This window comes from Mercenaria mercenaria, chromosome 6 (genome assembly GCF_021730395.1).
Source record: "Mercenaria mercenaria strain notata chromosome 6, MADL_Memer_1, whole genome shotgun sequence".
Lineage (NCBI taxonomy): Eukaryota > Metazoa > Mollusca > Bivalvia > Venerida > Veneridae > Mercenaria > Mercenaria mercenaria.
In genome coordinates, this window is record NC_069366.1 from 27679981 (window position 1) to 27824159 (window position 144179).

Below are 144179 nucleotides of genomic sequence, written 5' to 3' on the forward strand. Positions count from 1 at the left end.
ATAGACTTCCATTATGAAAAATTGCGTGAGGTCTATTTTTTTCAAATCAGTCTAGCAAAAGATCAAGCACACGACCCTATCTGTTTTATTTGCTGAATTTTTTAGGTATATTCTGAAGTTTTGAAATTTCAGAGTTTAATCAAACTCTACATTGCAGAAAAAATTTGGAACCAAACGTGCAGAACTACCTTAACGTGCGGTGACGTCAATGTTTGTATTGCGACCAAGAAAGAGCGCTACCATATTTTATCTACTGTTTTAGATTATGGAAATATTAGAATCGAAATAATTTATACCAAAACCGTATTTTAACACTATTTATGCACTCGGGAGGTAATACGTCGTACTAATAATTTCACTCGGGCTGCGCTCTCGTGAAATTATTACGCCCGACATATAACCACCCATACGGTGCATAAATAAGTGTTAAAACACTCTTTTAAGACGTAAATAAAGATATAAAACTACTAGATGTACTATGAATATAGTTAGTAATAACTGCTTTTTTTTTTGCTTTAAATCCTCGTGAAATTTCTATAGAGCTTTATATTTAGTGCATCATTAACATGGATTAATAAGATTTGATATTTTTGGACTGCATCGCGGTTAGCGAATGTTAAATTTTGCAGGGACATAGGCTGTGACGCGCATGAATCGGAATGATATCCTACATATGAGTTTCAGTACGCACTAAAAGAAAAAAATATTAAACAGTTTACAAGTTCATTTGGGTATTTACGCAGATACTTAGCTTATATCTGTTGCTCTGTCAAACACTAGTCACTTTGAAAACTAATAGCTGATGCCATGTAACAAAACAACTTCGCCTGTCAATATTAAAAACTATTGTCAATAGTTTTTCTGTTCCCGTTTTCTTTCCTGTTTTCCTATGAATCTCTGTTTAATTGATTTACATATTTACATATGTGGGCTCCTGTCTCGCTTGTTGCTTCCAGGTAAATAGACAAATAAGGTAACACTTACCACTTCTATTCCTAAAGCTATATTTATCCACCGTTTCTGCGACGAATCCTCCACCGTCGCGGCGTTGGAACCACTGCCTCAGCGAAAGTTATGGCCAGTGTGGAGTTGGACTACCTCAAACCTTAACCAGATGTAGCGATATCTGTGGACGTAAAATGATACATAGGCACTACATACCTCTTGCTTACCAACTTGATAATCTTTTTGAAATTTTTAATCATTTCTCATATAGACCTATTCTGAATTTTGACCGATATTTCTTGGCCCTGTAAAATCTGGTCAAGGCTTGTGACAAGTGTTTTGAGAAGAGAAGGGACATAATTACACAAAATTTAAAAATAGCCTCATGAGTTATCTCCTGTGAACAAAATTCAGGATCTAACACAGATTATAAGGATCTTACATGCCTGCCTGTGTAAGACGGGGTTTTCCCTACCCGAGAGACAGTATGGAATAGAAAACCGAACGTAAGCGCGGTTTTTTATCCAAGCTGTCTCGAGGGTTGGGGAAACAGCTGTCTTGCACAGGCAGACATGTTACCTAGATCAATTTTCTCGCCTATAACACTAAAAAAAATCGTGGAGACAAATGGATTTTGGGTATTTCCTGACATTATTTATATAGTTTATAACGTCATAATAGTGCAAGTAGGACTATGTGACGTCACCTAAGTGCACGTTATTTTAGACTAGATTTTTTCCAGTGAAAGACAGAATTTTAGATTCCTGGCGCGTGCTTCGACAAATGCATACTTTCCACGCAAGACTATAAGGATCTCACATGCCTGCTTGTGTAAGACAGGGTTTTCCCTACACGAGGACAGTGTGAAATGAAAAAAAACGAGCGTTAGCGAGTTTTTTTTTATCTAATCTGTCCCGAGGATGGGGAAATAGTTGTCTTACACAGGTACACATGTTGGATCATTTTTCTTGCCTATCACATTCAAAATAGATTGTGATGACGAACAGATTTGGATATTTCTTGGCATCATTTTTATAGTTTATGACGTCATAATAGTGTAAGTACTATGTGACGTCACCGGAGTGCACGCTTTTTGGACGGATTGTCGAAGACAATTCCGTCCAGTGGAATCACAATAATATATAGCTATACGAAAATTTCGTCTTCATCGATTTTTTGAAATGCACCATAGATTTCACACTCCGTAGAAAGAAAATAGTTCTCAAATGGCAGCACAAAGAAAAAACGGAAATTACCACGCTTCGCTGTGCGCGCTTTAATGAATGCAGAGTAGTATTAACTCGAGCAGACGATGTGCCCGCTGACCAATAAACTAACCACGCTTTATATACGAGACAGTGTTCAATGTGATTTATATTTACGATTTTGAGTTTGAGTTGATCACTGTGGTTATTACATTCCTTGCTGTCAATTTCCGAATAGTAAATAATTGTACATAGTTCAAGCGTAATTATCGATGATTTTTTTTACCAAGTAAAGTACAGTATAATATCTTAGCGTACACATGTATATCCTAGCAAAAAATATGTACACATACCAGGCTTTATTTGTCATAAAATTCAGTGATAAAATTCCATGTCACGTAGTAACTATTGTATTGTGTATCTTGTATTTTTGTTGATTATTCGTTTGTGTCTGACTTACCTCCCTTTCCAAACTTTTAGATCTGTTCTAGATATGTATAGCATTTTCTCTGTAACTATTTACGAGTCCTTAGAATTCTAGTAACTATGTTTTGTGTAAATTCGATGAACCTATTACCAATTAAAGTACAGTATACTGTCTTAGCGTTCACATGTATATGCTAGCAAAATATGTATACATACCAGGCTTTATTTGTCATTTCAGTGATAAAATACCGTGTCACGTAGTAGCTATTGTTTTGTGTATCTTGTATTTTTGTTGATTAATCGTTTGTGTCTGATTTACCTCCCTTCCTAAACAAAGTAGTACAACTTTTAGATCTGTTCTAGGAATGTATAACATTTTCTCTGTTTGTTTATGTAACTATTTACGAGTCCTTAGAATTCTTCTCGGAAGGCATTACTGTATCCGCCTTTGATTTTTTTTTGTCTTCTCGCTCTAGACCTTTTTCTTATCAGTTGCAACTATCTCAGCATAACATTGTGCACTAACATCAAATGATAAGTTATTTCTACTTACGTTTGCAGCCTTCATAATTGTATATTACTTGAATCATTATCACATTTTTGAACTACTGTGTAACATCATGTATTTTACCAAATGTAAGGAATATTCATCACTTCATAACTTAACATGAACAGTAAATCATTACGGTAACGCCACATCTGTCCGTATTCATTTATTTAAAACATTGTCAAATGAACTGTTTAATGTAATTTTGTTGAATCTGTCCCTCGTAAAATCCCTTCATCTATTTGATACCAATGCTTTTCTATTTTTCTTTCTCACTATATTTTCGCTATTCCATCACGATCACACCTGTCTCGTTTTCTCAGCCCAAAACTTGCTGGCAATTCCTTCTCACGCATCATAGTATTCCTGGTTTAGTTGTAATGCTTATGGCGGCTTCTCAAGTCTTCCTACTGTTTGGACTGTTAATTACTTAAATCTCAAAAGAAGCCGTCATGCATTCATATAGATTCCAAGGGCACTTCCCAATGTTTATGCATATCTTGTTTTTGATGCATTTTTCTAGTTTACCTGAAAATTCGTTCTCACTTTACACGTATATAATATATTTTCAAAAGCAGAAACACAACAAGCATCACCTAAGAAAAGTCTCTGTGTACACTAAGAATTTTTATACTAACCTTCGTTTTACACAATTCCTTCTCAAGGTTTTGTTTGTAGTAAACTTTTACACATGCTTATCTCTACTTCTGCTAACTGCTGGAGATGTTCACTCAAATCCAGGTCCAAGTTCCTCTTACTCATCGTTGTCTTCCACATCAACAGAAATGATAAACATTCCAAATCATCTCTCTTTTATCCACCTCAATGTTCAAAGTATACAGCACAAACTTGATATCCTTTACACAGAACTATGTGACTTTGACATTCTCGCCTTTTCAGAAACTTGACTTAACAATTCTGTTCCTACAGAAGATCTGCTATTATCATCTTTTCATACGCCTGAACGCAGAGACCGGGTGGGTGATACCCACGGCGGTGTTATCTTGTATATTAAAGACAGCCTTCACTATCGGAGGAGGCTTGATTTAGAGTTGAATCGTTTGGAATGAATATGGGTGGAAATAACGTTACACAGTAACAGACATATTCTGTTCGGAGTGTTTTATCGTCCTCCAAATTCTGATACTATTTACAACAATCTTGTTGAGGATTCTATCGGTCTTACAATTGATACAAATATATCTGATGTCATAATAACCGGTGACTTCAACTACAATGTATTCAGTCCGATAACAAATCGCAAAATTACTTCAATCACACAACAATTTAATCTTGAGCAACTAAATGATCAGCCAACTCATTTTACCGAACACTCCGAATCTTTGATTGATCTAATTTTTGTTTCCAACAAGAACAACGTTCTCTATTCTGGTGTTGGTGAACACTTTCTTGACCAAGAACAAAGATATCACACTCCTGTATTTGGACTTCTTAGATTTCAAAAACCAAAACGCCACTGCTTTGATAGACTTATTTGGGAATACGACCGCGGTGACTATGATAGTTTGAGAGATGCTGTCAAAAATCATCCATGGGATAACTACATTGATGTAGATATCAACACATATGCCAACAAAGTAATAACAACTATATCTGACCTTGCAAAACAAAACATTCCTAACAAGACTATTAAAGTAAGACCCCCTGATGTACCTTGGATGACAAATGACATTCGAAGAAATATACGTAAACGCAAACGTTTATACAGAAAGGCCAGAATAACATCAACACAACACTACTGGCAAAAATTTAGAACTGTTCGAAACGAAACAATCCTAATGATACGCGAGGCCAAATCAAATTATTTTCTTAAACTTTCTGACAAACTCAAACGCGGTTCTCTATCGTCCAAGGATTGGTGGAAAACTCTTAAATCCTTTACTTCTAAAGCAAATAAGATAAACATTCCCCCTCTTCAAGACCTTAACACCACCCAAACAACATACTCTGACCTTGATAAGGCTAATCTTCTTAACGACTACTTTGTTCAGCAAACAAATATTGACGACGACAATAGAGAAGCACCTAACCTTGGCCCTCCCAACTCCTTGTCCTTTCTATCTGATCTAATTCTACGCCCAGTCGAAGTTGAAGATGTCCTCAAATCATTACAAGTTGAAAAAGCAGCTGGACCAGATGGTATCAGTAACAGACTCCTACGAGAAATTTCACATGAGCTCTCCTTCCCTCTTTGTAAATTATTCAATGCATCTTTACAATCTTGTACACTGCCGTCAGCTTGGAAAGAGGCCCATGTAACTGCTATTCACAAGAAAGGCGATGCATCACTTCCTAGCAATTATCGGCCAATTTCTCTTTTAAACACAACTGAAAAGGTGTTCGAACGTCTGGTTTTTAAGCACGTCTTTAATCATCTTCAAGATATCAACTTTCGAACTACAGCTCAGGCCGGTTTCATTCCTGGTGACTCTACTGTCAATCAATTGGTCCTCATTTACGAAACACTTTGCAAAGCTCTTGATGATGGGCTGGAAGTTGGTGTCGTTTTCTTTGACATAAGTAAAGCCTTTGACAATGTATGGCACAAAGGTCTTTTATCCAAACTAGAATATGCAGGTATTACTGGACCCTTGCTGTCTTGGTTTCAAAGTTATCTATCAGATAAGCGTCAACGGGTTATACTTCCTGGCACTCAGTCATCATGGGCTCACATTAAAGCAGGAGTTCCCCAGGGGCCAATCTTGGGACCTCTGCTATTTCTTATCTTTATTAATGATATTGTACAAGAAATACGATCTTGTATAAATCTCTTCGCAGATGACACTAGCCTCTATGTAATAGTAGAACAGCCTGATTCAGCCGCAACTCTTCTTCAGTCAGATATCCAGACAATCTCGTCGTGGGCCAACAAATGGTTAGTAACATTCAATCCATCTAAATCTGAATCTCTTCTTGTAACCAGAAAACGTAACCGTCCGCAACATCCGCCTCTACATATGTTCAATCAAGAAATACCTGGGGTCCTTGAGCATAAACACCTTGGTGTTTTTCTTTCTAGTGATTGTACATGGCATAAACATATCGACTACATCACAGACAAAACATGGAAACGTGTTAACATCATGCGTAAATTAAAGTACTCACTAGACCGTAAATCCCTAGAAGTTATTTATACATCTTTTATTCGGCCGATATTAGAGTATGCTGACGTTGTTTGGAGCAATTGTGCCCAGTACGAATTCGATCAACTTGAAAAAATTCAAAACGAGTGTGCACAGTGCACGTATTGCTTCTGGGACAATAAAACTCATCTCTTTGGAAAATCTACACCAGGAAATCAATTGGGAACCCCTATCGGAAAGAAGATATAAGCACAAACTCGTTATATTCTATAAAATGCAGGCAAATCAAACACCCAATTATTTCTCATCTTTGATTCCCGACGCTGGTAACCCACGATACTCACTAAGAAACTCTGATGACATACATAATATACATGCCAAATCTGCTTTATATTACAACTCCTTTTTACCTTCAGTCATTCGTGATTGGAACCAACTACCAGCAGACGTTCGCAACTGCTCAACTTTGTCAGCCTTTAAAAGTCAAATTTACAAGAACAAAACGAAAACGCCACAGTATTATTACGTTGGTAGCAGAAAACTCCAAATTCTTCACACACGACTTCGCACTAAATGCAGTTCCCTCAACCATCACCTCTTTATGAAAAACATTTCTCCGTCTCCTTTATGCACGTGTGGAAAAATTGAATCAAACTTCCATTTCCTTTTCGAATGTAGATTATACAGTGCTTGCCGTAACGTCTTACTACTTAATCTACAAAACTATGAGATTGATGTCAACACATTGCTCTTTGGAAACCCATTCCTTTCAGACCAGGATAATACTATAATATTCACGCATGTTCAGAATTACATATCTGAGAGTAAGAGATTTTCATGATGCCTTTCCTTTCATTCCGAGACAATGCACCCCCCTATCTTTCTCTGCCTTTCCTCTTTCTGATTACTTTAGTCTTTAGTACTTAACGTTGTTCTATTTTCAATTTTTAATTATCATTATCATTTTACACTATACAGATACTTGTATCACGACCTATTCCCACTACGAGTATAATATGACATAATGCTCTTTTGTGTTTACATACAAACTTTATTGTCCGCCTAAGGAGAAGAATTCTATAAGACATGTCTTTCATTCTTATCCTTTCCTTAGTATCATGTTAACTTGTTGTTGTAAATATACAAATCTATGTTATGTACTCTTGGGAATAAATATGTTTAAACTAATGGAATTCACAAATAAATTAGCTGTACTACAAAATTCATAATTTAGGGGAAGTAAAAGCTCGGATATTTGTCATTTCTAATCACTACAAAGAAGTGAAATTGAATAATAGAACTTTGATAAATGCTCTTGATAATCAAAAGAAGTAAAAAGACTTTTCCAATGATTTATGATACTTGGAAATTTATTGAGAAAGGAATCTGTTAGATTCTATATTGCCGAATACAATATTACTTGGCTCTCGGTAAATCTGTAAACGTTATAACTATTCTAGAGCAAAATCAAAATATTTCATGCTCAAATGATTTGGCTATTACAGTCTATTTTAATTTGCAACATGGTAGATCTAACGAGTTATATGTGTATTCCTTAAAAGTCTGATCGTCCCTGCTATAATTAGTGACCTTAAAAAGTGTTTCAGTTCTGTTCCCTATGTATGTTATTATATTTTGATGTATATTTGCCCAATAATTATTACAAAATGTAGGGTTGTTTTGTAATTGTGTGTATGTGTCTACATGCACATCTGTGCAGTCTGATAATGATAGTTTGCATTGTTCATATTTAGTCATTGTTCATATTTAGTCATTAAATTCACAAAGAACATAGAAATTTGGCAAGGAAATGGTTTCACTGTTGTAAAAAAAACACAAAAAAGGCATTTACTAGTTTAACAGTCCCCACAGAAAAGGGACATTGCTGATCTTGGACCTGACAGAATCAATACGTTTCAAGACAATCCGTCCTCCAGTATTTACAATGCTGAAAGACAGATCGAATATCTATTCCTGGTACGTGTCTAGGGAGATGAAACTGGTCGAATCTAATTATGCAAAATTCTTTACTGCTGAACACCGCTTTTACCCCAACAGTGTAAATCGTCTGGTCAGTCCCTTACAAACGCAATATTAACTTAAAGGTGGTTAATCAGAGTTTGGTCAAGTATTGGATTTGTTTGAAACTTAACCAACTGATCATTTACACTTATTTGTGTTCAAAGAGAGTTTTAATACACGTCAGATTATCACTGGAAGTATTTTAAATTTTGATTTTCCTATCCTGGTTGCCCAACGAAGATAGCGATATTTTAGCATAAGTGTAAATTTAATAGTCAAAATTTGTAGAAATAAATATAGAAAGAACCATATAGCATATGCGCAGACAAAGCCACAAGAGAAACACCATTAGCGGCCACATAAAACTGGTCAGAAGACAACAATCATAGTGAATTGTCTGTCATGAAGTCTTACCTGTTCAGTCAAACACAATCGACGAAGGTTGAATAGCATATGTCTTAAAACACCATTAAAACGTTTTATAATTCCACCAAATACAATTGGTGGAAAATTTCTATGACGCAGATCCCATAATCTGATTTGATATACTAGTACCTTGTCGCACTTAGATGTCTTTAACGTTTCAGCAATTTCTAAAATCCTGATGGCAGTAAAATTATCAATTTATGAGAACCTTATAGATCTATAGGTTTTTTGAAGAATTTATTGATAATCATAGTAATTATAAATGTCAATAGTGCAAATCGTATTTGAGTTTATTTAGGCTATTTGTAAGCCCTCCATTCAGAAATGGGCTATTTCTCGACACGGACTCTTGGGTTTCTGAAATAGCCTACTGTTCACCGTATTTCCAATGCTGGCCTTAAACTCTTCAGGAATTGGAGGTTATGTATTGATGCTCTACATTGAGCACACTAAGAACCCGTTTGCTATCTGTTTATATCAGCTTTGTAAAAAGAAAAGCGAGTTCACAGAAAAGTTCAAAAGCATGCTGTAAACTACAGAGACTATACCGAAAGGTGTAATTTTGAGAAAGGCAAGAATCATTCTCAGCAGTATGTACCGGAGATGGTACACATGTATGTCCTTGCAGCCGGCCTCACGTAGGCTACATTACCTACATATCATTTTTCTTCTAGATAGGTGGATTGTATAAGAATATGATGATGTAAATGTGTTTGTGTCAAAATGTTGATATCAGAAACAAATTGTGTAATGACAGAAGATGTTAAATACTTCTGAACTCTGCTGCAAAATATTAAGTTAATTTATTTTTAATTTTTAATTAACATCGGACAAAACTCATTTGTGAAAAAAAAATCTTATTTATGTTGTTTCTATTATTATTGTTATTATTTATTTTTATTATGATTATTATTATTATTAATAATACTATCAGGTTATTTAACATTGTTCTGTACAATACGGTGATATATTTGGACGAGTACCCAGCTGAGAAAACCATATTGGACGAGCCGCTAGGCGAGTTCAATATGGTTTTCTCAGCTGGGTACGAGTCCAAATATATCTCGTATTGTACAGTACAATGTTAAATAACCTTTTTATTCTATATCTATTTTATCTTACTATAATAATAGTTTAAATTAAAAATGTTTCACTGAATATTGTATCCCTGCCTTTTCTAGTTTTTCCCAGCTTGGTATGAGTGCAAATATATATTATACAGAACAAGGTTAGACCTTAAATAACCTTTTTATTCTATATTTATTTCACTTCATACGTAATATACGTAATTCATTGAATGTTGTTTTTTCTGCGTATTATTATTATTATTATTATACAAGATTTATATAGCGCCCTTTTCATGATCAATTTCACGTTCAAAGGCGCTTTACATAGTTCAAATGCAGCCACACAGGGCGCATAATTCATCCTCTACTAGTACAGACACAGAGCGATCTGACCAGAGGGACAGAGTGAGACAAAACCCCCACGACAGAGAGATCAGAAATCAAATACAGGCTTGTCCGGCTAACTTAGCCTAGCTCGTTGCGAATAGACAGTCTAATTCTTTAACGTGCCCAGTGTATAGCAATGATACACGCAAGGATTGCCTGGGTTCTTGACCAGTACACCTCTAGTTGAGTGGGAAACACTGAAAAGCATTTCTGAGTTCCCGAGTAGCTGCCGGGGATAGAACCCCTGACCTCAGGATTGGAAGGCCAGTGTGCAAACCACTGAGCTATCCGTCCACGTATCATCATTAAAAAAGTATACGGTGCAACCTCCCTACAACAGCTACTTGGCGATTTGGGTGGTAATAATACTTTGCTGAGATATTATGCCCACAAACACTGTCAGCAAGTTTGGTGAAGATCGGATGAAAACTGTTCGACTTAAAAGAGCGGACAAGGCCAAATTCTCCGTTTTTCGAGTAATTCAAGGACTATGATCAAAGAGTGCCTGGTACAATTTGGTTTGTTATCGGAATTGGCCGAGATGTAATGCCCACAAACATTGTCAGCAAGTTTGGTTCGGATCCGACGAAAACTGAATTATAGAGCAGACATGTTTTGGATGCTGACAGCCCGTCCGTTGCCATTCATAATCTTCTCCATTTTGTTTCTTAACCGTTAAATTAAAACTGCTGAGGTAGCTATTCAGAGAGTCAAGGCTGATACCAATTTCTAGGTTTCGTCCGGAACGGCTTCTTTAAGCGACTTTTCAAATATTCCAACATCTGATGATCCTTTTTTTCTGTATTTTTAAGTTTTTTTTATTATTAACGAACGTTTTAATATCTAAATCAGAAAGCACTGTTATCCCTTGAATCGTTTTTGTGTGTTGTAAACAAAAAAAAAAACTCAAATTAAATCCAGATTTCAAGACGCAAAATCAAACTCTGTACATAGAGCGCCTACTTCATCCGATTTACATTCGGAACATTTTCACGCGTTTCGGGCTTTATCGTATGTTTAACATGGGACTGTTGAACCGTCCAAATACAGAAAATACAGGATTTTTTGTACGCGCGTGCGTCCAAATACAGAAAATACAGGATTTTTGTACGCACGTGCATCCAAATACCGTAATATATTGTACGGTCACGTGTTGCAAATGAACGTTCGCGATTGGATAGATAAAATAGGTATAGAATAAAAGTGTATTATTATTACTTCGTACGAAGTTCTAAAACCATGGCAGATTTACCTAGATTTCAAAATCAAACCGGGCAGTATAAGACGACTATAAATGTAACAAACCTCTGGAATGCCTGATATGTTCTCAAATTATACAAATATTAAGTTGAACCTTATGAAATAAAAGAATAAAACACTACATTTCATTTCAACAGGTAATTTTATCACTACTTAGGTAAATGCTATTTAAATGTTAGCCCGTCCATCTATCCATCATATAAATATATTTGTTTGTTGTTTTTTTTTTTTTTTGTGGGGGCGGGTTTTTTTTTTTTTTTTTTTTTTTTTTTTTTTTTTTTTTTTTTTTTTTTGTTTTTTTTTTTTTCGGAAATAAAAAGAACTAAGTTCGCGCGTGAAAACACCTTGCAAGGAAAATGAAGCAAAATAACTTATTTCTTTTCTTCATCCTCACTTTTTGATTATTGCTCATTTAAATAATCTGAACTTTTTATAGAAAAAAAAACGTAAGAACTAAAATTTCAGATCATTTGTATTCAACATTTCAGACATGGCTATTACATAAATTAAATTTGGAAAGGAAGCCCTCTAGTGAGTAGGTTATAGGAAAAAGATGTTTCCTTTTGTGAAGAAAGCACCAAACTTCGTATATAACTATTTAGAAGTATGCTGAATCCAAAAAAAGGAGGAGACACCCAGTTCGCTAACTTCAATTAGCTTTAAATGAGGCCCCAAAAAGGGACCTATATTTTATTTATTTTAATCATATATTTTTGAAAGCAATGTCCGAAAGGTTAATTTATAACCTAAATAAATAAATATTATTGACATAATATTTATTTAGTTACATTTTATACATATTTAATGTATAGGACACCGACAAATGACATAAATGAGGCCCTAAAAGGGGGAAAATTGTTTAAAAATTCCATTTACAGGATGATTTTATTTTTAAGTGTGAATATTATATCACTCGGGTAAACAAAACTAATTTTAGTCTTTAATTATATCAAAATATTATTTAAACATTCTTTACATTTTGAGGTTCATTAAGGGTATTTTATAAAACAAGTTCGCATATACGTACATACTGTAATTCATATAATCGATTTTACAATACTTATACTGTACATGGGGTACCGATAGTTCGATTTCCCTATGAATATTGTTATTAAGCATTCAAAAGAGAAGCTAAAGAAGAGGTTATTTTGTGTTTTTCTTGTAATTCAATATCTAATTTAAATTTAAAGGAAATAGACAGCATGAAAACATCTAAACTACCTGATGTTCACATTTCTAACATTTATATATGATGCCATGTTTGGGGAGAGACTTAAGGTATGAACATACTAAATAGCTGGCCTTCTTTACTCTAGATAAAATTGACAGATTTCAAATGGCTACAGCACAGAGCAGGACACGTTTTAAATGTCTGTAGCTTACATTTTTACATTTTCTTAAAGAATATTGTCAGTGCTAAAAAAAAAAACATCAAAAGAAAATTGGGGGTCATGTACTTCAGTGAAACAAACCAACTACAATATCAATTAAAAATGACACCCAAAATTGTATGACCTACATTTCCATAATAAATCTGTCATGCTATCATATTATTGCGAAAATGCTTCCTATATGTCAAGGATAGATCTGTTATGTGATTTCAGCAAAAAAAATGTAACAAGGAAGGAATAAAGCTCTACATAGCAAAGAAGGAGGACTCTTTGAATGCGCCATTTTGCGACTATCATGATTTTTTTCCGCGCCAGTTTTCTATTTAGTGTCTGTATACCTTCATTGTGACCCTTGCATTGCTTAATTCTGTTGAATCTGGATTGACCAGTAATGACACTTGACTTTCATTACTATGTACTCTTCACAGAACCAATTATATGCCAGTGCAATAACAAATGTCAAACAAATGTATTAGAGAAGTACTGGGAAACCTATTACAATTCTTAGATATCTATTGAAAGGGTGTAAATATCAATTTCTTTTATTTTATGGGTCTTTGGATAAGTCATTTGATTTGAAAACATGTCATATACTGTTATGTAACATACAAAAATGATCCATTGAAGGGCCTCTATTTTTTATATAAATCTTTTGTCCTGATAAATACAGATATATAGGTTACCTCGTGGACCTAAACATGTGAATATATTTTACTTTTTTGATATTTTATACATAAGATCCATGAATTCTGTTTCTTTACTTATGTTTAGTTCAGTAATATGATATTTTAACGATTGAGATAAATTAATTTGCCCTTAAAAAGTGATTTTTAACAATTTCCCCTTTAAGTCATATATATTGAATGTGTATAAATAAATGTCATTGAATAAAATTTGTGTCAAGAGTTGTAATTGGTTAAGGTAATGAATTTACATTTTGAAATTGTTCTAGATATTATATTTAATTGAAATAAATAAAAGGTAGTTCCCCTTTGGGGCCTCATGTTTTGGTCAATTCAAGCCAACAAATCGTATATGTAGTCCATTTCTGATCCAGTATACTTTTTAATACTTAAAAACAAACTTTCATGCTTTCTTCATAAGAAACATCTTTTCACAGGCAGTTTTGAAATTAAACATTACAGTAAAATCTGATTACCTCCCATTTTAGTATGTATCTTGAGAAATAAGAGTATTTCATAGTAAACTTTGTATATTTGTCAATATCAAATGGTTGTTTGTCCATGCTAGTGATTTGTTATCCATGTTTAGATCATATGAAACATTACTTTATAGATAAATTTCAATTTAAAGGAAAAATTATTTTTTTCAAGACATTTTTACCTCCCTTTTATAAATTGATTTAAAAGGAGATTCCAGGCCAGATATAGCGTGTCTCCTCCTCTTGTAGGATTTAAGATACCTTAAAGTAATTTCATGCAAAATTTGGTGCTTTCTTCACAAACGGGAACATCTTTGCCATTTTGTGTTCTATATCTTACTCGCTACTCCGGCTTTCACGACACAAACGTTAACATGATCTGAAAATACATGTAATTAAAAGAACAAAGTCATCCGGGCCACCCAAACTTCAAATTAAGTAACGATCTGCCATTGCAAATTTCAATAACTAAAAAGAATATATGAAACAGTCTGATACAAAATCGGAATCAGATAGTCTTACACTTCTAAAATGTAAATGTCATGGTCATAACAAGCTGATGTATTTGTAACTCCTACATACCTTTGGTAACCGGGCACTTACTTCTTACATCTTTGATAACCAGCCTATAAAAATGATATGTGTATTGCCTATGACCTTTTTATGTACAATGGGATCGATTTTTTAAGCAAACTGGTAACCATTCTCTTTCTTTGGTAACCGACGGATTACTCCTGTGCACTGTGAAATAGGCTAAGAATGTTTTTCTTTAATATGGAGTAGATTTTTCACGTAATCAAGTAACACTTCTATCTCTTCGTACCGATGAGTTACCCTTAACTGTGCTCTGAAATAGAATACACCTTTTCTATGACATATTTATTATAAAACAAAAAGTAGACATGAATAACGTGTAAATGAATAACACCCCGGCGATAAACCGAAAGAATAACACTGTGCATAACACTTATTGCTCTTACAAATTTCAATATCCAGATATGATATTAAGTACACATGTGTATCATAGTTCCGGCTTAATTCTTCATTCTACGATTTTATTCTATATTGTGGTTAATAATCATGTAAATGTTATCGTTTGCTGAAATAAATCTATCTATCTATCTAGAAAAAGAAATGTATACATTTGATTGTAATAAAGTTGTGTTATTCTTTTCTTGATATTGTTTACTATTGACTGTATTAAATGAGAATATGTTTTTTTCTTTTGTTACATTTTTGTGTTTTATACCTAAATTAGAACTAAAGAATAAAAAGGACATAAACACTTGTTTATATAAACACATTGTAAATAGAATGAGTTTAGCAATAGCTGGCGACTGACACTTTAACCAGTTATTGAGGAACAAATGAGGAGATCGCGCATCTACCTACAGGATAGCTGAATATCAAATACATGAGTTAGGAAAAGTTTATCTTACAATGCTATTTCGATTGATTGATAGACGGATGGACGGATGGATGGATAGATAGATACTCGTGTAAAGCTATTGTCAGCTAACATGTAAATGACAATTTTTCCTCTGTGTTTAGATTGAATCTTGCAAAGTTACACTCATTATAAAAGACAAAAGAACTTCACCTTAACGTTGTTTATTGTGCTTAGCTTGAATTCCAAGCTACACCCCTAAAATATGTCATGTTAATCTTTCACATGTAGATGAAGAATTTTCCTTTTTGTTCAGCTTGAACCTTACAAAGCTATAGCTATTGCTAGTAGTTAGGAGAAATTCATTTAAATTTGATAGATGACAAATGCACTGCGGCGTCCTCATATCAACATTAGTATCCATAGGCACAGAAAACAAAAACTGACCTTCCTTCGAAATGCAGTGTAAGCTATGTGTTTGCTGACTACATACATACAGATGCGCCTTCTCATTTACATTATCTATCATAGTCATTCCCATAGGACACCTTAGAGACTTGTCTTTGTAGTGGAATATAATATTCCTTTTTTCTACATCTATAGCAAACACTCCTGTATCTACGTCACTTACAAATATCACATTGGGGTTATACGATGATTTGAGAAGATGATTAGGTCTTTTAAAGAGATGTAATTTTTCAGTAAATACATGTTGTTTGATTGTACAGTTGAGATCTGTCAAAAGAAATTTTGGCTGATCTTCGTCAATGCCGGCAAACAGTAAATGGTTTTCAGTTTGAACTACACAAGTACACTCTATTCCTACATTTACTTTCCGTCCGAGTTTCATATCCCCGTTAACAAGCTCTACCTCCCGGTATGCTTGCTCATCTGGAAGAGTCACTATATACTTATTTGCGTCAAGCCTTGTAATTCCCCAAGGTTCTGAATGTACCTTTATTGACTTTATCAATGAAAACAAGTCGGAATCAAACCACTTTAGTTTCATGTTTGTTTTGTCTGATACCAGGATTGTGTCATCCTCGAGTAACTCAACAGCCGTAAAACAGGTTTGAGCATCAAAATCACCATCAGTCCAGCCTGAAATGCTTTTTAATTCACTGACAAATTTTGGAACTGGTTCGCCCAATGGTTCGTCTTCCAGCATACAGGAACTCTTGTCCATGTGAGATGTTACTATAAACTCTCCTAACGAAGTAGCTTCGGTAATTCTTTTATACAGGTCCATATCCGCTTCAAATACGTGTGTTTTCACTTTGTAAGCTTCATTTTTTAGTTGATTTTCTATGCGTTGTGTATGGTTGTTCATTTCAATTTGTTTTACTTTTTCTATTGTTTTTATTGTTGATTCTTTTGTGACTTTGGGTTCACTTAAATATTGGATATCTTCTGATACCTCTTTTATATTATTTTCACATGTTTCAATATCTTTATCTAATGCAGACTGTTCTTCACTGAACGTTTTGCTTACATGTACAATAAAGTCATTTTCAAGTTTCTTTATATGTTCAATCATGTTCGAAGTTTTGTTTTTAACTTCTTCTATAACAGAATCATTTTCTCCGACCAGTCTCTCCTTATTTGATTTCAGTGTTCTGTGGAGTTGCAGTAATAGGTTAAGTTTTAGTTTACTTTCTTCAGAAGTCTGATGTTTCAGTTTTCGCACATCTGCTACATTGATTAAAAGATGTTCCAAATGTTGCATTTTACATGCTGCGTGATCGCCTGACTTGCACTCTGTACAACATAAACAACTGTGATCAATGCAAAAACACTTTATATTTCTGTTTGGATGATGAATACACCTTTCATTAGTTTTTCTTTCATTTTTACTTTGTTTAATAGTGAAAGAGCCTGGTATATCACTCCCATGCAGAATATTATGATTCATCTTTGTTTTGTCACGATTATGGCGGTTTAAGCAACGTTCACACAAGTAACGTCCACAGTTGTAACAATAAGAAGTGGCAGGTGTACTTTTACCACTCATTTGACATTTAGAGCATGCTGAGTCGTATGATTCAGAGGCAAACATCGCATCGTCATGTGTTTCACCTGTTTCAAGTTTGCGTTCTTCAGAAAAACGATGTGACGGAAATTCAAATGCTGCTGTTTTAGTTTCAGTGGGAGAGTTTGTTTGCGGTTCTTGACCGGTCTCATTTTCACTTCTAGTTGTAATAGGGGTATCGGAGCTATTAGAGGGAAGTGAAACTGACACAGGGTCTGGGTTTTCTCTGTTTCTCCTTTTGACTATCTTGTTGCTCAGTCCTGTCTTTGATTTATTGTCGTTAACCAGAGAAACAGAGAGTTCTTTTAATGTGCTGTCAACTCTCCCGGCCGCTAAACTTTCGCTTCCTTTTTTACTTGTTATACTTTCAACTGACAGTTCTGACTGTAATGAACTTGTAAGTAAAGGTTTATGTTTGTTTTCACTTTTTTCTCTGCTGCTATTGTTTCCAACCTTTGTCAAATTTGGTTTATTCATGAGCAGAGATTTCGATCTTACTTTTACAACGTCTCCAGCTGCTCCAGGCTCTATCTTTTCTACAACTTCTTGTGTTGGTTCACTTTTTCTTCTGGGCGGTCTCTTTATTTTTTCATCGTTTGTGTTTATACTACCTCGCTTGAATTCTGATTTAATCCCCTTTGAAGGCAACGATAAGCTTAAATTTTTGTTTTCATCTTTCACAATTTTCTTATCTACTGGGGTTCCTTTGATAGAAGCTCCAGTTGAAGACAATTTATAATGCTCATGTTTGCTCTTGCGAGGAGTAGAAAATGATTCATAAGTCAAACATTCGTGTTCAGAAGAGATTACGAGTTTCTCAGATCTTTCACTCTTATTTCTGCTGTTGTTGCTCTGTTCTCTAAATCTATTTCTTCTTTCAGAACGATTTCGTATTCTTTCTTTTTTGTTGTCAGTTGGCATTGAGTCTGTTTTATCAGTTTGAAGAACATCGCCTTGATCAGTACGGGCGTACTCCATCTGTAGATCGATAACTTCCGGTGGGACGCTAATGTCTTCGGAACATGGTAAAGTTTCGTCTAAATATCCTTTCCTTCGTGATTTGCTCATTCTTGAACATTAATTAAAATGATACGTCTAAATATAACTTACTGCACCTCATATCTGTAGACAACTGCTGACTCTGTCAGAAAAGAAAAAAAGAACAGTTAAAAATAGTATAAAAAATGGTTTTCCAATGTGTATTTACGTAACCTGTAAAGTCCCCAGCCCAACTGAAAAAGTAAAGTAACAGACTGTTTTAAGCGATTACAATCAACAGTAAATACAATTGTTGCTAATTATTAATCAACCAAAGAAGAGCAGAAATATTGTCAAAGTACGGTTACTTGTTACTATCACATATGAGTAGATATAGTTAGGCCTATATACTGCTATTATTGCTATACTGCTATTTAACAGTTAAACATATACTACTAGAATATCGTTACATGTAAATTAAGCATTGAGAGGGAAAAAAGACAAGAAATGTAAACAAAACAAATAAATACCTGTTAATTTCATCAAAGTTATAAGATATATCGTCAATCGGAACAACATTTGGAACGAATGTCAATCAATAAATAAACACGCAATATCAAATATCGTTTCAACATTCCATTGATTACATTCGATCAACGATCTTATCATAAATAGAACTTGTCATGACTTGATTTATATTATAATTGGACAAAATTGTATGAACTTCCTCTTTCGTTGTGATATCAACAATAAAATTTATCTGACAATTTTATGAGTTTGTTTAAATGGTAATACATCATTTTGTTTTTTATCACGATAAGCACCCATAAACAAACCACTTTCTTCAAGACAGGTAAACACTAAGGGGTATCCTTTTGTACATTTGTCACTGTGAGAGAAAACCCCAAATCATTAAAATGACTCAAAGATGGTACCACCTGTTTAAAGGTGTGTTCACACAAATTATTTTAGTATATAACATCATACAGAACCAACCGTAGAAAATTGACACAGAAAGAATGTTTTGTTTTATACATATTTCTTTGACCTTGCATGACTGTCAACAAAAGTTATGATTGGTTGAACAATACACTTAACGCCCTCGATGTATCTATCAATACCTTTCATATTTCTTATAGTATATGTTTGCAATTTGTCACATATGCAGAAAATATGTTAAGAACACATTTGAAAAATTTCAACAAAATCGAGTTATGCTGTTATATCATTTTATTTATTCTACGGCATCAGCTCAATTTTTAAAAATCACAAAAAACAGGCAGCGTCTCATATTGGGCTTGTATGGCCCCATATTGCTTTGTATCTTGGCTCAGGATGGGTCAACTAAATTATGGTCCCAGCTGGTATTTGTAACCGGGATTTAAGTAGGTCCCATGTGGTGGGCTCCTTCTGGGTCCCAGATCCTATATCCCATATAGGTCTTACTAGGCCACATATCGTATACACTATGGACTGTTTAGGGCCATTCTGGGACTGTCTGGGTCCTCTTTTGGTTTGATATTTTCAACAGGTTCTGTACACATTGGTAGCTGTCAATGTTGTTGTTTCGGGATCACGTTTTATTCTCCTGGTCTATCACACCTCATAGATATACTGTCATTCTGTAAGGTAGAAAAAGTAATGTCAGTCTGAGCACATGTTGATAAAACAGAGTATCACTATTTTCAAAATACATGATCTATTTGCAAGCATTTTTCATATTTTTAAGATAATAAATGACAAAACTGTACAAAATTCGAAAGATGGTGCCCATCCGAGAGAAAGATTTCTATAGAAGTTAAAACAAGTAAAAAGGTATTAAAATGCAATGAAAGTAAAAAGAAATGCCCTTTTAGGCTTTGGACATAGATGGTATTTTGCTTAGACATAGCCCAGACACGGCCATATGGACCACATATCGGCTTGCTCACAAGGGTCATGGAATGCATTTATCAAAGTTGGTACCTAGATTTAAAAGGAAACAAGAGGGTCGTGAATCGCTCACCTGACCTATTGACCTAAAGATCATCGAGATAAACATTCTGATCAAGTTTCATTAAGATATGGTCATAAATGTGGTCTCTAAAGTGTTAACTAGCTTTTCCTTTGATCTGACCCGGTGACCTAGTTTTTGACCCCAGATGACCCAGATTAGAACCTAACTTAAAGATCATCAAGATTAACATTCTGACTAAGTTTCATGAAGATACAGTCATAAATGTGGCCTCTAGAGTTTTAATAGGTTTTTCCTTTGATTTGACCCAGTGACCTAGTTTTGACCCTATCTACCCCAGATATTTGAACTTGACATATAGAGCATCAAGATCAACAAGCTGACTAAGTTTCATTTAGATATGGTCATAAATGTGGCCTCTACAGTGTTATCTAGCTTTTCCTTTGATTTGACCTGGTGACCTAGTTTTTGATCCTACATGACCCAGATTCAAACTGGACCTTGAGACTATTAAGATTAACATTCTGACTAAGATCTATGAAGATACAATCATAAATGTGGCCTCTACAGTTTTAACAAGCTTTTCCTTTGATTTTACCCAGTGACCTGATTTTTGTCCTTAGATGACCAAATATCTAAATCGATCGGTCAAGATTTTATTGAAGGTAACATTCTGACCAAGTTTCATTAAGATTGGACAAAAATTGTGACTTCTGGAGTGTTAACAAGCTTTCCTTCGATTTGACCTGGTGACCTAGTTTTTGACCCCAGATGACCCAATATCAAACTCTTCCAAGATTTTATCAAGGGTAACATTCTGACCAAGTTTCATTAAGATTGGGCCAAAACTATGACCTCTGGAGTGTTAACAAGCTTTTCCTTTGATTTGATATGGTGACCTAGTTTTTGACCCCAGATGACCCAATATCAAATTCTTCCAAGATTTTATTGAGGGTAAGATTTTGACAAAGTTTCTTTAAGATTGGGCCAAAATTGTGACCCCTATAGTGTTAAAAAGCTTTTCCTTTGATCTAACCTGGTGACCTAGTTTTTGACCCCAGATAACCCAATATCAAATTCTTCTAAGATTTTATTAAGGGTAACATTCTGACCAAGTTTCATTAAGATTGGGCCAAAATTGTGACCTCTAGAGTGTTAACAAGCTTTTCCTTTGATTTGACCTGGTGACTTAGTTTTTAATCCCAGTTGACCCAATATCAAACCCATTCAAGATTTTATTGAGGGTAACAATCTGACCAAGTTTCATTAAGATTGGGCCAAAATTGTGATCTCTAGAATGTTAACAAGCTTTTCCTTTGATTTGACCTTGTAACCTAGTTTTTGACCCCAGATGACCCAATATCAAACTCATCCAAGATTTTCTTGAGGGTAACATTCTGACCAAGTTTCATTAAGATTGGGCTAAAATTGTGACCTCTAGAGTGCCTTTGATTTGACCTGGTGACCTAGTTTTTTACCTAGTTTTTGGCTCCAGATAACCCAATATACAACTCGTATAATTGTGACCTCTAGAGTGTTAACAGTCAAACTGTTGACGACGGACGACGGACGGACGGGCGACGACGGACACAGGGCGATCATAAAAGCTCACCTTTGAGCACTTCGTGCTCAGGTGAGCTAAAAAGCCAATGCATTTAGCTATTCATAATAATCAAAACTGTTTAACCTGCTCAAGAACTGTGAACTTTTCTGGCTTTCTTGTAGAAATAATTACCCACAACAGCTATATTGCTATCCTATTCAAAATTTCAATTCAAATATTCTCGCAAGGTCTATTTTTTTAGTTTCTCATTGTTGTAAAATTCGGCGTATGTTGTAACAAGTTATAATATTTGTCACATCATTACAGTATTTTTGAACTTATTCTAAATGAAGACAAAAAATAAGAATGATAAAAAATAAGAATATATGTACATATACTGTTCGAACAGTCACGATAGCAAATATGGGTCCCTTGTGGGAACCTTCTGGGAAACATATTTTTTTAACCAAAGAAATGTATTAAAATTCAAACAGTACAAGAACGATTTTTGTTCTAGTGATAATACTTATATGATGATTAAAATCAATACAACTGTATATCACATCACTGAGACATTGTATAAGGGTCTCATATGGGTCCAATGTGGGCAAATACTTACAATATAGGTTCCATATGGGGCACATATGGTACATTTGCTAAGATACATCCCAAAGGGGGCCCGTATAGGATTGCGTGCTGGAAAGTAAATGGGTACAACTTACAAACGAGCCAATTTCATTATAAGACAAGAATAGTTTCTCAAAAACAAATTAATTTCATTATCTTCTCCTATCTTTGGAATAAACATAAATTTGTTTTGATATCTGACCACATATGAGTAAAATGTTAGTTTTCGTACCTCTGTATCATTGTATAATGATACTTGCACGTTTTGTAATAGCACTACTTTTATGTGTATTTTGTGACTTTTTTAAAAATGGGTTTTACTGATGGTCTTAGCTTTAAAATCGAACATATTTCTAAAACATATCTTGAACAGATTGTGACATTTCAGTGTTTTTGCATTCTCTAATTTCCATTTGCCTTCATTTTAAAGATCAACTTCCTCTCAACGTGTTTAAAATGAAAATAAATCAGTCCTTCTTATACATGTAGATACAAACTAAAACTCATTTCATTCGATTTTCTGGATTTTTTTTTATCCCCAGTCACTTTATTTATATGTTCAAGCTATACATATGCGAAAGGATTTGAAAAAAAAGTTTTTAAGTATCATTTACAAATAGCATTATTAGTAGTCTGTCAGGAAAAGCATTATATTTGGACACATTTTTTTATTTATTTTGTAACATATTTATAATACTTTATGCATTGTCTGTTTCTAGGTCAGATAACAGTTCGCTCTTGAATATGAAAGCTATTCCGACAAACTGTGGACTTTTACAGCATCCAGAACTTGTGGCGGACTATTAGTGTCTATAAAAATGGAATTTTTTACAACTACAAACACTTAGACTAGTCAAGTTCCTAACTAGCGTTACTTCACCGGAATTTATATTGCCTTCTTTTGATATAGATTTAGATTCTTCTTCGATGAAAAAGCTCAAATACTGCACCTTTACCATTTCTATGTTTATATCTTAAATGGTGTGTCATAGCCAGCAATCATGCAAAAGTTCCAAACAACCAATTGCTTGTTTTGTTTTTGGTCTTGTTATAAGACAGAAATAAACATTGACCATCTGCATAAAATGGCACAGAAGAGCTAGCATGTGTTGTGTCCTTCGGATAAAGCTGTATTCTTTCTTCCAGCGCATTCTTCAGTTATTGTGACAATCAATACATAGGCATTACCTTATGGTGCGTTTCAATGCTTGGATCCTCACTGTCCACCACTGTAGCATGATTATTAATCTCTTGTTTGTTAGCTACGAAGTCTTTTTCTTTTCCTCTCAGTAGTCAATACCATGATTTCACTGAGTTGTACGTCAGTCCCCGGAACAACCAGTAGTAATCGTTTTGCTAAGAATCCCAGTACTGCAATTGAACACAACTGTAGCTATTTGATGCATTCGTCATGCAAACTATATTCGTTTGATGACGTATTTACTGAGAAAGTCTTTACATTACCATTTCACCATATGGTGGGTTGAACGGAAAACTGTTGCAATTTGTACTTTAAATTCATCGCATTACGATAAAAAAAATTTGGACAGTCCTCGATATATATATAACTATTTTTCTAACTCCATCTGGATTTTGTTTTATCTCTGCTAAATTTTGACAGATTTGAATGACATTTGTGCACAACGTTTAATGATTATTACATTATAATAAATCATAACAACGGTAATAATCGAAAGTAAACTCATTTAGTCGTGATGATTACAATAAAGTAACAATTAAACTAAAGGTAACATAATTCAAAAAATCCAAAATAACAGCAATATACTTTGAATTTATCGAATTGATGAAATTATAGTTGTTATATGCTGCTTTTTTCAGCTATGTTTGATTGAAATGAAATATCCGTCAATATTTTCGATATCAGCCATTAATGACGCCACATTAATTAATGACGTTGCGTCGTAGAGTTTGAATTCCGTCGTATCTGTTAAGGCTGGTTCTTCCCTGTACAATTGCATACATTATTATTCATATGTAAAGAGCAGTGAATCTGTGAAACTGTCAGCAGACTGGAATCTTGAAGCATTGTTAGACTCTTCTTTAGATAAGGAACATGCAGTAGGTCAACCATGTGTATAGATAATATGATCAACTATGCGGAACAGATCATATTAAACTGCCCTTTAAATTACCATTGATGACACAAAATCATTTGTGAATTTCCTAGTGATTAACATCACGATTACACTGTTTAATGTTTTGATGAGTTAGATAGATAGATAGATAGATAGATATCTTTATTTCCCCCAATTGTGGAGAGCACAACATATATACAAATATATACATTACAAGAATTATATGTACATATATACATTCATCAAATTCGTTTATATAATCATATACAAACTCAATATGTCACTCATTATTATAAGAGAAATGGAACAAATATTATTTTCTAAATTATTCCAACCATACATTAGTACAATGCCTGAATTAATCACACATCTCTTATACATGCGTTGTAAATATCGAACCAAGTCCACCTTATCCGAAACGAAATGATAAGAGAAATGTGCAGTTAACGCAGAATGTAGAAATAGCAGCAATAGCAACAAAAAATACCATATATAGTCAATCTTGAGCTGTTACTAACCAAGAATGGCATATGGGACTATAATTGGAGCATGTTTATCTTATTACATTTTTATTTTAGTGACATCATTTTAAAATACATACTTGTAGTATGATACACCTGTAAACTATCTTTAAATAGATAGAGGTCGTTATTTTTGATATGTATTAATTACATTTTCAATATTTTACAGAGGTTTTTTGCAACATTATAGTTTCCTAGGTTATAACCATTACATACAGAGGCTATTTTCAAAAGGAGCGCACACTGATCATTTGGTCTTAATCTCATAAGTTCAATCATTCCAGCAAAACCACAATCAAGAAGCACTGCCTTCCATAACTTCTCTTGACGATTCAAATGACAGTGACATATTAAGTGTTCTAGTTCATCTTCAACTTGGTATTTGCAGACTTTACATACTATCAAATATTTCCTAGAAAGCCACTGGCTAATAGCTGCTACTAGAGTTCTACACAAGGGGGCTAACTTTGGCACATTTCTTGATAATTCCCACAGGCTACAGCATTTATTCACCTTTAATAGATCATTTAGATCCCAAAACAAAGAACGTTGTCTAATGTTGTTTATTATGACAGCTCTTTCTTGCGCAAACACCTGTGTATTTAACATATTTTTCCAAGCGTACCGAGATGGAAATGTGCCCGTGGACATAAACTTTTCTAGGACAGTCTGTAGGTTGTATTTATGTATTAGCTGGTAAGCATCAGGAATAAAACCTTTCATTTGTTTGTCTAAACTCAAATACCTAAATAGTCTGTTTACAAACAACTCTTTAGCAAGGTAGTTACATGGGAGTCTACATAACTGTCCAAAGAATGTCAGTTTTCTTTTATCAATGATTGCTTCCACAGAATTCAAATTTATCGCAGATATTGCAAAGTCTGTGCTAGAGTTACATTTCAAAAGTTGGGTTGACTTTAAACAAAAACGGTGTGACCTTTCCAAGGCAAGTAAATCCGTTTTGGAGAATTTTCCCCAAAGTTCACAGCCGTACAGGGCTTTTGGCAATATTACGGAATTGTAGATGGTCTTAAGTGTCAGTGGATGCATTGTACTTGGGTGAAACCCACTGTTACAAATGGATAGAAATGTACCTCTCAATTTGTCACATGACTCCATTACCAACTGGTGTGATGATAGGTCCTTATCCATTGTGATACCAAGGTGTGTGTATGACGGGACTATTTTGATATGATCTTTACCTATAGGAAATGGTAGGTTCGTGACGTTAGCGGTTCTTCTTTTGTCATTGAATATTATTACTCCGCACTTGTTTGCATTATACTGATATCGCCAACGTGGAGAGTACTCGTGACATATCTTCAACATTTGTTCCAATCCTGACCTTGAAAAAGAAACAAGTACCATGTCGTCTGCTACTGTTGGCGATGAAACATTTGTATTACAAATACAGATTCCACAACCACTCGTTTGCAACTTGTTAATCAGTTCATTGATATAAACAAGATAACATATCGGCGAACTTTTACGTCCCTGGGGCGTACCTTGACGAACAGGGAAGGGTTCAGACGTAAATCCACCTCTGCTCTTTACACAACTTGAAGCGCCTCTATACAATTCTTTGAAAGCTATCAATGAAGTATCATCGATGCCAAGTTCATACAGCTTCAATAACAGTCCAGAATGCCATACATTGTCGAAGGCCTTTTTACCGTCAAGGTAGCATACAAACAGTTTCGAGCCATTTTCTCGTGAATAATGAATACACTCTCGAAGAACAAAAGATGTCATTAGAACTCCTAACTTCTCACGAAAGCCTCCTTGTTGGGGATTCAGTGATAAACTAATAGTTTCGTTACATCGATCTAACAGGACTACTTCAAACATTTTTAAAATAACAGACGACAGTGTAATAGCCCTATAGCTGTCAGGGTCCTCTTTGCGTTTCTTACCGCCTTTGTACAGAGTGATAATTGTCCCTCTTTTCATGGCGTCTGGCACATATCCTACACGTAACATATATGTAAATAAGTTTGCGAGGATAACGGCAATAACATCGGTTGAGTAAATCAAATGTTCATAATAAATCTTATCAGCCCCACTTGCCTTCCCTTTAGGCAAGGATTTAATAGTATTCTTCAAAGGAGTAGGATTAACTGTTACATTACTGTCAGTGCACATACTGTTTAACTTTTCCTCAATTGTATAATTAACTTTTTGATTAAAGTTTTCGTCCTAATTTGTGGACACAGATGGCTCGTACAATGATTGGAAGTATTTGCTGAAGGAGCTACCCTGTTACATACAGAATACTATACGTGTATGAATACGGTGAAATGATAACGATAACAATCATAATAATAATAATTACAACAACAACCACAACAATAATAATGGGAATGTCGTCAGTAGTAACAATTAGTGTCGAGTCCCGGTCGAGGCTGCACATTTTTCCTGAGACTGTTGCAATTAATTAAGGCCTGACTATTAGCTTCTTTTAAAATATTAAAGACTGAGTGATGTTCTCCCGCAAACACACATTTTACTTTGAGCGTCAATTCAATTTTGAAATAACTGAAATCACTCTACAGGTGTGTTATCATATTCATGTTGTACAAAAAAACATTGCTACAGTGTTCATGTTAGAAGCATGTTGGGTTGTTACCACATTTGGTATTGCAATTGAATGAATGCAATTAATTGATTACAATTTGCAATGTAGCTGTTATTTGATTAATTACATTGCTAAATCTTATGTAATGGTAATTGTAATTTTATTGAACATTTCACAATGTAATTGTAATTTAATTAATTACTTTTCAAAGTAATTGACCACAGGTCTGATTAGTGAAGACATAGGCTGGCCACCAGTAAAAATACATAGAAACTTAATCTATTCATGCTAAAAACACACTCAGAATTATTAAAAGAAATATCCGAAGAAACAACATAAAAGTCAAAGAAAGGCCTATAGAATTTATGTAAGACCACAACTTGAATACTGATTTACCTTTAAAGGTGGTCAATCACATATTCGAACAACATTTTATGATATTTTTTTTTCACTTTTCATATATTCTGTTAGAGATTTATTTAAGGGACAGAAATACCTATTACAAAGAGTTAGATCCATATTCGAAATGTATATTTTATTACTTTTCATGAAATTTTGTTATTACCTACATTTGATACAAATGTAGACTATTCAAAAGTAGACTAGCTATTTCTTTAGATTTCAATATAATTTGTAGTTTTACATTTGCATTTGATAAATGTTGTGATAGTTAAACTACCTGAAACAACAAAAAAAAACAAGTTTTAAAATAGCATGCAGCTTTGGGATTCATCTATTTTCAATCTATCTTGGTTGCGTAACCGAGATATGCAAAGGGAGGCAAAAATACTTTATAAACTTGCATTTCTAATGAATTTTTGCAAAATATATACTCGCCAAGGAAAATATTTGGGCATAATCCTGGTATCGTCCCGTATATATATTTGACCAATTTAATACAATAATGCTTATATTCATATTATTCCTTCGGCAAATATGTTTATTAAATTTATACTAAAATAATGCTATCTTGGTTGGGCAATTCTTCCAGTGAAAATTAAACATGTATTGAGAGAGAAATCAGTGAACACATATAAGTGTAAATAATTAGCTGTTAAAGTTTTGAACAAATACATTAATTGGCCAAACTTTAAAGAATCGCATATAGTGCCTTGTATTTTTTGCTCTTGCTGGTATACATTTATCTTTGTGGTATATTAGACGCTTTCCGTTAGTTACTTAGTTCATTCGGATTATCTCGCTTTTTACGTTTGGTAAAGCAGTTGCCATTTGTAATCAAAAACAGACAGGATGGCTGATACAGGAAAGGATTACATTTCAAACAGCGCTGATCCAAAAAATATTCAGGATCTTACAGTGTTTGTAAGTTAAACTTCATATTGTCTTTTTTGATATATAGGATATTTATAGTATATCTTTTTTTATAGAGCTTAAAAGATCATTGGAAAAAATTGGTAACTTGTCCAAACTTGTATTTTTTTGGAAAAAAAAAGTTTTACACTTGCGGCAGAGTTATAGTTCTTTGAATGTCAGGTTAAAGGGCCAAGTTGGATGGATAGTGGGTGTAATATTTCAGGCAGCAATTCAAGAGCTGTTTAATTGTTTTTCAATAGGAAGTTGCAAGGGGTCCGACCCGGGTCCATTAACTGGACTGGACCTCTAGACCTAGCAGGCCTCGATCTAGTTCTATAAATAAACATCGGACTTCAATATTTTAAGATTTTGACATTTCATATAGTCCGACGTTTTATCGAAAGTATGAATTTCCCGGTAGAGCTTTCCGCAAAAGTTCTTGCGGAAGGTTTTACAAGTTCACGGCAGAAGTGACTTGAAAGCGATAGCTAAATACCAACAACGGACAAAGAAACCTAATTTACACATCCATTGAACATACCGTCTTACTGAAGTTATTGAAGATCAGTCCGCACTTTGAAAATGAAATTTACATCCATTCACTTTCACAACACGAACTGTCAAATCTTCTTTATTATAAAGATTAATTTTAGACGAAAAAATATTCTCACGGTCGGATTTGAAAAAAAATGCGGCCCGTTACTAACGTATTGTCTATGTAGTATGCATATGTTTATAGTCGATGGGTGTAATCAGCATTTATTGGTGGTAATTTTATCAAAAGTTACTTAAATTAGTTGTAAAGTCCTATCAAAGCAGTTTAAAAGGCTAGTCCACATGCGTTCGGCGGTACCCATGCGTTAAATATGGCCGCAGATTTTTACAAGTGTCGTAGGCTAAACGTATTTGTTTTCGTCTAAGCATGTATAATTGATTCTATATATTTATTCGGTGTTTTATTGTTCGTGATATTTCAATAAATTACGCTAGAAGTTTCTGTGAAATGCGCCGGGGAAGTGATTTGTGGTGCAGTTTTAGTTACGGTAAACCAATGTTTCACGTGTTTGAGAGTTTTCCTACATTACACTTCAATAAAATAAAGTCGTAATCTGTGCTATGCAAATGGCTGACATTTGATTAAACTTGACACAGGGACATGTTAAACGTCCAAATATTAAAAGGCGCCCTGTGCAAGTTTAATGTTATTGAACTAGCCTCGATCTTGACGGTAGCCCGAGGCTATCAGTTTTTCAGACGGACTACCGAATTTCCCAAGCTTGGTAGTCCGTCGGGCTACTAAATTTAAATCCCTTAATTTTCACAATAATTACAAAAAGAACTTCATGAATCTGAAATGTACCTCCTAAATACTAGCTTTCGTATATTTATGCATGAATTGATGACTTCAGATTTGCAATATATAAAGTAACTTTACAAAATTCAGAAATTACATCCCTAAAAATTACCTGGATTGTCTGGAATTTACCCGCGAACCGTAAAGATATCAAATTTTCAATTCCACGAGCACGTGCGACCTATCGTTTCGCCGTTACTTAAATGTTTATCGACACATACACAAAAAAACGCTTGTAGTGCATTCATTTTTTAATATAATCGCTTCAAATTTTCAGCATCGCTTTAGAAATAATACAGTTTGAATTCTATAACGATTTTAATAAGATGTCGACAGAAATGTAGGCAAAATTCTATAAAAATTATCGAAGTATCATACAATTATTTGTAAAATTTCAAACAGCGCGATCTTAATTATTTATTTATTTCTAAAAGTAAATAAATATTACATACTATGGTCATAAAATTCAGACTTTTGACAAGAAAGTACAAAAAACAGAATTAAAAAATCTTAAATAATGAAAAAGCGGCAGCAATTTAAATACATCGAATAAAACGATTTTTGGCAAACAGATTTCTGCAAGTGCGGATGAATAGGTTACGGGACCTCCTGAACGTAAATAAAAACAATGATTGTTTTAAAATAAAGCAAGATGATGTCGCTGTGGTTTTTAATAAGTTTAATAAGTAAATGAATCTTTGTACATGTCTTTTTTGACTCGACACTATGTCAGATATTCTTTTCAAACAATAATGTGAATTCCTTGAGGGCAAATAGGTCACAGAGGTAGGATATCTACTATTATCGTTTGACACATTTACCTGTCAGTTTATACGGGATATTGCGCATTCGCTTTTAAAAAAAATTAAAGAAGATACTTTTTTACTGATTTCTTCTCAGCAATTTAAAGAACCCAGGCCGTACGATCAGACAGTGATGTGTCACATGGCGCGAAAAGATGACGTAATGCCATGACAATCTCGGGCAACTAAACCCCTTTGATCTCCACTTTAGATGCCATGGTACCGACACACTTCTTTTAGCTCTTTGAGGGGGTTTTAATTGATGATGAAAACAAGGCCAATTACTTGTTTATCAACAGAATAATTACTGATAATTGTTTAATGTTGTTTTTTTTTCGCTTTAAACACGGGTGGGTTGATGATGATTATTGTGTCCACGTCGCCCCGGACTGTGATAATAGGCTACATTTACTTGATCATAATGCAAAAAAACAAAAAACAAATACCGACCTACCGACCCTACTTTTTTTTGGCCATGCCACCAGAAACACAACATTTTTTGGGGGGGAGGCTAACCAGGCTGATCCATTATTGCAGTTAAATTTGAACAGCTACACTATATTTTAAAGGCCCTGGCTAAAAAAGTAAGTTTTAGAAGGGTAGTGCAAATTTGAACCCCACGCCTGGCATATAACTAGATACTGGTATAGGTCTTACTTTTTAGCTCACGTCACAAAGTGACAGTGTGAGCTTTTGTGATCGCGCAGCGTCCGTCCGTACGTAAACTTTTGCTTGTGACCTCTCTAGAGGTCACATTTTTCATGGGATCTTTATGAAAGTTGGTCAGAATGTTCATCTTGATGATATCTAGGTCAAGTTCGAAACTGGGTCACGTGCGGTCAAAAACTAGGTCAGTAGGTCTAAAAATAGAAAAACCTTGTGACCTCCCTAGAGGCCACATTTTTCACAAGATCTTCATGAAAATTGGTCAGAATGTTCATCTTGATGATATCTAGGTCAAGTTCGAAACTGGGTCACGTGCCTTCAAAAACTAGGTCAGTAGGTCAAATAATAGAAAAACCTTGTGACCTCTCTAGAGGCCATATTTTTCATGGGATCTGTATGAAAGTTGGTGTGAATGTTCATCTTGATGATATCTAGATCAAGTTCGAAACTGGGTCAGCTGCGGTCAAAAACTAGGTCATTAGGTCTAAAAATAGAAAAACCTTGTGACCTCTCTAGAGGTCATACTTTTGAATGGATCTTCATGAAAATTGGTCAGAATGTTCACCTTGATGATATCTAGGTCAAGTTTGAAACTGGGTGACGTGCCATCAATAACTAGGTCAGTAGGTCAAATAATAAAAAAACCTTGTGACCTCTCTAGAAGCCATATTTTTCATGGGATCTGTATGAAGGTTGGTCTGAATGTTCATCTTGATGATATCTAGGCCAAGTTCGAAACTGGGTCAACTGTGGTTAAAAACTAGGTCAGTAGGTCTAAAAATAGAAAAACCTTGTGACCTCTCTAGAGGCCATATTTTTCACAAGATCTTCATGAAAATTGGTCAGAATGTTCACCTTGATGATATCTAGGTCAAGTTTGAAACTGGGTCATGTGCCGTCAAAAACTAGGTCAGTTGGTCAAATAATAGAAAAACCTTGTGACCTCTCGAGAGGCCATATTTTTCATGGGATCTGTATGAAAGTTGGTCTGAATGTTCATCTTGATGATATCTAGATCGGTTTCGAATCTGGGTCAGCTGCGGTCAAAAACAAGGTCGTTAGGTCTAAAAATAGAAAAAGCTTGTGACCTCTCTAGAGGCCATACTTTTGTATGGATCTTCATGAAAATTGGTCAGAATGTTCATCTTGATGATATCTAGGTCAAGTTTGAAACTGGGTCACATGCCATCAATAACTAGGTCAGTAGGTCAAATAATGAAAAAACCTTGTGACCTCTCTAGAGGCCATATTTTTCATGGGATCTGTATGAAAGTTGGTCTGAATGTTCATCTTGATGATATCTAGGTCAGGTTCAAAACTGGGTCACATGAGCTCAAAAACTAGGTCACTATGTCAAATAATAGAAAAAAAACGACGTCATACTCAGTTCAAAACTGGGTCATGTTGGGACAGGTGAGCGATTCAGGACCATCATGGTCCTCTTGTTTTCTACAGTTTTCTTCCATAATTTCTGTCTGCTAGTTACTTGAATATTGTAACGTGGTTATCCACTTACGTTGGCTTAGCCTGCCCATGGATAGTGTGGGTAGGTTTGTTGCCTACCATTTAAATAACTGAATGTTGAATCAAGCATTAACTAAAATACATCATATTTATAAACAAAATGATTTCGGGCAATTAAAAATGTTTTCTGGCAATGGTTTTCTTAACTTACTTGCCCGAAAGGACAATTGCTGAAAAAAAATTTAAGGTGAAGACTGTAATATATTTTTCTCCTTTCCAAAACAGGACTACCAGAAACCTGGTCGGGCTTACTTGATTTCACAAGTTGGTAGCCCTGCTGGCTACCAGCAAAAGTAGGTTAAGATCGAGGCCTGCCTAGTCCTAAATATAAGACGTGACATAACTCATATCACTTAATAAGTTCATTTTAATTGATATTTTACTTTTTTTATTTCCCATGTTATGTCAGGTCTTAACGTTGAACTGAAATAACGTATAGCACAAAAATCGCTTCAGATTTGAATTTTGATCTGAAGGTTTTTAAACGACTTTCTGGCAAAAATGACTGAAACTTTCACATTGAGTATGAAGAATAATCATAAATGTGATTTACGGCAGCAATTAAAAGTTATATTTTACCTTATTTGTTATTAATTAACCGATTAATTAATCCAGTATCCAATCCGTTGAAAGTTTTGAATAGTGGCACGGTAATAACCGAGAGTGTTCCGGATGTAAACATGATTTGCATATTAGAATCATTTCTTGAACGAAAGTTACCTTTTCTCTTTCTCATACAGAGAAACTATAAATGTCAATAATCTTTCTATTTCCAGAAGAGACATTTAAAATTTAAAAGGATAAAAATAGAAAATACACTTTTATGATGAAAAAAAATCAAAATTACAATGAAAGTATTTGGCGGGAAATATTTTTTCGTCTACCGCCGATCAAATTTAATTGGTACTTTCAATTTCGAAACAAGATGGTGGCATGTCAAATATAAACATTTGATGTCGAAAAGATGAAGCGTCATATCGTGGATAATAATGGATTGTAAATCATTTTAACCTTGCAGAATTGAAGCAAAGGTATTTTTGTTCCTATTAGGTACAAAGTTTCCTGACTTTATAATGTTTTAGAAATTGTTTTTATGCTACACTTCTTTCATACTTAGCGTTTAGACGTCGAAAAAGGCTTTAATAGTAAAAATGTAAAATGTCAGAATATTAACTGTTGAACGTCAAATGACAACTTTTTCACGTCTAATTATTTGGACTACTCTAGACCAGGAGTGTAGACCACAGGTGGCAGTAACGTTCCTAGGATACAGTATGGGTCCATGAGCCATATGCACTTAAATTTATTTTTTAAACTGCAGTAAAGCAGTTTTCCGCTGTCATTACCAATGCAGAAACCAGTATGGCGGATTTAGTGTTCATTGCGCGTAAAATAGGATATTTATAACAGGGCCTCTGCTCAATTGCCAATGTCGTCATGTGCGATAATTTTCAGAATTTGGCGCTAAATGTTGTAAATTGGCGAAAATAAGTGGCGCATAGTTTTTTTGGTTGTCATTTTTTTCCCATAATGATGTAAGCGGGTCAAGAATTGTCTTGATATACGTGTTTACCTAGGCGCTGGTTGTGAATAAAATCAATAGCCAGTCTAGGGGTGTATTTGTCAATTTGGCTATTGATGTCGGGTGACACTTCGAGAAGATAATTGCGTAAGAATGTGTGAATTGATAATTAATCATTTATAAAAAACATCTGCCAACTTGTATATTTGAAGTGTGCCGAGGATTCACCAAAATTAAAGACAATTATGGCATACTTTATGTGTTTGGATTTTTACAAAAAGACCGGCATGTATGTTTGTGACATGCAATTGTATGACGAAATTTTAATTAGTACGAAAGATACATTAAGTTTGTTAATTTTTGCAAACATTTAGATAATTTTCTAAATTGTTAGTTATCCTAAAAGATTTTAACGATGGGTGTGATAACAAAAACACAATGGACTCAGTTGGTATCCTGGCTAATTTCTTTAAAATGTTCAGAAACTTTGGAAAAGTATCAGTTGCTACCATCTTTAGATGAGTGTTCAAACTCCACCTTCTAAAATAGCAAAAATTCCAAATCCTCCTACCAGAAAATTTAAAGCGTGCTTGAAAATTGGGAATTCATGGCTTAGATATGATTCTAAAACTAAGGAAATGTTTTGTGACATTTGTATCCAGGCACAAAATTGTTTTTTCTTTTACAATTATTTAATGCACCTTGTTATTATTCCTTAATATGTAATTATTTACAATAATTAATTTCCCTATGCACACTATGACAGCCAACTGAGAGAAATAAAAGTGGCTCAGAACTTAGCTCTAAATTGGCGAAAAGGTTGGCAACAAGTATGAAAAACCCAGAGGAGGCCCAGTATAATCGTGGCAGTTTACTTCGAGTAAAGCGTTACAAACGCTAAGTTGATTTTCAGCATAAAAATGAGTAAAAACAACTAATTCTGACATGTTTCCGTACCATACAGTCTGTTGGTAATTAAGTTTTAAAGCATTCTTAAGAAGTGTAGCATTAATTTCCAAATATCTAACAAAAAAAAATTGTTGTTGTCGAACGATCTGGAGTGCCTTTAAATCCATATTCCCAAAATGAAAGCCCTTGCCTTCCTTATTTGTGAAAAAGTGCAATTCTTCTAAAATCAGTGAAGTTTTAGCTTTGTTTTTTCTGGAATTGTGAAATAAAAAGCGTGATCTACATGTATACTTGGTTGGTGAAAAACCAGTTCAGATGTTAAGAATAGAATTATTCTACATGAAACTTTGGTATGGTTTTGGATACACCCAGATTGTACATTTTTAAAGCAGTCTTGTAAGTTTCGAAGCAAAGAATATTTTTGTTTAACCTTCAGCCTGCTAGCGGCAAGTGATTCTGCCATTGCGACCAGTTCAGACACAGATGTGCGGGCTGATCTTGGTCTTCACTGTTATTCAGTCAGTAAATTTCTAATAATGAATGGTATTCACAGACACTATTGCCCAAATTGAATGATGGACCAGTCCATTTTAGAAATTTAGAAGGGGAAAGGTTAAAATAACTTTGTCTGAACACATTGTAGTTGGATAAAAATTTTCACTGAATAATAATTAAATTTTCGAGCCATATAAGGTAAAATAGCCCTTTTATAATTTAAAGGCACTGATTTTGGCTAAAAATTATTTTTCTTTCATATTGATGTTTGGTCATATAATGAACATTAGGATATGAGTTTTTGTATCTAAATTATTTTAAAAAATCCAAATCAAGAAAAAAATGGTGACTGTGTCAGGATTCGGAACACAGACTGCCACGGCAATAAAGAAGTTTTCTGCTATCGCTACCAACAAGGCTATGGAGGATTTAGTGTTCAATGCATGGAAAATATACATATTTATAATTGAGGCAGTTTACCTCTAGTAAGCAGTAAAAACAACTAATTGACATGTGTTTCCATAACATAATTATAGTCTGTCAGTAATTAAGTTTCAAATCATTCTTTAAATAAGAAATAAAGCATTAATTTCCAAATATCTAACCAAAAAACTTGTTGCTGTCCAACGATCTTGAGGCCAGTGCCTTTAAGTAACAGAATGTCAGCTTCTGTTATACATTGAAAAAAACAAAACAATGAGACATAACACAGGTGGTAAACGCAAACCAATATATACACTTAAACTATTAATCATTAGAAGCATCAGGTGGCCACAGACCAGACACATGAGCTGTTGGATTTCTTGCTGTTTTCAGACTTCATGATGTTATCAGAGTTCTTGTGATTACAGGGTCGAATCATAAATTGAAAACAGCTGATTTAAAAGCAGATATTTCACATTGACACAATATGATATTCAATTATAGTTGTGTCAGTTTGAGAACTTTTGTAATTGTGTCATACTGAGCAAAAACACAAGTTTACCTACCTCATCATGCAATTTCATCTTTTCTTACATGCAACAACAGACCCAGACATTGCACACTGTGTTCATTGAAAATTTACATGTATACCGAATAGCAACAGTGCAGACCAAGACATCTATGCAGGCTGGTCTTGGTCTGAACTGGTCGCAAAGGCAGAATCACTTGTTGCCAGCAGGCTATAAGGTAGCCACTGGCTTTTAGCAGACAGTCAACTACATAAAATTTTGTAACTTCCTAAATCAACGTGTTGTTCTAATTCTAACCTATTGGATGCAGCCACCTGTCTAAAGCAGCTACATTACAGATATTAAGCAGCCAGTCATGAGAGACAGTCTGGCTGCTTAAAACGGGTTTGCCTAAGATGTTAGTCTTACTCTTTCATAATTGAAAGTTACAAGAAAATTGTCCTTTAGATTGTCATCTTCCAAAAAGTATTAAAATTTTGTCCTTTTTGTGCAGATTGGCTGAATATTATATTTTAAATTGATGTGTGTAAACTTTTTTTGCAAAAACCCCACTTGAGGTAGAAAGTAATCACATTCTTTCAGTATTACAAGTCAGAGTTGAAAACAGAGAAAGAATCTTTAAAAATTTATGCTGATTAAGTGATATTGTGAATTTTGGAAGGAAATTTTTAATTTATTATGAATAAAATCTGGAAAGTAGATCCCTCGGAAGCACTGAGAACAAGGCAAACAGTGAAAATTGCAGACTCTTGTTTGATTGAATCTGTTCATGAGCAGTAATGGAAAATGCAACACTGCCCACAGTTCTGATTAAAGATTGTCATATATGTATGAAAATTGTGCAAGGGTTTTTCCTTAAAAGAAGGTCAAGAAATTTTAGGAAGATACTGTATCATGAAATTTCAAAGGAGTTCTTTTATTGGTCATCAAAAATAACTACCGGTATACAAAATGTATGTGTATCAGTAATAGAACAGTTTATCAAATTTATATAATCAATCGCACAGTTTACTTTCAATTGCATGAGCATTTTATACAAAACACTTTCTCTGGGGAACCAGTCCAAAGCTTGTATCTAGGAGAGCATTAATTCCCTTTTCTAAATTCCTTAAATTTATTACAATGCATAAAGTGAAACAGTAGACTACATTATGTATATTTATTCAGGCAATCTATTGTTTGGTTAAACCTGACCAAAGATAAGGGTAAAAGCTGTTAATAGTTTGCTTGGTTTAAAACTTGAAGAGGTCAATATTGATTTTATTGATCTGTAATAGGCTTTTGGTATAGAAAGTTACAGACTTACAATCAATAATGCAAATAAAATATTTTATTGTGTCATTTTACGTCCACTGTAGTAAAAGCTGTGGCACAGTGCTATAGTTTGTGGAAAACTTACAGCTTTTCTTTTAGCAGTTTATAATAATAATTTCATGAGATGAGAAGTAAAAGTCCTTGATGTAAAAGATTTTGTTACAACTACATTTGGCTGTAAAAAGGGAAAAAGACAGTTTCGAGTAAAAGAATAATGCAGTCATTTTCCATATGATATGATATCTATATCTAATATTTGAAGCATAGACACTGTTTTGATTTATTTCATAATTTGCATGAAAATGGCCAGTGCTGTTTTGTGATATCATTTTAGTGCATTTTTATACCATGCCATTAAAAGTGATGGGACATACACTGTACTATTACCCATGTCCATGTGTGGGTCTGTGCTTGTGTATGTTTGTGTGTGCACAAAATGTTGTCTGGCCGGTAAATTTGGTTGTGCATTGTCAGACTTTAAAATGTAATGATTTAAATGTGGAGTATACATGTATATTTATGGTCTTTTCTTTTCCAGTCCATTTTAAACTTCAGTATTGTTAAAGTTCAATTATTCACAGTACTTTCACTTCCGTGTCTTATACATCATATCCTATTGACCGTTCTACTTACTTTGAGTTGAATGCCAGTAAGAGACAAAGACCACTTTCTAGTCTTTTTATAAAACTTAAAAACAAAACTCACAAAGCGTGGTATTAAAATTACTTTAAATATAGAATAAAAGAACAAGATAAGCATCTGTAGCAGTATGTGTCAGGGAAAAGTTGACGAAAACTGAAATGCAGAAAAAACACACATTGTGGTGTGTAAAAAGACAGAAAACAGTATTAAGTTAACATAATGAAAGTTGAAAACATATGAGTCTGAAGATGACAATTTCCTCATAATTTTTTTTTTCTATTTGCAGGTACAGAATTTACTTCAACAAATGCAAGATAAATTCCAGAACATGTCCGATCAGATCATCACAAGAAATATCCTTTTTTTATAAATGTACAAATACTGGTCATTCATGCAGTTTCTTATACTGTAAAAGCAGAATTTTTCATGAGGGATTAATTTTCACTATATTCACGAGGCCCTAAATCTCACGAAAATTAATCCCCGCATAAATATTCACCGTTAGTACAATTCAAATTCAAGTATGATACCATTTTTACCATTTCACGAATATTAAACATTGCGAACATGCTCAAAATCAAAATCGCAAAATTTTGACACAGTGTAAATTTGTGCTTTTATAGTTGTTTTTTGTAAGCTTATTAATATAATCACCACCGGTAACCCATATGGACAACTCCTCTAGAAGACTGTTTGTATTGTTATCTAAGGGAGGATAATTCTAAGCTTCCCTTGATTCTTTTAGCATGCCATGTGTAAAGCACCCACACACAGGATTCTTATCCCAATGTTAGTGAAATTTTAGTTCGAGTGGAAGCTCAAACTCAAGACCCCCGGTTTCATAGACAGTGTTACCACTGGACCATTCACTGCATTGGCTCTGTTTGATGTAACCTGTGTGCAATTAGAATTTATTTATTATACATTAGTTAAACATAATTACATGCGACTTCCTCTGTTAGGCCAACTCAAGGTTGCTATTTTAATAAAGATCTATCTGTCTTTTATATATCCTGCAAAAGACTGGGCATGAAAATAAGTGAGAAAGAAAAGAATCGAAGAATATAATGCAGTATTTTATATTCTGTTTAATCTGTACCTTAATTTCAGCGAGACACACATTTTTGTCACTTCTCCCATAAAGTAATAGCAAGAAACTTTTAATTTCCTGTGAAACACTTGCTGGATGTAAATTGTATCCCCTAGAGATGAGTGTCTCATTAAATTACGACATGTCCTAACTTGAGCTATTGTCCCATTGATGGAAGTAATTTCAGATCATTATTGATCAGGTCAGACATGATTGCTGACCAGCAGTGAAGTGATTAAATTTGATATTCTGTTTCATGTAGGATTTCTCATACATACACTAGTATAGTTGACTTTTCTTGTTTGAACAAGAACAATTTCTTCTATTTGTGCATTCTTTTGTGCAGATGCATATTACATAGCAGTTAAATATATAATTTGGGGTTCTTTGAAGATTTTTTCCTTTTCATACGAAATCATTTAGGGTACATGTATATTTAAGTACAAAGTCACCCAGTATGTTGAGCTGAGAGAACAGGTTCTTTTAAAAAACTCTGGAAAGAAGAAAAACTGATTTAACAGTATTAAGTAAAAGAGCTGGCACTTTTAGCTTGACTGTTCGAAGAATTATGAGAGCTATTGTAGTAGTTGTACTAACCTAGGCATCAGATTACACTCATATCTGAGTAACCATTGCGTATATTGGATTGACTATATTGTCTTTACACATGGCTTCTTACTGAAATAACCAAGTTTGATATAATGGTAAAATTGAAATTATTACTCTGTTACGACTTAATAATTTGGTTAAACTTTTGCTTGCAACTATTGAGCTGTATCTCAATTACAACTGTATATATTTGATTGAAACTTCACACAATGCTTTACAGTCATCAGTCACCTACTGAAAGAACAAGTAAGATAACCGGTATCTTTGATTAAATTTAATTCAAATTACGATTTTTTTTCAATTCAGAAAGTTTGGTTGAAGTTTTGCATACATTGTTGTTATCATTGCTGTGACAAAATTTAAATGTGTTATAAATTGTAATAAAATAACTCGGTTACATAAGTCTTGCCAAGTTATGGCCTTTGTTCAACTTGAAAGCTGTCAAATTATAAGTTGAACGAGCTGTCTTTTGGACAACTCTTGTTACCGTTGCTGTAAGAATTAAGATAAAAAAATGATTAAGCAGTTCTTTCCTACAGGCGACCCTGTAGCTTCTGTGTGGTTGCCATCGTTACTCTAAATAAGAACAATTTCTTGAAGTGTGTAATTGTGTAATAATTTACAGAAGTCCCCAGTTTTTGCCAATAAGAAGTGTGAAAACCGAAATTAATGTACCTGAATAGTATACAGTTGCAACAATAAGTTACCAGAAGCTGTAATTAAGGCAGGATGTCGTGTTGATTTTCAATATGGAAGATTTGTGATTACAAGCAGAATGATAGAAAGTGATGCAGTAAACCACTATGTAAGTTTTATGACAGTGACATATTGGCGAGAGATAATCTCTAGTGTAACTTATTAAATTCTGTGAAACTGAAAGCAAAAACTTGTTGGTTGCCAAGGCTACATTATGCTTATGTAAATATATTTAGGATTTATGCTAATGTTTTAAATATGGGGTCATGAGTTCGAGCCCTCGCTCCTCCAACTAAAAATTACTAACATTGGGATAAGAGTCTCGTGTATGCGTGCTTTACACTTGGCATGCTAAAGAACCAGGGAAGCTTCTGTAATTGGAGCGTCTTCTGTATCTTGCACCTATCCTCCTTCTAAGATTACTAATGGTCTTCTGAAGGAGTCGCCCATAATCATGGGTTACCGGCGGCAACTTTAAATAAGCTATACAAACAAAGTTTTTCATATGAAATTTTAAATGAAAACGTCTACCACTGTTCTCCTTCTGCTATTCAAGCAGTCATTCACACCATTTTGGCTTTTTATACAACTTGTCTAACCTTTATAGGTTATTGGAGTCAATGGAGTGAACAACTAAATAAACTTTAGAAATTCGTTAATATATTGTGAAAAGTTATGTAACCTCATTGCCATCTTTCAAGTTAAAATAATAATAAATTAATATTTAATAAAAGATTGTATCCATAGTTACATGTGTAAATAACAGGTCTTTAGATGTGTTGAGTAAATAATTTTCCCATAGATTAATAGGGATAGATTGACAATGTTCACTGTTTTGTTCTTTTAATAACGAAAGATCAAACCTTCAAGATCAGTTTACAGCTTGCCCTCAGATTTGTTTACGTATCATTGCACCTGCTATTGTACTCACCTAGGCAGGAATTTCTCAAATCTTTCTTGTAGGAAAGGTTGATAACCCTAGTAATTAATACGATAATTATAAACCCCAAAAGAAAAATATTGTTAACCCAGCTTTCCTTAACCATGTGCACTAGATGATATGGGTAACCGTATAGATGATCTGGAGAAGAATATAGCAGATCTGATGACTCAGGCTGGTGTTGACGATCGAGCATAGATCGCAGCATCCTACATACCAAGCGCTTTTTCTCAAGTGTGATAAATATCATAGTGGTCCAAGTTTACTTCTGCTGAGAAAACAGAAGACATTCTAGTTATTTTCTATTCTCGCTTTTTCTAGAACTCTTTCCTGGAATTTTTCTCCTTGCATGCTTTTAGTATTGCTACAAAACATTTATAGTGAATTAGTTTGTATTTGTTTGCTTGTTCTTTTGAAGTTAAAGAAGAATATAGTATTATGGAAAAAAATACTGAAATTGCCGAGTTCCAAAACTTAAAATTTGAAACACATGGCAGTTATATGTTGTGTTTATAACAAAAAGTATACATTTTGCCACTTAAACTATTTATTGCTTTAATTACAGATTTTGCTAAATATTCTGCTGTTTGTGGAAAACGCTTGGTATATTCAATGTTTCATCAACATTATAATGACATAATTTATCAAAATTTGTCCCACAGAGGTTTGAGAAGTATTTAACATGATTTGTGAGTTTCTTGTTGGTTTGATAGTATGCATGGTTCTGCAATATGGCATCTAATGAATTGTTCATGTGTGATGGTGAAAGGTTTTTTAGTATTTCATACTCCTAAAGCAGTCAAAATTATATGATGATAAGTTTGCATGTATAATCTTTACTGAAAATGTACAGATACTTAATCCAGTATTTTCAATATTTTTTTAAGCCATAAATGGTCAATGTTAGTTATACTGAATTCTGTATAAAAGTATTTTAAGATGTGTTTATCGTGTACAAACATTTTCAAATAAAACATTTCATGAAAAAAATTAAGATATCATCAGAAAAAAAAATAGTAAAGTGATTTTGACCTACTTGGCTATAGTTAATTACCGACTTTACTATATATTTTTGTGCATTTTCAGTACTGACCAAGACATAACTTGTTAATTTTCATTGCATTTGTAGGTGTGAACATAATATTTTATAATATGTGTTACAAAATGTGCCTTTAATTCCATATCATCTCAGAAAACAACCTTTTAAAATCAGGGTGTTGTCTTAAAGACAGTGACATAGTCTTTATTAAGCACGCATATGTGTTGAAACACGTTCGAGATTTTCACATTAGACTGCTATCTTTCTCAAATCATTCTATGTGCAGTCAGTAAGAAAGAAACTTGTAAATTTCTTTTTATACAAAATAAAGCTATGTCACTGTAAATGGAGATATACACAGCAGAGAGGTGCTCAAAACTTTCTTGTTTTATGGCGCACATTTTTTATGTGTAAAACCTGTTCAAGTTATGATTAGATTGAATGAAAACATTCTTAAAGGTTTTGTGTTATTTTTGTAAATGAAATTCGTAAATGCAAAGCACCGATTTCATCATTAGTGAAAATTTTGTTTCAAATATTATCTACATACACCTTTTACTGACAGAAAAATCATATAATATACAAAAAAATCAAAATTTCAGTACAATTGAAATGGTTTTGGCAGCTTTTTTTGCTTAAGTATTTACCAATATTATGACACTCAACTTGTATTAGGTTATTTTATGTTGAATACTAACAAAAAACCGCAAGAGATTTCTGTAAGTTAAACATCATTTAAAATTCCAACCATTTAAAGACAGTGTCAGTATTCAACTTGTTATGTCCTATGCAATATAGAATGATATCTCCATGGCGATTGTTCAGGTTGAATTTGTGTTTTCCTCTGGGCTCAGTTATTTGTTAATATACGTTTTTGTTAAAAGCCAGAGTTTTATATGAAATTCAGTGTATTTTATGTAGTACTTTACAAAGAATATACATTGTATATGAATTCTTATTGTAAGAAATCTGTTTATTTCCAAAAAAACCTATTAATTTTACAAAGGAAAATATTCTGGAAGCATGCCAACATTATTAACTTGAAAATACAGAAATTGGTGTTTATTTCAGCTGAATATTAGCAGTGCAATGTGTAATGTTACAATTTGTTATGGAAAATATTGGGCAATAGTTTCAAGTTTTTCTGTACTATTCACAGTTTTTTTTTTAGATGTGGTATACACAATATTTCTCTTCTTTCTTGTGATAAATGTAAAAAAAAATTATGATGTAATATTATATTCTTTTTGTTGTGAAATAAACAAAATTGTGTGGAAAACTTGCGTTGCTGTTGGATCATCAATTCCTGTCATAATCCATGTTATTCTAACATTGCATGACTCGTTGGTATTCTCAGACAAACTTTTGTCAGTTTGCTATCAAGAGATTCAAGGCACATAATTGACAGACACTGACCCTTACCAGTTTTGTATGTATATAATCCTTCATCCAATGAAAGGATTAATTTATGACCGACTAACAATACATTGTGGGATTAGTTGTGTGAGAAATACAATGACGTATGTTATCTACCCGGTACATTTTTGGGTATGGTCTTTTTAAAAACAATCTTAAGGATCAGCGTAAAAACTGTTTTGTACTACCTCCTGTGCAACTCCTTAGCTTCTCTTCTGAGTATTCAAAGAACAGGTAGAGCTATTGCACTTGTCCACTTGTTGGTGTCCCAATATGGTTGTTTTTTACATAACCTTGTATAACTCTTTAACCTTTAGCATGCTAGATAAATTGCCGTCTGCTGGAAATGTCGTCTGCTAAAATTGTAAAGTTCATTCAATTTGCTCCAAAATTGGAAGTAATATTGTCAGAGTAGCAAACAGCTTGGAACCTGATCAGACGCCGATTTAATCAGCGTCTGATCTGGTTCCAAGCTGTTTGCAAAGGCTGTTAAATTCGCCTGCAGCAGGCTAAGGGTTAATTTGATATTTTACAAAATTATTCCTTCTTCAACTTTGCAATTTTTGGTTAAGTTTTTTAGCTCAACTATTCAAAGAATAGTAGAGCTATTGGACTCGCTCGTGCATCCGCGTCGGCTTCGGCATCCCGATTTGGTTATGTTTTTGTATGTAAGCTGGTATCTCAGTAACCACTTGTGGGAATGGATTGAAACTTCACACACTTATTCACTGTGATAAACTGACTTACACTGCACAGGTTCCAAAACTCTATTTTGCTTTTTTTTTTTTTACAAAATTATGCCCCTTTTTCAACTTAGAATGTTTGGTTAAGGTTTTGTATGTAAGCTGGTATCTCAGTAGCCACTAATGGGAATGGATTGAAACTTCACACACTTGTTCTCTGTCATCATCTGACATGCACTAAGCAGGTCCCATAACTCTACTTTGCATATTTTCAAAATTATGCCCCCTTTTCGACTTAGTAGTTTTTGGTTAAGTTTTTGTATGTAAGCAAGTATCTCAGTACCCACTGATGAGAATGGATTCAAACTTCACACACTTGTCCACTGTCATGAGCTGATAAGCACTGTGCAGGTTCCATAACCCTGTTTCCCATTTTTACAAAATTATGCCCCTTTTTCCACTTTTGTATTCATTCAATTGACAAGACTGTTGAATAGTCTAGCGTTGCTGTCCTCAGACAGCTCGTTTTACATACCAGTTAATATACATTTTTTTCTGATTAGTCTACTTTGTATGTTGCCAAGTAGTAATCCTTTGGATACTTGTTGATCATAGAATTGCATAAACCTAAACCCTGTGTCAAACAATTTGCTCTCTCGGCAAAATTACAATTTTAATACCCCATCTCTTCTTGTTTAGAAGAGATCTTTTTGCTTAGTTTGTAGGTCCATTTGGTTTCCGATAGCAAGGAGACTAGACCTATGGGTGTCATACTTCATAGAATGATTGCTTACAGTCAGATGACCCCTTTCATATCAAGGTTAGCAAGTCTGATCAAGCAAATTCAGTACATATATATCCCCCAACAAAATTGTTTTGTGAATGAGGGGACTTTATTTTGAAGGATACGTAATTTCCAAATATACACAACTTGTATATAAAAGAACCGGTTCGTTCAAAACAAATCAAGGGGACAATCTCTGTCCTATAGTATTAAGTTTCATGAAGATCCATCAATGGGTTATTTAGTTTAGTGGGAATTTATGAATTTTAAAACAAAGGGCAATAACTTGATCCTGACAGAACTGCACCTGCACCACCACCCTATAGTGATCTATATATGTAACGTCAGCACTCCCAGACTGCATTTGTACTTCCAGTCAAAAAGCACATTTTAGTCTACAGCAGCCAAACTCCATAGGACAATTATCTGTGGCAAGTAGAACATTACTGTGATGGAGGTTAGTAGTAAGTCGGGGTCACAGTGACCTCCAGGCTGAAAATGGTTTCTGATAAAGGACTTGAAATTTTTTATACCTACAGCTTGTAGTCAGTACATGTCCTATGATTCAGTTTGTAAAAGGTCAAGGCCACTGTGACCTTCAAAATAAAAAGTTTGAGTAACTGGCTGTCAAACTTTAAAAAGGATACTTGCCTCTTGATAAAAGATGACCAATTTACTTTTAGGGATCAATTGTCAAAACCTTGGGACAGAAAATGACACAGTGAGTTACCTTGGCAGGCAATCTTTGGGGGTATTTACACGTATGTTAAACATACAGCTCATCTCCATGATAACTGACTGGAGACTGCTTTCCAAGGTCTTTTATCCCCCTACTTCGATTTTGTGGAGAAGTTGTAAGTGAATTGTAGAGAATACAAGTTAAATGTTGGTAAGGGATAAATTTTACCATATATAGCAGACAGTGTTTTGACTAAGTCATATATGACTTAACGATTTTTGTCCCATAATACCTTGATCATCGTTATTTGATATAAAGTTGAAAAATGATGCAAAATCCTAAACAAACAAATGGCTCTTTTTTTTCTTTTTATCTGCAGAAACTCTTTACAAAAGTCTATAATTCTGCATCAATTATTAACAAAAAATATGTCACAAATCATGTGAACAAAGAACATTATAACCACCATGGTTGTCAATTACAGAGTTAATCAAATGTGAAAATGGGTTCATCTATTATTCATAGTTCTGTAATACAATGTAGTATGAAAGACATAAAATATACATTTTCTTTGTAACTAACTTATTATATTTTATGTGAAGAAGTCAAGTTAACTGCAAAAATTGCAAACACAGTATATTTAGCACACTAGTGTTAACAGTATTATGTACTATACGTAACAGTATCTTCTTTACCTCAACAATTACAGTAGTCTGGACATTTTCTCAAAGTGCCCCCATTTTCACAAATCACAGAATGAAATTTGAAAAATTTTCAATGTCTTTGTTTTGAACAGTCCACTTAACATCAGCATTGGGCTGTTTTGTTATTTTACAACATCTGATGTCTGGTTTTCAACCTTTCTACCACTGGAATGTTGTCAAATATATCCTCTGAATTTTAGTTTGTGTAGCTGTCATCCAGACTATCAGTCTCAACATTACAAAGAGTCTGCAGCTCTCATCCTTTGTCCAGATTTCATAGACTTCAACCTAGAAAATGCCAGAAATTGTTTTTCAAAATATGTTCATTGCTACACATCAAAGTTAACCCTTACCATGATGGACACAATTAGTTCTGCCTTTGTGACCAGTGTAGATCATGATCAGCCTGCACATCTGTGCAGTCTGATCATGATCTGTACTGTTCGCCATTCAGTCAGTATCTTTTTGGTAAGCACCCCTCTTAACTGTTAATGGTCCTGTCCAAATTGAAAGAGGGATAATGGTTCATTATAGAAATTTGGCAGGGTAATGGTTAAGGAAACCAGCTGTCTATAAATGTCAGCTTTTCTAATATTATTTTACAAACAAGACCTGTCTAATGACAGTGTGCTGGACTATTTAAACCACCCCTTCCACCTAATACTGTAAAATCATTTAATTTCGTGACGTGGGTATATGAATTCGTGTATTTCAACTTTTGAACATAAAATGAATGGGAATTTTACTTGTTCGTTGGGATTAAATTTCGTGGATTGACTCAACCATGAAATCCACGAAAATTAGTCCCCCACGAATATTAATGATTTCACAGTACTAGTTTTCATACAAAATTGCAACACCAGGTTGAAACAAGAGCTCGTAGAACACGAAATGCCCCCTTGATGTATTCAGTAATTGCACAAGGAACAGAAATTATTTGGTCACTGTACTTAAAAGTTCTACCGTTCTGGGTCAATGTGACCTTGACATATTGACCTCAAAATCAATAGTGTCATCTGCTGGTTATGATCAACCCCCCTATTAAGTTTAGTGATCCTAGGCCCAAGCGTTTTTAAGTTATCGTCTGGAAACGGTTTCACTGTTCCCGGTCAATGTGACCTGGACATTTGGCCTACTGACCTCAAAATCAATAGGGGTCATCTGCTTGTCATGACCAACCTCCCTATAAACTTCCATGATCCTAGGCCCAAGAGTTCTTCAGTCATCATTAGGAAACCGTTTTAACTGTGCCGGGTCACTGTGAATTTGACCTTTGACCTCAGTATCAATAGGGGTCATCAGCTGGTCATGATCAACCTACTTATTAAGTTTTGTGATCCTAGGTCTAAGAGTTCTCGAGTTATCGTCCGGAAACAGTTTTAACTGTTCCGAGACACTGTGACCTTGAACTCTGACCTACTGACCTCAAAATCAATAGGGTCATCTGCTGGTCATGACCAACCTCCCTATCAACTTTCATAATACTAGGCCCAAGCGTTCTTAAGTTATCATTCGGAAACCGTTTAACTGTTCTGGGTCACTGTGACCTTGCCCTACTGACCTCAAAATCAATAAGGGTCACCTGCTGGTCATGACCAACCTCCCTATCAACTTTCATGATCCTAGGCCTAAGCTTTCTTGAGTTATCATCCAGAAACCGTTTAACTGTTCCGGGTCACTGTGACCTTGACCTTTGACCTACTGATCTCAAAATCAATAGGGGTCATCTGCTGGTTATGACCAACCTCCCTATCAACTTTCATGATCTTAGGCCCAAGCAACCTTGAGTTATCATCTGGAAACGAATTGGTCTACATACAGACCGACTGACTTACCGACTGACATCTGCAAAACAATATACCCCTCCTTTGAAGGGGGGCATAAAAAGACATCATTTTGTAAAATAAATTGGAGATAACGAACCCTGGCCTAGAATGGTCATTTCATAATGCATTATGAACAGTAGGAACAATTCCTTGGAAGCTTGCTAACATGCAAAACTTTTAGTAAATTTCAAAGTGAAATGCCAAAATGTAAGCCAGAGTTACGAAACCTGCCATATGAGGCCAATGCACAATCCCAAAGATATGTCCCGTCAACATCATGTTTATTTACATTACTTGTTATATCAGTGACTTGCTTCCAGTTAAATAGCTTTCATTTCCTGTTCTATCTTTCCCTTCCATGTCATTTCATCTGTATTCTATTTGACTCAACATCATGGTCCTATTTAATCAATCCGATCGGCTTCTCGATACAGTTACTATTGCAGCATTTCATGTAAAACACTATCATTGCTTTAACTTTCTGTCATAATTTAGAACATCATTTTATCGCGACTTTCATGTTTTTTATTGAGTGGGAGAGGACATTAGGCGACCCTCCTTACCTTAGGTTTTGTTGTAAACTAGAGCTATCACTAAAGGCGATTAATACCCCCAGATGCTGTTTTGATACAGAGAAAGTAAAATGTTGCTGCTACTATGACCTTTGACCTCCAAGTTTGCCCTTAACCTTGGACACTCTGCAAGTCACCTTGATGAGTTTAGCCACTGATGTTAGTTTTATAAAAATCCTTCCAGAGGTCAAGAAGACATGGAGAGTACACTAATTCAAGTTTTCATTGACATCTAAGTATGAAATTGACCTTGAACCTATGTGTGCTCTGCATGTTATCTTGATAAGGTAAACTATTGAAGCTAGTTTTTATGAAGTTTTGAAGATACAGAGCAGACACAAATTTAAGCTATTTGACCATCCATCACTGACTGGACCTATTGACCCAACTTGTATGCTCTGCATGATGTCTTCATAAGGTAAATTTACTGATGCTAATTTTCTGAAGTTTTGAAGATATGGAGCAGACATGAATTAAAGCTATAAGACCTCTTGACCTTTACTTTGGACCTATTGATTTAAGCTGTGTGCTCTGTTGTCCTTTTGATAAGCAAAATAATTGATGCTATTTTATGAGGAGCAAACGCAAATTTTAAGCTACTATTATTTGACCTTACACCTATCGACCAAAGTTGTGTGCTCTGCATGTTGTCTTCATGATGAAAATTACTGATGCAACATTTACGAAAACCTTCCTAGTTGTTAAAAAGATATGGTGTGAATATAATAGACAGATGAAGCAAATGATGAACTCCAATACAGCCACCATACACTTTGGTGGTATAACCAGGGTAGATTTACTGACCAAACAAGCTGGATAGCTTGCTTACATGAAAGAATTCTACACCCAAAGTGAAGTTTCACCCAGTGTGAAGTTTCAAACTAAAAGTGGTGAAGAACAAAAAATTTCAAAATAAAACCTTAACCCCTTGTCCACAGGGGACCCCACTGTACCTGTTTAAAATTTCTCTATCAGTTGCAGCTTCATCACCATCTTCATCATCATCAGTATCTTTATCCGTTGTATCTGAGTCACTGGAATCACTCTGTTTTTTGTTTCTCTTTTTCTCTTTCTTCTTATTCTTTTTTTTATGCTTACTTTTCTTATGTTTGTCCTGTAATCAGGAAAAACACATGCATTTTTTTCAATGAACACAAGAACAAAACATATTCATCCTACACCCGATGCTGAATAAAATGTATCATAAAACATACAGGGAAATCAGTTACTCAAGGCAGAAGTGAAGAGATTTCGCTTTGTTTGTTTTTTTCTGTTTGTTTTTGTTGGGTTTAACGCCACCCCAACACAGTTATAGGTCATATGTCGACTTTCCAGCTTTGGTGGTGGAGGATGACCCCAGGTGCCCTTCCATACATTATTTCATCACATGAAAAATCCAATTCCCCGAGTGAGGCTTGAACCCATATCGGTGAGAGGCAAGTGGTTCAAAGTCAGTGACCATAACCCCTGGGCCACGGAGGCCACTACATTTCACTTTGACCTTGACATATCAGCATGATAATCAATTTGCTGATTTTCTGTATTTGATGTTAAAACCACAACAGTATTTTAGGCGGTCATAAGAGCTGCTAGTAAAACATAAACTGTCAAATTATTACTGTTCGAGAAAGACTTATTTTCATGGATTTCATGGTTGAATTTAATCGCACTGGACAGATAAAATTCCTACACATTTATGTTAAAAAGCTGAAATTCACAAATTTATATCCCCACAAATTACCCTTTTGGCCAAACACCTGAAATTGAATAAAATGATTTATTGTAGGGATAATGCACGTTTTTTGGTGTATTAACGTCTGCAGAAGCCCGCGGAATTGTTTGTGACCGAGACCGAAGGTCGAGGTCACAAACATATCCCAAGGGCTTCTGCAGGCGTTAATACACAAAACAAACGTGTATTGTCGCTATTCTTGCATAAAAAACATTACACGACGACTTAATGCATTGTTTTCATATGTGATGACTTGACGATTCCGGTACATTTTTTATTTACCATTCTTGTTGTTCTTGGAATCGGTAAACATGTTTTAAATATCCATAACCGGGGCACACATAACAACAACACTACTAAAAGCATGATTTGAAGGTTTTTGAGCATCTTATTTTTATTTTTAGTTATTACAAACGTTACATTACACATAATTTTGCATATAACTTAAAAATTTGATAAACAGGAACACAATTATTTTAAGAATAACAACTTTACATTCGAATTATTTTGAGTACGAACAAACAGAGTACGGATGAGTACGAAGCTAGTGACTAGCTTTCGAGGTTTATTATATGAATTCTGCAAACAATCAGGTAAAAACAAACCGATTGATATTAACAAAAGTCATTAATATAATACCTAAAAACGGGCAATAGCACAAGTTACACACGATACTTATTTATTCACAGTTATTTACAATAACTGAACAGACGCTTTGTAAAGGGAGTAAACTCTAAGAGAAGCTAGAGCGTACATTGATGGGGGCAGTACGTTTGGGGTTGGAAACTGATACAGCTAAACATACTATGGATTACATTGTGTCTATAATGCTACAAGATGAGGTTATTATGGAAGAAACAAGATGCAGATGCCAAATATCAGTCTGCGCAGAAATACATACATACGTCCCTTGCAAAGCATTTCAAAAGTAAAAATCATGTATTAACAGCACGTGAATTGCCTTGTTTGCACACGATTTTTCTCCCGTTTATACATGGGTGGATCCAGTGAAAAAAGTAGTTTTTATGCAAGAATAGTATGCTTTGGCCTATCTGAGGTTTCCCAGTAACTTCCAGTCTTAAGTATGTGGTGACCTTGGCCTTTGACCTTATGACCCCAAAACAGAAGTCGCATGCTGACCACAGAAAATCAAACCATTTCTTTATGGATTTTTTTTGTTGTGTTGATCATTACCCCCCCCCCCCCCCCCCCCCCCCCCCCCCCCCACCATTTTAGGTTATATGGTGACACTCCAGTATTTTATGGTGGAGAAAGACCCCAGGTGCCCCTCTGTGCATAATTTCAGGCAACAACAGGAATATGGGAAGAACTGCTGACCTTCCACAAGCCAGTTGAATGATTCCTCACTTTTTCTAGCCTCGTGGTCAGTGAGACTGACCTTTGACAAACTGACAATAAAATCATAAGGGGTCACTTACTGGCCACATTCAGTTTAGAGGTAAATATGACCTTAATCCACTGACCCTAAAACAACTGGGATCATCTACTGAACACAGGCAATCAAATATGGAGTTGGAAGGCTCAGGTCACAGCATTTACCAATTATTGATCAGAATCTATTTTCAACCTTGTCGTCACTGTGATCTTGACCTATTGACACCCCAAAAATAGGGACCATCTGCTAACCATAGGCAATTACAGCATGTAGTATGACCTATGTAAGACTAAACATACTAAAATTACTGCATGGAAGCTGTCTTCAGTCTATACGTGACTGGGAGACACAACATCCTTCATTTATAAATGAAAAGGTCAAGAAAGTCATCCCAGACTGATTGATATGAGCCACGCCATGAGAAAACCAACATAGTGGCTTTGCGACCAGCATGGATCCAGACCAGCCTGCACATCCGCTGGTCTGGATCCATGCTGGTCGCAAAGCCACTATGTTGGTTTTCTCATGGCGCGGCTCATATATGTACACCAGCTCTTCTCCAAAACCAGACATTAAATTATCTGGGCACATCGATCTTGTTTTTCTAGTTGTCAACAGAAATTACCTTTTTGTCTTTCTTGCTTTTATGTTTGTGTTTATCCTTGTGTTTATGTTTCCTGGACGACTGTTTTGTCAGGTCTATATACTCAGGTGTACGTGATTTTGTCAGGTCTACATATTCTGTGGCATGACCAGGTGCACTTGAACTTCCCAAACCTCCACCTTCTACAAAATATATATTAATATATATATATTTTTTTTAGCTTTTTACATTTTGCTAGAACAGCGTTTACACATGTTTGTTTTGTTATAATATCAGCAGAATCCCTCGGGGTATGTTCATACCCTGGCCCCACTGAGCTCAGGCACCAACCAATCCTCAGGGTTCTGCAGATGTTATAACGGGAAAAACATCTCTACAAAAGTACATATCCTTATACGGAATTTTGAAAGGTTTTTGGAAAACTCCTTTGATATAAGTAAGACTATGAGACAATATATATACACACAATCAGAACTGTCTATACAGCCGTCATTGGGAAATGAAAAACTTCTCATAACAGGTCAAATTGTACTGTTTGAACAAAAAGGAAAGGCTGGCTGTTGGCCATAAACGACATTTCCTTCGGTTAAAATGAGTACCATACTGCATATCATCAATTTTATTACACTGACTATTCATTTATTCAACTATCAAATAATCAAGGCCTTTGAGTGATTTGTAGCCAGATTTATCACAGTTCAGAGTTCAGATGCACAGGAATTGAATCACAAGGGCGTGAGCCTGCATGGTTAGATATCTAAGCACCTCAACCATGAACTGTGATAAATTAGAAGACAAACTACAAGAACACCTTGATATCATTCTTAAATTTTCATTGAAAAGTTTGGTTAAGTATTATGCTGGGCTTCATTTACCCGAGTAGTAATGAACCAGACGAAATGGGCAATTTGATGTCATAAACGATGTCAAAATACTCTCATACCGCTCCGCATGAAAACCGTTTTTTATCACAGAATATACAGAGCCTGACCTTCTTCTTTGTTGAACTTGCAATCAAATTGAGCCATGTTAGATGTTAACATAATTTTTGTGAAGACCTACAATAAAGTTTACTGTAGCTTTCTTACCATCACTGGGCCCAGGAGGTAGGACTGGTCCGTAAGCATCAGATTCATCAGATTCTGGCTGGGGTGACAGTCTCGAACTGAGTGTTTCCATTGGTTCTCCACTTCCTGGTAAAGATCCCACTTCAGGCTCTGTAAATACAATTATACAATGAAAAAGTTAACTAAAATATGGCAAGTTCAAACTACTGCCATAACAATGCTTTCATTTCTAACATACTGTGAAATCATTTATATTCGTGTAAGACTAATTTTCGTGGTTTTCGTGGTTGAATGAATGCATGAAATTTAATCCCAATGAACAAGTAAAATTCCCATTCACTTTATGTTCAAAAGTTGTAATCCACGAAATCATATCCCCACGAAATTGTCATTTTGACCAAAACCACGAAATTTCAGTCTTCCGTCTTGAATGTGCAAGATTTTTCACATCTTAAATGTGTATGCCATAAGAAGCACAAATATGACTCTTTCTGGAATAAGTTTTTTCATTCTAAGACTTTTTTCTATGTATACCTATGGAAGATAATTTTAACTAGAAGATGCTTTTGTAGAAAAGCACATGTCTCCCCCAAAGAATAGTAGTAATTGGCAAGAAGTCAATTGGGGACAGAAGCAAAAGTCAAAGAGACACTGATGGTTGGCTTAGTCACTGAAATGCAATAGAGGTCATCTACTCTGCATGTCCAACCATCCCATGAAGTTTCAACGTTCTGGGTCAAGTGGTTCTCAAGTTATGAATCAGAAACAGTCTTCCAGAACTGTGACCTTGACCTCTGAAAGAATGGCCCCAAGATCAATAGTGGTCATCTACTCTCCTTGTCCAATCATCCTATGGAGGTTCAACATTCTAGGTCAAGTGGTTCTCAAGTTATTTATCGGAAACAGTTTTTAATGTTCTGGCCCCTGTGACCTTGACCTTTGATCAAGTGACCCCAAGATCAGTAGGGGTCATCTACTCTGCATGTCCAATCATCCTATGAAGTTTCAACATTCTGGGTCAAGTGTTTCTCAAGTTATTGATCGGAAACGGTTTTCCATGTTCTTGCCCCTGTGACCTTGACCTTTGTTCAAGTGACCCCAAAATCCATATGGGTCATCTACTCTGCATGTCCAATCATCCTAAAAAGCTTCAACATTCTGGGTCAAATGGTTCTTAAGTAATTGGTTGGAAACGGCTTTCCATGTTCAGGCCCCTGTGACCTTGACCTTTGATCAAGTAACTTCAAAATCAAAAGGGGTCATCTACTCCACATGTCCAATCATTCTTTGAAGTTTGAAAGTTCTAGGTCAAATGGTTCTTCACTTATTGATTGGAAATGAAGTGTGACAGACAGATGGACAGACATGTTCCGGCCACTGTGACCTTGACTTTTGATCGAGTGAACCCAAAAGAAATAGGGGTCATCTAAGCCTTAAGCCCTACCACCCTATGAAGTTTTTAGGTTCTAAGTCAAACGATTTTCCTGTTACTGATCAGAAACGGTTTTCCATATTCTGACCCCTGTGACCTTGACTTTAGAACAAGTGACCCCAAAATCAATAGGAGTCAACTATTCTGCAAGTTTAATCATCCTATGAAGTTTCAACATCCTGCGTCAAGTGGTTCTCAAGTTATTGATCGGAAATGGTTTTCAGTGTTCTGGCCACTGTGACCTTGACCTTTGATGGAGTGACCCAAAAAAAATAGGGGTCATCTTCTCCGTAAGCCCTACCACCCTTTGAGGTTTGAAGGTTCTACGTCAAATGGTTCTACAGTTATTGATCGGAAATGAAGTGGGACGGACAGACGACAGGGCAAAAACAATCTCCCCTAGTGGGAGGGAGACATAATTATATCTAGGAAAGAGTATTTTTGTTTCCCTAATGTGGTCTCACTACACTATATTACCTTCCTGAACTTCAATTCCCCGGACATTACTACTTGACTTATCAACTGCTGCATCTGTCTCCATTTTGTCAGAACTATCCTTTGAACCAGTGTGTTCAGAACGATCCTTTCTGGTCTCTTCCTCCTCAGAACTAGAACTATCCTCTGAGTCTGTGTTCTTAAATATGGCTCTGTACAAATCCATGTCTGGTTCACCATCTTTCTACAAGGAAAGAATGGTCTATTTATGGTTATGTTCAAAATGCATTTCCTTAGATGATTTTTTTTGGGTGGTTTAAGGTAACACTGACACAATTATAGGTCAAATGGTGACTTTCCAGCTTCTCGTGGTGGAGGAAGAACCCAGGTGCCCCTTCCGGCATTGTTTCATCACTGGCAGGCACCTGGGTAGAACCACCAACCTTCCGTAAGCCAGCTGAATGGCTTCCTCATATGAAAAATTCTACGTCCCAAGTGAGGCTCCAACCCACATCTGTGACGGGCAAGTTATTTGAAGTCAGTGACTTTAATCCCTCGGCCACAGAGGCCCCTTCCTTACATGAACTTAAACTATAACAACTTCAAAGGCATGTCTTAATTTAGAATGCTATTATGGCATTGGCGAAGTTTCAAAATTGGGCCACATTAAAAAAAGCCTTTTTTTGCTGTCTCCCGACCCTACTTTTTAAAGTTGGTCAGGTAGGTAGGCAATTCTTTTTTTTGTGGTGGGGGGATTATACTTTTACCAGTAGATATATGATTGTTTCTTACAGAATTATTTCTTCTGTAAAAATAAGACAAATCTGTATATGGTGTATAAAAGGATGAAATTAAATAATACAATTTAAACTTTTCTTACTCATTATTTTGCTTACTTGAGATATATGAGGCAACTTTAAAAAAATTTGACCAGCACTGTCCAATAAAAACTTTTGGGGCGCAGCATTTTAAGTGGGTAGGTAGGGAGACAGTAAACAAACATTTTTAATTTTGGCCTTGTGAGCACAGAAAAAGCAATAAAATCTTGGAATTTCTAGACTTGTCTGTAACACTGGACCCTGCTTGCTGACACTGTACTATTGCATTTCATTATAAACGATAAATGAATTTTAACAAAAACTGAAAATGAAAAGCAAGCACTGTAAGTTTGTAACACTATAACGAGGCTGTAAACCCCATCTGGAAGAATAGGAATGGGTGGGAAAATATGCTCTTTTTCGATAAGTGGGGGATTTTTAAAATTGGGGAAATGGAAAGCTGAAAATGCGTAACACTTCATAGTACCTTGCAGTGTCTATTTTTTGCAATCCATGTTTTTCCAAGTTCTCTAGTTTCACTCTTTCTAATTGTATTAACAGCAAACTTATTTAAACATTGTTCAGTAATTTTATCAGTTTTTCAGATAAAAAAAAATATTTTTTTCTGTATTAAACTGATTCAAATTCAAATAATGAAATTCAACTAAATATCTAAAGTATCCAACTTTCTATTGTACAAAACTGGCCTATCTGAATACTCCTCTATCCGAAATACCTTACAGTTTCATACATTTTTTTGCCAAAAACAAGTTAACGGTATTCCTTTGCACATTTCTGCTTACTTACATGTGGATATTTTGTTTGAAGTTAAGTATAACATGTAGGCCTTTTGCATTTGGACTTTGGTCAGCAGAGAAAACTGTAAACACACAGCTTTTATTTGAAAGCTGATCAGAAATCGGGCTGAATTCAGCCCTGAAAACAGCCAAATGACAGTACTGTACAGTATAATATTTCCTAACCAAACAACTGCCAATGCTGGATGATATGGTATTTTTGAGATCTTTGAGTTAAAAAGTACACAGCATCAGATAAATGAAAACAATACATATATGAAAGAGAAAACTCAGTAATTATCATTGACTGAGAAATTTTCACATGGTTAAGAAACCTACTAAAATTGTTTGGCATATAATGCCATTTTTCAACAGTATTTCAGTTATGTAACAACACACAACCTACTCTATTCCTGTATTTTGGACAAATACTACCTTGTTCCTCTGTAAATAACTGTAAATTTCTCCACCTGAGTCAGAGATGACAAACAAATGATATTAGACACAATATCTTCAACCAAACTGCCAAACATACATTTCACAAGGGATTAAAGTCACAACCCTACAAGTCATAGATCTGTGCTCCCCCTAACAAGCTAAATGGAAAGCTAATAGTTCTCTGAATTCATCTGGTTGTGAAACCTGTATGTTTGAGAAACAGCATGTAAAGTGGTTGGCTATTCATAACAAGAAATAACTAGATGTGTGTCAACAGGATACTGGTACCCACAATCCTGTCACTGTATGAATATTTTTGACTTAGTCAAGGGTCATAACTCTGGTCTGGCTGTGTGAAATCAGAATTAAAACACCAGAGGCATAACTTCAAATGCTGAATAACAATCTTCTGAGGTTTGATGACTGTAAGTCAAATTATTTCTGAGATTTGCACAAGGTTTGATGACTGTAAGTCAAATTATTTCTGAGATTTGCACAACAATAAGTCAGATGGACCGAATGACAAGACAGATGTACAGACAAGGGCAAATCTAAGCGTACCCCTTGATGTGTTAAAAAATCAAATCACTACTGGTTCTTTTAAGTTTATATTACAGATGGTGAACAGTCAGATAAAGGAGATTCCATGTTAAAATGCTGTTCTCACCTTTTGACTGGACTTTATCAACAAATCACTATTTCTATCCGCAGATTTTTCTGTTTCCTGGAGTTTGTCCTTTTCTTGTGTATCTGTTTCGATGGCAACTGGGTCATCTTTCACTGATTTCACAGTATTTTCTTCTTTTTCAAGATGACTAAATATTGATTTAAACTCTTTGGGTTTATTTGATTTAGCTGGTTTCATACTAAATGACACAGGTTTTGTACTTTTCTGAGTCTCTTTCTCTGTTTCAACTAGATGGCTAAATATAGACTTCATTGATTTTGATTTGTTAAGTTCCTTGTCGACTCTGCTCTCTGGTTGTGAAACCTTCGACTGCTCCTGGGGAGGTGAGTGGCATTGTTCATGCTGAGATGGAACTTCAGTCTGATCTTGCTGTGTAGGGTTAGAAAAGTTGAGGAAGTTGAATACGGAATATTTATCCCTTTTTACAGTGGCTAGACCAACTATTGTAGACCTGAAAATCACAAAAGATTGGATCAAATAGACTTTAGATTACTATGAGTCTGATCTTTGACAAACAAAAGGTGTCATATATTGCTGTGTAAATATTTTAGAATTTCACACAGGTCAAAGTAAACACTATATGACAGGATCTAAAAGTTTTCAACCTATACTACAGTACACAACTAGAGCTATCATTAAAAGTAATTAATACCGCCAGACACTGCTTTGATACAGGGAAAGTAAAATGTTGTGATCATGACCATTGATCTTGGACGTAGTGTCCTGGGTTGTGCACAATGTCACCTGGATACGTTTAACAACTGTTGTTAGTTTGACCCACCAACCAAGTTCATGCCCTCTCGCAACATACCTAATGGCAAAGTCTGAAGTCAATATTTTGAATTGTTATTAAGTTATGAACAATGTTGGGCGGTTAAAACCGCCCCCGGTTTTAACCAGTGGTTTTAACCGGTTAAAACCGCCCCGGTCAATACTCCCTGAAGTGGTCAATACCGGTCAATACTGGTCGATTGGTCAATAGTGGTCAATTAGTAAATACTGACTGTTAAGATATTTTGCAGACTTTATGAACAATTTAAATAATGACTGTTAAGAGCATTTGGAGTTTGATGAAGGTATTTGCATGCATTATATCTAGTTCAAGCAACCAAATTAATACTCCCAAATTAGTCATTAGTCTGCTAACTTAACTGAACTTCATTTGTAGAAAGTATTTCATCAACTGTCTGATTCACATGTGATAAATCTAATTATTTTTACTGGTATTTAATTCAATGAAAAATTGCTGCCTACAACTGGACCCTTTCATTGAAGTGGTTTAATTGTGTTTTGATAGCAAGTGTCATATTGCCTAATTGACACCTGGTCTTACAATATACAACAGATTATATGTTGCAGGCCTATCTATCTAGTCACTAATTAACTGTCATGATCAATAATCCCACTGTATTAATGAACATAGTAACTTTATCTGAAAAAAATCATTTATGCAATCAAAGTATTCAAATGACTAGTATTGACCAATATATGTATTGATCAGGGATACTGTGTAGGACCAAAATTTGAATTGACCAGTACTATCCATTTCAATGAGTGTAATTTATAAATAGTAATATTTTTTTTAATTAATTCAAAATAAAGGCTATACTTTAAGGTGATAAAAGCATTTAACAAACTAGTATTGACCACTGAGCAGTCTAAGTATATTGTCCAGAACTGAGCCTGACCAGGACACATTGCCAAGGACCAAAACTGAATCGACCAGTATTGACCACTAATCCACTATACTTTTTAACAAACAAAATTTTATATTATTCAGACTGCTTTATAATTTTTACATTACTGTTACAGCTTGTTCTAATCTGTGAATGTGCATTATGTAAAAGTGTTGAATAAACCAGTATTGACCACCCAAGAGTGACCAAAGTATTGAATCGACCAGTATTGACCGGTATTGACCAGTATTGACCGGTTTTAACCAGTATTGACCGCCGGCCCGGTCAATACTCATACTGACCGGCTTTTTGCCAACACTGGTTATGAACTGGACACAAACTATGACATACAGACTTGACCTTGCTGTGACCTTGACCTTTGACCTACAGACCTGATTCATGCACTCTACACATCCTCTTGTGGCCACCTACTTATATTCCAAGTTTAAAGTGACTATGACCTTGAATTGTTCGTCATCCTCTAGGCAAAATGCGAGAGACAAACTCATTAAGCTCCATTTGAGACCATGACCTTTGACCTACCAAACTGAATCATGGGCTCTGCAAATTGTCTCATTGCAACCCACCTATATGTCAAGTTTAAAGTCAATACCTTGAATGGTTCTTGTTTTATGATGTGGACAAGAAACTGACAGACAGACGCACATGCCATCACATAATACATCCCATTTTTCCAAAACAGGTGCAAAAAATAGTATCATTAAACTACATGAAACATCAACAAATCAAAACTTAAAATTGCATACATGTATAATTATCTGCAAGGTTCTCAATGATCTAGAAGTGTAAACAATAACTTATATTTAAAATGGGAGAAACTTACCCTGGGTATGGGTTTGGCACATTAAAACGTTTACACACAAGTTTGTCTGGATGCCATTCTAGCACCTCTCTCGTCAGTTTACCGTACATCTTCATAGCAGCTGCCTTTCCAGCATCACTTGTATCAACCTGTAGAAATACAGAGCTTGCTGTCAGAGTAATGTTTTACAAATACTACCACACTTTCAAAGTTTACAGGTAAATAAAGAAATGTTTGGAGTCAAATTTTTATGTCAAGTAACTGGTCAAAAATAAGCCCGATTGTTGATTTCTGGCCAAAATTAAGATGAAAAAGTGAAAGATTTCGTATCATGGCAGTAACATATTTTCTGTAATTTTGATAATTTGGACAATATTGCCCAACAACTGTCAATTGTCACAATTCCTTTGTAATCAGAAATTATTTTACGTGCACATTAGAAGTTAAGAGTGGCAATTTTACCAGATTTCGCTTGTCAATGATGAAATTTTTGTTGATGATTACATCATGGATGATTTATTCACAATTCACAATGCCACCATTTGTCACTACATTGCTATCAATTACTAATATGGCAAGGTAACCTCTGTGGCCAAGTGGTTCAGGTTGCAGACTTGGAATCACTTGCTCCCACCAATGTGGGTTCGAGACCCACTCAGGGCGTTGAATTCTTCATGCCAGGAAGTTATCCAGCTGGCTCACAGAAGGTCTGTGGTTCTACCAAGGTGCCTACCCATGATGGAATAATGCAGGGAGGGGCACCAGGGATCTTCTTCCACCATCAAAGCTGGGAAGTTGCCATATGACCTATAACTGCGTCAGTGTGACATAAAACCCAACAAAAACAAACTAATATGGCAAAAATAACTAGAACACTGGTAGGCAAAAGCTAACATTTCCGTTCAATCTTTAGATTTTTACTTTTAGTCCAATACATCTCTTTATTAATTTTTAGTTTCTGAATTTCAACCATATTCGTCTCTTCTCCAACTTGTATTTAAAACTGAACATGTTGATTGTAAAATTTCTTAAAATGATCAAAAGACATAAAACAGAGCTACATAAAGATTATAAACCAACATACTAATTTCTCAGCTTTGATCTCTTCTTTCTGATCATCAACATTACCTCCCCTCGTGAACCTCATTGCCATCATTCCTGCTAGAGGGCGATACAACTTTGATGCTTGATGAAACTCTTCTTTCTCATGTTCTATCTCCCATGCTGTCATGTCAGAGGTCGCAATGGCAGAATATGGATCTAGACATAAAAGACAATATAATACAACTAGCGTAAATTTCTATCTCTGATTTTCGATACATAAAAGGACAGTCAAACCTAGCACCAACAGATGAGCTTTCCTCCAATAGTATTAAGTGCATGTTATCAAGTCACATGCCTTTCTTATCCTTGCATGTTAATACAAAGAACATGAAAATCTTCTCTTTTAGCCAAGTAAACCTTGAGATACATGTAGATTAAGTAGCTGATACGTTTGTAAAATACCTGAAAACAAGAGCTGTCTCAGTAGGATGACACATGCCCCCGATGGCACTTTGAATGAATAGATATGGTCGATGTTAGAGTTTAGGACCTTTGACCTACGGAGCTGGGTCTTGCATGCGACACATCGTCTTACTGTGTCACACATTCATGCATAGTTACTTTAAAATCCATGCATGAATGACAAAGATATGGACCAGACATGCCCATCAATGCACTATCATGAAAAATGATCTTTAACGTCTAAGTGTGACCTTGACCTTTGAGCTACTGACCTGGGTCTTGCGTGTGACACGTCGTCTTACTGTGGTACACATTCATGTCAAGTTATTTGAAAATCCATCGATCAATGACAAAGATATGGACCTGACACGCCCATCAATGCACTATCCTTTAACATCTAAGTGTGACCTTGACCTTTGAGCTACAAACCTGGGTCTTGTGCAGGACACGTCGTCTTACTGTGGTACACATTCACGCCAAGTTATTTGAAAATCCATCCATCGATGACAAAGATATGGACCGGACACGCCCATCAATGCACTATCCTTTAACATCTAAGTGTGACCTTAACCTTTGAGCTACGGACCTGGGTCTTGCGCACTGCACGTCGTCTTACTGTGGTACACATTCATGCCAAGTTATTTGAAAATCCATCCATCGATGACAAAGATACGGACCGGACACGAAAATTGCGGACAGACCGACAGACGGTTCAAAAACTATATGCCTCCCTTTGGGGGCATAAAAATGTGTCAATGCTACAAAGCAAACTTAACACTCCTGGCTTGATGGTTCAGATGTCAGGTCAGCAATGACTTAGAATGACAAATACATCTGCATGTGTGCCACTGCTTTACTATAATGGGAAAGAACCATTTGTATGCTGTTTTGCAAGGTTTTAAAGAAATATATATTTTGTGTAAACTTGATATTATGCAAGAACAAAGGCCAGTCAGAGATAAAAAAAAATTATAGAACGATCCATCTGTTCTATACTGCGGAATTATGTAATTATGTCCTTTTCTCGTTATTTCAAGCCCCTTAACTGGTATTTTAGCTTTTGTCAATAAAAGATTTCAGTTGCAAAAGATATTTTGCTACATTTTGATACTCCAACAGTTAAACTTAAAAAATACCCAAGAAGAAAATTTCTAAGAATTGTTGTCAGTGATTAATCCAAGCTTTCACATGATGACCCTCATCCTCTTAAGCAGCCAGATGCTTTCTCGTTGAACTGAGACTTAAGATCATTTGCACCAACTCTCAAAAACTAAGACCATTTTTTGAAAAAGTATTTTTTTAAATGAAGAACAGGTAAACAAATGTGGTTTACAATTTATTTAGTGAATACTATTTCCTATAAGAAGGTAATGTATTACCCCAGTGATTTTAAATCAGCAAAGCATTGGCAAAAATTTTCAGATTAGCATTTTGCTTTTGATTTGAATAATACTATTTTCTTTTCACTCATTTTCAATTGTTACAAGGTTACCATAACATGCATAACAATTTAGAAACAGGAAAATGCTTGCAAGTATAAATTTTCCAAAGGCTCAGATCAATGAGAAGGTTCGGAATTATGAGAAAGAGGCATATATGGGGGTTGGGAGGATGGGGGATGTGATTTTGTCCAAAATGGCTCTTTCATTGACATGTAATTTGTGATTTCAATTTTTGATAATAAAATGTATGGGAATATGTTTAAATCCTTGTGATTTAATTCTGAGGATTAACCCAACCATAAAATCCATGAAAATTTGTCCCCCATGAATATTAATGATTTTATAGTATTTTATATCTAATATGTCACAGCAAACCTTTATGTCCCTGTTTCACCATCTCCAAGTATTTCTCATATCTCTGTTGTTTTCCTGGATCTTTCTTGAAAGGTTTAAACCCTCCTTGGAACAATGGCACATTCTTCATTCTCTGTTCCTCTATGTTTCCTGGCTTCTCTGTGCTCTGTAAAGATGATGCATCTGAAAACAAAGACTGTGTTACAGATATATATATCACAAGTTTATGTCAATAAATTTTATACAACAGGTAATACCCTATTATACATTTCTCTGAAATACTTTCAAAAACACCCTCAACAAATGTTCAGCGCTGAGAAAAGCTTGAAATATTTGCCACAGAACAGATTAACATCTGACACATTTCATTTAAACTAAGTAAAGGTAATATAATATACAGCATAATGATTCTCTGAATTACTGTAGAATAGTTATGTGAAAATGAAATCTCTCACTGAGAAGAGAGAAACTGTGAAAACTGTCTCAATTTAAAGTGAGATATATTCTATATTCACAACAAGAGCTGTCACTAATGGTGACAAATGCCCCCACAGCGCCTTGACCTTTGACCTTTGACCCCAAAGTCAGTAGGGGTTGTGTACTCAATAAGTACTATCAGCATGTGAAGTTTGAAGGTCCTGGGTGCAGTGGTTCGCGAGTAAAGTGCCTTCAAGCAAAAAGTTAACGTTGTGATGAACGAACTAACGGACGGACAGTCGAAAACTAATATGCATCCCTTTGGGGGCATAAAAATTTTTTCTTGTACGCTTATGCTTAAACAAGAGGACCATGATGGTCCTGAATCGCACACCTCTTCCCACATGATCCAGTTTTGAGTATGACGTCGTTCTCTATTATTTGACATAGTGACCTAGTTTTTAAGCTCATGTGACTCACTTTCGAACTTAACCTAGATATTATCAAGATAAAAATTCTGACCAATTTTCATGAAGATTCATTGAAAAATATGGTCTCTAGAGAGGTCACAAGGTTTTTCTATTATTTGACCTATTGACCTAGTTTTTTAAGGCACGTGACCCAGTTTCAAACTTGACCTAGATATCATCAAGGTGAACATTCTGACTAATTTTCATGAAGATCCATTCAAGGGTATGGCCTCTAGAGAGGTCACAAGGTTTTTCTATTTCAAGACCTACTGACCTAGTTTTTGATCGCAGTTGACCCAGTTTCAAACTTGACCTAGATATCATCAAGATAAACATTCAGACCAACTTTCATACAGATCCCATGAAAAATATGGCCTCAAGAGAGGTCACAACGTTTTTTCATTATTTGACCTACTGACCTACTTTTTGATGGATCGTGACCCACTTTCGAACCTGACCTAGATATTATCAAGATGAACATTCTGACCAATTTTTATGAAGATCCATTCACAAGTATGGCCTCTAGAGAGGTCACAAGGTTTTTCTATTTTTAGACCTACTGACCTAGTTTTTGACCGCACATGACTCTGTTTCGAACTTGACCTAGATATCATCAAGATGAACATTCAGACCAACTTTCATACAGATCCATTGAAAAATAAAGCCTTTAGAGAGGTCACAAGGTTTTTCTATTTCAAGACCTACTGACCTAGTTTTTGACGGCATGTGACCCACTTTCAAACTTGACCTAGATATCATCAAGATAAACATCAGACCAACTTTCATACAGATCCCATGGAAAATATGGCCTCTAGAGAGGTCACAAGGTTTTTCTATTATTTGACCTACTGACCTAGTTTTTGATGCCACGTTACCCACTTTCGAACTTGACTTAGACATCATCAAGGTGAACATTCTGACCAATTTTCATGAAGATTTCATGAAATATATGGCCTCTAGAGAGGTCACAAGGTTTTTCTATTTTTAGACCTACTGACCTAGTTTTTGACCGCACGTGACCCAGTTTCGAACTTGACCTAGATATCATCAAGATGAACATTCAGACCAACTTTCTTACAGATCCCATGAAAAATATGGCCTTTAGAGAGGTCACAAGGTTTTTCTATTATTTGACCTACTGACCTAGTTTTTGACAGCATGTGACCCAGTTTGGAACTTGATCTAGATATCATCAAGATGAACATTCTGACCAATTTTCATGAAGATCTTGTGAAATATATGGCCTCTAGAGAGGTCACAAGGTTTTTCTATTTTTATACCTACTGACCTAGTTTTTGACCGCACGTGACCCAGTTTCGAACTTGACCTAGATATCATCAAGATGAACATTCAGACCAACTTTCATACAGATCCCATGAAAAATATGGCCTTTAGAGAGGTCACAAGGTTTTTCTATTATTTGACCTACTGACCTAGTTTTTGACAGCATGTGACCCAGTTTCGAACTTGATCTAGATATCATCAAGATGAACGTTCTGACCAATTTTCATGAAGATCTTGTGAAATATATGGCCTCTAGAGAGGTCACAAGGTTTTTCTATTTTTATACCTACTGACCTAGTTTTTGACCGCACGTGACCCAGTTTCGAACTTGACCTAGATATCATCAAGATGAACATTCAGACCAACTTTCATACAGATCCCATGAAAAATATGGCCCTTAGAGAGGTCACAAGGTTTTTCTATTATTTGACCTACTGACCTAGTTTTTGATGGCACGTGACCCAGTTTCGAACTTGACCTAGATATCATCAAGGTGAAGGTTCTGACCAATTTTCATGAAGATCTTGTGAAATATATGGCCTCTAGAAAGGTTCTATAGTTCTCACTCAGTTTTATAAACGTTTCGGCCATAAGGCCTTTATCAAAATGACAAATTCCGAGAATTACTCTACATCATGGCGTCTCATAATATAACAACATTTGAAATACAAAACCGGAACTGACGTAACGTTATTAAACGTCAACGTCAAATCCCGCTAAAAATCGATACACATTTATGATGCACAAGGACTGTCTCCTGGCCTAACGAAGTTATGATTAAAAATTAAAAGACTTAATGTGCAGAAACACAACAAGCTAGTGAAATCCCATTGCTATCATGGGAGATAAAATTATATCCTAGTCAATGGTTGATAGGACAATGAAAGTTTATATACCATAGATATATGACAAACAAAAAGCTAAAACAAACAAAGATACTCATAAAATTTTGCACTTAACCATTAGATCATTACTAAAATGAACAAAAATAAATTTAAAAACGAATAGTTTATCATCAGACAAAATAAAAACTATAAAAAAGGCAAATTTTACATATAAAGGGAAGTAATTACAAAAAAAAAAAATCTATATAAGTATTGGAACCAGTAAAATATGACAAGTATGTATCCGAAACTCACACAAATGTGCGTTAAAGGCAGATAAAAGGACATAAAACATGAAAGAAATACATATTGAGAATATATTAATGGGTCGCAACGACAAACAACCAAAATTAATACAAAAACGCTTACTTAAAACCAAAATACCTCCGGATATTAAATGTTACTTAAGCATCAATTTGATTGAGTTTATTTATATTCTCTCCAAAAAACCCCAAGTTTCGCTTTCGTGTTAAGTCCATTTGGCGCCTCTGTCTGCAACTCGTGGATCCACTCAAGCTCCTTGATCTGTCGGTAGTATCTACTGTTTTCCTTCATGTGTTCTAACACCGACACCCCGACATCACCTATGCTATGACCAGGCGTATTGAAATGTTCTGCCACTGGTTTCGTACGTTTCAGACGTATGTCCGCTTCATGTTCTCGCAATCTCTCCTTCAGCGATCTTGACGTTTCACCAATATACACAATTTTATCACACTGGATACAGTTTATCCCATATACGATTCCATGCCTGGCAGGTTTGAGTTCGCTCTATCCGTGCCGCTATAGCCTTGTCATTATTGTGCCTCCCTTTGTCAATCATTTCACATACCACGCACTTTCCGTTACATCTTGGTTTCAAATCGCTCGTTTGGTATTGCTTCATAACCTTGTTTGTCTTTCCATGTACCAAAAGGTCAGAAATATTTGTGTCCCTGCGGTAAGCTACAATTGGGGTGTCACTGAATATATGTTTCATTCGTTCTGATTTGTGTAAAGTGTTCATATGTTTACGTACAATATTATGTAAATTCGGGAGATGTCTGGAGTAAGTCACTACTACAGGTACCCTCTTCATTTTCTCTTTTTTCAGTTTCTGCGGTGTTAATAGTTTAGCCCTATCTATCTTGTCTACTCTATCCAGCTGATTTTCAATAAACTTTCCGCTGTAACCCCTCCTTCTTAGCTGGCCTCTTAGTTCCTGTCTGTGTTTGGCGTAGTCTGCTTCCGTCGAGCAAATCCTTTTCAATCTTACTCCTAATCCATACGGAATTGCCTTTTTTACGTTTTGAGGGTGGTCTGATTTCCAGTTTAAATATAAATGTTTGTCCGTCGGTTTCGAATATAAGACTGTTGTAATTTCATTATTTTTTTGAATTCTGACTGTCGTGTCCAGAAATTCTATTCTTGTTGTATGCCACCTTAGTTCTACTTTTATGTTCGGGTGTATCTGATTCGCAAAATCTCTGAATTTTAACAGATCTTCTAGTCCATGTTGCCACAGCCCAAATCTGTCATCAATGTAACGCTTGTAAAACATTGGTACTTTTTCATTCTCCATCAACTTCTCGTCCCATTTGCGCATGTAGCAACAAGCAAAATTACAACCTAGCTTTGACCCTATCGCCACTCCTACCTTCTGGACATACTCGCTATTATTGAATGAAAAACCATTGTTCGTTAGTTCATTTTGACCTCTCTAGAGGCCATAATTTTCAATGGATCTTCATGAAAATTGGTCAGAATGTTCACCTTGATGATATCTAGGTCAAGTTCAAAACTGGATCACGTGCCTTCAAAAACTAGGTCAGTAGGTCTTGAAATAGAAAAACCTTGTGACCTCTCTAGAGGCCATATATTTCACAAGAGTTTTTATGAAAATTGGTCAGAACGTTCACCTTGATGATATCTAGGTCAAGTTCGAAACTGGGTCACGTGCCATCAAAAACTAGGTCAGTAGGTCAAATAATTGAAAAACCTTGTGACCTCTCTAAAGGCCATATTTTTCATGGGATCTGTATGAAAGTTGGTCTGAATGTTCATCTTGATGCTATCTAGGTCAAGTTCAAAACTGGGTCACGTGCAGTCAAAAACTAGGTCAGTATGTCTAAAAATAGAAAAACCTTGTGACCTTTCTAGTGGCCATATATTTCACAAGATCTTCATGAAAATTGGTCAGAATGTTCACCTTGATGATATCTAGGTCAAGTTCGAAACTAGGTCACGTGCCATCAAAAACTAGGTCAGTAGGTCAAATAATAGAAAAACCTTGTGACCTCTCTAAAGGCCATATTTTTCATGGGATCTGTATGAAAGTTGGTCTGAATGTTCATCTTGATGATATCTAGGTCAAGTTCGAAACTGGGTCACGTGCGGTCAAAAACTAGGTCAGTAGGTCTGAAAATAGAAAAACCTTGTGACCTCTCTAATGGCCATATATTTCATGAAATCTTCATGAGAATTGGTCTGAATGTTCACCTTGATGATATCTAAGTCAAGTTCGAAAGTGGGTCATGTGCCATCAAAAACTAGGTCAGTAGGTCAAATAATAGAAAAACATTGTGACCTCTCTAGAGGCCATATTTTCCATGGGATCTGTATGAAAGTTGGTCTGAATGTTCATCTTGATGATATCTAGGTCAAGTTTGAAAGTGGGTCACGTGCCATCAAAAACTAGGCCAGTAGGTCAAATAATAGAAAAACCTTGTGACCTCTCTAAAGGCCATATTTTTCAATGGATCTTCATGAAAGTTGGTCTGAATGTTCACCTTGATGATATCTAGGTCAAGTTCGAAACAGGGTCATGTGCGGTCAAAAACTAGGTTAGTCGGTCTAAAAATAGAAAAACCTTGTGACCTCTCTAGAGGCCATACTTGTGAATGGATCTCCATAAAAATTGGTCAGAATGGTCATCTTGATGATATCTAGGTCAAGTTCGAAACTGGGTCACGTGCCATCAAAAAGTAGGTCAGTAGGTCAAATAATCAAAAAACGTTGTGACCTCTCTAGAGGCCATATTTTTCATGGGATCTGTATGAAAGTTGGTCTGAATGTTTATCTTGATGATATCTAGGTCAAGTTTGAAACTGGGTCAACTGCGATCAAATACTAGGTCAGTAGGTCTTGAAATAGAAAAACCTTGTGACCTCTCTAGAGGCCATACCCTTGAATGGATCTTCATGAAAATTGGTCAGAATGTTCACCTTGATGATATCTAGGTCAAGTTTGAAACTGGGTCACGTGCCTTAAAAAACTAGGTCAATAGGTCAAATAATAGAAAAACCTTGTGACCTCTCTAGAGACCATATTTTTCAATGGATCTTCATGAAAATTGGTCAGAATTTTTATCTTGATAATATCTAGGTCAATTCAAAACTGGGTCACATGAGCTCAAAAACTAGGTCACTATGTCAAATAATAGAAAAAACGACGTCATACTCAAAACTGGATCATGTGGGAAGAGGTGTGCGATTCAGGACCATCATGGTCCTCTTGTTTAGTTTAACTGCACTGCCAACAAAATCTTGAATAAAAAAGTTAGAAATTTAATACCAGTACTGCTGGGAACCAGAGCTGTGGATGTAGATGGTCCCGACACTTGACTGGTTCCCTGTTTAACTTTCTCCATCTTATTTTTGTCCTCTTGTGGGATAAGGTCGAACACTGAACCTGAAAAAGAGCAATCTTTCACCTTGGGTAAACCTATATAAAGACAGAAATACATCTATCACGTATTTGTGGACTTAAAAATACAGTTGAAACTCGATATCTCGAACTCGCTTATCTCAAAATTCCGACTGTCTTGAAGACATTTTCAAGTCCTGGCCCAAAAACAAGTGCACAAAATATCCTTTTAAGTTGAATTTCGGTTTTTCAAAGTAAAACCCTTGTTCCCTTGGAATTCAAGATACCGTACCGAGTTTTAACAGTTAAATTAAATGACATCAATTTTACTTAATATAAAAATGTTCAAATTCTAAAATGGGCATACAAATATAATTAATAGTTTAACTTCTTTTGAAGATAAAATATATGTGACTTCCATTTGTTTAGTGGATTAAGTAGAAGTGAAATCCAAGAAAATCTATCACCACCATTAGTTATGATTTCAAAGTATAAATGCTGTCTATTTAATGCAAGTTTTCCTAAATAGATCAGCTATATATCAGTGTAATGCCTTTTTTTTTTTTTTTTAGATCAAAACCTGTCTGAAGTCATTCAACAGTATTCCAAATATATAACAGGTAGGTTTGCAAAACCATGTTACACAGATTTACCTATTTACATTGTGTACTGCAAGTAGCTTATAACTTGCTACTGTAAGGCAGAAGTACAGGGCTTCAAGAATACCGTAGATACCCATGTATAATGCGTTTCCATGTATAATGGGCACCCCCAATTTAATCCCAAGATTCTGGGGAAAAAACATTTTTGGTCATATCTGAGGTGGATGGAAAATGAAAGTAGAGTTTACATCGACACCGGTAATAAATTTTACCTCCGCAGCAGAGACCAGCATCGGTCTCACAGTACTATCGATTTTTGTTTTCTCGAAAATGAAACTTATAAAATCTCGTTATGTTTGTTCTTTCTTTTTTTTATTAAATATTTTGAATAAATAGAAAGCAATTGTTTCAATATTTTGGAATGGTATTTTTCGAAATGACTTGAGCTTTTCAATTCAAACCGATAACAAAAGCTGTGATTGTCTTTTTGTTACGATCAAATGGTCAGTAATTATCAGCAATTAGCATGTCACCTTATGTCAATTTTGTTGTTTACAGTTTGATCTCGGTTAAAGATAACACTTGATCTTTAATTAGTATCATAATATTTGTAATTTTTTTATATTTCTTTCATCAAAATACTATTAAATTTATATGAAATTAATTTTGTTTGAAAGAAAAATTAACCACTTGATCTTTTACGGAACGTAATGGAAATCTTAGATTTTAGCTTAGACAGTAAGCGTGAAGAGTATATTCCCTTTACCAAAATGGCCAAAACCGTAAACAAACTTGTTTTGAAGTTGGAAAATCGTCTAAACCTGTGTATAATGCGCACCCAGGATTCACAAGTGGTCCCGGTGTAAACAACAGCTGTCAGTGGACAGCGCGCTCGACTATTCTCAGTGCTTGATAGTATAATATAAGCAATGAGTAAAACTTTAACATTACAATAAGCATATTCTAAGTCGAAAAGGGGCCATAATTAAGTCAAAATGCTTGATAGAGTTGCCTTCTCCTTTTTACAGACTGAGGTCATGATGGTAAACAAGTATGCAAAATATGAAAGCAATATCTCAATGGACTTTGAAAATATTTGGGGTGGTACGCAAACTTTAACATTTATTCTAGATCGAAAAGGGGCCATAATTCAGTCAAAATGCTTGATAGAGTTGCCTCCTCCTTTTTACAGACTGGGGTCATGATGGTAAACAAGTATGCAAAATATGAAAGCAATATCTCAATGGACTTTGAAAATATTTGGGGTGGTACACAAACTTTAACATTTGTTCTAAGTCGAAAAGGGGCCATAATTCAGTCAAAATGCTTGACAGAGTTGCATCCTCCTTTTTACAGACTGGGGTCATGATGGTTAACAAATATGCAAAATATGAAAGCAATATCTCAATGGACTTAGAAAATATTTGGGGTGGTACACAAACTTTAACATTTATTCTAAGTAGAAAAGGGGCCATAATTCAGTCAAAATGCTTGATAGAGTTGCCTCCTCCTTTTTACAGACTGGGGTCATGACGGTAAACAAGTATGCAAAAAAAGAAAGCAATATCTCAATGGACTTTGAAAATATTTGGGGTGGTACGCAAACTTTAACATTTGTGTGACGCTCACGCTCACGCTGATGCCGGGGTGAGTAGGATAGCTCCCCTATTCTTCGAATAGTCAAGCTAAAAAACTGTGCATTATACATGGGTATCTACGGTACCTTAAACAACAAAAGATCTTGGATATCAAGGAAGACAAACCTGTTTTGCAAGAACACACTAAAGAGACCCATATCCTGCAGTCATAAACTCTCCCTTTAATGACATTATGAAACAGATTGAATTAATCACAGTGTTTTGTTTCACCTACCAACAAAAGCTTTCTCTCCAAGTGCTAGACTCCTTGCTGAGGCATCCTTATATTTGTTTCTATCTTCCCTTGACTGTGTACTAGAACCAGCAGTTTGTCGAGAGGGACCAGCAATTTGTTGTGAGAAACCAATAGTGTGTTGTGAGGAACCAGCCAATGTGCTCTGAGTGGCGTCTGCTGGTTTAAGAAACTGTCTGTAATCAACACCTGCACTAGACTGTGTTGAAAGAATGTTCCCCGAGTCTTCCTGCTTTGTAAAGCTGTGTACCGGTCTGTAAACAAAATGTTTATTTAAAATTAAAACTTTCCAATTTGTTTGACTAATAATGAGCTTAGACAACAGTCTTAAAAAAACAAATTTGACATTAGTAAAACACCCATTTACGCTCAAAAGCAGCCAATCAGATGCTAGAGTATTCTAGACTGGTCTCCAAACTTATTTTTATCAGCCCAGTTTAATCTGTTGGTTTAATGTCATGTTGAAAAAACAATTTATGTATCATGTTTCAGCCTGACTGAAACAACAATTAACTTTGACAGGAAGTTGAAAAATATCTAAAAATACAGGAAATGCAGAAAAAGAGAAAACCATTGTAAATGTGCAGGAAAACTGAAATGTGTCCAGCATTTGTTCCAGAAATGAACTTCTGTCTGGCTTAAATGATGCAAAACATTCCAAAAGGATTCCTTAAAATTTAACTTCAAATTTCCTATGACCTTTATCTATAAATGACAGACACCTTCCCAAAACATATCAAAGATGGAGGAAACATGCGACCAGCAGTTAAGACTCCTGACCTCTCATTGTTAGTTCTTAACTATACTGGCTATCTGTTCAGCAGAAACAATGTACACTACCTGAAATCCCTGGGAAGTTTTGGTGGGGGAAAATCTTTCTTTTGTACAAGTTTCTTAGCAGACAATGTAAAACCATCCAACATTTTACCCACATAACCTACTGGAGTCTCGGTTTGACCTACAAAACAAAATATAGGCATGGCATATCTAACATAACATACTGTGAAATCTTTAATATTCGTGGGGGACTAATTTTCGTGGATTTTGTGGTTGAGTCAATCCGCGAAATTTAATATCAACGAACAAGTAAAATTCCTATACATTATCCACGAATTTATATCCCCATGAAATTGCTGTTTTGACCAAAACCACGAAATTTCATGCCCACGAAATTAAATGATTTTACAGTACTATCACACAGCATGCACTTTTCATTCGGTACTAGACCTCATCCCATCAATCTTTTGTTTGTGTGCTTGAGTTTTTAAGACTTGGTTTTCAACAGAATCAGTTATGTGACAACTTGTAGTTAAATTAACCGGTGTCCCTAGATTTTGTACCAGTACATAACTACTGACTTCTACCAATCTAAAGTGTAGGATGTAATCGTTTAGGGATGTCTTTCATAAAAGTGTCACAAATAACTTACACATCATCTGCGAATCTGCCAATCATAGAGTTACACTCTTTCTTTTCTATCGAGGTATGCCAGTGCACTTGGAGCAAACTTTCTAAGCATAAATCTTACTTAAATCTCTAGACATTCTATCACATTAGACAGGTTTTAACAATCAGACCTATAAATGAGACATACGTTTGCCAGAAGGTCCAGTCCAGCCAAATTTATCATCCTCTTCTCCTCCCATTGTCATATCATAGTTAGACATGCTGTCAACAGCATATATATCATCATCATCCTCCTCCAGAGCTCCTACACCAAATCCCTGTAATACATAACGAAGTTCCTGTTCGATCTACATTTTCTGTAACAGGTTTTATGCTGTCAACAGTAAATGTATCTTTGTCATAATCAAAAGCTCCTACGTGAAATCCATGAAAAATTTTGTATCACAGTTAGAATTGCTGTAGACAGCATCCTTAAATCTTTTAAGTACCAAAACTAAATCTTGTAACATGAAACAAAACAAAGACATGCTGTCAAAAGCATATATTTCTTCATAATTCTCCAGTGTACATACAACAAATCCCTGTAACACATAGAAATGCTGTTGACGGCATCCTCATGCTCTTAAGCGCCTGCACTAAATTCCCATAATATGTATCATTATATCAAAGTCAGACATTCTGTCAAGAGCATATATATATTCATCATTATCTTTCAGTGCACCTACACCAAGACCTTGTACAAAGGCCTCCAACGACTTCTACTTCAGTCCATAGACCAATCCCTCTAGCACCAGCTCATGATAACTGTGAAAACAATATGAGCCGTGCCATGGGAAAACCAACATAGTGGGTGTGCGACCAGCATGGATCCAGACCAGCCTGCGCATCCGCGCAGTCTGGTCAGGATCCATGCTGTTCGCTTTTAAAGCCTATTGGAATTGGAAAAACTGTTAGCGAACAGCATGGAGCCTGACCAGACTGCGCGGATGCGCAGGCTGGTCTGGATCCATGCTGGTCGCATACCCACTATGTTGGTTTTCCCATGGCACGGCTCATATATCAACACACTACTGTATAATTTCGATAATGTAAAAGAGTGACACGGTACCTGTCCTCGAATACCTTTCCTACTGGAGCCGCCTTTTGTTACCCTCGGAGCTTCAAACAGATTAATATGTGAAGACGGTAGAGCTTTTCTGGGATCAAGACCTCGGTACCCAAGACCGTGTGTGTTGTCCTTTGCTGACAGAAGTATCTGAGCACAGTCTCTTGGAGCATAGGTAACATCAGACAGGACAGATTCATCATCTAAACCATCATCACTGTCTGGGCTTGGAGGCATGGAACAACCATACACTTTCTGTCCGGATTCTGTAACAGAAAGGAGAAAAGTTGAAGTCAGAGAGGTAAACAATTCTGGAACTGGAAGGTACTGAACAACTTTTCCTCGCATATCTGACAGGAATTTCCAGTGTTTTAACCAGAGCGGGTAAACTTCATCTCACATCCTGGTCTGACAGGTAACTCTTGTTCCGTAAATGATGTACAAAGAACTAGATTTAGTAGATTCATGCAGTAATTTATGTTTCCCTTAGGTAGTCACATCTGCATGCACTACAAGTGAAAGAATGTAATAATTTCTGTTCATTTTCTGTAACAGAAAGGAGAAAAGGTCATGTAGAAGAGGACAGTTTTATCATCTAAACAATCATCACTGTCTAGGCTGAGAGGAACAACCATACGCTTTCCTTCTAGATTCTGTAAAATAGGGGGAAAAGGTCATATCAGAGAAAAAAGATTCATCATCAAAGTCATCACCGTTGGAGCTGGAAGGCATGGAACAACCATAAATCAAATCCCGTATATAGCAATCACAAAAATTCAACATTTTAGAAAATATATAGATAAAATATTGAATCTTGTTTTGGTACAATCTATTTATCAAATACAAACAAGAATCTAGAACAATCTCAGAACCTTCATGAACTCAGAGCACAGTATTTCTTTGCAATGACCACTGCCATACCTCAAACAGTTAATTTATCTGGAAACACTTCAGTTTGTTTTTCATTATCAAAAGTTTCCTCTGCACATTCAGTATGGAAAAAATACAGAACATCTTCGCTATATTGCCAAGAAATTCCAAATGTTAAAATCTGGTGTGCTTACTTTTTTTCTGTTTTCGACTGAGTCTTGGTCCAACACCCTGTCCTTCCTTCCATCCCATCTTGCGCAGTAATTTAACACCAATCGTTATCCTAAACAAACAGTATTATAGCTGCCTCTATTAACCCTTATCATGCTGGACACAATTGATTCTGCATTTGCAACCAGTGCAGATCATGATCGGCCTGCACATCCCTGTAGTCAGATCATGATCTGCACTGTTTACCATTCAGTCAGTATCTTATTGTTAAGCACACCTTTTAACAGTTAATGGTACTGTCTTAATCGAAAGATGACAAGTTCATTATAGAAATTTAGCAGGATAAGGGTTAAGACAGTTTATCAATTTTCTTTCTCAAAATATATAAACTTTTTTGATAGAAGCTTTCTCGTGCAATTACAATATTTCCTAGGCTATATAAATGCTGTTTCGTCACCCTTTACATGGAATAACACTTTCAAATGGAAAAAAGTGTAGAATATCTATTTTTTCACAATGCTTACTGAACTGACTTAACTGACAAAAATTTGACTCAAAAACTTGAACAAGTCTGATTTTAACATATCTGACCCTACAACAAAATTCAACAAGGTTGATCAACAAGAGGCTGTCACAGGAGACAGCGCGCTCGACTATTTTGATGCTGGATATTGAAACTGGGCACATCTGAGGAAGCTGGAGCTGTCACTGGAGTGTTTAATGACTCCAATTGTGGATGAAGATATTGCCATAGCTTGAGTCTGTGTCAAAAATATTAAGTAATAAAAGAGATAAAGATAAAGTGTTTGTTTGTTTTGTTTTGTTGGATTTAACGTCGCACCGACACATGGATAGGTCATATGGCGACTTTCCAGCTTTAATGGTGGAGGAAGACCCCAGGTGCCCCTCCGTGCATTATTTCATCATGAGCGGGCACCTGGGTAGAACCACCGACCTTCCGTAAGCCAGCTGGATGGCTTCCTCACATGAAGAATTCAACGCCCCGAGTGAGGCTCGAACCCACATCGATGAGAGGCAAGTGATTTGAAGTCAGCGACCTTAACCACTCGGCCACGGAGGCCCCCAAAGATAAAGTGTATCAAAACACTAAATAAGCATTATTCTAAGCAAAATGGGGGCATTAATTCATAAAATATTGGTGCAAGAGTTATGCACCTTGTGTCATATGATGTGGGTGATGATGTGGAACAACTACTTCCAGTTTGAATCAAATCTATCCAGTAACAACTGAGATATAGTGAAAATGCATCAAAATTAACTTTAAATTCTAAGCAAAAAGGGGGCATAATTCATGAAAAATTGGTGCAAGAGTTATGTACCTTGTGTCATATGATGTGGGTGATGATGTGGAACAACTACTTCCAGTCTGAATCAAATCTATTCAGTAACAACTGAGATATAGTGAAAATGCATCAAAATTAACTTTAAATTCTAAGTAAAAAGGGGGCATAATTCATGAAAAATTGGTGCAAGAGTTATGTACCTTGTGTCATATGATGTGGGTGATGATGTGGAACAACTACTTCCAGTTTGAATCAAATCTATTCAGTAACAACGGAGAAATAGTGAAAATGCATCAAAATTAACTTTAAATTCTAAGCAAAAAGGGGGCATAATTCATGAAAAATTGGTGCAAGAGTGATGCACCTTGTGTCATATGATGTGGGTGATGATGTGGAACAACTACTTCCAGTTTGAATCAAATCTATTCAGTAACAACTGAGATATAGTGAAAATGCATCAAAATTAACTTTAAATTCTAAGTAAAAAGGGGGCATAATTCATGAAAAATTGGTGCAAGTATAAGGTATCATTAGGAGAATAAATACTGAATTTATTACAATAATGACACATATACTAGTAAGCCGGACAAACCACCATTGCATAATTCCTGAAGGGTCTTTGAAGACAAGGAATTTTATTATGCTATATAAAATGAAAATCAGCACTCTTATTTTTTAAAGTTATATAAAAGGTAAAGAATCTGAAAATGAAATTTATTTTTTTCAAGAACATACAGTAGTAAAGTTGGAGACAGTCTCTTCTAAGTTAACTTCATGAACACAACAACTGTTAGCCTTAGGTATCGTGTGTAAATATCAATAGGTCACTAATAAGCTCTAGTGAAAAAGCTCTTTATGAACACATCATATAACTGGTAATAGCCTGTGCAAATAACTTCCCACAGGCAGGCACTGCTTTGATAGAGGTTTGGAAACACCTTGAATAAAACGCTACATCTTAATATAATAAACAACTGAAAACTGCTCGTTTTACATCGTAAAACTCGTTACATGGGTGCGGCCATGACATCGGTATCAGTGAGTGAGTGAGTTAGTTGGGTTTTACGGCGAATAGACACAAAAAGGTCATTATATCGCTGATTAATTTTGTGTAATTGTACACATACTTTTTTGAAAAGGACATCAAATTATTCCAATTGCGATTCCCAGGGACGCATAAAAAAGTTGTCAAACGCGTAGCTTACCAATTACACAAAAGAACTAGCCTGTCAGAAGATATTTCGCCTGTCAATCAAAGGCGGAGTTTGCGGTGGCTGCTTTGCGCTCTCGACCAATCAGAGATCATTGTTTTCCAATAACCGCATGGTCGATTAAGTTAGTATTGTTTACGTAATCACGCGACAAACATGCCTTTGATTTATGTGCTAAGTGTATTGACCAATTTATTTTCATAACACGCGGCTCACTTATGCTTTTTGCATTCCCAGCAAATTAGATAATTGGATTATGTTTGCAGGACAGTAACTGGACTCAATTGTGATGTTATTCACAGTCCTTCCCGAATTAAAATATTAATGTGACAATAATCAAAGAAGTATAAAATACATTTATTTTTATAGCTCTTTGCAATAACTGACTCGCTTTGTTTCCACAATGGATGCGATACAAAATATATTTCAAACACCGACATGTATCGTTCGGTCACTGAAAGTATAAAAATTATTCAAATCGATGCAAAATTTGGAGATTCTGATGTGATTATGTCGCAGTTATAATACACCGTGAATTGTAAAAACTTCATGTCGGAACATTTTGAAATAGAAAAACGCAGAATGGTCTGAAACGGATTCCCGGGTACTTGGAACAGGATAAGGTGGCATTTAAATGCAGTCAGATGCGCGGGCATTTTTACTCGAACAGTCCGATTTTTAGTCGCATTGGGGGACCGCTAATCTGAAACACTGTGATGTTGAACAATACTTTAAGTTTGAATCAAATCCATTTAGTAATAACTGAGATAAAGTGAAAGTGCATCAAAACTTTAACCTGAAATTCTAAGTAAAAGGGGTGATAATTCATTAAATAGTGATACCAGAGTCATAGACCTTGTGTCATATGATGTGGGAGATGATGTAGTACAACTACTTTCAGTTTGAATCAAATCCATTTAGTAATAACTGAGATAGAGTGAAAGTGCATCAAAACTTTAACCTGAAATTCTAAGTAAAAAGAGGGGATAATTCATAAAATATTGGTGTTAGAGTTATGGTCCTTCTGCCATATAATGTGGGTGATGATGAGGAATAACTATTTTAAGTTTGAAACAAATCCATCAAGTAATTATGGAGATAAAGAGAAAGTGCATCAAAACTTTAACCAAGGTGCAGACGTGGAAGGACGCCGACGGTCGAGTAGGACAGCTCTCCATACTTCGTATAGTCGAGCTAAAAATGATTTCAAGGACCTAATGAAGGTCCAGCAGGAAAAAAAAATCTGTAAACATTCATAAAGCACTCACCTTTCTGGTACAATTAAATTGAGGAGTGCAGATTCTCCAGGTATTATAGAATCTGAAGTGGCTCTCTGGGCCTCAACCAGTCGTCTCTTCTTCCTCTCTTCTGATGTAAACTGTGAGCCAGTCACATATTTTCTTGGTGCTATACCGTACTCCCCCATATCCTTAAAACGCAATAGCAATTAAATATTCATTGTTTTTTATAAAAAAGCATCTTTCCTCACAAAACTAAACTACAGCAGTATTGTGATTTTTAGGCAACTATAACATCAGTTTTCAACAGTATTTTAGATACATCTAAAAGATGTTAGTTATCAATTGTTACTCTATTCTGTACCTGTTCTAGCATGCCTCCAAGTAACAAATTCTGTACCAGCATTTACATGTATGCAAGTAACAAATTCTGTACCAGCATTTACATGTATGCATGTAACAAATTCTGTACCAGCATTTACATGTATGCAAGTACCAAATTCTGTACCAGAACTTACATGTCTACAAGTAACAGATTCTGTACCAGCATTCACATGTATGCAAGCACCAAATTCTATACCAGCATTTACATGTATGCAAGTAACAAATTCTGTACCAGCATTTACATGTATGCAAGTAAGAAATTCTGTACCAGCATTAACATGTATGCAAGTAACAAATTCTGTACCAGAACTTACCTGTCTACAAGTTACAAACTCTGTATCAGGACTAACATGTCTTCAAGTAACAGATTCTGTACCAGCATTTACATGTATGCAAGTAACAGATTCTGTACCAGCATTTACATGTATGCAAGTAACAAATTCTGTACCAGCATTTACATGTATGCAAGTAATAAATTCTGTACCAGCATTTACATGTCTACAAGTTACAAAGTCTGTATCAGGACTTACATGTCTGCAAGTAACAGATTCTGTACCAGCATTTACATGTATGCAAGTAACAGATTCTGTACCAGCATTTACATGTATGCAAGTAACAAATTCGGTACTTCGGTACCAGCATTTACATGTATGCAAGTAATAAATTCTGTACCAGCACTTACATGTCTACAAGTACCAAAGTCTGAATCAGGACTTTTATGTCTGCAAGTAACAGATTCTGTACCAGCATTTACATGTATGCAAGTAACAAGTTCTGTACCAGCACTTAAATATCTACAAGTACCAAATTCTGTAAAAGTATTTACTTGTATGCATTTTACCAATTCTGCACCAGCCTTTACATGTATGCAAGTACCAAATTCTGTACAAGCACTTACATGTCTACAAGTAACAAAGTCTGTATCAGGACTTACATGTCTGCAAGTAACACATTCTGTACCAGTAATAACATGTCTGCAAGTAATAGATTCTGAACCAGAAATATCATGTCTGCAAGTAACAGATTCTGTCCCAATTATAACATGTCTATAAGTAAAAGATTCTCTAATAGTATTAACATCTGTGCAAGTAACAGATTCTGTACCAGTACTATCATTTCTACAAATAACAGGTTCTGTACCAGTACTAACATGTCTGCAAGTAATAAATTCTGTACCAGTACCAACATGTCTGCAAGAAGCAGATTCTGTACCAGTACTATCATTTCTACAAATAACAGGTTCTGTACCAGTACTAACATGTCTGCAAGTTATAAATTCTGTACCAATACCAACATCTCTGCAAGTAACAGATTCTGTACCAGTACTATCATTTCTACAAATAACAGGTTCTGTACCAGTACCAACATGTCTGCAAGCAGTGACTGGGAAACCCATGCGCCATGCGCCATAGTCACATAAAAATGAAAAATGTCTCACGAGTTTAAGCGCTGGTGCGCCCTGCGTCGCATAAAAACGCGAAAGGACGAAATTTCGAATATTTTTGAGTACGAATCTGATGTAAAGGGACGTAACTTGTGAGCGTAGTGAAAGCGCTTCCGTATAAGAAATGTTTGTTTTGGGAAAAATATTTCTTTCTAGTCTTCGTTTTTATGTAAGTTTTCAAGCATGACCTCCAGAAAGAAAAATTGTGGCCCATTAAAGGTCAACAGAAGTTACCATTTAATTTTATGCAAAAGGATGTCAACAATAACGAGGCACCGAAAAATGACATTATCCGAGACCGAGCCTACCGAGGTTGATCAAGAAAAGTCTAGTCAGTCAGAGCCTGAAACAACTGCATCTACTTAAAAACACATTAGAAAAATTCAGTCTAATTGGTTTAAACTCTGGCCTTGGCTATATGAATCTGATGGTGTTTTATATAGTAAACCATGTGTTGATAACAAGAAGAAAAAAATTTTATGTCGGATATAAGCTTCAAGCTTATTTTGTAACTTTTATATATAACCGACGTTAAATAAATATTATCTTATCTTATCTTAACTGGTTGCTCTATGTATAAAACCACATCAATCATGATCAATGACGAGACATGAAGCTCCCTCTGACCATGTTAATGCAACTGAGGCACCAAAACTTGCTATTGAATTTCAGCAGGCAGTCCAGCAATCACACTCTTTAGAAGATAAAGCTGTTTTAAAGTGTATAAAAACAGTATTATGGTTAGGTGTAAGGTTCTTTGTGTTGGTTTTTTAAATGACGTACACTCAAGTCTGAAAAGTATTAAATGTTACTTTATTTGCCATTGTTTTGAAATTCATAAATGATTGAAAATAAAGCTGTGAAGCTGTCACAGTGTTAAGTTACTATCACATGTAAGAGGTACTTTAATCTGCAAAGATACTGATTCCTAGAACACAAGTTGCAACTGTCTCATAGAAATTTCCGAATGTCACATAAAATTTTCAAATGTCTCATAACTTTTTTATTAAGACGAGACATTGTCCCATAGACAAAAATTCTTTCCCTGTCACTGTGCAAGTAATAAATTCTGTACCAGTACCAACATGTCTGCAAGAAGCAGATTTTGTACCATCACTAACATGTTTGCAAGTAACAGATAACTATTAAGCCACTTTACATGTTATTGGGAAATGAGTAAATCTTCATTAAAATAGCCATAAAATATCACAGTATTGTTCTGTTTTTTTAGAATACACCTGGTGTATTTCCACTGACACCAAATCATGCAGTGAAAACAGTCTAGGTAAAATACTGAAATGCACAAATTAATAATGAACATGAATCATACATCTTCATCCATAAAGTCTTCAGGTCTCTGTCCATATTTTTCCTCTGGCTGTCTATCTCTTGACGAAACAAATGTTGATGGTGTCCATCCTGAAATTTCATATCAAAATAATAAAATTAGTATAATCTGTACAGGTAACTCTTTTTACACTTTTGAAACATATCTTAAGTACATTCAATCAACACTACATACTTTAACCAGGCAACTACTGACAAATTAATTTAAGTACATTCATTCAACACTACATACTGTAACCAGGCAAATACTGACAAATTAATTCAGGGACAACAGGAACAGTTATTGCTAGTGGTTCAATATTTTCTCATTGCCAGAATCATTATATAACCTATAAATCACTTACATTTGAAACTTTTGAGGTAGTAAACACAATAACAAATTTGTCCATTTAAAACAAAGGTATCTATTTTCATCACACAAATCTATTTTTAGCATCATAAATGTATTTTTATAACAAGAAGTGACATTTGGCCCCTGATGCAGGGTTAACGTTGTGTGAAACTAAGTAGGATTAAATAAAGCTATAAACAGTCAAGTGTACTGGTGTGCATTCCACTTCCCCTCCATTTTTATGATACATCCATTACAGTAGAATTAGACATTTGTGTTAAAGTTATTTTTCCTATAGATTAAATAATAGCATAATTTATTCATGTGGTGCATAACAAACAACCATAACTTGCACTTGCATCTCTCCCAACAGAATTCTGGTTTAACTTTCCTCAAAAAGGGAATTTTACATATCTCTTTTAAAAAAAAGAGGTTCTCGTGATTTACTATTTTAAAGTAAAATCAATCACTTAGTGATTTACTTTTTAAAAGTAAAATCAATCACTTACCTCCCTCATTTTGTTTTGGTTTTGTTGGGTTTAATGTCTCACCAACACAGTTATAGGTCATATGGCGACTCTCAGCTTTGATTGTGGGGCAAGACCCCAGGTGTCCCTCCGTGCATTATTTCATCATGAGCGGGCACCTGGGTAGAACCACCCGACCTTCTGTAAGCCAGCTGGATGGCTTCCTCATATGAAGAGTACAACGCCCCAAGTGAAGCTCGAACTCACATCGATGAGGGGGAGTCAATCACTAACCTCCAGTGATCCCACAGACTGAAAGAGCTTAGGAGGCAATCACTTACCTTCCTTTGATCCAACATTTAAAATAGCTGCCATTTACTTTCTATCCAACAAATTTGAAATAGCCATGTAGTCAAACACTTACCTTCCTTTGATCCAACAGTGGAGTCAATCATTTACCATCCATCTATCCCAAAAAAATGAAACAGCTGTGGAGTCAATCACTTAGCTTCCTTGATTCCCACACAACTGAAACAGCCATGGAGCCAACCACCAGGTAACCTTCTTTGATCCCATCGAGTTGAAACAGTCATAGATTCTGTCACTTACCTTCCTTCCATCTCACATAGCTGAAAAAGCTGTTGAGTGGATCACTAACCTTCCTCTGATCCTAACTGAAATAGCAGTTAAGTCAATCACTTAAACTTTCCTTCAATCCCAGCTGAAACAGCTGTGGAATCAATCACTTATCTCTAGAAATCCAGCATAGCTGAAATAGCCATGGAGGCAATCACTTACCTTCTATCTATCCACAGAGTTGAAATAGCTGTGGTGTCAATTACTTACCTTCCTTTGATCCTACAGAGTTGAAATAACCAGCAGAGAATCCCCCAGTGAATGCTCCATGAAATCTTGGCCTTCCTTTGCTATCAGTAGCTTGGATATCTTCAACTCGAACAGGTTTCTTTAAAGGTTCATCTAGAAAATAATGCATTTTTCTTTAAAGGACACTGAAAGGTCATAGCTCAGGGACGCTTGCTTGCCTATACGAGAGATCATGTTTGTATACAAATCAGTTGTATTTTCATTTTTTAGAGTACAGTGATCGAGTAGGCAGAAGCCGAACATCCATGCTTTTTGTAAACAGTGATGCTTTTCTAACGGCTTAAACTTCCTTAAAACACAAATTATATCAATATTTTTTATCAAAAGAAAGTTTATAAAACAAGCAATTATTATTTTGAAATAAAATGGACTAATTATGAACGCTAAACTTACAGTGTTTCTAAAAGTTTTGAACATCATTATGCCACTATAAATATTATATGTCATTTAAAATGGTTATTCATTTAAAAAAGATATTTGAATACGAAAATATGAAAATTGTAAGCATTTCAAAACTTTTTGAATTTTGAAAATCCATAAATGAGCGAAAAAGCTATTAACAAGAGCTGTCTCCATAGGATGACATATGCCCCCGATGGCACTTTGAATGAGTAGATATGGCCGATGTTAGAGTTTAGGACCTTTGACCTACGGAGCTGGGTCTTGCGCACGACACGTCATCTTACTGTGTCACACATTCATGCATAGTTATTTTAAAATCCATGCATGAATGACAAAGATATGGACCGGACACGCCCATCAATGCACTATCATGAAAAATGACCTTTAACGTCTAACTGTGACCTTGACCTTTGAGCTACGGACCTGGGTCTTGCGCGCGACACGTCGTATTACTGTGGTACACATTCATGCCAAGTTATTTGAAAATCCATCCATGGTTGACAAAGATATGGACCGGACAGGCCCACCAATGCACTATCCTTTAAAGTCTAAGTGTGACCTTGACCTTTGAGCTACGGACCTGGGTCTTGCGCGCGACACGTCGTCTTACTGTGGTACACATTCATGCCAAGTTATTTGAAAATCCATCCATCGATGACAAAGATATGGACCGGACACGCCCATCAATGCACTATCCTTTAAAGTCTAAGTGTGACCTTGACCTTTGAGCTACGGACCTGGGTCTTGCGCGTGACACGTTGTCTTACTGTGGTACACATTCATGCCAAGTTATTTGAAAAATCCATCCATCGATGACAAAGATATGGACCGGACACGCCCATCAATGCACTATCCTTTAATGTCTAAGTGTGACCTTGACCTTTGAGCTACGGACCTGGGTCTTGCGCGCGACACGTCGTCTTACTGTGGTACACATTCATGCCAAGTTATTTGAAAATCCATCCATCGATGACAAAGATATGGACCGGACAAGATAACTGCGGACAGACTGACAGACAGACAGACAGATGGTTCAAAAACTATATGCCTCCCTTCGGGGGCATAAAAATTCAGATCCCATACACAAACGATGTAAAAACATTTGTTTTGCCCACCACCAGATAAACAGATGTTACAGATATCACGGCAAACTCTCTTATACGATTTAATACTGTATAAAGACATCAGAAAGGGTCCTATTTAGACACATTTATATGCTTGTTAAAGTTTCTGTTGATTGTCAACAGGTCAAAGTGCCAACTAAGTCGAAAAACTGCTTGTCTAAAAGCCTCCACTAGCCCAAAGCCAATATTTACCACAGATCCACTTAGTGGTCTGCAGGGCTCACACTGGCCTCTGAGAAATAATAGCCAACTTTTGAAACTATAAACAAGAGGACCATGATGGTCCTGAATCGCTCACCTCTTCCCACATGACCAAGTTTTGAGTATGACGTCGTTTTTTCTATTATTTGACATAGTGACCTAGTTTTTCAGCTCATGTGACCCAGTTTTGAACTTGACCTAGATATTATCAAGATAAAAATTCTGACCAATTTTCATGAAGATCCATTGAAAAATATGGTCTCTAGAGAGGTCACAAGGTTTTTCTATTATTTGACCTATTGACCTAGTTTTCGAAGGTACGTGACCCTGTTTTGACCTTTATCTAGATATCATCAAGGTAAACTTTCCCCACTATTTTCATGAAGATCTCATGAAAAACAGGGCCCTCTAGAGAGGTCACAATGTTTTTCTATCTTTATCCCTACGGGCCTATTTTTTGACCGCACGTGACCCAGTTTCAAAACTGACCTAGATATCATCAAGGTGAACATTCAGATCAATTTTCCATGAAGATCCATTGAAAAATAGGCCCTAGAGGGGTCAAAAGATTTTAATAATTTTAGACCTACTGACCTATTTTTGACCGCAGTTGACCCAGTTTCAAACTTGACCTAGATATCATCAAGATGAACATTCAGACCAACTTCATACAGATCCCATGAAAAGTATGGCCTCTAGAGGGGTCAAAAAGGTTTTTCCTATTTTTAGACCTACTGACCTAGTTTTTGACCGCACGTGACCCAGTTTCGAGCTTGACCTAGATATCATCAAGGTGAACATTCTGACCAATTTTCATGAAGATCCATTGAGAAATATGGCCTCTAGAGAGGTCACAAGGTTTTCTATTTTTAGATCTACGACCTAGTTTTGACCCCACATGACCCATTTTCGAACTTGACCTAGATATCATCAAGGTGAACATTCTGACCAATATTCATGAAGATCTCGTGAAAAATATGGCCTCTAGAGAGGTCATAAGGTTTTTTCCTATTTTAGATCTACTGACCTAGTTTTTAACCCCACGGACCCAGTTTCGAACTTGACCTAGATATAAATCAAGATGAACATTCTGACCAATTTTCATGAAGATCCATTGAGAATATGCCTCTAGAAGTCCACAAGGTTGTTCTATTTTTAACACTAATGACCTAGCTTTTGACCCTACGTGACCAGGTTTCGAACCTTGACCTAATATCATCAAGATAAACCACCAATATTCATGAATGACCGGAAAACCCCATCAAGGGCCTCCTATAAGTCAAAGGGTTTCCCTATTTTTGACTACGGACCTAGGTTTGCCGCGACACCCACTTGGCCCACATTCGAAGTTATTGAAAATATCCATCGATGACAAAATTGACCAAATTCTCAAATGAAGCATGTAAAAATATATGCCTCCTTGGGGCACAAAGATTCTTCCCCTAAAAATTTTTGCCACCACCTATAAGATTTACAGAATGGCACGGACCCTTATCGAAAACTGATAAAGACATCAGAGGATTAGAACATATTTTGAAACATTTCCATAAAGTGCCCAATGAAAAACTGTGCCCTCTAAGTGCCCCCACTAGCAAAAATTTACGGACCACGGATCGCACGACGGACCCCTGGCATCACAAAAGCCACTTTTTGAACTTAAAAAAAACAAGCAAATTCGATGAATTGGAATCCCCCGCCGAAAGGGTCAGAGTTTAGGAACGGCAAAAAAATATATCCAGCAAAAAGTTAAGAATGTTACCAAGAAGCAAATAATTTCATTAGTCAAAATCAAATTAAAAGAAAATGAATGGTTTGTTTGGGTGGGGTTGATTATAAATATTGATAGAAAATGAAAAATGAAAAAAAAAATAAAATAAAAAAAAAAAATGGTAGGGGGGGGGGGAAGAACCAAGGTAAGGCGGTGACCAGGTGTAGGTACACAACATCACATGTTTATAATAAATGTTCATGGAAAAGAATGAAAGAAGTTTAATGAAATTCTTCCAATTGGTTGGTTTGTTATGTACAGATCTGTGGATTTTTAAACAATTAAAGGGCAATAACTATATGGAAAATTGACCAATCGAAAAAAACCTTGAAGGGCATCGTCCAGTATCTTGGTTCATGTCTGTTTCAAGTTTGATGAAATTCTACCTGCTAGTTACTGAGAAATGGCTGCAGACGGACATTTTTCATTAAATCAAGGGCAACTAGAAAATGCTTTTGTAAAAAAGCGCATGTCTCCCCCAATGTAAAGTCCTATAGGCAAGAAGTCAATAGGGGTCAGGAGCGAAAATCAAAGAGACACTGATGGTTGGCTGCAATAGGGATCATCTACTTGGCATGTCCAGTCATCCCGCTAAATTTCAACACTCCTGGCCTAGTGGTTCTCAAGTCACTGTTCAGGCTCCTGTGACCTTGACCTTTAATCAAGTGACCTCAAAATAAATAGGGGGCATCTACTCTGCATGTCCAATCATCCTATTAAGTTTCAACATTGTAGGTCAAGTGGTTCTCAAGTTATTTCCAAAAAATGATTTTACATGAACAGGCCACTGTGACCTTGACCTTTAATAGACTGACCCCAAAATCAATAGGGGTCATCTACTCTGCATGTTCAATCATCCTATGAAGTTTCAACATTCTGGGTCAAGTGGTTCTCAAGTTATTGATCGGAACTGGTTATCAATGTTCAGGCCCCTGTGTCCTTGACCTTTAACGAAGTGACCCCAAAAACAATAGGGGTCATTTACTCTGCATGAACAATCATCCTATGAAGTTTCAACATTCTGGGTCGAGAGGTTCTCAAGTTATTGATTGGAAATGGTTTTCCATGTTCAGGCCCCTGTGGCCTTGACCTTTAATAGAGTGACCCTAAAATCGTTAGGGGTCATCTACTCTGCATGACCAATCATCCTATGAAGTTTCATCATTCTGGGTCAAGTGGTTCTCAAGTTACTGACCGGAAATGGTTTTCAATGTTCGGGCCCCTGTGACCTTGACCTTTCACAGAGTGACCCCAAAATCGTTAGGGGTCATCTACTTTGCATGTACAATCATCCTATGAAGTTTCAACATTCTGGGTCAAGTGGTTCTCTAGTTACTGATCGGAAATGGTTTTCAATGTTCAGACCCCTGTGACCTTGACCTTTCACGGAGTGACCCCAAAAACAATAGGGGTCGTCTACTCCAGCAGTCCTACAACCCTATGAAGTTTGAAGGTTCTAGGTCAAATGGTTCTCCAGTTATTGCTCGGAAATGAAGTGTGACGTACGGACGGAGGGACGGAAGGACAGGGCAAAAACAATATGTCTCCTGGGGGAGACATAATAACTCTGACGGAAATTGACCTATCAAAAAAAAAACTTGACGGGCATCAGCACAGTATCTTGGTTCATGTCTATTTCAAATTTGATGAAATTCTACCTGTTAGTTACTGAGAAATAGCTGCAGACGGACATTTTTTATTAAATCAAGGGCAATAACTCTGAGGGAAATTGACCAATCAAAAAAAAAACTTGACGGGCATCATCGCAGTATGTTGGTTCATGTTTATTTCAAGTTTCATGAAATTCTACCAAGTAGTTACTGAGAAATGGCTGCGGACGGACAAACAGACAGACAACGCCATTTCAATACCCCCCTCCCGATTTCATCGGCGGGGGATAATAATAGCCAAAACTGATGTGGACTTTCGCATGTAATGTTTATAATTAAAAAGAACAAGTTTTTTTTTGGCTGTAGCCCCAAAAGGGGTGTGGGAATTGGGGATTCAGGGAAATTACCTCATATTGGAGGCTCCGCCTAAAAAATGCTTTCAAAGATAAGACCTTAAAATGCTACATTCTGATGGATTCTGAAGGCATTTACTGGACATATATTTATAGCCTGCATAAGGCAGCTGAAGTGATTGACACTGTCTGACATTGTTGACGGGGCAATAGCTCAAACCCCATACGTGCACACACAGTATGGGCACAGTTGCACACAATGGAAAGTTTTGAGTATCAGTCATGTTTATACATTTTCTTTTTATATATCAAAAGTGTTTCCATGATTATTTTGACCACAACTGCACTTAAATTGCCCCGAAAGTACAAAACAATCGGGTCGCGAAAATATGTGATATTTGGCACACTATTTAATTACAGCTTTTTGTCAACATGTTTCCAAGGCTTTTTTCAATAAATAATATTTTTGTGTGTTTTAGAACGTTTCTACATACGCTAATGACAGTATGCAGGCAAATTCATTTGTTGATTTTTTTTTAGCTTGCCCGTATCGGCCATGTTACTAAAAATAGAAACAAGACTGGGTTTTCCGATTATTTCTGGGTTTAATGTGCAAAACAGACATTTATTATGTTAAAATTATCTTGGTACAACAATATCTGGCCTGTAATATTTCAACATGTACATTCACATTCTTTTCAAATTAAGGAAAATCAAAAAACTTTGAGATTTTCTCACTTAAAACAATTGCATTTCAAGATAAAAAACAAGAGCTGTCGGAGGACAGCAACACTCGACTATTCAACAGCCTTGTTGCTTGAATGAATATGTAAGTCGAAAAAGGGGCCAATTTAGTAAAAAAGTAAAATAGGGTTATGGAACCTGCATAGTGCTTATCAGCTCATGACAGTGGACAAGACTTAGTGTATGAAGTTTCAATCCATTCCAATTAGTGGGTAATGAGATACCAGCTTACATACAAGAATTTAACCCAAAACTCCTAAGTTGAAAAAGGGGCATAATTTTGTAAAATGCGAAGTTGAGTTATTGACCCTTTGCACTGCATGTCAAATCAAGACAGTGAACTAGTGTGTGAAGTTTCAATCCTTTCTCATTAGTGGATACTGAGATACCAGCTTACATACAAAAACTAAAGCAAAAATTTCTATGTTGAAAAAGGGGCATAATTTTGTAAAAAAGCAAAATAAAGTTATGGGACCTGCTTTGTGCATGTCAGATCATGACAGTGAACAAGTGTGTGAAGTTTCAATCCATTCCCATTAGTGAGCACTGAGATACCAGCTTACATACAAAACCTTAACCAAAAAATTCTAAGTCAAAAAAGGGGCATAATTTTGTAAAAAAAAAAGCAAAACAGAGTTATGGAACCTGTGCAATGTAAGTCAGTTTATCACAGTAAATAAGTGTGTGAAGTTTCAATCCATTCCCACAAGTGGTTACTGAGATACCAGCTTACATACAAAACCTTAACCAAAAATTTCTAAGTCAAAAAAGGGGCATAATTTTGTAAAAAAGCAAAACAGAGTTATGGAACCTGTGCAATGTAAGTCAGTTTATCACAGTGAATAAGTGTGTGAAGTTTCAATCCATTCCCATAAGTGGTTGCTGAGATACCAGCTTACATACAAAAACTTAACCAAATCGGGACGCGGACGCAGACGCATGGGCGAGTCCAATAGCTCTACTATTCTATGAATAGTCGAGCTAAAAATGCCGATACAAATTGGTTTAAGTGTCGTCTGCCGACTATTGAGTTGAAGAAAATTTGCGTTGGTGTTTGCAAATGTTCTCAAAAAGTAGCCTGCCAGTTCAATGTGACTTAAATGCTGGGTGAGTAAGATTGCATTCCCGTTATAATCGGTTTAATTGTCGTCTGCATTCTACTGCCTTAGGCAATGTTATTGGCATAGTTGACACGTGTTTGGAATACAAAAGGCAATAAACAGTCCGCTTTATCGATTTTTCCACGCTAGCTCAGTAGCTGTAGCAACCGCAGCTATCAAATAAAATAATCGCCAGTTCAAGTCGCCAAAATGAAAAAATATTCGCCATTTAAATAAAATAATTGCAAATGGCGACTGACAGGGTGAGCCCTGGGTGTGTTGGAAGGCCCACTTTTCCCAAGACAAGTTTGTCCAAAAGCCTAAAGGCAATATTAAAACTGAAACAAGACTATAAACCATTAAGGTGAGAATACAGAAGAGCATTAACTCATTTTTCAGTATGAGATGATGGTGAGGGTATTGATTAGTGCATTCTTTAATTTTCCAATTCTTAAGACTGGCAGGCCAATTTTCCAACTCTTAAGACTTGCAGGCCAGTTGCTACATAGGTTACCGGACACCTAGCCACTGCCAACAATAAAACCACACTGCTAAATTTTGACGCTTCTTTTTTGGCATACAAGATTAGATCTTGCAAAACGAACAATGTGATGACTGGACATAGATTTATCTTAACGTAGGTCTATGTTAACTCAAAAATTCTAGTCTTACTTAAAATTTGTAAAAATTATACGCAAGATTCTCTCGCGAAATATAATGACAAACATGGAAATCATAATAACCTTTGCATGTTTGTGATTTGTATGTTACAGAACTGTTAACTAAATTAAGGTCATCAATATGTCAAGAGCTTACCATCATCTGGGATTTCTAAAGCTGTACCAAGCGTTACAAACGTTTCTTCTTCGTCGGAATCGCTGTGAGCCGCCATGTTTCATATCATACAATTTACACGTCATGAGTGTGAAATTCACTGAAGGTCAGGCACTGCTACTATTTTTTCCATAAAAATGACCCAGTCACATACCCCAAAATTGAGAAATGTACCATTAAAATCTGATTATTTCAGTACGGCAGCATTTCAGACACATGAGGAAACCATTCTGCCAGACACTTGAAAAATATTCCAAATTTCACAGAAAACGTTGTATTGCTTGATTTTGACACAAATTTTATGATTGTAAACAGAACCTATTTATCCAATCAGCTGGTAACTTCTCATTGACTCTTAAGGTAATGGTAAAGGTTAAGGTAAATTTTATTTACCGTCGCTTTGTGAAATAATGAATATAAGCTCTGTAGAGCTTTTTAGCGACCCTATTTTAAGAACAGTTAAAACAAATTATACCTTACCCCCAGCAATTTGCTGGTACCCATTTACAGCTGGGTCGACCGAAGCAATCGTGATAAAGTGCCACACATGTCTGCCCCTTTGATGGGTTGTCCCACTTACAGTCCCGTGATCACTATGAACTTGACCTACTGGCCTCAAAAACACAATGGGGGTCATCTATTTCATTAGCTCAATCATGCTATCAAGTTTGAAGATACTACATCAAGTGGTTCTCTAGTTATTGCATGGCAATGTTTTCATGGTTCAGGTTCTTATGACCTTGACCTTTGACTTACTGACCCCAAAAACAATATGGGTCATCTACTTCATAATTATGCCCAAATATGCTGCCAAGCTTTAAGGTGTTCTCAAGTTACCATGCAGAAATGGTTTTCAATGTTAAGGTCCCTGTGACCTTGACTTTTGATCTTTTGACCCATAAAACAATAGTGGTTCTCAAGGTATTGAGTAGAAACTGTTTTCAAAGATCTGGCCACTGTGACCTTGACCTTAAACTTACTAACAAAAATAGAAGTCATCTACTTAATAAGCCAAATCATGCTATCAAGTTTCAAGTTTCTGGGTTAAAATAGTTCTCAAATTACAGTGCAGAAACAGTTTTCAATGTTCAGGTTGTGGTGACCTTGACCTTTGACTTACCAACCTCAAAACGTTAGGGCTCATGTAGATCATAAGGTGAATCTTGCTTTGGTTGTAGGTCAAGTGGTTCTCAAGTTATTGAGCAGAAAACGTTTTCAAGGTTCGGGCCCCTGTGACCTTGAGCTTTGATATACTGATCCCTAAAACTAATGGGGTCATCTACTTCACAAACCCAATCATGCTATCAAGTTTCAAGATTCTGGATCAAGCAGTTCTCAAGTAAATGAGCAGAAAATGTTTACAAGGTTCAGGCCCCTGTGACTTTGATGTTTGACCCCTATAACAGTAAGGTTTTCTACTTCATAAGCCTAATCGTGCTGTGAAATTTGAAGGGTTCTCAAGTCACTGAACACAAACCATTTTTAAGGTTCGGGTCAGTGTGACCTTGACCTTTGATTTACTGACAAAAGGGGTCATCTGCTTTATAAGCCAAATCATGCTATAGTCACCTCCAACTAAAACTACTAACACTGGGATAAGAGTCCCATGCATGGGTGCTTTACACCAGCATGCTAAAGAACCAGGGAAGCCTCTGGAATTTGAGTGTCTTCTGTACCCTGCACTATCCTCCCACTAACATTACTTACAGTCTTCTGGAGGAGCCGCCCATATGGGTTACCAGTGGCAACTATAAATAAGCTTACATACACATACACACAAGTTTTAAGGTTCTTGTTCAAGTGGTTTTCAGGTTATTGAGCGGAAACCATTTTCAAGGGTCAGGCCCGTGTCTTTGACCTTTGACATACTGACCCCAAAAACTGTCATCCAATTCATAAGCCTAATCATGTTATCAAGTTTCAAGGTTCTGAGTCAAGCCATTGTAAAGTTACTTGATTGGAAACCCTTTTCAAGGTTCAGGATAATGTGACCTTGACCTTTGACTTACAAACCCCAAACACAGTAGGGATCATTTACTTTATAAGCCTAATAAAGTTAGCAAGTTTCTATGTTATGGGTTAAGTGGTTCTCAAGTTACCATGTTAAATAGTTTTCAATGTTCAGAGCCCCTGTGACCTTGACCTTTGACATACTGACTAAAAAACAATACAGGTCATCCACTTCATAGGCCCAATCATGCTATAAAATTTGAAGGTTTTGGGTCAAGTGGTCATAAAGTTATTGAGTGGAAAATGTTTTCAAGGTTCAAGCCCCTGTGACATTGACCTTTCACCTATTTACCCCCAAATCAATACGGTTCATATACTTCATAAGACCAATGATGCTTCTAAGTTTGAATGCCCTTGGTCAAGTTGTTCTCCAATTATTGTTCGGAAACTGAAAAGTAAAGCTAACAAGAGGACCATGATGGTCCTGAATCGCTCACCTCTTCCCACATGACCCAATTTTGAGTATGACGTTGTTTTTCTATTATTTGACATAGTGACCTAGTTTCTGAGCTCATGTGACCCAGTTTTGAACTTGACCTAGATATTATCAAGATAAAAATTCTGACCAATTTTCATGAAGATCCATTGAAAAATATGGTCTCTAGAGAGGTCACAAGGTTTTTCTATTATTTGACCTATTGACATAGTTTTCGAAGGTAAATGACCCTGTTTTGAACTTTACCTAGATATCATCAAGGTGAACATCCTCACTAATTTTCATGAAGATCTCATGAAAAATATGGCCTCTAGAGAGGTCACAAGGTTTTTCTATTTTTATACCTACTGGCCTAGTTTTTGACCGCACGTGACCCAGTTTCGAAACTGACCTGGATATCATCAAGATGAACATTCAGATCAATTTTCAAGAAGACCCGTTGAAAAATATGGCCTCTAGAGAGGTCAAAAGATTTTAATAATTTTAGACCTACTGACCTAACTTTTGACCGCAGTTGACCCAGTTTCAAATCTGACCTAGATATCATCAAGATGAACATTCAGACCAACTTTCATACAGATCCCATGAAAAGTATGGCCTCTAGAGAGGTCACAAGGTTTTATATTATTTGCCCTAATGACCTAGTTTTTTAAGGCACGTGACCCAGTTTCAAACTTGACCTAGATATCATCAAGGTGAACATTCTGACCAATTTTTAAGGAGATCCATTCACAAGTATGGCCTCTAAAGAGGTCACAAGGTTTTTCTATTTTTAGACCTACTGACCTAGTTTTTGATCGCACATGACCCTGTTTCGAACTTGACCTAGATATCATCAAGATGAACATTCAGACCAACTTTCATACAGATCCCATGAAAAATATGGCCTTTAGAGAGGTCACAAGGTTATTCTATTATTTGACCTACTAACCTAGTTTTTGAAGGCATGTGACCTACTTTCGAACTTGACCTAGATATCATCAAGGTGAACATTCTGACCAATTTTCATGAAGATCTCATGAAATATATGGCCTCTAGAGAGGTCACAACGTTTTTCTATTTTTAGACCTACTGACCTAGTTTTTGACCGCACGTAATCCAGTTTCGAACTTGACCTAGATACAATCAAGGTGAACATGCAGACCAATTTTTATACAGATCCCATGAAAAATATGGCCTCTAGAGAGGTCACAAGGTTTTTCTATTATTTGACCTACTGACCTAGATTTTGACCGCACATGACCCAGTTTCGCACCTGACCTAGATATCATCAAACTGAACGTTCTGACCAATTTTCATGAAGATCTTGTGAAATATATGGCCTCTAGAGAGGTCACAAGGTTTTTCTATTTTTAGACCTACTGACCTAGTTTTTGAAGGCACGTGACCTAGTTTTGAGCTTGACCTAGATATCATCAAGGTGAACATTCTGGCTAATTTTCATGAAGATCTTATGAAATATATGGCCTCTAGAGAGGTCACAAGGTTTTTCTATTTTTAGACCTACTGACCTAGTTTTTGATGGCACGTGACCTAGTTTCAACCTTGACCTAGATATTATCAAGATGAACATTCTGACCAACTTTCATAAAGATCCCATGAAAAATGTGACCTCTAGAGTGGTCACAAGCAAAAGTTTACGGACACATGGATACACACACGGACGACGGACACCGCGCGATCACAAAAGCTCACTTTGTCACTGTGTGACAGGTGAGCTAAAAATTGGGATGTTTGTATGTCAGATATATAGACAGTCGAGCATCACACTTCTGCAAATTCAAAGCCTTCACCCTATCTTCAGGGTACAGGGAAGGTGGTTTTACCTCAACCTGCCTCTGACTAAATTTAGGAGACAGTTGGAATCTTCATCCACCACTGAAAGCATGACATATCAGTGTCAAACATGTAGCAAGTATATGCAAATTATCAGTACTCAAAGTTTCATACAAATCCATTTCGTGGGTAAAGGTCTAGTGGATAAGGCTCAATCCAGGGGTGGTAGGTTCAAGCCACACTTTGGTCATGACCACTTCTCATATTGTTTTTTTTTCAGGAAGCAGACTCAAGAGTGGTTCCAATAAGCTTGAAGCTTTCATTACAATCAAGCTAAAATAAATTAGTACAAGTATGCCCATGGGCAGAATGTGGAGCCTGCCAACTATCAAGAGTGACCTTGACCTTAGACCTAGGGACCTGGTTCTTGCGCATGACACTCTGTCTGATAATGGTGAACATCCATGCCAAGTTACATCACAAGAGGACCAAGATGGTCCTGAATCGCTCACCTGTTCCAACATGACCCAGTTTTGAGTATGACGTCGTTTTTTCTATTATTTGACATAGTTTTTGAGCTCATGTGACCCAGTTTTGAACTTGACCTAGATATCAACAAGATAAAAATTCTGACCAATTTTCATGAAGATCCATTGAAAAATATGGCCTCTAGAGAGGTTAAAAGATTTTTCTAATTTTAGACCTACTGACCTAATTTTTGATCGCAGTTGACCCAGTTTCAAACTTGAACTAGATATCATCACGATGAACATTCAGACCAACTTTCATACAAATCCCATGAAAAGTATGGTCTCTAGAGAGGTCACAAGGTTTTTTCATTATTTGACCTACTGACCTAGTTTTTGATGGCACATGATCCAGTTTCAAACATGACCTAGATATCATCAAGGTGAACATTCTGACCAATTTTCATGAAGATCCATTCAAGGGCATGGCCTCTAGAGAGGTCAAAAGGTTTTTCTATTTTAAGACCTACTGACCTAGTTTTTGATCACAGTTCACCCAGTTTCAATTTGACCTATATATCATCAAGATAAACATTCAGACCAACTTTCATACAGATCCCATGAAAAATATGACCTCTTGAGAGGTCACAAGGTTTTTTTATTATTTGACCTACTGACCCAACTTTTGATGACACGTAACCCACTTTCGAACTTGACCTAGATATCATCAAGATGAACATTCAGACCAATTTCTATGAAGATCCATTGAAAAGTATGGCCTCTAGAGAGGTCACAAGGTTTTTCTATTTTTAAACCTACTGACCTAGTTTTTGACTGCACATGACCCAGTTTCAAACTTGACCTAGATATCATCAAGATGAACATTCAGACCAATTTTCATACAGATCCCATGAAAAATATGGCCTTTAGAGAGGTCACAAGATTTCTCTATTATTTGACCTACTGACCTAGTTTTTGACGGCACGTGACCCACTTTCAAACTTCACCTAGATACCATCAAGATAAACATTCTGACCAATTTTCGTGACGATCCATTCATAAGTATGGCCTCTAGAGAGGTCACAAGGTTTTTCTATTTTTAGACCTACTGACCTAGTTTTTTGATCGCACGTGACCCAGTTTCGAACTTGACCTAAATGATATCAAGATGAACATTCAGACCAACTTTCATACAGATCCCATGAAAAATATGGCCTTTAGAGAGGTCACAAGATTTTTCTATTATTTGATCTACTGACCTAGTTTTTGATGGCACGTGACCCAGTTTCGAACTTGACCTAGGTATCATCAAGGTGAACGTTCTATCCAATTTTCATGAAGATCTTGTGAAATATATGGCCTCTAGAGAGGTCACAAGGTTTTTCTATTTTTAGACCTACTGACCTTGTTTTTGATGGCACGTGACCCAGTTTCGAACTTGACCTAGATATCATCAAGGTGAACATTCTGATCAATTTTCATGAAGCTCTTGTGAAATATATGGCCTTTAGAGAGGTCACAAGGTATTTCTATTTTTAGACCTACTGACCTAGTTTTTTATGGCACTTGACCCTGTTTCGAACTTGACCTAGATATCATTAAGATGAACATTCTGACCAACTTTCATAAAGATCCCACAAAAAATGTGACCTCTAGTGTGGTCACAAGCAAAAGTTTACGCATGCACGGACGGCAGACGCTGCACGATCACAAAAGCTCACCTTGTCACTATGTGACAGGTGAGCTAAAAATCCCACCATGCATGAAGAAGAAATGCTCTGGGACAAACTTTAACGTTTGACCTCAGTGATCTTGAGCTTTGAGATATAAAAATGGGGTTTGCACATGACACATCTTCTCAATGAGGTAAACATTCATGCTAGAATGATATAAACCAGATTGGTCCATGCATGTAAAAGTTATGGTCCGGACAAAATCGACAGATGGACGGACACACACATGGATGCACCTTCACCGAACCGCCAAAAGTGGCGAAGTCCAGCTCACCGCAAGTGGGCCTGACAATAAACTAAAATAAAAATTTGACTGATGACGAATGAGTAACTGTTTTATCAAGCACTTACAGCCTAAAATTTTGTTTTGTTTCCTTTAACATGCTAAAAACGAGAGGGCCATAATGGCCCTATATCGCTCACCTGAGTTTAATTGCTTGCTTGAACAAATTCCTTTGCTAAAGCTTCAAAAAACAAGAGGACCATGATGGTCCTGAATCGCTCACCTATCCCCACATGACCCAGTGTTGAACTCAGTATGATGTCGTTATTTCTATTATTTGACATAGTGACCTAGTTTTTGAGCATATGTGACCTAGATATCATCAAGATAAAAAATTCTGACCAATTTTCATGAAGATCCATTGAAAAATATGACCTCTAGAGAGGTCACAAGGTTTTTCTATTATTTGACCTAATGACCTTGTTTTTGAAGGCACGTGACCAACTTTTAAACTTGACCTAGACGAACATTCTCACCAATTTTCATGAAGATCTCGTGAAAAATATGGCCTCTAGAGAGGTCACAAGGTTTTTCTATTTTTCAACGTACTGACCTTGTTTTTGACTGCACGTGACCCATTTAGAACTTGACCTAGATATCATCAAGATGAACATTGTCATTCTGACCAATTTTCATGAAGATCTCTTGAAAAATATGGCCTCTAGAGAGGTCACAAGGTTTTTCTATTTTTAGATCTACTGACCTAGTTATTGACCGCACGTGACCCAGTTTTGAAACTGACCTAGATATCATAAAGGTGAACATTCTGACCAATTTTCATAAAGATCCCATGAAAAATATGGCCTCTAGAGAGGTCAAAAAGTTGTTCTATTTTTAGTCCTACTGACCTAGTTTTTGACCGCACGTGACCCAGTTTCAAACTTGACCTAGATATCATCAAGGTGAACATTCTGACCAATTTTCATGAAGATCCATTGAGAAATATGGCCTCTAGAGAGGTCACAAAGTTTTTCTATTTTGAGACCTACTGACCTAGTTTTTGACCCCACTTGACCCAGTTTCGAACTTGACCTAGATATCATCAAGGTGAACATTCTGACCAATTTTCATGAAGATTTAATGAAAAATATGGCCTCTAGAGGGGTCACAACGTTTTTCTATTTTTAGATCTACTGACCTAGTTTTTGACCGCATGTGACCCAGTTTCGAACTTGACCTAGATATCATCAAGCTGAACACTCTCACCAATTTTCAAGAAGATCCATTGAGAAATATGGCCTCTAGAGAGGTCACAAGGTTTTTCTATTTTTAGACCTACTGACCTAGTTTTTGATCCCACTTGACCCAGTTTCAAACTTGACCTAGATATCATCAAGATGAACATTCTGACCAATTTTCATGAAGATCTCATGAAAAATATGGCCTCTAGAGAGGTCAAAAGGTTTTTCTATTTTTAGATCTACTGACCTAGTTTTTGACCGCACGTGACCCAGTTTCGAACTTGACCTAGATATCATCAAGATGAACATTCTGACCAAATTTCATAAAGATCCCATGAAAAATGTGACCTCTAGAGTGGTCACAAGCAAAAGTTTACGCACGCACGGACGCAGGACGCCATGCGATCACAAAAGCTCACCTTGTCACTTTGTGACAGGTGAGCTAAAAACAAAAAAAAACTGTGAGAAGGTCATGGTATTAAGATTCTTCAAGATAAGTACTGAAACCTGTTAATATATTATGCAAATCTCTATGCTGTAGCTTCAAAAACAAGAAAGTAGGTCAGTAGGTCAGGGCTAAGAACATTAAAGATGAGTATATAAATCTTTATCGAAAGTTATTGACATGGTCCAAATTTCTATGCTGGTATGATCGGTGTGCAAAACTGTATATGTCATCCAAATTATAAGTCTGTATCTTAAGAAAGAAGGAAGTAGGTCAGTAGGTCAAGGTTACTTGGGATCATCAGGTAATTATAATTAAACAATTTAGGAAATATGATCAGATAATTTTTGAAGTATTCTTTCCTATATAACTTATACACAAGTGACCCCCGGGGCGGGGCCTCTTTGCCTTAGGGGCATATAATTTAAACAATCTTGTTAGAGAACCACTAGGCAATGCTACATACCAAATATCAAAGGCTTAAGCCTTGAACTTTCAGATAAGATTAAAAAAAAAAATTCCTATATATGTAAATCTTGGGGCCCCCGAGGCAGGGCCTGGTTTCATCCCAGGGGCATAATTTGAACAATTATGGTAGAGGACCATTAGGCAATGCAACATACCAAATATCAAAAGCCTAGGCCTTCGAGTTTCAGACAAAAAAGATTTTTTGAAGTTTTTTCCTAAATAAGTCTATGTAAAATTTGATACCCCCTGGGTGGGGCCTCTTTTCATCCCAGGGATATAATTTGAACAAACTTAGTAGAGGATCACAAGGCAATGCTACATACCAAATATCAAAGGCCTAGGTCTTGTGGTTTTAGATAAAAAGAATTTTAATTTTTGTCCCTAATTTTATGTCTATGTGAAACTTGGGAGCCCAGGGGCGTGGCCTCTTTTCACCCCAGGGGTATAATTTAAACAATCATCTTAGAGAACCACTAGGCAATGCTACATACCAAATATCAAAGACTTAGGGCCTTGAACTTTCAGATAAGAAGATTTTTAATTTTTTTCCTATATATGTAAAACTTGGGGCCCCCAGGGCAGGGCCTGTTTTCACCCGAGGGGCATAATTTGAACAATTATGGTAGAGGACCATTAGGCAATGCAACATATCAAATATCAAAAGCCGCCTTGCAGTTTCAGGCAAGAAGATTTTTAAAGTTTTTTCCTATATAAGTCTATGTAAAAATTGGCACCCCCTTGGTGGGGCCTCTTTTCACCTCAGGGGCATAATTTGAATAATTTTGGTAAATGACCACTAGGCAATGCAACAAACCAAATATCAAAAGCCTAGGCCTCGGAGTTTCAGAAAAAAAGATTTTTTAAGTTTTTTTCCTAAATAAGTCTATGTAAAATTTGGTACCCCCTGGGTGGGGCCTCTTTTCATCCCAGGGATATAATTTGAACAAACTTAGTAGAGGATAACAAGGCAATGCCACATACCAAATATCAAAGGCCTAGGTCTTGTGGTCTCAGACAAGATGATTTTTAATTTTTTCCCCTATAATCTATGTAAAACTTTGGAGCCCCGGGCAGGGCCTCTTTTCATCCTAGGGGCATAATGCACCTGTCAATATTTTGCCCGCCCTGGGTGGGGGGAGGGGGCGGTGGGCTGACCCAGGGGAATTTGACATTTCAAAAATTTTGTTGTCTAAATCCCCACCCTAGAGACAACGTTTTTGTCTAAATCCCACCCTAGAGCCTGGTTGGTACATCAAATGTTTGTCAAATTCCCGTCTGTCGGGAATGGTCTTCTGTCTAAAGTCCCGTGTATGCCCGCCACTCCCCCGGGCAGGCAAAATATTGACAGGTGCATAAATTGAACAATCTTCAAAGAGGACCATTAGATGATGTCACATGCCAAATACCGAGGCTCTATGCCTTGCAGTTTTGGACAAGAAGATTTCTTAAGTTTTTCCTTTCGGTTGCCATGGCAACCAGAGTTCTGTGTGGAATTGAATGCTTTGAACAATTTTGAAAGGGGGCCATCAAAGGATCATTCCTGTAAAGTTTCATCAAATTTGATCTGGTGGTTTAGGAGGATATGTTGTTTAAAGGAAAGTAAGGAAGGATGCTGGATGACAGACGGACGGACGACGGGACGGTGAGCAATCACAATAGCTCACCCTGAGCCTTTTGCTCAGGTGAGCTAAAAATTAGGGTAAGGAAGTCGGAAAATCTTTTTTTTTTTTTTTTTTTTTTTTTATTAAGTAATAAATACAAATAACAGGGTTATGCCTTTGGTTTCTAACATCACTGACCATGTTTAAAGCATAAAAAGTGCAGTTTTGCAACTATATATTCTCCAAGGCCATAAAAACATTAGGCCAAAACTAGAGCTATCACTAAAGGTGATGAATGTACCCCCCGCATGCACTGACACAGTACATTGCAATTTGATGCACACAAGATTGCATAATTATGTGGACTGTGTGTATATAGACTGTATGTATACAGTATAGTAACAAAAAACAAAGTCCCATAACTATGCAGAATATTTATCTAAAAGAATGTAACATGCACCATGCACAACTAGGGTTGGTACTGATCACTTGTGTGAAGTTTCATTAAATTGTGTGTAAGGGTTTGGTAGATTAGGCACGCACAAGATTGCATATGCAGACTGTATGTACATAGTATGTTAACAAGAAACAAAGTCCCATAACTCTGCAATTTTTGTCGCCGAAAGAATCTAACATGCCCCATGCACAACTACTGTTGTTACTGTGTCAAGGGGATGAGGAGAGATGGTGCGCACAAGATTGTGTCTATGTACAAATGTATATTGTATAGTAACAAAAAAACAAAGTCCCATAACTCTGCAAATTTTTTTTCTGAAAGAACCCAACATGCCCCATGCACAACTACTGTTGTTACTGATCATTTGTGTAAAGTTTCATTAAATTGTGTCAAGGGGATGAGGAGAGATCGTGCGCACAAGATTGTATCTATGTATATAGTATAGCAACAAAAAAACAAAGTCCCATAACTCTGCAATTTTTTTTAAAAGAACCTAACATGCCCCATGCACAACTACTGTTGGTACTGATCACTTGTGTGAAGTTTCATTAAATTCTGTCAAGGGGATAAGGAGAGATGGTGCGCACAAGATTACGTCTACGGACAGACGGCCAGACGGACAGACAGACAGACAGACAGACAGACAACCTGAAACCAGTATACCCCCCCTTACAACTTTGTTGTCGGGAGGTACAAATATAGGGTAGGTCGGGATACCAGAAACACAAATTTTTTTACGCCTAAAGTAACACTCACAATTGGTCTAATAAACAGCACAGGGAGTAATAAATAAACAGTAAAAATAGAAGTTTATTTTTTTTTATTTTAAGTGTAAATAATGTCAATACCATTTAAAACAATGGCAAAACAATTTATACATAACAATGTCATAAATAATTATCTATACAAAATTGCTACACAATAATAATGCATAGGACAGATCAAATATTGCCATCATACTTTTCATCTAAAAAACAATTGTTTCTAACAAACAAATGTGTAAAATTGCAGTCATTTCACAAAACAGCAACACACATCATTCCCATTACTGTAAATGGGTACATGTACTAGTATGTGAGTGTAAACAGTGTCTTTTTTTATTCTGGCAAAAATGATTTTCCTATGACAGTCAGAAAAAGCTAAGAAATTTTTCTTCATTAGACCGCATACAGTTGAAATTCAAAATCTTTAACACGGTTTACTCAAAATTTCGACTACCTCTTGAACATTTTGAAGTCCTGTCTTGAAAATAAGTCCACAAAATGATCATTTTAAGTCCAAAATTGGTTATCTCGTTGTAAAACATTTGATCCATTGGATTTCTAGATACTGAACTTCATCTGTAATTTTGAGTCAGATCTGTGGTACCCTTATACATAATGACGAAAATATGTAGAACAATCTGTCACCATGACACTGTCAAAATAGGAACTGTAAAATCAATCTGCCATGCAAAAATTTAATGTCAAAGAGAGCAGACACAATGAAATCCAAAAACATTCTGAAGCTTAACTATTCTTTGTCTAATGATACAGTATCCCAAGGAAGCATATATATTTATTTCAGAATAATGTGAAATCATTAGTTATATGTGAGGGAATAATATTGCTGAATTTTGTGCTCTACAAAATTTAAACAAAAGAAACAAACAATTGTATCCCCAACTGGTTTGGTTAAAACCACATATTTTCATGCCCGCAAAACTAAACAATTTTGACAGTAAATAAATATACATTCAAAAAGGAATCTAACATGCATTTTAACACCCTTTAAGCAAACATGAAATAAAAAGAAAATTGTTCATTTTACATGTCAAATCAAATATATTCAACATGTGATTACATCAGATCTTAAAACATTCACTGGATGAAATATTGCAAATAGTTTGCTCTTATACATAGTCCTCTATTATATTAAGTTACAATATATTCAAAATCAGAACCTGAATACATAAGGAGACATACTTATCATCTAAACAGAATTTTAATTGGGAAAATTTCTATGCAGCCTTTCTTTTACAACCACCTGAACTGATATCTGATTCTATGAATGGAGATTTTCAATATAAATAAATAATGAGCATAATTCCAACAAACTTATACTTCTTCAAAAGTAAATGAATCTATATTATCTAAGTGGCTTTAGAAACATGTACAAAGAAGATTCTGAATACATTTCAGGAAATTTATATATATACAAATGTATGTGGTGAGTCAACTTCCATGCAGATAATCATTCTTGCCTTCAAGCAAATCAAGTGATGATAGATAGTTAACAATGTGAATTTAAAATGGGAACACCAATAAAACTTGTTCGAAGAAATTTGTTTTCTTTCTTTTCAATTCAGACACTTTAAAAATTACTATTTAAATTTGATTTGCATTGAGAAAAGCGAATATTTCTCACAACTGCCTAATCATCTGAATAATAGTATAATCCAGGCACCAAGACCTCAACTGACATGAATAGGTCTTGGGGCATAAATGACTCAATAATTAGTAGTATACGAGTCATTTATGCCCCAAGACCCGAGCGATTTTTGGTTATTCAAGGGCCATCATTCAGAAGTTCCTTGGCTGATCTGGCTAGTTATCCAACTGGCCAAACTTACTGGCAAACACATTTGTTCCAGTTTGGTGAAGATCAGAATAATTTAAAGATGAGAAATGAGCGCAGACAAGGATTTGTGACAGACAGACACACAGACAATTAAATTCTTTTTTCTATGTTGCTATGTGCTTAAATAGTATCCTTTCTTGTTAATTTGTAAAAGAAACAAGAGCTGTCGGAGGACAGCAAAGCTCGACTGTTCAACAGCCTAGTCAACTGAATGAATATAAAAATCAAAAAAGGAGCATAATTTTGTAAAAATGCAAAATAGGGTTATGAAACCTGCACAGTGCTTATCAGCTCATGACAGTGGACAAGTATTTGAAGTTTCAACCCATTCCCATTAGTGGGTACTGAGATACCAGCTTACATTATAAGAAATTACCAAAAAACTGCTAGGTTGAAAAAGGAGCATAATTTTGTTAAAAAGGCAAAGTACAGTTATTGAACCTTTGCACCGCATGTTAGATCATGACAGTGAACAAGTGTATGAAGTTTCAATCAATTCCCATTAGTGAATACTGAGATACCTGCTTACATACAAAATCTTAACCAAAAATTTCTAAGTTGAAAAAGGGGCATAATTTTGTGAAAAAGCAATATAAAGTTATGGAACCTGTGCTACGTAAGTCAGTTTATCACAGTGTATAGGTGTGTGAAGTTTCAATCCATTCCCATAAGTGAGTACTGAGATACCAGCTAACCCAAAAAAAGGGGCATAATTATGTAAAAAAGCAAAACAGAGTTATGGAACCGGAGCAATGTAAGTCAGTTTATCACAGTGAATAAGTGTGTGAAGTTTCAATCCATTCCCACAAGCGGTTACTGAGATACCAGCTTACATACTACAAAACCTTAACCAAATCGGTACGCGGATGCCAATGCATGGCGAGTCCAATAGCTCTACTATTCTATGAATAGTCGAGCTAAAAAACAACCCAGTAGAGATGCTACAACTGAGCAGAACAACAAAACCATTCAAGACTTTTTCCAAAGATATGATGTATCAACAAATCTACCTGTCGCCAAAAGAGTAAAGATAGATATGCAGGAAAGACGTGTGCTAGATAGGCCACTTTATGATGTCTACAAGGAGTTCAAAGGATATCATCCTAATGTGAAAGCATCGTTTTCAACATTCGTTAGGAATGAACCAGAAAATGTACAGTGACAAGAAAGAAGCCATGGTTTGGTTGCTTATGTGAGTCTTGCCCAAATATTGATTTGAAGCTGAAGGCTGTGTCACAAGTTGCGGCAATACATGGGTCAAATGCTAAAGTAAACAAGAGCTGTCACTAATGGTGACAAATGCCCCCGCAGCACCTTGACCTTTGACCTGGTGACGCCAAAGTCAGTAGGGGTGGTGTAATCAATAAGTACTATCAGCATGTGAAGTTTGAAGGTCCTGGGTGAAGTGGTTCGCATGTAAAGTGCCTTCATGCAAAAAGTTAACGTTGGCCCCTGTGACCTTGACCTTTGACCTGGTGACCCCAAAGTTAGCACGGTTGGTGTACTCATAAAGTACTATCAGCATGTAAAGTTTGAAGGTCCTTGGTGCAGTGCTTCGGGAGTAAAGTGCCTTCATGCAAAAAGTTAACATTGACCCTGTGACCTTGACCTTTGTCCTGGTGACCCCAAAGTCAGTAGGAGTGGTGTACTTAATAAGTACTATCAGCACGTGAAGTTTGAAGGTCCTGGGTGCAGTGGTTCGCGAGTAAAGTGCCTTCATGCAAAAAGTTAACATTGGCCCCTGTGACCTTGACCTTTGACCTGGTGACCCCAAAGTCAGTAGGGGTGGTGTACTCAATAAGTACTATCAGCACATGAAGTTTGAAGGTCCTGGGTGCAGTGGTTCACGAGTAAAGTGCTTTCATGCAAAAAGTTAACGTTGTGACGAATGAACGAACGAACAAACGAACGAACGAACTAACTAACGAACGAACGGACGGACAGTTAAAAACTAATATGCCTCCCTTTGGGGGCATAAAAATAAGGATGAAGCAGTGGCACTTACTAGATGTGTGAGAAAGAACAAGGAGCTGCATATCACAAATCAAAGTGCATTCAACCCGAGTGCAGTAGCTGTGGTTGTGATGGTATTGTGAGATTTTACCAGCTTTTAACAGAAAAAAAGCTCAATGACCACAATAGTTTATTCCAAGAGGGAACGGGTGAAGAAACTGTTCAAAGGTAAAGAAGTCATCCAGATCATACCTGTGTCACGTACAGGGAGTGTTACTGAGGCTATTGTGAAGCTTGAAAAAACTGCAGTGTGTCTGGTTGATGCTGCTTAGCAACAAAACCAATTCATCTTGTTTGAGAAGAAAGTCATCCGGTCATATCAAAGTGGCTCTGTTACTTAGGTGAGCAATCCAAGGTCATCAAGACCCTCTTGTTATATTACATGACTACTTAGGTCATAGCTGTTTGCTTCTGTGATACTGAATACATGTATTAAGAGCCAACACTATTGTATCTAGCTTAGATTTTTGGTTGCGGGTTTATCCCGCAAACAAAGTTAAGTGTATTTCTGACAATCATGTAGCATCTTTATTTGATTCCAAATCACAACTAAAGGAATTTGTTCATGTGCTACACAAAGTAGTCCCATTCATGAACAATGCGGATGAATTATCAATGATCAAGCATTTCTTATTCATCCTCTATCCATTCACACTGGCCATTTAGATTATATAAGATTTGTCAATGATTAGGTATTCCAGCCCATGGTTACATCACTGACTTCCAGCTGTTCATGTAAGGTCAGGCAGAGTTTATCTTAGATCAAGGCTTATTAGTATTTGTTTCTTATACATGTATATTTATAGATTGGCATTTAAAATGAAAATAAACCTAGCAAAACCCGCAACCACCAGACATCTCAAGGCTTTGATTTATGTTAGCTGCTTGAATAATCACATATTTTTTATTGCAGGTTCTTCTTCTAGAATAAAGTAGCCTAATTGGCACAGTGACACCAAATCAAAGTCAGATGGGTTTGGTGACACCAAATCAAAGTCAGATGGGCATAATGACACCAAATCAAAGTCAGACGGGTTTGGTGACACCATATCAAATTCAGATGGGCACAGTGACAACAAACCAAAGTCAGATGGTCACAGTGACACAAAATCAAAGTCAGATGAGCACAGTGACACCAAACCAAACTACGTCAGATGTTGAAAATCTCTGGCATACACAGCTGAATATGTTCTCTGACAGTAAGTATTGTTGTGTTATATGTAAACATTCAATACATGTGTAAGGGCTTCAGAATGTTTTTAATTCTTTTCCCTTCAACTCAATGTTCAGTGTTTACTATAAATACATGTACTGGTTAATAGGGATGTTAAACTGATTTAAATGGTAGATACTGGTGTGTCAGCAATGGCTGATGACCATTTTACAATAAAAGATCTACTGAACACAAGAGCACCGCCTTGCGGGTGCTGACGCTCATCTGATTTTTTTGTATAATAGAAATATTGTCCTACCCATGATTTTCTTAGTCTAAAAAGGGCCATCACTCTTGCAAAAAGCAGGATAGAGTTATGTTTCTTGATGTACAGTGTCCACTTATGATGGTGAAAAACTGTTGCAAGTTTTAAAGCAATAGCTTTGATAGTTTATGAGAAAAGTTGACTTAAACATAATATTCAACCAAGAAAATGATTTTTCTAAGTCCAAAAGGGGCAATAATTATTGCAAAAAGCAGGATGGAGTTATGTTGTTTGCTGTACAGGGTCAGCTTATGATGGTGAACAAGAGTTGCAAGTTTTAAAGCAATAGCTTTGATAGTTTAAGAGAAAAAGTTGACCTAAACTTAAAACTTAACCAAGAAATCTGATATTTTCTATCTCCAAAAGGGGCCATTAATCTTGCAAAAAGCAGGATGGAGTTATGTTTCTTGCTGTACAGGGTCAGCTTATGATGGTGAACAAGTGTTGCAAGTTTTAAAGGAATAGCTTTGATAGTTTAGGATAAAAGCTGACCTAAACATAAAACTTAACCAAGAAAACTGATTTTCTAAGTCCAAAAGGGGCATGAATGAATAGTTATGGCCGATGTTCGAGTTTAGGACCTTTGACCTACGGAGCTGGGTCTTGCGCGCGACACGTCGTCTTACTGTGTCACACATTTATGCGTAGTTATTTTAAAATCCATGCATGAATGACAAAGATATGGACCGGACACGCCCATCAATGCACTATCATGAAAAAAGACCTTTAACATCTAAGTGTGACCTTGACCTTTGAGCTACGGACCTGGGTCTTGCGCATGACACGTCGTCTTACTGTGGTACACATTAATGCCAAGTTATTTGAAAATCCATCCATCGATGACAAAGATATGGACCGGACACGCCCATCAATGCACTATCCCTTAATGTCTAAGTGTGACCTTGACCTCTGAGATACGGACCTGGGTCTTGCGTGCGACACGTCGTCTTACTGTGGTACACATTCATGCCAAGTTATTTGAAAATCCATCCATCGATGACAAAGATATGGACCGGACACGCCCATCGATGCACTATCCCTTATATGTCTAAGTAGTGTGACCCGTGAACCTTTGAGTAAACAGGACACTTGGCGTTCTTGCACCGGCGCGGACACGTCGTCTTACTGTGGTACACATTCATGCCAAGTTATTTGAAAATCCATCCATCGATGACAAAGATATGGACCGGACACGAAAAATGCGGACAGACCGACAGATAGACGGTTCAAAAACTATATGCCTCCCTTCTGGGGCATAAAAATGGTAACTTTTTTTTACGACCGTGCTACATACCTGGATCGGATGACATCATTGCACGCGAGTGGTTTATTGCAGAATAACCCGAGATAGATTTTGTTCTACATGTATGTAGGTTATTTGCTGGTCGTGTTAGAATTATGAATTAAGAATGCCAATATACTATAATTGTATTCTGTAGCAGTTTTTCAGCAATTATCCTTAACTATGACTTGACTGTTAGCAGTTAGCAAAATTGTGAAACTTTTATATATACATGAATTATACAGGAAGAAATACCTTTATGTCAAAAATCCTTTGGTTCATGATTCCCTCCAATATACCTTTATGAAGAAAAATGCTTTTAACAGTATATTGCTTTCTATTTTCAGCAGTATATCTTTTTACAGATATCCTAAAGCCAGACTGATTGTTCACTTTGCAATCAACCATGAAACTGACATTACATTGTGCTGTAAGTTGTGTTTTATATATAATGTAAAATATAATTTGATTAATGAACAGTTATCAGAGAATGAATGAATAACAATCATTAATTGAACATTGATTTATCAATGAAGATTAAATACCACTTAAGCTGATGCTGGGGGGGGGGGGGGGGTGTAGGCAGTGTCTCCCAGATGTTAAAACTTTTTAATGCTTTTTACAGACAATGCTTCATGTACCTCAAAGGGAGATGCTGAGCAAAAGAGTACATCGACTAAGAGAGATGCTGAGCAAAAAAGTAAATCCACGAAGAGAGATGCTGAGCAAAAAAGTAAATCCACGAAGAGAGATGCTGAGCAAAAAAGCACACAAGAAAGGAAAAAGAAAAAGCCAATGAGCCTGGAAGACAAAGTAATCCCTGAGAAACAGAAAAAAGTGGCATCATTGGAGTCATCCAGAATGATGGTGGCAAGGATTCTGCAGAACTCAAAAGTTGAGAAGGAATCACAGGTGCAGCCACTCTCAAACACCTTAATGTCATCACGGATGAAGCAATTACAAGAGCCAGACATAACAATTCTAACAGAACCACAGGTCATACCAACCCAACAGTACACAGGCATCACAAGTTCATCAGACATACAGATTAGTCAGACTCACTTGAACCCTGGCATCACAAATTTTTCACAATTCCAAGTCAGCCAGACACAGCCCTTCACTCGAAATAATATGAGTAACTTGACATCTCAGACTCCTGGTTTCAGCCACCCACATCAAGCACCAAATGACACATTTTCATCAGGAATATTTGACTGGGATATGAGTGCCTCTGAGTACCTTGCAAAGAACTTGACAACTGAGAAACCTTCAGTAGACTGAACAAATTGCATGGCATACATAAATGCACTTACACAACGAATCACTGCATTAGAACAGAATGTGCAGTTTCTCATGACAAATAAACAAACTTTATCAACCTCCTCAGAAGACATTGATCACTCGCCTAATACACCACATAGACCAGCAAAAAAAATAGTAAAATTAACTCCACTAACCCCTTCACCTGTGACTACAAGTGAATCATCAAGTTATGCAACAGCACCTACTGACTCCCTTGGCCAAGCTGAAATGGATTGGATTCATCTGAAAATGTAAGTATGTGTTTTGTTTTATAATTAGGCTATCCTTGAAAAATTTCTTGGTTTCCCATAACAAAACATGCCTGTGAAATTTGCTGCTACCTGCATTTACAGAGAATATATCCTGGGCCTGGATGTTGATAGTGATACAATGCATAAGATGTACTAGTACACCATCATCTGTATAGAAACTGTGGGACATGTGTTTATCTACATATGACCCAATGGAAAAAGCAGGACAAGTTAACGGTGAAAACTGAAACTCATGTCACAGGATGAGCTGTCACTGAAAACAGAAATTTGTCCATATTTGTCTTGTGTGCATGATAGCTAGTACCTTTGTTTTTATTTCAGATTCGTCATGAGAAAATGTGCCTTCCGACATTTTAATTATTTCCAGAAAAAAAAGTCAAGGTTGTTTGGCGCTTTAATTTGTATAGTTTAACTAGAATGAGAAAATTGTTTCTTGAGACAGAACAGTTCTTTTGTGACATACTGGTAAACAGTATGGGTCCTGATCAGACTTTGCGAATGTGAAGGCTGATCTGGGCCTGCACTGGTCACAAAATGTAGACAAGATATGTAGACACATTTTCACATGACATAGCTCATTTGATATTAGCCAAGACATATTGTTTTACCATCCATACTGGACAACTGGACCTTAGATGCCAGTGTTATTGCATCTGAGGCCCCTGTATTATGAAGAGCTGTATTAGACAACTTCCTTCAGGCATATCAAACATACTCTCACACCTTTTAAATTAAACTTTAGTATTTTGCATTTACTGAGAAAAGGGAATGATAGCCCATATAATCATACTCAATGGCTGCTTCCTGATTTATGGTCAGTACTTTTATCTGTTAAAGCCCTGGATATCAAGTTGCTTAATATCTGAGAACTCCTCATTATATGGTCAGGTTTATATATAGAAATGAGGTACATGTTACACAGACATTGATATATTATACTGTCTTTTGATAGATATTAATCTTTTTTGAACTTAATTGATGAAAGAAATTTTCCTTTTACAGAATACGTTTGGGAGAAAAGAAAAACACTTGAAAGGGATGTGGTACTGGCAATCAACCAGAAGTGTAGTGACGTGCATAAAGACACTCTGAAACAAACTAAACACTCACAAACGAATAAAAATTTTATGTAAAGGAATGCTTTTAGTGAATATGGAAAATATCTCATTGAGAAGTGAGAAAATTTAAAATACTTTCACTGGCGCGTAGCACGAGTGAAAATGTGAAAATTTTCTCACTTCGAGGTGAGATGTATTCCATATTCACTCGAAACAAACAAATTTTCTTTTTATTTTATGCTTAATTTAATATGTTAAAGGTGGTTAATCACATTTAAACAACATTTAATGACATTTTTTACTTTTTGTATATTCTGGCAGAGAATTATTTAAGGAACAAAAAGACCGATTACATAGAGTTAGATTCCTATTTGAAATGTATATTTTATTATTTTTATAAAATTTTGTAATTACTCCCCTTTAATATGAAAGTATATAAAAAGCTGGTTATTTATTTTTATTTCGATACAATGTCTAGTTTTACATTTGCATTTGATAGACATATCAACTATTGAACAATCTGAACCAAAATGCAAGTTTAAAAGCTGTGTGTAGCTTCTGAATTCATTTATTTGCGCAACCAAGATAGGCAAAGGGAGGTAATAATAATTTTTCAAACTTGCGTTTCTAATGAATTCCATCTAAATACATAATTTTTATTGCAAATATTTTACAAATATATTACAATATGTCTAATATTTATACATTTCCTTAGGCAGAGTATGTTTATCAAATTTATACTTATGATAAAATAACTCTATCTTGATTGGGCAACCAGGATAGGAAAATGAAATTTTAGAAATACCTCCAGTGAAAATCTAATTTGTATTAAGTGTTAAATGGACATAAATGAGTGTAAATGATCAGATGCTAAAGTTTCGAACAAATCCGTTACATGGCCAAAATCTGATTATCCACCTTTAAGATGTGCATTTTGTTACAAATTTTTATCTCAGCTCAGTAAACAGACGCGCGTAAACAGACATGACATCAGACGTGTTATGATGTTATAAAGACGCACACAACATAAAGTTCCATTTTCTGCTGCATAACGTTATGAAATTCTCATTAAGTAAAATAATTTGAATCGAGAAATATACTGTAAAGAACAAGGTGCGACTACAATTTTCATCCTGTTTTAAGCAAATAATTTAAAATTAATACACAATGTACAAGTAGACTGGCATTCACAGTGACTGATATGCAGTGGATTATATCTCACTGATAAAACACAGTTTCATCAGTTAGCATAAAATAACAAGGTTATATTGTCTTAATTTTTCACTTGTGATGATCTGTTGCATATTCAATATTAACAAGAGGGCCATGATGGCCCTGTATCGCTCACCTGAGTACCATTGCTCAAAATGATGTGATCAAGTTCTGACATAGAGCACATAGGCATACACATTAAATATCATCAGGATAAACATTTTTTGTTGCAACAGTCCCTTTTGACCTAGTCAGGGCCAATTTCCATATCCAGTTTGAGGGTCCTAGGCTCAAATGCTGCATTTTTGTACTAACATGACTATTCCTTACCCAGGAAGACTTAAATCAAAGCACTGAGAGTACTGATGGGTTGGGGCAATTCAGCTGTATTTATAACATGGCAGAAAAGTCTTCAGGGTTCATACAGAAATCTGGGAACTGAATTCAAGGACTTTTCAAGGACAAATTGGCATTTTAAAGGACTTATACCGCACTCCATTTTTTCGAGACTGTTAAGACTGCATTTTTGTACTAACATGACTATTCCTTACCCTGGAAGACTTAAATCAAAGCACTGAGAGTACTGATGGGTTGGGGCAATTCAGCTGTATTTATAACATGGCAGAAAAGTCTTCAGGGTTCATACAGAAATCTGGGAACTGAATTAAAGGACTTTTCAAGGACAAATTGGCATTTTAAAGGACTTATACCGCACTCCATTTTTTCGAGACTGTTAAGTTTTTTGGGTTTTTTTGGTGTTATTACTTTGAAACACATTTATCAAACTATCTAAACCATAGATATTATTCATAACTTTCGCCCATGGCACTTTTTCAATTATTCTATTACAAACTCGGCAATGCACCATCTATATTCCTTTAGCCAACTCAGTTTGAAAAGGCACTTGCCATTTTAAAATCAATTGTCAGTAAACCACAAGAAGAATCAGTAAAATTTACTTTTTTACAATTCAAATTCAATTCGACATTTCAAGCACTTTTCAAGATGCAGCTCGTTTCCAAGCAGTTTCCAAGGCCTGTGCGAACCCTGAGATTTATGCCGGAAATCGGATTATGCCTGGCATTTCCAAGATTCATGCATGCGCTGTAGGTACAAACAAACTAGAGAGGTCACAAGGTTTTTCTATTTTTAGACCTACTGACCTAGTTTTGGATCACACGTAACCTAGTTTCGAATCTGATCTAGACATCATCAAGGTGAACATTCTGACCAATTTTCATGAAGATCCACTGAAAAGTAAAGCCTCTAGAGAGGTCACAAGGTTTTTCTATTTTTTGACCTACTGACCTAGTTTTTGATTGCAGGTGACCAAGTTTTGAACTTGACCTAGATATCATCAAGGTGAACATTCTGACCAACTTTCATGAAGATCCATTGAAAAATATGGCCTCTAGAGAGGTCACAAGGTTTTTCTATGTTTAGACCTACTGACCTAGTTTTTGGCCGAACGTGACCCAGTTTCGAAATTTACCTAGATATCATCAAGATGAACATTCTGACCAATTTTCATGAAGATCCATTGAAAATTATGGCCGCTAGAGTGGTCACAAGGTTTTTCTATTTTCAGACCTACTGACCTAGTTATTGGCTGCACGTGACCCAGATTCGAACTTAACCTAGGTATCATTAAGGTGAACATTCTGACCAACTTTCATGAAGATCCATTAAAAATTATGGCCTCTAGAGTGGTCACAAGGTTTTTCTATTTTTAGACCTACTGACCTAGTTATTGGCCGCACATGACCCAGTTTCGAACTTGACCTAGAAATCATCAAGGTAAACATTCTGACCAATTTTCATGAAGATCCATTGAAAATTATGGCCTCTAGAGTGGTCACAAGGTTTTTCTATTTTTAGACCTACTGACCTACTTTTTGGCCGCACGTGACCCAGTTTCGAACTTGACCTAGAATTTACCAAGATGAACATTCTGACCCCTTTTCATAAAGATCCCATGAAAACTGTGACCTCTAGAGATGTCACAAGGAAAAGTTTACGGACGCACGGACGACGGCCACTGCGCGATCACAAAAGCTCACCTTGTCACTTTGTGACAGGTGAGCTAGAAATGTTGTAAATGAATTGTGATTAATAAAATATTGTTTAAACCAAAAGTTGTATCAAATCTGAAAATTTCTTCTCTTTCATAATTTTGTGTGTGTGGGGGGGGGGGGTTTATCAATAGATGACTTATAAGTCACCGATATTCAGATATGTCACTTACAGTGGACTTATAAGTCAACTATAAATCACTCACATGTCTAAAAATGAACAACATATAAGTCACATACAAGTGTCTTATAAGTTACTTATATCTAATTTGCATTTAAAATCCTAATAGGTCACTTATAAGTAACTTGTAGGTAGATTGAATAGGTGACTTATAAGTCACTTACAGATCACTTATAAATGACTTATCAAATTGGCCTATAGGTCACTTGTAAGTTATTTTGGTAAGGGACAGTACATTTACTGGGCGAGATAAATCCTTCTAACTGTGTCCATTTTCACTCTACTGAGACAATCATTCAACAATGATAATTCTGCCAATGATAGAGAAATCTGGCTTTGTGGGGTTTCAATCCAATATTGGTCTGGCATGAGAGCTAAAGTTAGGGGAATCCACAATTTAAAGCTTCCAGAAGGACACACCATCACCTGGTGAGAGATTAAAGGACTGGGATGGGCTGATTTTATTCAGTGTATCCAGTTGCCAGCGCTTTTCAAATCTCCACCAAAGGTACTTTTTATTCAATTATGTGGCAACAGTGTCAGGACCCACACATTAAGATATATTTTAAAACTAGTACAGGAGAGTTTAGAATACACTAAAAATGCTTTTCCAGATTCTATCTATGTGCAGATTGACATTTTACAAAGACTCAACTGGGGATGTGAGAGTGAGAAGGAACAAAAGACAAATGAAAAGAAGCAAACGATCAATCAATTTGGACATAAAATTATCAAAAAAAAAAATAAATCTAAATTTCATATCAATGGTATTTAAAGGTTTGAACTATAGTGAGGCAACTACTTTTTTAAATGTATTTGGTGCATATTGTGTTTTCAACAATTTAACAAATAATGGCAGGTGGATTGCAGCATTTCAGTTGAATTTAGAGGGACTTGTTTTTGTGTGGTTTATGTGTTTAGACAAGGACACATACATGTTAGTATAATTTAATCATTTAAGCATTCTTACAGCAACAGGAGGATGAGCTGTGGACAGATGGAATGTTCTACATAGAACTGTCGTCACCACTGCAAACCAACACTTCTTAAAGCACTCCATCTAAAACTTCTCAGCCATTCTCACAACATAATTTCCAGCAACGTGTATTCAGCCATACATCACAGCTAGGATCAGCTTATGCAACACATCAAACACTAGAGCACTCTTCTTTAACGTCTGAGGTTACACCACAACCACTGTCATTTCCACAAGGTCAAAGGACACAAAACTACACAACAAAAAGTTATAATTTCCACCCGTTCCAGAGCAGTGTACTCCACAGCAGTCATTATTAACACATGGTCCACAGCACTCTGCACAACAGCATTTATTGCAATCACCTCAACACTATTCTTCCACACCAGATCAAGCACCGCAACACGTATTGGCCACATCTAGTCAAAGACTACAGCAACTTCATGATGTTCATGTTTCTGGTCAGCCACAGACTTTGCGGACATTCCCCAGAAAACAGCTGACAGAACTTACAGAGGAATCACCTGATTTAAATGGAGTATTAGTTAACAAAGTGCAATAAGGTGTTCCATGAAACTGCTCTACAAGTCTTAGTAAATAGTCATTAATGACAAAATGTCATAACAAGAGCTGTCCGTAAGACAGCCAAGCTCGACTATTCGAAATATTGTCCCAGAAGCAGGAAAATATTACCCAAAAAGGTTAAATATCAAAAGAGTTTTAAGTTCAAAAGGGGGCATAATTTGACCAAAATGCATATCAGTTATGGGACTTACTGCTATCAACTAGTTTTATAACCCCGAAGGCACATGTGAAGTTTCAATTCAATATCTGCATTAGTTTTGGAGATAGAAACTGGCATGTAAAACTTTAACCAGAATTTTCAAAGTCCAAAAGTGGGCATAATTTGCCCAAAATACATGCCAGAGTTATGGGACTTGACCCAGTGAGGTTGGTAATTGATCTAGAACAAGAAAAAATAAGTTTCAAATCTATATGCCTTTTAGTACCGTATATTCGCGGCCATAAGTCGAGTTTTCAAGGATCAAATATACAGTTTACATTCTTGGGTCGACTTATGGCTGCAATATCAAATGAAAATAATGTTTTTGTCATTTCCCAACCAAGCGCCATGTTTGTCTTGTCTAAATATCGGATGCCGTATCCACCCGTTACCGGTATCGGCAAGACGGTTCGTAAAATAGTGACAATGTTTTCTTATGCAAGTTATATAAAGTATAGTGAAAAAGTTGCAATGACACTCATTTGTAAAACAATAAATTAAATCTTTTTAATTATTTTCAAATACAGTATCGAAAAGCTTTTACCAGGCATTTGTAGAATTTTTTTTTTGCAAGTTTCGACAAACGTAATTAAAAAAGAAGTAGGAATGACACTCATTTGTAAAACAATAAAGTCAATCTTTCGTAAAGCTTTTACCGGGTATTCGTTATTTTAATCCGCGTTCAGCAAAAAGAATTTTTTTGCAAGTATCGGCAAACATTATAATTAAAAATAAAGTAGGAATGGCACTCATTTGTAAAACAATAAAGTCAATCTTTTTAATTATTAAATACAATATCCCTTTTTATCCGCGTTCGGCAAAAAGAAATTTTTAGCAAGTATCGGCAAACATAATTAAAAATACTTTGTTTGTAACAGTAGAACAAAAACGAACCGAGTCACTAAATAGGTACTGTCCTCTCAAGTTAATCCATGTGAATAACATGACAGCTAGCAGGTGCCGAATCACCTCGATATCCAAAGAATTGGCGGCTCTTTTATCTTTTGTCAAAGCGACATTCACACCGACAAAGCCTGCGATTAATGATATGCACAAAAACACTGCACCCCGTGAACCACCACCAATCAGAAATATTTACTCAGTCGTTTGGCACTCCCATAACCAATCAAAATTTATTACTCAATGTCAAGCATTTTTTTCATAGGTCGAAGGCGTGTCTTCAGTAATTATGCACATCAATTGTTGTAACAGTTTCGTAAATATGTTAGATACCTTTATGATGAATTCATTCTTGTATTGATTTCTGTTTGAGATGTAAACTGTCATAAAACTGTTAAATTTCACGCACGCATCGGATTATCCATTATTATTTTGATAGAACTGTGACAAAATGCCTAAACGGAAGCGTGTTGCATATGATAATGCATTCAAAATTCGTGTAATAAAATTCGCAGAATCTTCTAACAATTGTGCCGCTGAACGCGAGTTTGGGGTCAGCGAAAAACTTGTACGAGACTGGCGTAAGTCCAAGGACAGAATTATCGAAGGTCCTAAATGACAGAAACGTCGTGTTGTGCGTTTGAGCCAATACGAGGGGCTAGAGACAGACTTGTTAAATTGGATTTTAGAATTACGGGAAAGTGCTTTTGTTGTGACGAGAAATGTGATTAGAATTAAGGCTTTGCACTTGGCAAAGGACTCTAAGTATTCTATAGACAAAGGTGTATTTAAGGCATCGGCAGGCTGGTGTTCACGATTCATGAACAGACATGGACTAACTCTGCGCCAGAGGACGCACATCGCACAGAAATTACCCAGCGATGTTGAGAATCATGTAACATCATTTCACCAGTTTGTTATCCGTGAACGGAAAGAATTTGACTTTGAACTTTCACAGATTGGAAACATGGACGAAACACCCATGTTTTTTGATCTCCCGGGGAACACAACCGTGCATCCGATAGGTGAAAAGAGTAATTGCCGTATGTACTTGCACGCAAAACTTTAACCAGGATTTTCTAAGTCCAAAAAGGGGAATAATTTGCTCAAAATACATGTAACAGTTATGGGACTTGATCCAGTGAGGTTAGTAATTGATCTAGAAAAAGAAAAAATAAGTTTCAAATCTGTATGCCTTTTAGAAATAGCTGTATATACTTGCACGCAAAACTTTAACCAGAATTTTCAAAAGGGGGCATAATTTAGCCAAAATGAAGGTCAGAGTTATGGGACTTGCTGCTATCAACTAGTTTTATAACCCCGAAGACACATGTGAAGTTTCAAATCAATATCTGCATTAGTTTTGGAGATAATAACTTGCATGTAAAACATTAACCAAAATTTTCTAAGTCTAAAAGGGGGCATAATTTGCTCAAAATACATGTCAGAGTTATGGGACTTGACCCAGTGAGGTTGATAATTGATCTAGAAAAAGAAAAAATAAGTTTCAAATCTATATGCCTTTTAGAAATAGCTGTATGTACTTGCACGCAAAACTTTAACCAGAATTTTCTAAGTCCAAAAAGGGGCATAATTTGGCCAAAATGAAGGTCAGAGTTATGGGACTTGCTGCTATCAACTAGTTTTATAACCCCGAAGACACATGTGAAGTTTCAAATCAATATCTGCATTATTTTTTCGAGATAGTAACTTGCATGTAAAACTTTAACCAAAATTTTCTAAGTCCAAAAGGGGGCATAATTTGCTCAAAATACATGTCAGAGTTATGGGACTTGACCCAGAGAGGTTGGTAATTGACCTAGCAAAAGAAAAAATAAGTTTCAAAGCTATATGCCTTTAATTGAAGGCTGTATGTACTTGCATGCAAAAACTTAACCAAGGTGTGACGCCGACGCTGACGCCAACGCCAGGGTGAGTAGAATAGCCAGACTATTCTTCGAATAGTCGAGTTAAAAAACAACTACAAATATTCAACGTCTCGAGTGGTTTGCCACCTGATTTAGCCGAGTCCAGGAATTGTACCACGAGGGCGCTTAAGCCAGACTGGTTTAATGTCTTAGCATCTGAACAATGAACCGTGGTAAGTTAAGTAATAAGCCACAAGAAGGCCTTGATTGTTTTCATTCTTACATGCCCATTTAAACATTCTGATAAAAATTATGCTGGGCTTCATTTATCCATGTAGTAAAGCACCGGATGTAATACAGCAATCTGACGTCATAATGTTGTCTTACCAGTCTGCACTGTTGTTTATCACAGAACATACAGAGCTTGACCTTCTTCTTTGTTTAACTGGCAATCAAACTGAGCCATGTAAGGAGATAAAAATGCAACTTAAACATGGCTGTAAAAATGATTTGGTCTTAAGATTGAACAACGATGTCACAGCTTAAGGAAATTTCTGTAACATTCATGGAATTTAATTATTAGCAGTAATCTTCACCTAATATTTTGAACTTACACAGCTTTTCCTTTGTTATTTGATTTACAATAGATTAGATCAATTATTTGACATTGAGCGGTCACAAAAGCTCACCATGACCCTTTGGCTCAGGTGAGCTAAAAAGGAGATGACAGCGTTTCAAACGCTGCGAAAACACTGTGCAGAGCCATGTTTTCAGAGAAGGAGAGAGAGGGGGCAACTTTCAAGACCTCGAATGAAAACAAACTAAACGATTTATCTGGATAAGAAACAAAGAAACAAAATTAAACAGATTTGACCTGAAAAACATTGAAATAGAAGCTTTATTTTGCATCTTTTTTTATTGAATTATATATAAGTAACATTAGCTTTTAAATATTTTTAGACAATTTTAACTTTTAAAAGGATTATAACTTAAATGCCACTTAAAAAGACATTTCTGACAAAACTGATGAAAAAATTTCTCTCCTTGCTCTTTCAGACTGCTCAACCCTTTGAGATATATATGACTTAGGATTGGTTATTATTCTTATAATGTATTTTTTGTGAAAGTTTCTGGTCATAGCCCTGTTGTGTTACAATTTTGCTGAAATTAAAAACAAGTTTCCTTTATAGAAATCATGATGTTTTATTTACAGAAATCATGATGGAACATTTTCCATCTATGACGAAATCTGTGATCAATAGGAAAATGGCAGATATCCTTAAGCCTTCGAATCGTCGTTCACACAACCCTTAATGCTGCTACCGCTACCACTGTCAAAACATCAGGCTTGGAAAAAAAACTTTTCATCAAAGTGGAGATTCAGAAGAGGCAGTGTTTTTGATTGATACACCAGGCTTGGAACTTGGAAAAAAAACAACTTTTCATCAAAGTGAAGAATTAGAAGAGACAGTGTTTTTTATGGATCTCGAGATATTGATTTTTTCTGAAGAATGTTGTTAATTACTAATATTGCTTAAGTATTCAAGTTTTGATATCAAAACGTTTGATTTTCCTATGTAAAACATTTCACATTTGTTTACTAGCCATAAATCAGGTTAAGATCTGTAAATGATTTTAGAATGTACACTCAGTGGCCAATATTGAGTTCCCAAAACACAAAATGTGGGCAAAATTTTACTGTTTTTGAACAGTTTCATCTCATCAGGATACTCCGGATTAACCCGTTTCCATTCAGAATATATTTCTGCTACTTTAGACGAATCGGTTTCTAATTTAACCCTTATCATGCTGGACACGATTGATTCAGCCTTTTCAAGCAGTATAGATCATGATTAGCCTAATAATTCATGCAGTCTGATCATAATCTGCACTGTTTACACTTCAGTCAAGATCTTTTTGGTGTGCACCCCTATTAACTGTTAATAGTACTTTCCAAATTGAGAGACAGACAAGTTCATTATAGAAATTTAGCAGGGTAAGGGTTAATTAAATTTATTATGGCGATTTATATTTTGGTTGCTAGACAATTTTGGAACACATGTCAAATTCATTCTATACTTCATGGGAATGAATATAGTATATTCACTTTTTATGCATCATTGCTAATGTAACATATTTATTATGACCCAGCAATTTGCAAGAAAATATTTTGTCATCTATACACAAGAGCTGTGCTAGACAAATCTGATTTCAGTTTTTTTATATGCTGTCTCTGAAAGAGCGGGGCTTATTATGTGAACACCCGGGCAAGCGGTCGGAATCCGAAGCATGTCTGCTTTTAACTCAAACAGTTTTCATCTTATTTTCATTAAAACTGCTGAAAATATTTGTGGACATAATATCTCAGCCAGGTTTGATAACCAGCCAAATCGCCCCATGCAATCTTAGATTATGGCATAATTGGGCCAAGTACAATAACCACACAAATCGCCTCAGGCATCCTTGGATTATGCCCCTTGAATTAGGCCAAGAACGATGATGGGCGTATTTCGTGACAGTCTTGCACCCTTTTTTTCTGTAATAACAAAACATTTCCTTGCTTTTTGATAAGTAAAAATTTTGTTTTGAATTGTCGTATCACTTGTACAGGATTAAAACTTTAAAGAAAGGTGATTATGGTCAATTTTCATTTGCGACAGCTTCAGTGCAGTGATAACGTCAAATTTTTGTCTTGCAATATCATTGCATTATGTAAATAAGTCTCGTTTAGTCATTATGTATGTTTATTTAATTGAATCTTGTAGACAGTGACCATCAATAAATAAAAGGTAAAGTTGTTCATCATTTGTATTTTGAAACATTGTTATCCTCCACTTAAGCAAGATGGAGTCAATCTTGTCTAAAAATTTGAATCACGCCTCACAAGAGTTGTAATTCATATTATAGTGATCGCCCAATCTGCCCGTTTTTATACCTTTTGTTCATTTCTGCTTTCTTCCCTGGAAAATCGAGGCAAAGAAATGGGGAAATTTACGCATGAATGCGGATAATACTCCGCAATCGCATTTCCGCAGATTCTCTGCATTCAGGTTAATTGCTGCAGATTTCCTCGGCTCAATACTCCGCATTCCGCATTGATTGCGGAACTTTTCCGATACCTTATTTTCTCCCAATTTCCGCATTCTTTTCCACATTCTGGTTTTGCTGCAGATTTCTGCAGCTCAATACTCTGCATTTTTTACGCATGAATTCATAAGAGCATTTGGTGGTAGAAGTAGTCAACATAAATGTCATTTGAGGTAGTTTTAGATTTTATATTAGAAGGGTCCTGACTGTTCTTTTCACTTGTAAAATGCAAGCTGTACTTTTTTGAAGATTTTATATAGGTATATAATAAAACAGTGTTGTTACAACAGCTGCCCACATAGCTCAGTATGGAGAGCACAGATCTACCAATTGCAGGGCCGTGAGTTTGATCCCCAGACAAATGTTATTTTCCAAGTATATATCCTTATCTACGTCTCGGTTACAGATTATGTCACAGCCTGGTGCCAGCTCAATAACAAGGGATCACCAAAAATGAAAAGAGATATAAGATGATGCTATAACAGAGCAAATCCGCTACGCCCGGAAAAAGATACGAACATAATTTTATAGCTTCTGTTTAGAACACAACTTAACACCACATGAGTAATTCCTGCTTGTTCATACTACAGTTTGTTTATGCTTGATGTCTAGTGTTCTGACTCTACACCAAGTATTTTATGTAACATCAAAGATCAACTGGACATACATGATTTTTGTACATGAACCAGGCAATTGCTAATTGTAACAAGAGCTGTCCGTAAGACAGCCAGTGCTCGACTATTCGAAATATTGTCCCAGAAGCAGGAAAATATTACACAAAATGATAAAATATCAAAAGAGTTTTAACTTCAAAAGGGGACATAATTTCACCAAAATGCACATGATCAGAGTTATGGGACTTGATGCTATCAACTAGTTTTATTACTCTGAAGGCACATGTGAAGTTTCAACTTAATAATTATCTGCATTTGTTCTGCAAATAGTAACTTGCACGCAAAACTTTAACCAGAATTTTCTAAGTCCAAAAGGGGACATAATTTGCCCAAAATACATGTCAGAGTTATGGGACTTGACCCAGTGAGGTTGGTAATTGATCTAGAAAAAGAAAAAATAAGTTTCAAATCTATATGCCTTTTAGTAATAGCTGTAGGTACTTGCATGTAAAACTTTAACCAGGATTTTCTAAGTCCAAAAGGGGGCATAATTTGGCCAAAATGCAAGTCAGAGTTATGGGACTTGATGCTATCAACTAGTTTTATAACCCCGAAGACACATGTGAAGTTTCAAATCAATATCTGCATTAGTTTTGGAGATAGTAACTTGCATGTAAAACTTTACGAATAGTGGAGCTAAAAATTATGCTGTCAGCTGCAATAACTTTTGGTTTCCACTGAAAATAGTACAATTTGAATATCTGAAATTAAAGTTGCAAGGACATGTGTTTCAGTGGCATTAGCAACAGAGTTTATACAAGTTTAATTTAAGTCACGTTATGAATGTTTTCACCCAACAAAGCGACTTGTACCAAACAAAATCATGCTTAAACAATCATTTGTGGCTGAAGTGTTTGTGAATATTATTATTGTGATGTTATTTTAATGGTTACTTTCATGTAAACTGAGATGTTTTCTTGACACTTTTTTCAGGAAAGTGTTATCAGGGATGTGACTTTTCCTCGCCTACGCGGATTTCCACGTGTACTGGTCGGGAAAAGTCATTTCTGTGATTCGTGCAAATCCGTTGAGAAATGGGGGTGGGGGGGGTGGGGGGTGAGGAGAGAGAGAGAGAGTATACATCGCTCACGCATTGTAGGTTTAGTTGGGATATTTTTATGGTAACAACGGCGGTGTGACAGCGCACCTGTCATGCGCACCTGTTGAAGTGCAATTTAGCGCGTGCCAATAGCTGAATGCCGATTGGTTAATAGCTGGGGCAACAGCGAATCAAATTTCATGTGTCAATGGCGCAATGGATGCTGGAAAATACGTGATAACAATGTGATGCAGCCAAAAATAAAGAATTAAAAATGGAGCAAATTCTCGATCATACTAACGATACCCATGTTGTGAAGGAAATAGACGAAGGGTGTACGAATGCATGGAGATGGCAATGGTTAGAAGAAAAAATAGACGTTATGATTGACGGGCAAAAACAAAGTTTTCTATGTTTCAGAGTGGGTGAGGAAAATTGATGAGAAGGGAATGGCAAAGTGTTTACTCTGTAAATACCCACTGAATTACGGAAACAGGGGCAAACCAGCAATAATTGGACATTGTAAATTGAAAGGGCACTTAGATCGGGTAAAATCTTTGGCCAACCAAAAAAAGTTGCCCTCTGCCTATTCTGGTCCATTAAAAGTGATGGAGAGTACTAGTTATGGAATCCACCCGATGTTTATCAATCCAGCAACTGGAGAGGCACCAAAACAAAAGCAAACCATGAAGCCAATTATTCCGTTAGATGATCGCGTGCACCACTCTGAGGTAAATAGTTTTTTATTTTGTTACTTTTAAAATTCTATCTCATTGAAAGGGGACGGTGTTTTTCTAGGATAAGTGAAACACCAATCCCAGCCCCTTTCTTTTCTCTGTCTTGACCCATTCTGTTGGCCTGAAAAAATATGAAAAAGTGATTTTTCAGGGGAACCTATGCCGAAATTTTTCTTACATGTATGTGTAGTAATTGACATTTATGGAATAACAAGAGCTGTCACGAATGGTGACAAATGCCCCCACAGCACCTTGACCTTTGACCTGGTGACCCCAAAGTCAGTAGGGGTGGTGTACTAAATAAGTACTATCAGCATGTGAAGTTTGAAGGTCCTGGGTGAAGTGGTTCGCATGTAAAGTGCCTTCATGCAAAAAGTTAACATTGGCCCCTGTGACCTTGACCTTTGACCTGGTGACCCCAATGTCAGTAGGGTTGGTGTACTCATAAAGTACTATCAGCATGTAAAGTTTGAAGGTCCAGGGTGCAGTGGTTCGCGAGTAAAGTGCCTTCATGCAAAAAGTTAATGTTGGCCCCTGTGACCTTGACCTTTGACCTGGTGACCCCAAAGTCAGTAGGAGTGGTGTACTCAATAAGTACTATCAGCATGTGAAGTTTGAAGGACCTAGGTGCAGTGGTTCGCGTGTAAAGTGCCTTCATGCAAAAAGGTTAACGTTGGCCCCTGTGACCTTGAACTTTGATCTGGTGACCCCAATGTCAGTAGGAGTGGTGTACTCAATAAGTACTATCACCACGTGAAGTTTGAAGGTCCTGGGTACTGTGGTTCGGGAGTAAAGTGCCTTCATGCAAAAAGTTAACGTTGGCCCCTGTGACCTTGACCTTTGACCTGGTGACCCCAAAGTCAGTAGGGGTGGTGTACTCAATAATACTATCAGCAAGTGAAGTTTGAAGGTCCTGGGTGCAGTGGTTTGCCAGTAAAGTGCCTTCATGCAAAAAGTTAACGTTGGCCCCTGTGACCTTTGTATCATTATGTAGATAATGTAGTATACTCACAGCGCATGCGTATATTTTATACACACCCAGTTTGGGATGTTGTTTCAGCAGTTGTTAAGGCGCACTCATATAATAAACATATACTTATAGTAAGAATACTGTGTTGGTCATTCTTTACAATAAGACATGGTGTCAGAAAATTAACGATTTTAATACATCCGCATTTGTCAGGATTATTAACAATCATTGTGCATATAGTGCATATAGTGTATCGGATTTAAATAATGGATTTAACCGGTGTACCGACGCCTACAATGGACTGGGACAGTCCGAATTTGTTGGAAACATTCAAAACCTTTAGAGGTCACGCGGAATTGATATTCCAGGGTCCGTTAAAGGGGAAAGATGAACAGTACAAATCACATACTTGCTCCTATGGATGGGACAAAAAGGAAGAGAAATTTATAAAACTTTAGTGTTGACAGCTGATCAGAAAAAATCAGTAAAAGCTACCGCCGACGCATTTGAAAAACACGTTCAGCCGAAATCAAACCCAGTATTTGCGCGGTTTCAAATTTAATAATGAAGTGCAAGGTGAAAATACCATGGAACAATTCATCACACGACTTAAGATACTTGCAAATGATTGTTCTTATGGCGAAGCGTACAAGGAAGATTTGATTAGAGATCGAATCGTGTTCGGTGTAAAGTCGTCCAAATTAGAGAGAAGCTTTTGACAGTAGGTGAGAAACTAACATTGGCGAAAGCTGTTGACATATGTCAAACTGTAGAATATGCACAAGAGCAAATGAATAACATGCAAGAATCGTCTTCTATTAACTTTGTACGGAAAACTACTCACAAAAAAGAGGAATCGAGAAAACGAGATATAAATGCAAAGGCGGGTCGCGGAAATCAACGGAAAACAAGCCCGATGTCGCGCACAAAATCGTGCCAAAACTGTGGTCAATTCCATGGGGACAAACAGTGTAAGGCGAAGGGAGTGCAATGCCGAAACTGTAAAAAATGGAATCACTACGCGAGGGTGTGCAGGAGTAAACGTGTCAATGAAGTGAGGGCTGATGATTCATCTGAGGATATTTACATTGATACAGTAATTAGTGCTGTGAACAAGATGTGCAATCAGGCATTTGTGGATATTAAAACTGGACCTCTTGGTAAACAAATTTCTTTCAAGATAGACACTGGCGCACAGGTGAATATTTTACCTCATTTTGCATTGCAACAATTAGGTGTAAAAACCGCACTCTGTTCCTCTGTAACGAAGCTCACAGGTTATAATGGCAACCCTTTAGTATGTCTAGTTCCATTACCCTGCAGTGTACCCATGAACCTTCTGCACAGACCAAGTATGTAGAATTTCATGTAGTAGACACCCAGTCACCACCCTTGTTTGGTTTTCAGACTTCCATAGATTTTGGCCTAGTTAAACTCGCACATGCTGTCACTTCCAATTATGTATCCTCCCCGCTTAACAAAACAGCAGTGCTGAATGAATATTCCCAGGTTTTTAAGGGCATTGGCTCTATTCCAGGGCAATGTTCTATTTATCTGAAACATGATGCTAAACCTGTGGTTCATCCTCCACGTAGGATTCCTGTTGCATTACGAGATAAATGCAAGAAGGAGCTAGATAAGATGGAGAAATTGGGGGTCATTACAAAAGTAAGTGAGCCTACTGAGTGGGTCAATTCAATGGTGACAGTACAGAAAAAATCAGGTGACTTGCGAATTGTACTTGATCCGGGTGACTTGAACAGAAACATTCAACGTCCTTATCATCCGACGAAAACACTGGATGACATACTTCCCCAGCTAAACGGTGCTACATTTTTTACAAAATTAGACGCTAGGTCAGGTTACTGGGCCATGCATTTGACAGAGAAGTCTTCCATGTTGACTACATTCAATACCATATTTGGGAGGTACAGGTATCTGAGGCTTCCAATGGGTATTTCGTCTGCCATGGATCTGTTCCAAAAGAAAATAGACGAAATATTTGAGGGTCTCCCAGGGGTAGCTGCCATAGTAGACGATATTTTAGTATATGGCAAAACAAGGGAGGAGCATGATGCGAATTTGAGAGCAGTGCTCCAAAGGTCACTAGAACAAGGTATACGCCTTAATCCAGATAAGCTGGAGGTTGGGCAGTCCCCAGATTAGTTATTTCGGTCATGTGATATCTAAACAAGGTCTTAGCCCAGATCCAGACAAGGTGTCTGCAATTCGAGAAATGCCTATCCCGGAAAATAGGTCACAACTCGAAACGGTACTTGGCATGAGTCAGTATCTCGCTAGATATGCACCTAGGCTATCTGAGGTCACTTTGCCCTTACGAGAATTATTGGCGAAAGATGTAGAATTTCTCTGGGGTGAATCACAGCAGCAAGCTTATGATCAGATGATTGATATCATAACGCAAGCTCCTGTCCTTGCTTTCTATGACCCCGGCCAAACCCTTAGAGTTGCAAACCGACGCAAGTAGGTCAGGACTTGGGGCCACACTCCTTCAAGAAGGTAGACCTATAGGTTATGCCAGTAAAAGTCTTACGCCAAGCCAAATGAACTATGCTATGATTGAGTTAGAGTGTCTTGGACTGGTATTTGGGTTTTAAGAAATTCCACCAGTGGGTGTATGGGAAAGAAGTCAAAGTAGTTACAGACCACTTACCATTGATAGCTATATGTAAGAAACCCTTATTTGCTGCACCTGTTAGGTTACAGCGGCTGCTCTTAAACATTTCACAGTATGATATAGATGTCACTTATAGGCAGGGAACTCAGATTCCTTTACCAGATACTTTGTCTAGATTTCCGGTAAAGGATACAGATCCGTCCCTGACGGAAACTGTAGAAGTCCAGGTTAATATGGTCAAAAGAAGCTTACGGTAAGTGACCGGAAATTACAAGAAATCAAGGTCAATACTGACAGGGACGAACAACTTTTGTCCCTGAAGCAAGTCATTATTGAAGGTTGGCCTGATGAAAGAAATCACTGCAAGTCAGAACTGCTAGATTTCTGGAATTACAGGGATGAGCTTACCGTCATGGATGGGGTAATAATGAAGGGTCACAAAATTGTTATTCCTAAATCCCTAAGGGCAGACTTATTGTCAAAACTACATTCTTCAAGTCATATGGGAATAGAGAAAACAATAAGTAGAGCAAGTGATATTGTTTTCTGGCCTAGAATCACCCAGGAAATTAAAGATCTCGTTCTGAAATGTCCTGTATGTTTGCAACACAGAGACTCAAACCAGAAAGAACCGCTTGTCTACACCCAAGTTCCAGAATACCCATGGCAGGTAGTTGGCACAGACCTATTTGAGTTCAATGACAAAGACTTTTTGATAGTCGCTGACCATTATTCACATTACTTTGAGGTCAAAGAGCTGCCTAACTGTAGAAGTTCGACAGTTATAAGTAGGCTCAAGGGCATATTGCTAGATTTGGCATACCAGAAATTGTAGTATCTGATAATGGGCCATGCTATGCATCTCATGAGTTTGCAAACTTTGCAAAGCTCTGGGATTTTACACACCAGACCACAAGTCCTTACCACAGCTCCGGTAATGGTTTTGCGGAAGCGTACGTGAAAATTTGCAAGCGCATTTTCACGAAGGCCAGAGCATCAGGCACCGACCCAATGATAGGAATACAAGAATATAGGGTTACAAAACTTAAAATAGGGTTTTCACCCAGTGAAATTATGTTCCAACGTCAAATTAGGTCAGTGTTGCCAGTTGCTAAGTCGCAATTACTTCCCCGGCAAATCTCACACAAGGTCATTCGTGAGAAATTGTCAGCAAACAAGGAAAGGGAGAAAGTGTATTATGATATGACAGCCCGTCCCTAGATTTGCCACTATAATGCCACCCTTTTCAATGGTGGAGTATTTAGACAATTTTCCACCAAAATGCCACCTAAAATGCCACCAAAATGGTGAAAAAATAAAGAGGACAGGGGCAAACCCGTTTTCCACTAAATTCCACCTCTTTCCACTTGTGTACACCTTTAGGTGGCAATAAGTGGAGTATTTAGACAGTTTTACACCATTATGCCACCATTATGGTGAAAAATTTGTTTGCCACTTAATTCCACCAATAGCCACCTTCATGGTGGCAGTAAGTGGAGTATTTTGACAAATTACCACTAAAATGCCACCATTGGTGTAAAAGTTATTTTCCACTAAACGCCACTTACTTCCACCAATCGCCACCTAACAGGTGGCAGTAAGCGGACAAAATTTCACCAGAATGCCACTATGGAGGCAGTCCTATTTTCCACTAAATGCCACCAAATAGCTGGCAATAGTAGGAAAATACGTGGCAACTAGTGGAAATCGACTGCACCTGCTGAATCTGAAAAAACTCAGTAGTAAGCAAAAATCAAATTATATTAATATATTTTTTATTTTTATGAAAAATCAAAGACTCTTCACAAGAAATCACAAAAGATCTGAACACGAGAATCAGGATGTTGTCAATGCAGTCTTATTTTGTCATATTCCAGGATGGCTTAAGTAGATGGCGAATGACTCTCCAAATTTCACTCCTTTGGATGTAAGGCCATTTTTCCAGCACACAATCTGTAACAGCAAACCATACATCTATTAATAGATATATTTTTCTAACATTCTGAATATATATAATTTTGCTGAAAATTGTAAATTTCCTCTAGGAAATATATGAAATCGAAAGGCTAAACTAACTCACTGACATAACAAAAAACTCTACAAACTTAATCTATGTCAAATACTGTGAAGTCATTTAAATTCGCTGGCATGAAATTTCGAACAAACGTAAAAAGGACTGTTTCGCGCAGGCTTTAATTCACCCATTTTCAATTTATAAATGAAAAAATAAATTAAAAAATAATAACAGCACGGTCTTAAATTCACGCATCGGTTCTAGTGTGAAATACGCGGAAATTCATCCTACACAAATAAAAATGATTTCACAGTAATATGCAGCATCTTTATTATAACTGTGAGAAGTTTCATCAAAATCTACATTGTAGAAAAAATTCTATTTACTCAAACAGTTACATTGTTTTGTGGAAATATATGCATCTTGAATCAGTAACAAGAACTTGAGAATTGATGAAAGATGTGGAAGCACCATTGCTCTAACGTGATTTACACTTGTGTCAAATTTCATGAATATTTATCAATGGATTACTTGTTATGTAGGAATTTATGGACTGAAAAACAATTAAAGGGCAATAACTTTGGTTACTGAAGTGATCCTGATGGAAATTGCAAATGCAATGCTGTCCTGTAGTGATCTACATTTTTGTAAAGTTTCATGAAGATCCATCAATAGATGCAGGAAAAATCTCTATTTTTTACCAAATCAAGGGGAAATACTTCTAGGTAAATAATTGAGCAGTGTTAATGAGCTTATAATAATTACATGAGGTTTAGTGATTCTATAGACAAAGCTATAAAAATATTTTTCCAAGCATTTTCAGTTAATCCGAAAATAATATCCCTCCGCCTTTGGCAAAAGGTAATAATAGCACTTGGGTTTTTCATCACATTTATAATTAATATTTATCATATAATATGCCAGGAATTTTTATTAATTGGTGTATTTCTTTAAAAATTAAGGGTTATTTAAACATTAGCTTTTATAAAAACATATAATATTTACCTGATTCAAAATTATCTTGATATGTTTCTTTTATGCAGTAATAAGCTGTATGCTGCTCCGAGGTATATACAGTCAGGCAGGCATATCATGTCACAAAGTTGCACTTTTTTCACAGAAGGTACCTGGTATGAACAGTTTAAAGTACATATTGTATCCTAAGTGCTAATCAATAATGTAAATAATTACAAAATGATACAATTTTACAAGCAGTGTTATAAACATGACTGATGTATATTCCAGAAAATATATCTGGAATTTATCCATCTGCCAAACTTCCTAAGACATAAAAGGAGATTAATTTTTGTTGATTTTAATTTAAAGCAGTTTGGTAAATGTTGTTTCAAATTCAAGTATTTGTTAAGAGTAAGTAATTAAGACAATGTTAAAGACAGTAATAATTAAAAAAAAAATAAACAGTATAATATTGTTACCTCTCACAATGTGTTTCCATTTTCTCCCAGGCTGACTCATCAAATGCCAGATTTCAAAATTTGTTATTACTACACAGATAAATTGATTCCACACATACACATTCTTGGTCAGCTAAAGAAGGTGTCAAATCCTTAAGTTGAAAAGCTATTGTAAAAACATCCTTTTTTATAAACACTTCTTTTTTTTCAATTAATGAAGAGAAAAGGCAAGAACTATTTCTTTGCATCTGACCTGATGTTTGCCTTCATATATAAATCTTAACTGACCCAAATTCCACCTGTTTCTATACATTAGTGTGGCAGCTTGTAACTTGATCTATCATTAATCTTATCTTAGTTAACCAACTTTCACTCATGCAGAAATAATACACTGCAGACACATTTAAAAACGATCTTTTCAGATTCAGCTAGTACAGCCAATTTCCACTAGTTGCCACCTATTTTCCACCTTTTTCTGTCTTTCATTGAATATAATGCAAAGATATAATAAGCAATAAATATTCTGTCTCACAAAAGAACGAAAATTCAAATTTTCTGTATACCACTCTGAATATTATTTTTGCCCAGCTAGAGTCAGCATAGACTTATTCTCATTTTCATGAAACCCTTTGAAGACGGAACCTGGGTATACTGTTTTGCAGATGTTGGTCAGTCTGTCAGTAATTTGGTATGTAGACCAATCAGTTTCCAGATGATAACTCAAGAACGCTTGGGCCTAAGATCATGAAACTTTATATGTAGGTTGGTCATGACCAGCAGTTACCCATATTGACTTGGAGGCCAGTAGATCAAAGGTCAAAATCACAGTGACCTGGAACAGTTGAACAGTTTCCAGATGATAACTCTAGTACTCTTGAGCCTAGGATCATGAAAGTGAATGGGAAGGTTGAACATAGCTAGCAGATAACTCCTGTAGATTTTTAGTTCAGTAGGTCAAAGGTGTCAGGGACACAGTGAGCTGGAAAGATTAAGCTGTTTCAGGATGTTAATTTGAGAACTCTTTGACCTAGGATCATGAAACTAAATAGGGAGGTTGATCATGACCGGCAGACGACCCTTACTGATTTTGAGGTCAGTCAGTGGTCAAAGGTCTAGGTCACACTGACCCAGAACACTAGAACTTGTTTTGCCCAATAACTAGAGAATGTTTTGGTCTAAGATCACATTTGATACAGAAGTCACTTATGACTGGTAAATGACCCATAATTATTGATTTAAAGGTAGTACATCAAATGTCCAGTGCACAGTGACCAAATGATTTCTGTTTTTTTGTACAGTTACTGAATGCATCAAGGGGGGACGGGGAGCATTTTGTGTTCTACGAGCTGTTGTCAATGTGGAGTTTTAGCAAAGTCATGTTCCGTGTCAATTAGGCCTGAAGTTTGAAGTTTTAAGTGTCCATTATACCTTGATTCCAACCTGAGTCAATGTGGAGATTTTTGTACAGGGTAATCCAATGTCTTACAGTTCTCTTTTAAATCAAACATCACAAAAATTTCTAAGTTTTTTTTCCACCTATTCGCCACCAAGAAAATTTGCTAAGTCCCTATTTTCCACTAAACGCCACTTGATTTCCACCATGAAAAAAAACTATGTTCTACTTTCCACCAATTTACACCTTTCTGCCACCATAAAGAAAAACTATGTTCAAATTTACACCTAATGCCACCTAAATGCCACCAAAATAAAGTGGCTTTTGGTGGCAAATTTACCACTTAGGTAAAAAAAAGAGCTGAATTACACCAAATGCCAACTAATGCCCCCTATTTCCACCAATTGCCACCCTTTTTTCATGGAAATAAGTGGCAAAGAGTGGCATTAGGTGGCAAATCTAGGGACGGGAGCCAAGCATTTACCACCATTAGAAATAGGAGATTCGGCACGAATTCAGCAAGCAAATAAAAATTGGAGTCCTGCAGTAGTAGTGCAAAAACACCATGATAGGTCATACTCTGTTAAAACACCTGACGGTAACACATATCGTCGCAATAGGAGGCATTTGTTACAAACCAATGAATCAAAAGAGTGCATACCTGAAGTTGACATGCAAAATGTGGAAAATAACAACCTTTCGGCGCCTCAAGAAAATTCTGACTGTATTTCACAATTCTCTGATAAAAGCAATAAAAGGTCAGATAATGAAGCAAGTGAAAAAACATATATGAGTAGATCTGGCAGGGCAGTTAAACCTCCGACAAGATTAATTGAAACAATGTAATATGATAACATTAGATAGCGGAACACGCGTGCTATGTAAACAGTGAACAGAGATAATTAAGTGCTGATAGCAAAAATATGCCATTCATGGAGAAACAGACTTTATGAAAGAAATTTTACGTTATAGTAAATTTGGAGTATTTTGATTTATTTTATTTTAGCTTTCAGAAATTGTGTTCCTTGTTCTTTGCCAAAAGGGGAGATGTATCATTATGTAGATAATGTAGTATACTCACAGCGCATGCGTATATTTTATACACACCCAGTTTGGGATGTTGTTTCAGCAGTTGTTAAGGCGCACTCATATAATAAACATATACTTATAGTAAGAATACTGTGTTGGTCATTCTTTACAATAAGACAACCTTGACCTTTGACCTGGTGACCCCAAAGTCAGTAGGGGTGGTATATTCAATAAGTACTATCAGCATGTGAAGTTTGAAAGTCCTGGGTGCAGTGGTTCGCAAGTAAAGTGCCTTCGTGCAAAAAGTTAATGTTGTGACTAACGAACTAACTAACGAACGAAGGAACGGACGGACAGTTGAAAACTTATATGCCTCCCTTCGGGGGCATAAAAATTCTAAACCATGTCCCATGCCCCACCAAGGGCGCTGCCCCTGGACCCAGTGAGGGGCTTTGCAGCCCCCTCAACCCCCAGCTCATTTTTTTTCTTCAGTTTTTGAGAGCCAGTCACATCCCTGTGTTATAGTAATTAGAACTTTCAAGATGAACATTTCATACACGTATGTTGAGAACAGAGTTTTTCCTAGCTGGCATATCTGTAATATTGAGTATCAACTTTTTCTTGCATGTATCATATTGACTGTTTTGCATGATTCATTCACTATTAAAACTTGTTTGACAAGAAAACATCTTCAAATTTAAATTTCTTCCAACTTGCAACATGTACAAGTAAAAGACAGGAACTGTTTTTGAATCAAAGATGATGGGTTTTTGAAAAGTCCTGTTTCAATCTTAACACTTGAGTACACATGGGAGAGCTAATATGTTGAACTGTCAGACTGCTTGCACAAGATCAGTACCAGTCCCGGGATTTTCAAGATTACGGGTTAACCTGTAGTAACCTCAAATTAGCAGTCACCTCCATTCAGCGGTCATTTTATGACGCCCTCTATGGGTTTCCTCTATTTCATTACTTTATTCAGTGGTCCTCTCCCATCCACAGTCAGCGGACACCAGAATTGCCTCCTGACCGCCGTATTTGACCCCTTTCAGCGGCCATATTTCTTCCAAAACCAGTTTTTAGGCGAGAATCGCCAAAGATATCTGATTTTTGAGAAAACTGTAATGGCCAAGTTTCTTCACCACAATTTTTGACCAACGAAAAGTTTGTTGACGCCTACAAAAACATGCCCACTGTACATACTGGTGCCACTTTAAATGCAGGCATTTACCATACCAACTATATATCTACAAAACTTCATCTAGGAAATTCAAGTGTGAAAAATGTTCAAATTGTCTAGATGAATGGTATGTTCAGTATAACAATGTAATGGTAGAAGATAAAGCTATTGGAATCCAGGAAGACCTTAAACCCCCAACTGGGATATAAAAGCAGGAAGATGGCACTGGGGCAGGCTTCTACATAAAATATGCATAGTAAACATCAGAGAACCTTTTTTTGAAATCCTGAAAGAACTCCTGAATGAAAAAAAATTAAAACATGCACATTTATACTTTGATATGTATCCTTTCTATTGGTGCATTTAATTTTTTAAAAAAATATCAAGAAAGTATACTTATAGATTTTTTTAAAATTTCAACTGTCAAAAATTTGAATTTCCCGGGTGGGGCTTAGAGGTCATAACCTCAGAGAGCAGAGAAATGTAAACAGAATAAGCACGTGGCTTTGTTTATCAACAAAAATACTGCAGCAGAAGATTATTCACAACATTCACAGTCACCTCTTTTTACCTGCTTTTTTATCATCTTTGTGTTTATCTCAGAAAATGATTTACACTTATTATGTGCATGAAGTTAATAAATATTTATTATATAACTAGTACATGTAGTACATAAGTGTTTATGTACTGAAGCTTGTGTTAGATAAATAAGTTGTAATTTCTGACTGTTCTGTTTCCACAGTAACTATTTTCCATTTTCCCCACTCAATGCATTATTTTCAATTGAATTTGAGAAAAATCTGGTATGAAAGTCCAGTTGCAAAGTGCCATAAACTTATCAGTAAATTTGATGCCATGAATGTGTATTGTTTTGACAGTCCTCCCTAATTGCCTATTATCTTGACTTTCTTGATAATACATTGACTGAAACAGGCCTCCAAAAATTCCGCCAAATTTTCATTTCATGTCTTGACACTGTGTTTCACAGTCCTAGTGTTACATTCATCTTGATTAATTTGGATTTAATTAAATAATTTCTCAAACAAAACAACATATCAAATGAGAATATATTTTGCTTTGTTGACTGGAATGATAACATTGGTAGGGAATCTATTTCCTTTAGAACAATGTCTTATAAAAGAAATCCCACAAAACTTATCAAGTACCTATGAAGAAAAGAAAAACTAGTGATTTTAAAGAAAATATTTACAAAAATTGGATTAATAACTTTTACAACTGAAAACAGCAAGTAAGTTGCATGCTCTTCATTATTTAGAAAGATCGTCTGCTACAAGCTACCTGTGTTTACAATGGTTATTTTTAGCTACTGCTTCTGAGTAACAAAATGTAGCTCCTCCCACTATTTTCTGTCTGCCCCGGTAGGAAATGTTGGGGGTTTAAAGTAAAAGTCCTTAAAGTGAAAGAGTCAAGTGAAACAATTGTTGAAACCAAAGCTGAAGATACAAACAACATATTAGAAAGAAGAATAGTGAAGATTTTGGACTAAATAAGTGACTTGAACAGTAATTTCAATAAAGAGCATATTGACAAAAATATTTATACAAACCCAGGAAATTAGAGACATACTGGACCATTGTTTGCCAATAATTGTTTAATTTATGAAGACCTAAATGGATATACAGTCGAATGATACTCGGGTTAGCACAATGTGTTTTAGTCGGTCCCATTTTCTCTCTATGTTCTAAGGTTATTATTTATCATTACCTCGATATTATTAGCTCGATATTTTGTTTAGGATACCTAGCAACTCTACCAACCATGTTGTGAATGGGGAAGGACCCGGTAACCAACTAAACTAAAATGTCTTATTTAAATTGTCAATAAAATTGAGATCGTATTTACGTTTTATATTATTTCTTTCCCCCTTCAAACCCACTGAAAGAAGTATGGGATATAATGACAATGTAGACGTCCTACACAGATACAAAATGTAGTCGTCCCTGGGATAGTCGATATCACTACGTCGAACTTCGGATACGTCGATGCAATTTTTGCAGTCCCTTATATATCGACCTTACGGTATTTGACTGTAATAGTAAAACATGTTATTGGAACTGAAGGTGTGGAAATGCAATTAGTAAACACCATAGAGCTTTTAAAAAATATTTCATTAATGAGTGAGAAGTATCTGAATATATTAGACAAAGATGATGACGTTCATCAACTATTTATTGAGTTAACTGATAGTAGTAGTGTCCCTTTAATGGTGAGAGTCATATTTTTATTGTGCAAGAAAAAACAACTTTAAACATGTAAAAAGTGGAGTAATTCAAACTATTTTGGTCTTACTAGGTGTGCAGAAGGCTGTATGTGGACCCCCAAAAAGAAAAGCCCTAAGAACAAAAAAGAAGGTATTCGTAAATGAAGGAAATTAGGTGTGAAACGACCAGCGAGTTCTCCACCATGTGACAATACTGGTCAAAATGGCGGATTGAAAATTTCTGAAAAATTAAAAAAGGATAAAATGGATAAAATATAACATATTAGAAAGAGGAACAGTGAAGATTTTCGACCAAATAAGTGACTTGAACAGTAATTTCAATAAAGAGCATACTGACAAAAATTGATATACAAACCAAGCAAATTTGAATAAACCAAAGAAAGAGTGCTCTACCATATGTGCAGAAAATAGTGCCAAAGTTAAAGTTCATTTGCCAATAACTGTTTTATTTATGAAGACTTAAATGGATATAATAGTAAAACATGTTACTGAAACTCTAAGGTGTGGAGATGCAATTAGTAAACGGCATAGGGGTTTTTAAAAGCTATTCCATTAATGAGTGAGAAGTATCTGAATATTTTAGACAAAGATGATGACGTTCATCAGCTATTTATTGAGTTAACTGATAAAAGTGTTTCGGGAAAAAGTTTAAATGATAAGAGTGAAGATGGGGTTGTCAGAGTTAGGAATGCACATGCAGGTAACCCATGAAGAAATGATATTAAAGTCATCGCAGAAACTCTGACGGAAGTAGATAGTAGTCACAGCACCACCTTTCTGCTGACAGTTTCCGTAACATTTCACGGTTATTGCAGAATCAAAATAAAATTAACAACATTTTAAAAACAAGAGTGCAAGAATGTCACAATATACGCCCGTCACAGCAAATTTCTTTACTCTAGCACCTGTATTTGCAAATGGAATTTTAATTTTGTGGTAATTTTTGTAATAACTAAGTGTTTTGTTTTTCTTAGTCCACAAAAAAACTCCTTACCAGGTAGAGATACCTTAAAATACACCTAAAATTGGAAAGTAACATCTATGTTGTACCACAGAAAAGTGGTCTTGGTTTTTCCCTACGCTCAATTATAAAAAAGTTACAATATAAGTTATTTATAGTAACAACTAAGGGAAGTTAATCTTAAAAAAAAAAAAAAAAAAAAAAAAAAAAAAAAAAAAAAAAATGTAAGTCCTCACAAAAATCTTTACCAGGTAGAGACTGGTCAAAATACACCTCAAAATTGGATGTAGCATGCATGTTGTACTACAGAAAAGTGGTCTCGATTTTTCCCTACGACTAGTAATGAAAAACTTACAATATAAGCTATTTATAGTAACAACAAAGGGAAGTAATTCTAAAGAAGGGAACTGCGCATGACACTTCGTCTCATGATGGTGTATAATTGTGTCAAGTTACATCAAAATCCCTCCATGCATGAAGAAGAAATGCTTCGGACAAAGTCATTCTTGTATCTGACCTTTGGCCTCTAAGTGTGACCTTGACCTTAGACCTAGGGACCTGGTTCTTGCGCATGACACTACGTCTCGTGGTGGTGAACATTTGTGCCAAGTTATATCAAAATCCCTCTATGCATGAAGAAGAAATGCTCCGGACAAGGTTTTCATTCTTGTATCCTTTGACCTCTAAGTGTGACCTTGATCTTAGACCTAGAGACCTGGTTCTTGCGCATGACACTCCGCCTCATGGTGGTGAACATTTGTGCCAAGTTATATCAAAATCCCTCTATGCATGAAGAAGAAATGCTCCGGACAAAGTTTTCATTCTTGTATCCTTTGACCTCTAAGTGTGACCTTCACCTTAGACCTAGGGACCTGGTTCTTGCGCATGACACTCCTTCTCATGATGATGAACAATTGTGCCAACTTTCATCAAAATCCCTCTATGCATGAAGAAGATATGCTCCGGACAAAGTCATTCTTGAATTTGACCTTTGACCTCTAAGTGTGACCTTGACCTTAGACCTAGGGACCTGGTTCTTGCGCATGACACTCCGTCTCATG

General features: G+C 36.1%; 3 protein-coding genes and 1 long non-coding RNA gene across 6 annotated transcripts; 1 reads left to right on the top strand and 3 right to left on the bottom strand.

Annotated features, from left to right (window-relative positions):
- Nucleotides 1–14802: 14802 nt before the first annotated feature.
- Nucleotides 14803–19192, bottom strand: LOC123550242 (uncharacterized). Its single transcript, XM_045338672.2, has 2 exons — nt 18867–19192; nt 14803–18499 (listed from the first exon to the last, which is right to left on the bottom strand). The coding sequence occupies exon 2, from the start codon at nt 18424–18426 to the stop codon at nt 15598–15600; it is 2829 nt and encodes a 942-aa protein (XP_045194607.2). The 5' UTR covers nt 18427–18499; nt 18867–19192; the 3' UTR covers nt 14803–15597.
- Nucleotides 19193–28821: 9629 nt separating this feature from the next.
- Nucleotides 28822–44805, top strand: LOC128557653 (heat shock factor-binding protein 1-like). The gene is made up of 3 exons (XM_053545475.1): nt 28822–28975; nt 39435–39501; nt 42596–44805. Exons 1-3 carry the CDS (start codon nt 28904–28906, stop codon nt 42679–42681), a joined length of 225 nt encoding a protein of 74 aa, XP_053401450.1. The 5' UTR covers nt 28822–28903; the 3' UTR covers nt 42682–44805.
- Nucleotides 44806–47438: 2633 nt separating this feature from the next.
- On the bottom strand, nt 47439–94969 carry LOC123550599 (G patch domain-containing protein 1-like). 2 transcript variants are annotated; one of them, XM_053545465.1, is made up of 19 exons: nt 94848–94969; nt 86691–86822; nt 85030–85118; nt 81902–82062; nt 78142–78230; nt 77081–77343; nt 76160–76289; nt 75406–75523; nt 74548–74819; nt 72002–72118; nt 65416–65577; nt 63177–63352; nt 62114–62241; nt 59573–60044; nt 56895–57096; nt 55007–55135; nt 53940–54100; nt 51140–51300; nt 47439–48076 (listed from the first exon to the last, which is right to left on the bottom strand). In XM_053545465.1, the coding sequence occupies exons 1-19, from the start codon at nt 94921–94923 to the stop codon at nt 48025–48027; spliced, it is 3090 nt and encodes a 1029-aa protein (XP_053401440.1). In that variant the 5' UTR covers nt 94924–94969; the 3' UTR covers nt 47439–48024. The 2 variants fall into 2 exon arrangements, with proteins under 2 accessions (XP_053401440.1, XP_053401441.1); XM_053545466.1 differs by lacking the exon at nt 94848–94969 and adding an exon at nt 84262–84408 and having other exon boundaries at nt 86691–86741.
- Nucleotides 94970–134642: 39673 nt separating this feature from the next.
- On the bottom strand, nt 134643–137522 carry LOC128557654 (uncharacterized). Of its 2 annotated transcripts, XR_008371296.1 has the most exons (3): nt 136335–137518; nt 135904–136025; nt 134643–134837 (listed from the first exon to the last, which is right to left on the bottom strand). It is a non-coding gene; the product is annotated as an uncharacterized LOC128557654 (long non-coding RNA). The 2 variants fall into 2 exon arrangements; XR_008371295.1 differs by having other exon boundaries at nt 135904–137522.
- Nucleotides 137523–144179: the final 6657 nt, after the last annotated feature.

Excerpts from the sequence above, each read along its gene's own strand:
- LOC123550599 (XM_053545465.1), bottom strand. The coding sequence starts at position 94,923 with ATGGCGGCTCACAGCGATTCCGACGAAGAAGAAACGTTTGTAACGCTT. Across the intron at positions 78,231-81,901 it reads AATTTAATTGTACCAGAAAG|GATAACGATTGGTGTTAAAT; the intron begins GTGAGTGCTTTA and ends CTGTTTGTTTAG. Across the intron at positions 65,578-72,001 it reads TCTGGTTCCCAGCAGTACTG|ATGCATCATCTTTACAGAGC; the intron begins GTATTAAATTTC and ends CTTTGTTTTCAG.
- LOC128557653 (XM_053545475.1), top strand. The coding sequence starts at position 28,904 with ATGGCTGATACAGGAAAGGATTACATTTCAAACAGCGCTGATCCAAAA. Across the intron at positions 28,976-39,434 it reads TTCAGGATCTTACAGTGTTT|GTACAGAATTTACTTCAACA; the intron begins GTAAGTTAAACT and ends TTCTATTTGCAG. Across the intron at positions 39,502-42,595 it reads CGATCAGATCATCACAAGAA|TAGATGATATGGGTAACCGT; the intron begins ATATCCTTTTTT and ends AACCATGTGCAC.
- LOC123550242 (XM_045338672.2), bottom strand. The coding sequence starts at position 18,426 with ATGAGCAAATCACGAAGGAAAGGATATTTAGACGAAACTTTACCATGT.